This window comes from Lotus japonicus, chromosome 4 (assembly GCF_012489685.1).
Source record: "Lotus japonicus ecotype B-129 chromosome 4, LjGifu_v1.2".
NCBI classification, from domain to species: domain Eukaryota; kingdom Viridiplantae; phylum Streptophyta; class Magnoliopsida; order Fabales; family Fabaceae; genus Lotus; species Lotus japonicus.
In genome coordinates this window covers 73,022,824-73,154,234 of record NC_080044.1, presented here as the reverse complement: position 1 = coordinate 73,154,234, position 131,411 = coordinate 73,022,824, and the positions used below count along the sequence as shown (strand labels likewise).

At 34.8% G+C, this 131,411-nt stretch overlaps 22 protein-coding genes and 2 long non-coding RNA genes across 44 annotated transcripts; 6 read left to right on the top strand and 18 right to left on the bottom strand.

The window, feature by feature from the left end:
• Positions 1 to 799: 799 nt before the first annotated feature.
• LOC130716064 (uncharacterized) lies at positions 800 to 5,370 on the bottom strand. Its single transcript, XM_057566250.1, has 4 exons — positions 5,263 to 5,370; positions 4,977 to 5,142; positions 1,586 to 2,929; positions 800 to 1,269 (listed from the first exon to the last, which is right to left on the bottom strand). Exons 3-4 carry the CDS (start codon positions 1,703 to 1,705, stop codon positions 1,015 to 1,017), a joined length of 375 nt encoding a protein of 124 aa, XP_057422233.1. The 5' UTR covers positions 1,706 to 2,929; positions 4,977 to 5,142; positions 5,263 to 5,370; the 3' UTR covers positions 800 to 1,014.
• Positions 5,371 to 6,734: 1,364 nt separating this feature from the next.
• On the bottom strand, positions 6,735 to 10,771 carry LOC130716062 (NEDD8-activating enzyme E1 catalytic subunit). The gene is made up of 9 exons (XM_057566248.1): positions 10,424 to 10,771; positions 10,169 to 10,332; positions 9,850 to 10,052; positions 9,317 to 9,549; positions 8,963 to 9,025; positions 8,814 to 8,870; positions 8,520 to 8,641; positions 8,330 to 8,447; positions 6,735 to 7,267 (listed from the first exon to the last, which is right to left on the bottom strand). The coding sequence occupies exons 1-9, from the start codon at positions 10,523 to 10,525 to the stop codon at positions 6,980 to 6,982; spliced, it is 1,350 nt and encodes a 449-aa protein (XP_057422231.1). The 5' UTR covers positions 10,526 to 10,771; the 3' UTR covers positions 6,735 to 6,979.
• A 3,205-nt stretch (positions 10,772 to 13,976) lies between these two features.
• LOC130713485 (ATP phosphoribosyltransferase 2, chloroplastic-like) lies at positions 13,977 to 19,476 on the top strand. Its single transcript, XM_057563249.1, has 11 exons — positions 13,977 to 14,375; positions 14,462 to 14,521; positions 14,615 to 14,728; positions 15,104 to 15,169; positions 15,263 to 15,370; positions 15,467 to 15,550; positions 16,973 to 17,074; positions 17,217 to 17,330; positions 18,395 to 18,475; positions 18,631 to 18,750; positions 19,107 to 19,476. Exons 1-11 carry the CDS (start codon positions 14,190 to 14,192, stop codon positions 19,200 to 19,202), a joined length of 1,131 nt encoding a protein of 376 aa, XP_057419232.1. The 5' UTR covers positions 13,977 to 14,189; the 3' UTR covers positions 19,203 to 19,476.
• An 821-nt stretch (positions 19,477 to 20,297) lies between these two features.
• Positions 20,298 to 24,914, bottom strand: LOC130710438 (protein trichome birefringence-like 10). The gene is made up of 4 exons (XM_057559717.1): positions 23,360 to 24,914; positions 22,297 to 22,686; positions 21,419 to 21,577; positions 20,298 to 21,331 (listed from the first exon to the last, which is right to left on the bottom strand). Exons 1-4 carry the CDS (start codon positions 23,794 to 23,796, stop codon positions 20,968 to 20,970), a joined length of 1,350 nt encoding a protein of 449 aa, XP_057415700.1. The 5' UTR covers positions 23,797 to 24,914; the 3' UTR covers positions 20,298 to 20,967.
• Positions 24,915 to 25,068: 154 nt separating this feature from the next.
• On the bottom strand, positions 25,069 to 28,754 carry LOC130710440 (stem-specific protein TSJT1-like). 2 transcript variants are annotated; one of them, XM_057559719.1, is made up of 5 exons: positions 28,445 to 28,754; positions 26,160 to 26,400; positions 25,922 to 26,042; positions 25,433 to 25,580; positions 25,069 to 25,343 (listed from the first exon to the last, which is right to left on the bottom strand). In XM_057559719.1, exons 1-4 carry the CDS (start codon positions 28,645 to 28,647, stop codon positions 25,459 to 25,461), a joined length of 687 nt encoding a protein of 228 aa, XP_057415702.1. In that variant the 5' UTR covers positions 28,648 to 28,754; the 3' UTR covers positions 25,069 to 25,343; positions 25,433 to 25,458. The 2 variants fall into 2 exon arrangements, with proteins under 2 accessions (XP_057415702.1, XP_057415701.1); XM_057559718.1 differs by having other exon boundaries at positions 25,471 to 25,580.
• Positions 28,755 to 35,775: 7,021 nt separating this feature from the next.
• On the bottom strand, positions 35,776 to 37,234 carry LOC130714814 (probable aspartic proteinase GIP2). Its single transcript, XM_057564770.1, has one exon. The coding sequence runs from the start codon at positions 37,231 to 37,233 to the stop codon at positions 35,893 to 35,895; it is 1,341 nt and encodes a 446-aa protein (XP_057420753.1). The 5' UTR covers position 37,234; the 3' UTR covers positions 35,776 to 35,892.
• A 1,363-nt stretch (positions 37,235 to 38,597) lies between these two features.
• Positions 38,598 to 39,611, bottom strand: LOC130713327 (L-type lectin-domain containing receptor kinase S.4-like). Its single transcript, XM_057563101.1, has one exon. The coding sequence runs from the start codon at positions 39,609 to 39,611 to the stop codon at positions 38,598 to 38,600; it is 1,014 nt and encodes a 337-aa protein (XP_057419084.1).
• Positions 39,612 to 40,520: 909 nt separating this feature from the next.
• On the top strand, positions 40,521 to 41,628 carry LOC130715512 (uncharacterized). The gene is made up of 4 exons (XR_009011680.1): positions 40,521 to 40,646; positions 40,800 to 41,013; positions 41,197 to 41,256; positions 41,352 to 41,628. It is a non-coding gene; the product is annotated as an uncharacterized LOC130715512 (long non-coding RNA).
• A 5,639-nt stretch (positions 41,629 to 47,267) lies between these two features.
• On the bottom strand, positions 47,268 to 50,691 carry LOC130711855 (uncharacterized). 15 transcript variants are annotated; one of them, XM_057561622.1, is made up of 8 exons: positions 50,228 to 50,691; positions 49,986 to 50,128; positions 49,680 to 49,773; positions 48,725 to 48,791; positions 48,371 to 48,526; positions 48,225 to 48,288; positions 47,747 to 47,839; positions 47,268 to 47,653 (listed from the first exon to the last, which is right to left on the bottom strand). In XM_057561622.1, exons 2-7 carry the CDS (start codon positions 50,068 to 50,070, stop codon positions 47,748 to 47,750), a joined length of 558 nt encoding a protein of 185 aa, XP_057417605.1. In that variant the 5' UTR covers positions 50,071 to 50,128; positions 50,228 to 50,691; the 3' UTR covers positions 47,268 to 47,653; position 47,747. The 15 variants fall into 15 exon arrangements, 5 of the variants coding, with proteins under 5 accessions (XP_057417605.1, XP_057417606.1, XP_057417607.1 ...); XM_057561623.1 differs by having other exon boundaries at positions 47,268 to 47,631; XM_057561624.1 differs by having other exon boundaries at positions 48,386 to 48,526; positions 50,228 to 50,690.
• Positions 50,692 to 51,691: 1,000 nt separating this feature from the next.
• Positions 51,692 to 55,070, top strand: LOC130715780 (dual specificity protein phosphatase 1-like). Of its 2 annotated transcripts, none has more exons than XM_057565897.1 (5): positions 51,692 to 51,908; positions 51,983 to 52,118; positions 53,168 to 53,288; positions 54,148 to 54,325; positions 54,689 to 55,070. In XM_057565897.1, exons 1-5 carry the CDS (start codon positions 51,792 to 51,794, stop codon positions 54,734 to 54,736), a joined length of 600 nt encoding a protein of 199 aa, XP_057421880.1. In that variant the 5' UTR covers positions 51,692 to 51,791; the 3' UTR covers positions 54,737 to 55,070. The 2 variants fall into 2 exon arrangements, with proteins under 2 accessions (XP_057421880.1, XP_057421881.1); XM_057565898.1 differs by having other exon boundaries at positions 51,695 to 51,908; positions 54,148 to 54,293.
• A 12,527-nt stretch (positions 55,071 to 67,597) lies between these two features.
• On the bottom strand, positions 67,598 to 71,651 carry LOC130713326 (uncharacterized). Its single transcript, XM_057563100.1, has 3 exons — positions 70,953 to 71,651; positions 70,593 to 70,838; positions 67,598 to 70,411 (listed from the first exon to the last, which is right to left on the bottom strand). Exons 1-3 carry the CDS (start codon positions 71,649 to 71,651, stop codon positions 67,598 to 67,600), a joined length of 3,759 nt encoding a protein of 1,252 aa, XP_057419083.1.
• A 38-nt stretch (positions 71,652 to 71,689) lies between these two features.
• On the bottom strand, positions 71,690 to 73,309 carry LOC130713325 (uncharacterized). Its single transcript, XM_057563099.1, has one exon. The coding sequence runs from the start codon at positions 73,307 to 73,309 to the stop codon at positions 71,690 to 71,692; it is 1,620 nt and encodes a 539-aa protein (XP_057419082.1).
• Positions 73,310 to 77,584: 4,275 nt separating this feature from the next.
• Positions 77,585 to 80,348, bottom strand: LOC130710923 (heavy metal-associated isoprenylated plant protein 32-like). The gene is made up of 3 exons (XM_057560316.1): positions 79,934 to 80,348; positions 79,616 to 79,691; positions 77,585 to 79,458 (listed from the first exon to the last, which is right to left on the bottom strand). The coding sequence occupies exons 1-3, from the start codon at positions 79,961 to 79,963 to the stop codon at positions 77,957 to 77,959; spliced, it is 1,608 nt and encodes a 535-aa protein (XP_057416299.1). The 5' UTR covers positions 79,964 to 80,348; the 3' UTR covers positions 77,585 to 77,956.
• Positions 80,349 to 86,073: 5,725 nt separating this feature from the next.
• Positions 86,074 to 88,125, bottom strand: LOC130714472 (seed linoleate 9S-lipoxygenase-3-like). Of its 3 annotated transcripts, none has more exons than XR_009011292.1 (5): positions 87,601 to 88,118; positions 87,437 to 87,492; positions 87,204 to 87,311; positions 87,001 to 87,073; positions 86,074 to 86,344 (listed from the first exon to the last, which is right to left on the bottom strand). XR_009011292.1 is itself a non-coding variant. In XM_057564366.1 (5 exons), exons 1-5 carry the CDS (start codon positions 87,795 to 87,797, stop codon positions 86,325 to 86,327), a joined length of 414 nt encoding a protein of 137 aa, XP_057420349.1. In that variant the 5' UTR covers positions 87,798 to 88,125; the 3' UTR covers positions 86,074 to 86,324. The 3 variants fall into 3 exon arrangements, 1 of the variants encoding a protein (XP_057420349.1); XR_009011291.1 differs by having other exon boundaries at positions 87,437 to 87,510; positions 87,601 to 88,114; XM_057564366.1 differs by having other exon boundaries at positions 87,437 to 87,510; positions 87,659 to 88,125.
• Positions 88,126 to 89,251: 1,126 nt separating this feature from the next.
• Positions 89,252 to 91,165, bottom strand: LOC130715566 (uncharacterized). Its single transcript, XR_009011692.1, has 3 exons — positions 90,829 to 91,165; positions 90,345 to 90,411; positions 89,252 to 89,629 (listed from the first exon to the last, which is right to left on the bottom strand). It is a non-coding gene; the product is annotated as an uncharacterized LOC130715566 (long non-coding RNA).
• A 4,509-nt stretch (positions 91,166 to 95,674) lies between these two features.
• Positions 95,675 to 98,716, bottom strand: LOC130715605 (probable E3 ubiquitin-protein ligase LUL4). 2 transcript variants are annotated; one of them, XM_057565723.1, is made up of 4 exons: positions 98,075 to 98,716; positions 96,719 to 97,232; positions 95,977 to 96,124; positions 95,675 to 95,851 (listed from the first exon to the last, which is right to left on the bottom strand). In XM_057565723.1, exons 1-3 carry the CDS (start codon positions 98,524 to 98,526, stop codon positions 96,011 to 96,013), a joined length of 1,080 nt encoding a protein of 359 aa, XP_057421706.1. In that variant the 5' UTR covers positions 98,527 to 98,716; the 3' UTR covers positions 95,675 to 95,851; positions 95,977 to 96,010. The 2 variants fall into 2 exon arrangements, with proteins under 2 accessions (XP_057421706.1, XP_057421705.1); XM_057565722.1 differs by having other exon boundaries at positions 95,675 to 96,124.
• Positions 98,717 to 99,797: 1,081 nt separating this feature from the next.
• LOC130713323 (agamous-like MADS-box protein AGL80) lies at positions 99,798 to 100,487 on the top strand. The gene is made up of 2 exons (XM_057563098.1): positions 99,798 to 99,807; positions 100,015 to 100,487. Exons 1-2 carry the CDS (start codon positions 99,798 to 99,800, stop codon positions 100,485 to 100,487), a joined length of 483 nt encoding a protein of 160 aa, XP_057419081.1.
• A 1,328-nt stretch (positions 100,488 to 101,815) lies between these two features.
• LOC130713322 (agamous-like MADS-box protein AGL80) lies at positions 101,816 to 102,286 on the top strand. Its single transcript, XM_057563097.1, has one exon. The coding sequence runs from the start codon at positions 101,816 to 101,818 to the stop codon at positions 102,284 to 102,286; it is 471 nt and encodes a 156-aa protein (XP_057419080.1).
• A 399-nt stretch (positions 102,287 to 102,685) lies between these two features.
• On the top strand, positions 102,686 to 106,265 carry LOC130715604 (26S proteasome regulatory subunit 6B homolog). Its single transcript, XM_057565721.1, has 6 exons — positions 102,686 to 103,271; positions 104,214 to 104,444; positions 104,746 to 104,904; positions 105,094 to 105,246; positions 105,443 to 105,526; positions 105,905 to 106,265. Exons 1-6 carry the CDS (start codon positions 102,777 to 102,779, stop codon positions 106,037 to 106,039), a joined length of 1,257 nt encoding a protein of 418 aa, XP_057421704.1. The 5' UTR covers positions 102,686 to 102,776; the 3' UTR covers positions 106,040 to 106,265.
• A 2,510-nt stretch (positions 106,266 to 108,775) lies between these two features.
• Positions 108,776 to 109,844, bottom strand: LOC130715607 (uncharacterized). The gene has a single exon (XM_057565724.1). The coding sequence runs from the start codon at positions 109,504 to 109,506 to the stop codon at positions 109,006 to 109,008; it is 501 nt and encodes a 166-aa protein (XP_057421707.1). The 5' UTR covers positions 109,507 to 109,844; the 3' UTR covers positions 108,776 to 109,005.
• A 988-nt stretch (positions 109,845 to 110,832) lies between these two features.
• Positions 110,833 to 115,499, bottom strand: LOC130715630 (uncharacterized). 2 transcript variants are annotated; one of them, XM_057565746.1, is made up of 10 exons: positions 115,344 to 115,499; positions 115,128 to 115,259; positions 114,970 to 115,031; positions 114,554 to 114,608; positions 114,104 to 114,202; positions 113,787 to 113,873; positions 112,506 to 112,622; positions 112,074 to 112,166; positions 111,888 to 111,918; positions 110,833 to 111,341 (listed from the first exon to the last, which is right to left on the bottom strand). In XM_057565746.1, the coding sequence occupies exons 2-10, from the start codon at positions 115,221 to 115,223 to the stop codon at positions 111,157 to 111,159; spliced, it is 825 nt and encodes a 274-aa protein (XP_057421729.1). In that variant the 5' UTR covers positions 115,224 to 115,259; positions 115,344 to 115,499; the 3' UTR covers positions 110,833 to 111,156. The 2 variants fall into 2 exon arrangements, with proteins under 2 accessions (XP_057421729.1, XP_057421730.1); XM_057565747.1 differs by having other exon boundaries at positions 115,128 to 115,497.
• Positions 115,500 to 116,469: 970 nt separating this feature from the next.
• LOC130713491 (uncharacterized) lies at positions 116,470 to 119,184 on the bottom strand. Its single transcript, XM_057563254.1, has 2 exons — positions 118,880 to 119,184; positions 116,470 to 118,763 (listed from the first exon to the last, which is right to left on the bottom strand). The coding sequence occupies exon 2, from the start codon at positions 118,660 to 118,662 to the stop codon at positions 116,920 to 116,922; it is 1,743 nt and encodes a 580-aa protein (XP_057419237.1). The 5' UTR covers positions 118,663 to 118,763; positions 118,880 to 119,184; the 3' UTR covers positions 116,470 to 116,919.
• A 2,221-nt stretch (positions 119,185 to 121,405) lies between these two features.
• On the bottom strand, positions 121,406 to 124,125 carry LOC130711542 (protein DMR6-LIKE OXYGENASE 2-like). The gene is made up of 4 exons (XM_057561215.1): positions 123,748 to 124,125; positions 122,955 to 123,605; positions 122,307 to 122,631; positions 121,406 to 121,916 (listed from the first exon to the last, which is right to left on the bottom strand). Exons 2-4 carry the CDS (start codon positions 123,404 to 123,406, stop codon positions 121,656 to 121,658), a joined length of 1,038 nt encoding a protein of 345 aa, XP_057417198.1. The 5' UTR covers positions 123,407 to 123,605; positions 123,748 to 124,125; the 3' UTR covers positions 121,406 to 121,655.
• Positions 124,126 to 124,295: 170 nt separating this feature from the next.
• LOC130711543 (UPF0613 protein PB24D3.06c) lies at positions 124,296 to 128,944 on the bottom strand. Its single transcript, XM_057561216.1, has 9 exons — positions 128,600 to 128,944; positions 128,382 to 128,458; positions 128,196 to 128,301; positions 127,160 to 127,252; positions 126,978 to 127,043; positions 125,938 to 126,083; positions 125,647 to 125,755; positions 124,779 to 124,843; positions 124,296 to 124,667 (listed from the first exon to the last, which is right to left on the bottom strand). The coding sequence occupies exons 1-9, from the start codon at positions 128,819 to 128,821 to the stop codon at positions 124,520 to 124,522; spliced, it is 1,032 nt and encodes a 343-aa protein (XP_057417199.1). The 5' UTR covers positions 128,822 to 128,944; the 3' UTR covers positions 124,296 to 124,519.
• Between the last annotated feature and the right edge of the window lie 2,467 nt (positions 128,945 to 131,411).

Genomic DNA, 131,411 nt, shown 5'->3' with positions numbered 1-131,411 from the left:
AAGTCTATTTATTAAATGGGCCACCGTTGTGAAGGCTTCACCCCAAAATGTGAGGGGCATAGATGTGTTGGCTAGTAAAGCTAAGCCCATTTCAATGATGTGTCTATGTTTATTTAAAACAGTACCATTTTGCTCAGGGGTGTAGGGACAATGAAATCTATGGATGATCCATTGTGTTTGTGGGTACTTAGTGAAGGGAAGTTACTTTTTATCCTCACCAGATTGAAATACTTAGACTTTGGTCCCAAGTTAATGTTCAACTAGAGTTTTGAAGTGTAAAAAACTAGTGAAGGCTTGTGATTTGGTTTGGAGCAGGTAAATCCAAAGTAACATCAATGAAATGTACATAATTTCTATAGCAATTTTTTGGTGGTATTGGAGGTGGTCCCTATATGTCTGAGTATATCATTTCAACATGAGCTATTTTATACTACTACTACTAGTAGATTTGCTATTTTATACTACTACTACTAGTAGATTTACTATTTTCTTGGTTGATATATGCTCATTAATAGTACTTGTTTCCTTCACACTATTCAGCTGAATATTTAAGTTTCTTGATTAATATCATATACTCATGTATGGTTGATAAATTAAAGTGAAAGCAAAATTTATCTGGAATTGGGAAACGAGTGAAAAGTGCTAAATATCTATAGCGATTAGCATAATTAAGGAATTGAGTTGATGTTTCTTGGAGTTCCATCTGATCAAACACTTATTGGTTTTACAAATTAATTGGACATATCCAGGGAAAATAAAAGCAAAATTTGAAAGAAACAGAGTGTAGAACAAGCTAGGATAAACTTATCAAACCAAATAACCATAAATCACCCTGGTGAATAGTTACAAAGCCTTAGATTTTTATTGCTACAATAGACTAATATGTCGCATTCCTATGTACATAATGACCTATATATAAATGCTTGACACAAATCATGAAATTATTACCTAAAGACTAAAGAATAAGATCCACAATAATTAAACTTGGCAAAGTTATTAATCGGTATAACTTTGTCATGCAGAAGGATCTATATATGCTCTGTCATTTGTTTCTTTGAAAGGATTTTTTATAGGAACATGAGAAATCATTCTTGTATCTTGAGACTGCTTTTGATATTTTGCATATGAACTTGTTCTTCCTTTCCTTTGCTTCCTTCTTGGCTGTGTTGACTGAGGAATAAACACTCCTGTCCCTTTGCTTTGTCTTCTCAAAACCTGCTCATAGAGGATAGCAGACTGTGGGGGAGGATGAATTGCTCCAGAGAATGACTGAAAAAGTTTAACTATGTTGACATCATAAACAATTCAGGGAAAATTGCTCATAGAGGAAAACGACTGAAAAAGTTTAAGCACGAAAGGAAAACATTCCGTGCATGTTTAGATTCTACAATTGATTCTAAAGCCACAATCAATGTCGGCGAGAAGCTTTTGTAGGTAGTTTCTGGATGTCATAATTGATTTATGAAGAAATAGATGACGATCCAAACATGCTAACCGGTGTTCACAAATCTATATTTTGAAATTCTGAATAAAAATGTTAGTCAGGATGTGTGATGTGTCAGAGGAGATGTGAAAAATAAAAAACCTGAGGGTGGACAGCACAAGAAGCAAGGGGGTCATCATCTTCATCCATAATTAAGAGAGAAAGTTGCTTGCTCAGGTCTGCAAAAAACAGATCATCCTCAAGTTCCACAGCAACCTCCATGATTGTGTAATCTAAATTTGCACTTGAAAGTTTTTATGTTTTGGTATGAAACCAATTATTAGAGTTGCAAACAACTTTGATGTGTTCCTTTTCTTTTTCTTCTGCTGTCCCAAACGTATCAGATATGTTAATATAAGGAATAAAGATAACTACGGACTATCTAAGTGTGAGTTGAAATGCAAGAGATGTGGGCATGTGACTTGGTGGGGTCAAGGTCACAGTTGGCCAATCTGGCTAAGACCCACAAACTCTTCTTGCCACTAGAATCTTGGAAGTGTATTGAGAATTGGTATAATTATCTAGTTTGAGCAAAGAGATGAGGAACAGCAGGCAACAACCGTAGTCCCAATATCTAATCCTAGATAGATTCAATCCATCATTATCCTTGTGGTCCTCTCTCCTTTCATGTGTAAACTTCACATTACTGAGTCTATCTCTTTTTAATAACTATTTAACCCTCATTTAGAAGAGTTTATTTGAGCTTAACTTATAGTATGAACACGTATACAAGTGTTTGAATGCGCTAATGTAAAAATAGCTTATGATATACCTATGAGCTATTTTGAACTTATTTTCATAAGTTACTCAAATTAGCTTAAGAATAAGTGTCATGCCCCGTTTGGAAGAGAGCTTAGTTGACCTTATAGCAAAATCACTTCTGCAGCTGTTTGGAAGAGAGCTTAGTTGAACTTATAATTTTCAGCTTATTTCAATAAGTTTCTCAAATTAGCTAATGAATAACCACTTATGTGATAAACACTTAATTGAGTTGTTAACCCAAATACTTACCATACGTGTTTAATTAAGTAGTTTATCTAAATGCACTCTAAATAGGTAAGAACCTCTGAATATTCAGTATAGTATGAAATAGATAGACACTAGTTTCACACAATAATGTCATCTCACATGTACTAGAATTCATAGTTCACTGCTCTGGCCATTGTGACCATAAATTCTTGTCCAAAGGTTCTTATCTGTTTTGTATCTTGTAGCGGTTGCTCATGGTTAAGATTGAACCAGCGAGACGAATCATGTGTGTAACGGTCAGGGAATCTTCATGTTGAACAACTTGTCATGGGACTGGGACCCCAGTAGTATCACTAGTATTTGGAACCTTTCTGGAGTAATAGTCCAAATAGGACACCAACATGATGTAAAAGACACTCTCACAACTTTCTGTAGTAGCGGCGCTAATCCGTCATGATTGATGCTACAATAAATAACCTAAAAAATTGATGGATCAATTGGCTTAAAATTGAACAAAATTTGGTTTAGGGGCCCTACACATGCATCATCTTCAATTTTCCTACTTCATTGAGTTTAAAATTAAATTCTCATTTTTAAATTTCATGGTATCATCAAATTTTTTTTTTTCTTTTGACGTTCTTTTTTTAAGGTTTCTTTTGACGTTCTAAAATAGATCATTCATTAAATAAATAAATAAAAATATATCATACCGTAAAAGAAGCTAGCTCAATATCTGGTGGATATAAAGGTGTTTACGGGTTAAATTGATTCCAATTTGAGGTGAAATCAAAATCAAAATTGATTAAATTCATTTGGTGTGGTTCCGGTTTCTCCATTTTGTTACTATTGGTTTGTCTCCTTTGCGAATAACTCAGTTGATTATTTCGGTTTGTCCATTCGTCGTCGGCACTCTTTCTCTTAAAATTTTCGCCGTGGTTTATTGACCTTTTCTCAATTTCTCTTATTTGCTTCATCTCAATCCCACATCATCTACTATAATAGATATCGCCAATTAAAAGCGCAAATTAAAATGATGTAAGAAAAACTAAATGCCTACTTGAAGGAATGAGTTGCTTGGTGTTTTGATAAGAGGTATGTGCAACTGATTTCTAGTCAAGTGATCGTCGTACATTATTATTTGTTTTCCTATCAAAATCGCAACATGGAAGTAATACATATGTCAAAGAAAACATAGAGAAACTCAAGGGTACAAATGTAAGACTAATTATTTACAGTAGTCATATGTTTGATCATATGCAGGTGCCTAGTCCCTAGATCCTTGCATCGGAATATCTGATTAGAAGCACTCTACTGGAGCGTCTTCAATATGCCATTAAATGGCCAGCTAGTGTTCTGTTGTTGAATGTGGTTGTTGACTTGAAGGATCTGACAAGATTTGACAAGGATCTTTTAGGAGCTGCTAACCAAAACCTAGAAAAGATTATTACAGTATTCATTCAGGTTATTGACGAGGCTGACAAATTAGCTACACCAGAAACAATCAATCAGATGAACAATTGCTTACACAGCTTGCACGGCACATTCCTCACAGTGCCTTGGAATCAATTTTACTGTCTTTGAGTGGTCAGCAACTGAAATTATTATTGCCTTTGGTGTTACCCTAGTGCTTTCTTTTTTAGTTTTCAAAGAAGAAATTTGTATAAGAAAAAAACACTAGGGTAACACCAAAGCCAATAATAATCCCAGCCGCTGACCACTCAAAGACAGTAAAATTGATTCCAAGGCACTGTGAGGAATGTGCCGTGCAAGCTGTGTAAGCAATTGTTCATCTGATTGATTGTTTCTGGTGTAGCTAATTTGTCAGCCTCGTCAATAACCTGAATGAATACTGTAATAATCTTTTCTAGGTTTTGGTTAGCAACTCCTAAAAGATCCTTGTCAAATCTTGCAACCATGTGCACGGTGGTTTTAATAAGAACCTTCAACTCAACAACCAGATTCTGCGATAGAACACTGACTGACCATTTATTGGGATATTGAAAACGTTTCAGTGGAGCTCTTCTATTCAGCAACATTTTGATGCAGAGCTCTAGGGACCAGACACCTGCATTTGATCAAACATCTTGAAGTGAGTTATAATTCCACCATGTGGTAATACTAATAAAAAAAAAACATCCCCATAAAAAATGAAACAAATTGGAAAAAAAATAACATCCAATTAAGAAAATACTACACCATCATTTACTCTTAGAAAAATGCTACATCATCATTTTTTGTTAGGAGTTGGACGAAAAACTCATGAAAGGGTTTACATACATTAATAAATTGTGGGATCAAAATCGCCGTATTAAACATCAAGGACCAAAATCACACAATCATAACAGATAAGGGATAAAAATGCAATTAATATGAAACTAAATTATATATTCTTAGTGAATAAAAAAAATTAGATTCTATTCAATTCTATTGCAATTCATAAAACAACAATATCGACAAACACGGGAAACTTCACCAAAATGATATGTGGATATCTAAAGAAATTGAGGAGGAATGAACGACTCACCATGACTGATTGTGGATAAAAATAAATCACAGTCGTTGAGAGATTCCTTCTAAAAAAGAGCAAACTCCAACACATAGTTACAGAAGAAACATAAGTCATCATTCCATGACTTATTCATCTGAGGAAATGAGACGGTATAACAACTTTGAGCAAGAGATCTCAGAACCTAACCAAAGTATACAAAGTTAACAAATGATAAAACAATAAGTGGAATCAGAAATAGATACAATGAACAAGTAAAATTAGCTAATTAAGATGCAAGAGAAGATTTGTAATGGATCTCTACCTCCATGGTTGTGTGAGGGATTGGATGGAGAGTGAAATGGATCTCTTTGTTAGCGGCGCTGGAGAAGAACTCAATAGAAAACCCTAGTGCGGAGTACGAATAGGCATACGAGATATTTAAAGAGGCAGAGTGGGCTTTTTCATCATGATGTAGTGGGCTTTTAGTTGTGGGCCGTGACACAATGTTGAGATTATTATGTATTGTTTGTTGCTCCTAATACAAACAGCTCGATCTAAAGTTTGACTGTTTTCCGTGTCTGTTTTTTCTATTTGACTGCTTTTCTTTCAATGCCTTTGGTTTATTTCTAGGTGGGTCTTAACTCCCTAGATAGCTAAGCTAGCTCGTGTTTAATGTATATTTGTGGAGCTATGCGTTTTTAGCTGACCTTCAGGGACTAGTTCCCTTGTTTTATTTCTGGGCCTGGCCTGTTATGGAATGAAACCAGCTTTCTTTGACAAAAAACAAAGATTGATTTATATAATAATATATTAAATAACTTGGTAGAGCAAAATTAATTTTTTGAATAGGTTTGTTAAAATTTAAACAAAATCATCAACCTTCCACCGAAGGATTTAACGTAACCTGGCAATCAATATAACGAAGGATATGCAAGTTTTACCACAATGTCCTAACTATAATTTACGTGCTTATAAAAAAAATACTATAATCTTACATCATATAACTATCAAACATGCAAATCAACTGAAGTTATTTAGAATGAGTTCAATAATAAAAAATTACATAAAAAAGAATCAATAAGTGTTTAATAAGTAAAAATTAAATGTCAACAATTTTAGTTTATTGATTTAAATTTATATATATCCATAAAATAATAGATTTGAACAATTTTTTTAGAAGACAATTAATAAAAATAAAAAAATTTATTAAAAATATATCTTCTTAAACTATCAAGAGGTAAAATCTCTTTGTTATATGATGCCACATATTTTAAGTTTCAATTGTTTTCCCTGATTTCAAGTTCATCTGGGTTTCTTGTCTGTAAAATTTTTTTTTACTTTATCCATTTCCTTTTGTCTACCTTTATAGGCTGGCACAAGAATTACAAAAAAAAATTAGTTTATTAAAATTGTGATTAAATTCCAAGCATAACTTTTATTTCTTTTGAATTCACGTTAGACCTCAAAACCACGTTAATCCAAAAGCTGCAACATGGAGCTTCACCGCTAATGTTTTCTGCTAATGTACTTTTGAGCGTGTGCCCAACACACATCCAAATATGCCTGAAGAAAACTCATGTAAAAAAAGGATTATAGTTAAAGGAACCAAGTGAGTGATAAATTAATAGTAGCCTACTGCCATAATCTTAAGGCTCTAGATCATTCATAAATAGTAGCCAGATGATAGTCACAGGAGCACATCTCTGTATCACAAATTGAATTGACAAACTGATATCAAGATACTTTAAAGTGAACTTCAGAACTTTAGATATGAAACAAAGGTAGAGAGAAACATTTAAGCAACTCAATTTCATCACCTATTCATAATATATCATGTGTGTTCAATCAATGATAAAATAAAGTTGCAAGAAATGTTCACCCTGTGGGCAACAATTCGCAGCACCAAAAGCTATTCGCTAATCATCTATGAATAACTTTTACAGGGTAGAAAATGTTAACCTTACCTCACCAATATCTAACATATATTAACTATGCTTATAAAGCCAAAAAAAAATTCATGCATACTTGGATGTCCAAAGTTATGCTCCTCCGGCTGTATCCATGTCTGTAACCCCATCAACTCCTTTGAACACAACACGTAATTTTCTCAAACACGAGAATTTTTGGTCATTCTTGCTGCTTGTGCCATTCACATGCACAATGTCCTTGGGCTGTTTCCCCATGAGGTTAAAAAGACTTAGACTCAGGTTTGGTCGAGTCATTTCTTCCAATACAGGGGGAGCTTGCATGTACAGATTCTTTCCTTGATGTGTAACACTGGCTTTTGTCAATCTCAACTTAGGATGTTCTTCAAGAAGATCCATGAACTGTTGCCACAAATTGATTTAAAAAACACATTGGAAGGGAAGTGTTAAGAATGAATCAATGATATGATTTGCTTAAAAACGGAAAAACAGCTCACTTGTTGAAAAATATGCATATGTGATATGTGCATGTTTGGATACACAACGGAAAACCACGGTGAGGAAAAAATCATGGTGGCTTCACCGTGTATCCAAACATGTTGTATATCATAAGCATACTGGCACTGTGAGTTACTAATTTCACTCATTTGGAGTCAATTAACTTTCAAGCAGAAGCCATTTTCAAAGATTTATGTTTCCTACCTACCTACCTATTCGACATTCTAATTATTTCTTGTAGAGACATGAGAAAATGGGAAAAGGAAGGGGGGAGGTTGACAATAAACTCAATGAAACTTTCAAGATTTGAAACAGAAAATTTATATCTCCTCAAAATATTATAAATTCTATCCAATAGCATAAAGTTAACAAGTTTAAAATCATTTAAAAATGCAATATAACTGCTGAAGATGATAGTAGGAAATGAACACTAGCAAAAGGGGAAACGCTGTATGCAAATAGGCGTTTGTGGCCATTTTCAAGGTCAGTATGGCTTGTTAATAAATGCTATCAACTGCACAATGTTAAAATATGATGTCTATATTCTTTACTAATGAATGTTTGTACCCTCTAAGACTGGGGGAATGGACATTTGATGCATTACTAATTACTACTCCCTCCGTTCCTAATTATAAGACCTAATACAAAAAATTACGCTTATTAAGAAAACATTAAATGTGTCTAATTAGTGTGTTGGTTTTTTAAAAATGTATGCATTCTTTCATATTTACCCTTTGTTATTTTCTCTCACTAATAAATGGTAGGTGGTAATTAAAACTTTGGAATTGAAAACACACCATTAATGTAAGGGTTATATATGGAAGAGTAGAATACTTTTTGCTAGATTATTGTTAAAGGTCTTATATTAAGGAACTAGAAAATTTTAAAACTAGGTCTTATAATTAGGAACGGAGGGAGTAATTAATATGCACAAAGAACATGAGGAGTTAATGGATGAAATATAACCTTTTGCAATGTGATTGAAGGGTCCAGTTCAATACGTATACCAGGACCACACACAAGACAGTCTTTGTCCCTTTCAAATTCTGCCACTTTAGTATGAAGTCCTTCAGACCCATTATACCTACAATAGGTATGAACTAATTAATAATATTTATAGCACATTAGCAAATAATAAAGAAGTTAAAGAACACACGTTAAATAGTTTGACATAGTTTTGCTGCAGTCTGTGGCAATCTTCAATGTTTCCAACGCGCATGCCGCTGATATAATTGCATTTGTTGAAGCTATAGCTGGTATGATGTTCTTCACTACACCCTATTAAAACAATTAATTGATAAGCAAAAAGGAAAATACATTCAGCTATGACAAGGTAAAATACTACTAAATGATATAAACATCAAACAATTTATAGGAATTCATCATTATACATCAAACAAAAGTTCAGGATTTTGCTAAGGAGAACTAGCATCCTAAACCATCTACTTACCTGGGTAAGAGAATAAGTAACTCCAGGAATGCCAAAAAGCTCGGCCCTCTTGACAGCCTATAAAACATGAACAGTAAAACTTTTAACTGATTATTGTGCCAAAAATGTATATTAAACAGTCAAGAAACGATCCATGAAATATTGATTACCTCATCATAGACCCATTTCATATGCTCAGGGTTATCTGGGTCAAAAGCCTCTGCACCATGAACCTGTACACACAACTTTGTTTAAATTAATGTATGTTGCGAATTGATTTGGCTCCTCTAATGTAAAAAATAACTTTAGAAGGCGAAGTAAGCTAACACAACTGTTAATTGAGAAATTCAAGGGTGGGATTGCGATCATATACTATCAAAAGTATAACAAACTGTGGTGTTATTTAAATCTCAACCATTGAATTTTCAATCAATAGTTGCGATGGCTTATTTTACCCTTTAAAGTGAAGGATTTAGAGGAGCTAGATCCATTTATGAACTAATAGAAAAATGAAAATGGTTTACCTCATTCCATTTAATTAAGTGAGCATATTCAATACAGTGGGCAGCAGTTCTAGGGGTCTCGGCCAGTGTACACAAAGGAAACTTCACTTGAGGTGGAAAAAGCCAGATGGTACACTCAAAGCATGGTGTGATCCCTGGCATGATAACCCTAGCATGGCCCTTGAATCCTTCAGTCCCACCATCCACCATAGGTTTGATTGTATCTTCTCGTGGATTATCATCAGAATCATATTCTAGTTTTACCAGTATAAAGAAAAAAAGCTAAAATTAGCATAAGCAGTCTGCACCATCTACATACTTAATTCTTATAGCAGTACAACATCTACACAATGGACTTATACAGAATGAAAATCTTTACATCACATGACCAGCGCAGACATGAACTCCTTATATGTATTACTACTCATACAATGTAGAAACAACTAATGCACGCATGATAACAACTCTCAAGCATTGAAATACAACCATCTTTCATTTAACCAGACAACAAGCAAAGGAACATATAAAGGCAACTAAAGGGATACAACACACACCTAAAAAGCTACAAGCAACCGTATTGATATAGCTCCGCGCCTCAATGGAATCAAGACCAAGAGCAATAATGCTAAAATCATTATAAAAATCAATATCCTTTTCCTCTATCCTGCAAAAATGCGGCTTAATATCCACACCACTAATCCTCTCCATGACACGCTTGGCAGCTACCTCCGCTTTCGGTTTGCCAACATCTTCAAGTCTACAAACAAAAAAAGGGACACAGATCAAAATACCCATCAGCCCCAAACGACAAAATAACTAGTGGGGTTTACAGAACAAAATCACATTCTAGAAAAAGACATGAAGCTAGAGCACCTGAATAGGAATTGACGATTGAGATTAGTAACCTCTATGCGATCCATGTCAATGACCTCAAGGTTTCGAAAACCAGTCAAGGCTAAATCCTTCAACAATTCACAACCCAACCCACCTGCCCCAACCACCAAAACCTTGGCGAATTCCTGAAGATTATCTCTTAACTGCAACAACAGACCCAAAATTCAAAACCCAGAAAACCTAACAAGCAGGAAGAAACATAGGATTTCGGGAAGAATCGAGAGAGTACCGTACCTCAGTGCCAGGTTCAAACCTGGGACCTACAAGATTCCCAGGTCGGAGGAGGAGTTTGTCGAGGTCCCTCGATCGACTTGGTTGTACTGTGGTTTCTGCCATCGAAGTTGAGTTTTCTGTGCTCCTAAAACCCACACACAAAACACAAACACAGACACAATCGATTTCACTCTCACAACATGGATTTGGAGACAAGGTGCTTGGTTTTTACGCTCGGATTTTTTGAGTTTAGATTAGAGACAACCCAATCGTGTACCTGAGATTATCCTTCCACTGCAAAGAATTTTGTTTTTTATTTTTATCATGAACATAGATGTGTTTTATGATAGGATAAAATTTTGCAATCTAAGATTATTCTTGGATTTGATGATAATTGTGGTAATTATATAGAACATGTACTTTAAAATTGATTTATCATGTTTTAGAATATTTGGTATCGTGTTTTATTTATAGAGTATTGTTTTTTATAGGATGCAATCTTTTTTCCACTAGAATATTCAATTTTTAAATTCTAGTTTATTTGAAGTTTTTATAAATAACTTTTAGTTATATCATGTTATGTAATTGGATTTTTATGATCAGAAATGTTTTTAGTCTCGTAATTTTTTTTTTTGGTACATAGTCTCGTAATTTTTCTTGATAAACAAATAATGTTTTTTCTATTCATAAATTATGTTATTTGAGTTAGAGGGTTAGGTCGTGTGGGGCTGGACATGTGGTCTAGGATAGTTTTTTCTTTAGTGTTTGTTTATTAATTAAGTTTGATTATTGGGTCAATTTTTTGTACTTTAACAAAAAAACAAAAATTATAATTTGTTTAATTGAAAAAATAATCATTAATTATCTACTTGTCAGTCACGTCAATCTTATATACATGGATAAAGTCACATAAGTGTTCAACGGATATGTAAGCACTTCACCTGCAGATTCAGGGACAAAACACAATTGTCTAGTTGTATAGACTGAAATGTAACTTTATTCCGATGAAGGATTAAAATCAAGTGACTTTACATTTACAAGAATGACCAAACACATGTTTATCGTGGAAGTTGTCGGCTTTGAGGTGGGCTATGGTGCTGTCCAAGCCTCCAAGGAACTTGGCTTTCGGATGGTAGTTTTTGAAACAGGTTGCTCAAAGCTTTATCAGTGGTGGGATAAACCCTCAAATGGTGCCTACGTGTCTGTTGAGTGTCGTTCTTTAGGGTCTTGTTTTGAGTATGTTGATTTTTCTTTTGTTCGTCGTGAGGCACAAGGTAGTTGATTATTTGGCCATGAATGATTCTTCCTTTCCGAAGTCTGTCTGGATGGAAGAAGTGCCTTCGGAGGTTGAATCTTTAGTGAACGCTAATGTAGTGGCTTCTATGGTCATTCCATTTTAATGCATTTGCAGGCTTCTTAAAAAAAACAAGTAAAATGCAATATGAGATAAGTAATTTATGTTGACATTTGAATTTATGTTTATGTCCTAGATGAAATGCTCATCATAATTTCTGTCTTGCCTTGCTCTGAAAATGATGCTCGAACTTTTATAATTGATTGATACTTTAAATCTTGAAACTTGAATTGTTATGATTGAAATGTAATCATGTACTAACAGTTATGAATGGACATTTAAGACTAAATCAAAGATGTGTAATATAATTATGATTGTAAGCTTAATTGCCTTTTGAATTTTCTGTCTTGTTCTAGTTTATACACCCTTTTGTATTTCTTTTTTAAGTTTTTAAACGTCATAGAACGTTCTATGTTATACACCATTTCATAACCACACCAACTTTCTAAGACATCGATACGGGTTTATTAGGGGATATCAATTTTTTTAATCATCTCATTATGAAACCCCCTAAACTCCTTTTTTTCCAACCATTTCCAAGTTGTTCAAATTTCAGGCGATCTCGTTACCTCTGAAACCGCTATTTTAGGAGAATCATACAACTTTCTGGTAGTTCCATTACTCTCATAAGTAGTTGGCGATTCTCATCATAACTTTTAGATGCTTTTTACGAGCATTTGAAGAATTTCTTCTACCAACAACCTCTCTCTCCCAATTGAGTGGATGTGAACATGAGGAGCTCCTTCAACAAACTCTTCTTTGTCACTATCCGTTCAAAATTCATCTTTATTTTCTCAAGGAGGAGACATGTGCATCTCATATAGAATCCCTTAGGTAATGATTTCCATACTATTCTGACTAGTGACCATGGTCTAGGTCCCTCGAGCCCTAATTCCTAATTTTCTTAATGTTAAAGGAAAAATTATTCAAATTAGGGCATTCATGGCTTCAATGAAAGACATGAATGTGAATGTGATGAGGACATTTATATGCTCGGTTGGATCTGTCTCTCCCACGTATGACTCTATCTTTGTGGGTTTATTAAATCCTTTAGAAATGTATATAGAAATAATTTGTTCAATTTTATGCCAAAACTCCACATGTTTTGGCTTGAAACTCCTTCATGAAGAGTCATTATTTTGGCATGAATATGCTCAACCTCTTCTCACCTTTCATGGTTCTTTGTCCGTTCATGACGAATGGAGTGACTAAAAACTTAAGAATCTTTTTCTTAGTGTGTATGTGAAGCATGCACAAAAAAAATTCACCTCCCCGGTGTGACACCCTAATCAGTTAGCATCATTATCAAGAACTGAATGTGATTCCCAAATTTTTCTTAATGAGAAGGATCTTCACAATGTCCTCATTGAGGCATTATAAGATCTTCTCATTTTCTTGGAATTGAATTGAATCTCCACCATGATAATGAGAATTAATTTACAAACTTCCCACGAACCACCAATTGTTCTTATAGAATATGGGTAGAGAAAATCTTCAATCAAACATAGTGGTGCACAATGATGTGTATGGTCAAAAGAGCGGTTAAGCAATGAGAATCAGTAATAGATGACAGGTGCAAAAGATACTCTAACACTCAAGTCAGTAATGAATCAAAAAGAAAATTCTCTTAAATCTATAAGAGCAATAAGAGGAAGAAATGAGTAATGCCTTAACCAACAATGTGATCAACCTTAGAAGTCATGGTAAATAGTGTTAGAAGAGATTACCCTTTACCAGATTGTTGTCTAGTTAACATTTGATATATCAACTTAAGCATTTTTGAACAAACTTGACCATCAATTTTAAATTTTTTTTATAGCATACGTAAACAAACAAAAATATACATACAAAAAAAAACAAAAATATACATAAAATGATTCTTTTTAAATAAATGAATATTTTGTTTTGAATATTTAGATGCCCATCTAAGTTAAAAGTTAGGAGTCCATGGGTCAGACCCATTAGTATACTTAGGTCCCGTTTGGAAACACAGTTTAATTAAGCGCTTACGGTCATAAGCGCTTATGACATAAACGCTTATTTATAAGCTAGTTTAATTTTTGTATTGAAATAAATTGAAAATAAGTTATATATAAGCATAAACTTTTTTTTCATAAGCTATCATGAATAGCTTATGAAAATAAGAGATAAGCTCTCCCAAACATTAACATTACTATCAAATAAGCTCAAATAAGCTCTTCCAAACAGCGAAACAACGCGTTCTGCACCTACCAAAGTATTCCATAACCTGCAATAATCTTTGATGAGCTGAGCCCTTCCTGATAAGAAGAGCCACCGGTAGCACGCAATCTCTCTGTTCCAAAACCCCCATTGCCCACCGAACCGCCGTAGCTTCCGCCACCACCGCCGATCAACCTCCAACCAACACACCTTCTCCATCTCCAGAGTGACTGATTTACTGTGTGGGGGGCAATGTCGACGATGATGAGTTTTCAAACTTGCTTCAGAGTAAAAACCACGACCTGCTACGCTTCACAGAGAACTGCTGGTGAGGTCTTGACGGCAAACCCTAGCAGCAGACTCTCTGAAAGGCAAGAGGTTCGTCTTGGTTTGCCCAGCAAAGGTCGCATGGCAGCTGATACCCTCGAACTTCTCAAGGTTTCACTCTCATCATTTCTATCCAAATTTGAGTTTATTCACCCTTTTACTGACTCTAACTCCAATTTGCTTGTTGGTTTGTGAAGAATTGTCAATTGTCAGTGAAGCAGGTCAATCCTCGACAGTATGTTGCTCAAATTCCTCAGGTAATTGTGTTTTTGTGGTTGCTAGTTCCATTTTGATTTATGATTCCTCGCCGATTGATTGATTGATGTTGAATTAATCTTCTAATGTTGCAGATTTCCAGCTTAGAAGTTTGGTTTCAAAGGCCTAGTGACATTGTAAGAAAATTATCATCTGGAGATCTTGACCTTGGTATCGTCGGACTTGATACTCTCAGGGAACATGGCAAGGTGAGCATAGCGCTACTACGTGACACGGCCCAATCACACACGACTACCACCACATTTTAAATAAACCAATAGCATGAATGCAAATATTGGCTTAGGAGAGAAAAGATGGTTCTGTTACATATTAGACAGAGCATAACACTTGGTCCTGCGTTTTACACCACAATATAGTTGTGAATTTATGTTTTTTCATTGCACATTGCACAATATAAGCAACTATTTCTTGAGTTTGGTAGCCACTTTTATTACCTGTTTCCGGGATAAAACTTCTAAGCATAAAATGTTGATTCTTCCACTAAGCTTAACTGCAATTGCAGATTGATGCCTTAGGGTATACACAAGAACCAAAAAATTTATCTTATAATTTTCCTTTGTTAGGATGATCCAGATCTTATCGTTGTCCACGAGGCTCTGGAATACGGTGATTGCCGTTTGTCCCTTGCGGTGAGTTAAAAATTTATTTTTCTATAACCTCTTGATCCTGCTCTTGCCATTGTTTGCACAATCAATTGTCTAGTAAATCCCCTGTTTTTTCAGATTCCCAAATACGGAATATTTGAAAACATACATTCCCTGGAGGAGCTAGCTAAAATGTCTCAGTGGACAGAAGAAAGGCCTCTACGAGTTGCTACTGGATTCACCTATGTATGTGTTTCAAATTCAACTAATATTTGTAACATTCTTTCTTTTGTAAGCTTTTTAAAAGTGAAATTTTGATCTGATTTTTCTCTTACTGTTCAGCTGGGTCCTAAATTTGTGAAAGATAAGGGGCTTAAAAATGTCGCATTTTCAACTGGTGATGGAGCACTGGAGGCGGCTCCTGCGGTGAGAACCAGTTTTTGTTTTATTAGAAGTTATTTATTTAACTCCTCTAATTATCAAGCATATAATTGGCAATTCCATGTTACAACATTATTTTTGGTTATAACACAGAATAATTTTGTTGGGATTTGGGAGGAGGTTACTTTCTGTAGTTGTTACTAAATGTTATATCTTTTTTTGTGGCTTAATATACTTGTCATTGTTGAATGTTGATCCCAGACACTTGTAAACATCTTGTTAATGTGTAACAGCTGAAACAGATTATGTTGAAATTTCATCTATAGGACGAAAAACTGTCTAACGGATTATTCTTTTATATAAGTCTTGGTTTTATGAATGAAACTCTTGCTCTTTGTTATTGAGTTTTTCATAGATAATTCTTACCTGCATAATTTAGATTATTCAATGGGTTTAAGGTTGAGACTGTGAAGTTTGAGAAATATATTATATTTGTTATTTGTTATACAGTCCAATACGTAAGGAATGATTGCAAATCATGATAGCTGTCATAAACCAACTATCCCAACAGCTTAAACTATTGATGGAAACATATGAATAATTTGATATTGTATTTCTATCATGCACCCCTACACAAGAGCCCATTTGGCTTGAAGTGCAGACAATCCACAAGCCTACCTACCTAATGGTGAAATTCTACTTTTTTATTAAATTCACAAGGGCAACAAGGAACAAAGTCTAGATCACTTGGTCATAGAGGCTATGATACCGTTACCATGTCATGAACCAACTATTCCAAAAACCTAAGCTGTTGGGTGAAGACACATTAGTTGTTTTATATTGTATTTCTAATAAAATCCAAGCAGTTAGTTTTTAGTTTGTAGTGGCTTTAAATCTGAACAGTTTAATAATTTTTTCTGTTAGAAGAGCAATATTTCTCGAACTCCTTGAATTTTATATTTATCTCCAAATCCTTAGAAAATGAAGATATGGTGCTTCTGATGTATAATTTTAAGAGGGTGACACAACACAACTACAAAACTCAAGTTGTAACTTTTAGAAAGAGGTATCGTATATTACAAATAGTCTAATGAATGATCAGTTCTCTTTTACGATTTTCTTTAAAAATTGAAATAGTCTCCTATGAGAGTATATTGAGTAGTTAAACAAGGGTGTTTACACATTGCACTGTTATTTGTGAAATGACAACAAACTTCGGTGGTTTATCTGTGACAACATCCATAGCTTGATTTTAATCAATTCATGATGCTAATTATGATACTTTCTGTAGAAGTTATATCCTCTTTCCTCTAAAACCATTTTCTGTTTATTCTTTTGCTTTATGGTGTATGGATCTTTGTGCCTGAAATGAAGAGATCAGTTTCGGCCGTGAACTTTTTTATTGACACTGCTGCCATATGCTTGACATGATTATCAAGATAACTGTTTGTCTTTGGCCTTGTTTAGATGGGGACAGCTGATGCTATCTTGGACCTTGTGAGTAGTGGGATTACACTGAAAGAAAATAACCTGAAGGAAATTGAAGGAGGAGTTGTTTTGGAAAGCCAGGTAAGCAATTATTGACTATTCTGAGACTAGCATGATCTGTTGGTTTTAAAACTTAAAAAATAAGAAAGCAGACACCCGGTAGCTGCACTTGCATTGTGCCCTGTACGATTTTGTCTCATCCTGACAATCGAATGCTCTTCAGGCTGTTCTTGTTGCAAGCAGAAAATCCATGGTCCAACGGAAAGGAGTACTTGAAACAACTCATGAGATGCTTGAAAGATTGGAGGCACATCTGCGGGCTATTGGGCAGTTCACGGTGCGTATGTAGAATATAGAATTTATAATTTCCACTTTCCATCCTTTCAAAATGGAGGCCTGTTCATGGGTTTGAACAGAAAATCAAACTTAACCGGAAAGCAGTTATGCCAAACTGAACAAACCAAACTTGTTATAGTATAGAGGAAACCAAACCAGTTATTTGATTCAGTGAACCGGTTTTAGTATTGCGAACTGGTTTGGATTTATGAACCGTTTCAAGAGCAGGTTTTGTTTAAGAAACAATTCAAGTAACAGTTATGCTGATTTCAGAACCACTTTAAGAACTGCCACTTTAAGAACCAATTTAAAGAACTGGTTTTGAGAACCAACCAATTTGGGAACTGACATTACCACTTAAAGGTAGCAGCAAATCAGTTTGCTGCATGAAGAAATTAGTTTTAAGAATAAAAAAATAGGGTAAACGAATAACTACATGTTATTTTCCTGTTGAACAAGCACCTTGACCAAATGCAACTTGCGATTTGCTCACAGCTTGCTATATGTAAATGTAAAGATTTTGAGAACGGATCCAATAGGAATAACAATTTTATATATATGAAAACTGAAAACAGACTTCACAAGGAAAATGATTCTAGTATCACCTGGCTCATGACGATCAACGATTTAGGGTTCAGTAGTTGAGGGAAGGGGTTATAGTCCACAACTCACAAGCGAGAGAATCGGGACGCAGCCTTTAGCCATCAGAGAATCGCAAGAGGGTCATAGTTTGCATGAGAAATTTAGTGTCCAAGTTGTCTTTTAGAATTAGTTTGACTAACCCCTTTAGTGGTTTGGTGTGTTGAGAGAGAAGAGAAATGTGTGACATACGATGTAAATTCAGTTATTATAATACAAGAATTTACAATTAATGTAACCATAATAATATACAATACCTAATACTCACAATTATTCTATTTACATTATTTCTAACACAGCGATTTTTTGGAGTGAGGTTAGTGCAACTTACAATTAAAATCGATTCACAATGAATTATGCACATGCCTACCAAATTCCAGTGTCTGCTTTTCTTTTCATTCCATTTTATAATGCTTGACTTGGTAGGTTACTGCAAACATGAGAGGAAGCAGCGCAGAGGAAGTGGCTGAGAGGGTACTGAGTCAACCATCATTATCTGGGTTGCAGGTATGATATTGAATGAAATATTTACATTTTCGGGGAGGATCTTCCCTTATAAACATTTTCATTCTAAACTAGCAAAATCCGATATATACTGTGCATTGTAATTATGAGTAGTGTCATGTTTTTGAGAGGTATACCTGATTGTCTAATATCTGCAGGGACCCACTGTTAGTCCTGTTTTCTGCAAACGTGATGGGAAGGTGACCGCAGACTATTATGCCATTGTCATATGCGTGCCCAAGAAGGCACTATACAAGTCTGTGCAACAACTTAGAGCGGTGAGTTTTTGAACTGATAACAAATGCGTTGTTTTTTTCAAGTTTTTGTCAAACTAATGGGTATAGTCTTGAGCTCTTAGAATGAAGTGTTTGAATGAGCAGCATGTGGAGAAACTAGTTATATTGGTTCTGCATAAATTATTACTCTATATGATTCTGTTGCCATGCCAGCAGCAAACATGACTATTAAATTGGATTCATTTCAAAATTTCTGCTTTTATCATATGACATTATATTTTAGTTAGATACAACACCTGCTGAGTTGAACTGTATATCTAAATTCTAAACTATTATTTTTCTTATTCATCTATGATTCTCGTAGCATAATACCACTTCCTTGTTGACTACATATGCAGATTGGAGGAAGCGGTGTTCTTATATCACCCTTGACCTATATTTTTGATGAGGAAACTCCAAGATGGCGTCAGCTCCTCTCTGAACTTGGGTTATAGCCCTTCAAGATCAATTAATGTAGTTGTTTTTTCCCCAGATCAAAGCAAAAAGCTTCTGGCTCGTCCTTCATGGAGCAACTCCTACTTCTGCATTACTTTAAAGACTGAAAATTTTGTAGCAAGCCTGTATTATTTTTTCTTAGAGTAGTGACTCCACGCCACACCCCCCAAAGTTGTGGGATTTATGGTTAAGTATTGTAATGTTTTAGTGGATTTTATTTGTGACCTCAATGAAGTTGGCCATATTCCAAATGAAGTTTGATTCATTATGATATTGGAAGGTTGTGGCTATGATAGCCTAAAATATAAGGCGGATTCATTATGATATTGGAAGCTTGTGCAGTGTGCACCACTATGTTAATATAATTACACAATTACCCCTAAATTGATTCATAATGAAATTGGAAGCTTGTGGGAGCGCTTATCATAAATCAATATGGTAGCCTAAAATAGAGTTAAATATATTTTAGTCATTAACGTGTAAACTTGAGTCTAAAATGATTCTTGAATTTTTTATAGCTTTTACTCCCTGACAATTTTTTTAACTAAAGACCTATGATGCTATAATATTTGTGTAGCAAATATTTTACCAAGTTACGCGCTCACGTGGTAATCATAGCCAAATGTAAGCGATCTATATGGACTTTTCACATCATTTTTAGTCCCTCTAAAGTTTCTTGTATCAATTTTCATCCTTCGCTCTTTCCCATCTTCCTCTTCCTCCACCCACCCCCACCCCTTCTCCCCTCCCCTTCCTAGTGAGGTTAGGGTTTTGGGAGATGATTGGAGTAAAGGCTTGGTGCTGATCTGATTTTTCATTTTTTTTTGTGGTGGTTAAGATTATTTCTAGGTTAGATGATGGTGAAAGGTGTGGTGGGTTCTTGAGAGGTAGTGTTCTTGGTGATAATAGATTAATGGTTTGTGAGATTTTGGGGAACATGAGTGGCTATTTGATTTTGGTTGAAACACTTGTTCCTCAAAGTTTCAAATTTTAATTTAAATTTGGTTTTTTATATTTCAGTTTCTCGATTTCTATTTCTAGGTTAGATGAGTGTTTTTGGTGAAGAGTGAAGATGAAGATTGAGATTTTGGTCCATTAAAAATAGAAAAATTTGGTTAGTCTCTCAATTGACATGTCACTCATCGTGTGGGCATGCGACATGCCTCATCAGCTCAGGTCGAACACTTAAGCAAATCCCCCGAGCTCTGCCTTAGGCGAGAACTAATCCCATCATTACCCTAAACGCATAACCCTTTTTCGGCTAGGGACGAAATTTGAACCGCCTTACAAATACAGAGACTAAAATGACAATTAACCCTAAAACATACTCCCTCCCAAAGAGTAATAGCTAGCATAATGAGTTTGAAGAAGCATTTTTCCTTTACTATTATCTTTTCAATTGTAACCAAAACTGTGTCCTAATAGCATACAAAAAATTGATAAATTACAGTTTGTTCTTTCCCTCATCTAATCACAAGATAACCAAAAGTGAGAAACTATTGGTTTCTTGAAGCTACCAGCATTGTATTTCAAAACTGATGTCAATGGCTCCAAAATGTTGAGCTCCTTCTAAAGGCAAATAATTCTCATTGGTGTTTGCAGCAAAAAAATCTGATACCTCAGTCCTTCACTGCAGATCTCTGCTGTAAAATATCTCATCTTGTTCTCTGTAACACTTCTATTCTATGAAAGAATAGGTATATTCCTGCACAGAAAAGCTCCATGATTCTTCCGAGCAGCACAATTAACATAATTCTCAGTCTCTCATGACTGGAACAAGTTCCATCTCTGATCAACTTCATGTTTAAGAAGCATAGCATAAAGCAGCTCATTCCATGTATCAGGTACGCCGGGCAAACACCAATGACTGCAATCTTGGCGATGGAGAGGAGCAGGACCCGCAACACGACCGAGATAATAGATAGATGAATGTCCATCTTTTCTCTGAGCAGTCATGTGGGTTATGTTCAATACCTTGATTTTCATAATTTCAGAAGCATTTGTATGTGATGATAGCACCGCGTTGGCTGCTTTGAATCGCGACCAGTTGTCATTAGGAACCAATGAAGAACCGAGATCTGGTAGTGTTTCCGAGTGACAATTTCCACCATTTCTCCAATCCCCGCCTCTGCTAAATATCAGAGCAATTAGTTTCTAGATACTGAGAGAAATTAGTTAAAGAGCAGGGAATTCGTTATTGAATTGTGAAACAAACCTGAAGTGAACTGGTGCTAAAGTGCGAAAGAAAACCTGTGTCTTGCTAGGATTTACTGAACTTTGCATCCAGTTCAACACTGTCTCCATGGACCTCTTGTATGCATCTTCTACATGCAATTTCAACTTAACTTCCGTGCCTTCTTGGAAATAACAACCCCTGAACAAATATGGATAAATGTCACAGGTTCACAGTTCACAGTGATGCCGACCATTAATGTGGAATGATTAAAGCTCAAGGAATGAATTAAGAAGGCACACAATTAATCTTTCAAGGTCGTCCTAGTACCATGATTTCTCTTATTATATAATCCAATCAACAGAACTTTTAATTCAGCATAAAGGGTCAGGTAGCTCAAATCTTGAAAAACAAAAACAACAAAAGCTTTATCCCACTCAGTGAGGTCGGCTATATGGATCACACTACACCATGGTACTCGATCAAAAACCAGATTATGGAGAATTGAAAAACAATATCATCAACAAAAATAAATATTAATCTAGAATAAAGGAAGGACAAATAAAAAAGGAGACAAGAGGAAGAAAAACAATATAGAGATGATACTCTTATGACCATTCTCTCAACTACCATTTTCATGATCAAGTAATCATTATCATAATTATAATTCCATTGTCACCATCTGCAGCTGTCTAGCTAACAGCAAAAGATCATAGAATATAATAGAAAATCCATCAAGAGGTGAACAATAATGCATTTCATCTATAGTGAACAGTTGGGAAAGCTAACACCTGATGGAACTCAATTCTAAAATATCATCCTGTTTGAACATTATTCGCTATGAAAACGTTTTCTAATTTAAAACTAACATGGTGAAAGTAAATGCTTAAGCAATGAAAGTCTAGGGAAGATTGAAATACCCTCTTATGGTTTTCTCATAATTCCACCAGTGCCCTGTGTTAAGAATCAGGATATCTGCATTGCTCCACTTCAAAGAATTCCAATCCATTTTATCCACTTTTAGAGTTGTTCTAATCTTTCCAGAAACTCCTGTTGGAGGCCGACTCTGCAATACAAGAAATGGAGCTCTATAGTACTCCACTGTGCAGTTAAAGTCCCTGAATTTGAAAACCAAGAACCCCTTGTGCTTTGTGATTGGGTTTCCATTCACTTCATAGATTGATTCCTTGTTAGAAACTCCAGAAGAGAGCATGCATAAGAGCGATTCCCATTGGTTTCTCCCTATTGAGTCCCCAGCAAACACTACGCGCTTGTTTCTCAGTCTTTCCAACATCTTTGTTGCATTGAACCTGTTTTTATTAGTGATAAACCAAGGGTGTAAGCTTACTTCATTTACCTTTACATTCGATCAGAGACAACAATATTAAAAAATCGAATAGATGAAACAATTGAATACATAACCATTGATTTCATCCATACACAACTGGGACAAAATTAGTCTTTGATTTTAGCATTGAGTAACACTAGGCACTAGCAATGTTAGTTGCAAAGTAGCAATGTTTGTAAACCTACATAGCAATATTATAATGGGCCAACATCAGGCTTGTTAATAGCGCGCCATAGTGGCGCAATAGCGCTATAGCGTAGCACCCTGGGGGTTAACCGCTACTCCACTATTCACCCTATTTGCTGCTATTGTCCGCTATTTGCCACTATAGCGCCGCAATAGTGCTCGAAATAGTTTTTTGGGCTTGCCGCTACGCTACGCTATCCGCCATTAACAACCCTGGCCAACATGCCTGATAACATAGTTCAAGACATCCAAAATCACATTTTCCCAATATTCAAAATTAAGCACAAACACTTTTTGCAGGAAGCCATATAATTTGAATTGAACATCTCTATCCTTATTAATGCTGATAGCAATGAAAAACATAATCAACTTGATAGTCCTAAAATGAAATTGAAAGCAGTGGAGAACACAATCAAGTGATCAACAACTCAACAAGCATAAACACAAACCTGGGCATGTTGCAATCTTTAGGTTGCCATCTCCATTGGGTGTAAAACAAATCACGTCGTCCATTCTCAGAACACCGAAACCCTTCATCCAAAAACATGCAATCTTTTGACTGATACAAGGGGTAGCTCTCATCCCAAACCCATTCCCCATCAAACAAGTCACACCCACCACCACCAACAACACCATTTTCTCCAAGAAACTCAACTCTGCTTTGTTCCTTCAACCGCAACCAAGGAAAACTCTGAGGTTGGTCCAAGAACCCGAATCTAGCAGCAACGTCTCTGTTGCCCAAATAGAAGAAGCAGCAACCAACAATGGCGGTAACAACAACGAACCCAAGAACACCCAGAGACGGTTCGAACAACCGAAAGCGCTTAACTCTTCTGAAACCTTCAAAAACTGTCATGGGCATCATGGCTTCAACTTCTTCAGACATTTGAAAAAATTCAAGTGGGTATCGCTATAACGGTCACAGATAGTGACACACTGGGAAAATGACGGGAAGTTTTAAGGATTTAGAAGAGTGGCATGCAAGTAACATGACATTCATTCATGCCCCACAGAAATCATCAGAATTCAGAAACAATCAAATTGAAGCTTGTCTTTGCTTGGTAGGTGAGTTTAGTAAATACCATCATCAATCAATGGAGGAAAGAGGAAGCAAAGAGTACTCATTCATTCAACGATTTTCAATTGTTTTCTTGTTTGTGTAGAGTGAAGATTTGAAAGCAAGCAATGAAGATTTTGTTTGCTGCAGAAAACAAACCAATGAGTACACTATGGAAACTGGGGGAAAATGGGGTAACGGTTAGATGACACGTGGTCAACATTTGTATAGCAGGCCAAAAAACCAAGCCCAAAACAAATTTCAGTCACAAAAGCCCAACTAATTAAAGAGACAGGATTTGGATTGCATAAGCTACTCTAGATTTGTATTTTGTTGGCCCAATTAATATTGGACCGTTAGTGTGTTGGGCTGACCGAGTCACTACTGTTGTGTCGGAATCTTATTAGGTTGACCGAATACCCGAGGACATGAGTAAGCCGCCCATGGGAAAAAGCGCCAGGAGGCAGCCCCCTCGTCTCATTACCAGGTTGTGAACATCTTGTTGGTCCTAAGGTGGACGACCAAGTATGCATTGACTTGAGTCAATCACCCGTGGGTCGTAGGCAAGAAGCGTCTGAGTTCATTTCTAAGCACGTTGGTAAATATAATTTAACAGGGATTACCCAAATCCCTCCCTTCATTACCTCTAATTCTCTTATGTACTTCCCTAATTACCTTTACAATGTAATAATAATTGAATGTCTTTTCCTTATGTACATCCCTAATTATCTTTGTAATTGTAATGATGATATTTGAAGGAGACATTGACTATATAAGAGACTTCTTCATACTCAATAAAATCATGTTCATTTGTTGAAAAAACCTAAGACGTCACTTTACATTTGACCTGACTTTGTTCTTAGAGTTTTTTCATGAAAAAATATCTCAACGAATAAGATATCTTTCATCAATATCCCAATGACCTTTTATAGAGGTATGCTTTATTACTTTTTATTCTTGTCCTGTCCATGCAATAAAATTGCTCACCATTATTGCAAAGCGTTTTTGTTAAAAGCATTATTGTAAGCATGTAATGGAAATTTGCTCTCATTAAATTGAGTTGAACAGAACAAGCAACATGTAAGATTGAAGAAGATAGAGGATCCAAAACCAGACTTATTAAATTGAAAAACATCACTGTACATACATAGATAGAAACGGTAAATTCTCAAATCTATGTATCTAATGAACAAGGGTACACACACCACCTCTTCCACTTTGCTTCCCTCCCTCCAGTTATGACTGACACACAAAGCTATTTAATTACATTGCCCCTCATGCATCCCTCACCGGTTACAACCTCATAAACTCCAGTAACGCATCATAACTCATAAAAAGTTCTATTCTCTGGCTGCGAGAACTGCTTGCCCTTCAACCTGAAACAACCAATCACAATCAGTATAAAAAAATTGGATGTCATATTTTCAAAAATGGACAGCAAAAGACACTAGATCTAGCACTGTACCAGTTGCAATTGTGTTTATATTGATTTCATTTTGTTACCTTGAAGGTTGCACCCCAGATTTCCTCTTCATTACAAGGTACAGCAGTAATCTTACTTTTAGGATTCTCATAACACATCAAGCCTCCAACAGCTGTAGAGTAGAAACATCCTGTCCAATAAGAAAGAAAAAATGTCAACAATGAGAGGGAAACTCCTTTAACTTGAGGGAAAAGTACACATATCTGATATAGTCCATCAACACATTACACATGTTTGACAATGGAGTTAGAGAATTGATTTCAGTCCAAAAATAAATTTTGAGGAGAAGGTAGAGATAGTAGTTTTTGTGGTGGATATTTAATTCTAAGATTTCATAAATGGATTTTACAAAATTACCTATTAAAAACAATTTTATGATAAATGTATCCACAGACATAAATCGTTTCACTTTCAACTCAATTTTAGCATAATCAATCAATTATGACAAGTTGATCCAAACACTTGACCCACCTTGAGGGAAAGAAGCAAGTGACTTTCCACAAGCACTTTTAAGCAATTCTGCATCATCAGCAAATGCTACATAGCCATCAGCAGTTATTCCCCAATACAGAGGAACCTTACCAAATTGGTCCTGTCCAAAATAGTACAAGCAAAATAAGCACGAATGAAAGCTCATTGTGGTAGGTCATTCATTAGAGTTGGTAGTTAGGTAGGAAATTAGGATTAAGATTAGGATTAGGTGACTTACAGAGGCCACAAAGAGGGTTGAAGTGGATTTGTCAAAAACTATGAAAGCAAAACTCCCACTAAGATGACCAACAACATGATTAGCAGGGTAAGGTGCTCTGTCACGTAAAGCTTTGTAAGCTTCAATGACCAAAAGCACTTCATTGGCTGACTTGGCTAGTCCATACTGTTGTCTCAAGCTGCCCAAATTGTCAAGTGCTCCCTCAAAAATGCAGAATATCTCATCCTTAACAGCAAATGATCTGCCATTCACATTTTCCACTCAAAATTTAGATGGCAACATAGAAAGGAATGAAGTTAATAACATTGTACAACACATTCTAACTAGTAAGCACATCATAGATATTCCACTATCATAATAGCTTCAGATAAACTTTGCACCCATTTGAATGCAAACTAAAGAACACTTATTGAAGTTTATTAAGTATTTTTTTTTTCTAGTAGATAAGCTCTAATAAACTTTGAAAGCCCGTATCCAAATGAGCTCATTGTCACGTATTGATACCTGGTATGTGAAATCAGGTTTTTGCATTTGCACCGATGTCAAAACAAACCTATAATGTGCCTAAGTTGTGACAATGAAGTGGGGATGCTTTCAATGCCTTTATTACAATGTTTTACAAATTCTAAACCTGAATTTAAGTGGTGAGACTTCAATATCATAGTTTGTCTGGTTTGAGTTATTCAATTTGTCGATGAACTGGAAACTTCATACTCATAGTCCCCATTCCCCACCTATTCGTTCGACCAATCTAGTCTGGTTTCTGATAGTCATATGCTTAATGGGAACATTGCCTACCATTATGACGTGACATCTTCCCAACTCAAAAATAGGAGTACTCATCATAGGAACCTAATAAACCAACTCAGATTTATTTATGGTCCAAAAAATTTCCACTCTATTTTTACCTACCCTCTAACTTTCCTATCAACATATATCACATCTGAATTTTTTTTATGTCTCTACTCCCTCTACCTCTCCTCCACTCAAACGTAAAAGTGTGAACAGAGCATTATGCCTAAATAAACTAAGCAAATAATAGTGAATTAACTAGTGAAGGATGTGACATCCCACCTTACAAGGAAAAATAAAGATACCATCTTTCTAGTAAGCCAATATTGTAGTATCAAAAAAGTATAATCCAGAATTAAGCGAATTTCTTTTTCTTGGGGAGGTCTTCGAATGAAATATATTTCCTGTTCAAAGTAGTGTTTTTGGCCACCAATTTTGGTTTTAAAATTTAAATTGTGTAATTAAGTGGCTTATTGTATATCTTAGGAAAATAATTTATCGAAAAATGACAAAATATTAATGGAGTTATTGATATGTTACGAAACAAAGATATTTTCTGTAAAAAAATAGTTATTAATTCCATTTATATATGTGCAAAGTCTAATAATTCCACATTCCACTATTTACTTTAACATAATCAAGGCTCTAAAGAAACGCATCATCAACTGTCCTTTTTTTTTTTTGGTCAATATCAACTGTCCTTTGAGTTTGGCTGTAAACAACACATCATCTTTTTTTTTGTTAGGCGTCATGTGGCCTTCAAAACAAAAAATAAAATAAAAATAGGCGTCATGTGATGTGACACTAATTATGCGAATTATTGGTTTATTTTTATTTTCACCCTTAATTTATTTTTTAAAAAAATAAAAAATATCAGTTTCACTTTACAAAAATAAATATTTAATATTTTACAAATTAATAAAAATAAAATAAAGTAAAATATATTATATTATTATTTTATAATAAAATTAACAAAAAAAATATAAACTAAAAATGCAAAAACAAGGATACCACCCTTGATCTTTCATTTCAAACCAACTTAACCACTCACTTGAATTGTATACTTGTTAAAAATATTTTAATACAAATAAATATGTTTCAAATCTATTATTGTCCCGTTTTTATATTTTTTTATGGTTCGATCGGTGTGGTATATTGTGACCTACACTCACTCACTTAACTTATATATGGTAAAACACTAGTGTAGTAGTAGTAGTAGTAGTAGTAGGATATAATATATGCTTAAGGAATCAGGATCATCGATGGTGGGATCGAGAACAATCAACCGTCCGATTCACTAGGCTGGTTAACCATATTCTTTTGTGGTAGAAACTTTCTTAAGCAAGTTATCAATTAAACGATGATAAAAAAACACAGAACCAGAACAAAAAATTCACCTACTGAAGATGAAAACGATGTTATATCTATCTATCAGAATACATAACGACGTCGTTTAGGCTAGTGATGATGATCAGTCACGTTAATTAATTTACCTGGGTTGCCACGGTGACTCGTTGCGGTGGGAATATGCCAGCTGAACGTTCTCCCCGATCTCCACCGACACCGCCGACGCGTTGCTCTCTACAAACCGCTTCAGCAGCGCCCCTGCCGTCGTCTTCGGCGACGGTGTTCGGCTGCCGGCGGCGACTAGCTCGTCCGGCGGTGACACGATGGAGCTGCTAAACACACCCAACATAGCTAAATTCTAACTATATCTAATCGAACAAATCAACTCTTTCTATTTTTTCTCACTTTACAATTCACAAGAACAACGCACTCACGGAATGGTAAGAATTTGCAGTGTTTGGAATCGATTATATAGAGGTAGTGGAGGAGGACAAGATAGTCATTTCATAAATATAAATTCAATAATCACGGAGAAAATTCATTCATAAAATGAGGGACGTGTGATGATGATATTTTCAATTTTTGTCAGCGGAATCAGACAGTGATGGTGGACTGGGCCCCACTAGTTTTATTATTCACCTCAGATTCTGAGATAGAACGTGTGATTCCCTGTGGAAGGGTCCACAAGCTCTTGTGGTGGGAGTCTCCATTTGCTTGCCACGTCACCATTTCCATTATATTATTTTTGAATTTTACCTACCTACTCCTTTTCATTTTTGTGAAGCAAAGGAAAGTGGATAGAAACAAAAATCATAAGAAGGATCGCGACTTCCCTAGCACATTCCATAAGTGGCCACACAAGAAATTCATTCATTTATTACGGGCGGGGATAACCTTAATTACAATTCACATAAAAAAATTAGGTGGTTTTATTCACTCAAATTGTCCTCCCACTCTTATAGGTGAAGCTCAAAGATTAATCTTTTCAAGTATTAAAAATTAAAATCAAATCAATAATGATTGTTGAACCACATCATCTCATTTCATGATATTCAATCGACATATATATATGCATTAGTTGTGGTTAATTTCCCTTAAACTCAATGTGAATCCTCAACACAATAAAATTCTAGTTTCTTTGTTAGCACTTTTAAGATATGTGTTTGCATTTAGGGCAAACTTAGACCAAACATACAATATCAGAAAAGACTGCTCAAAGTAATCAGTCAAGTATCAACTATATATATATTCGAAAACCATGGATGGACTCTCGGGTTTCTATGGGTTATCGGCAACTTGAAACTAAATTAGGAATATTGTCTTAGGTATCCTGTCTGTTTTGGACAACAAAATTATTGGATGAACAACAATTGGATCCCAACACTAATAACACAATGATGAGACAGCAATATGAATATTTTTGTTTTTCCACACCTAGTGCTCTAATTCAATTCTTTGTTTAGTTTAGGAATTAGGAGAGAAATAGAAAAAAGAAAATGAGTAGTGAGAAAGAAATTAAATAAACTTAGGTAGTTGTTTAGTATGAAAGTAAAAGAAATAAAGAGAGAAGAAATATAATTATGTAAATATTGCTGTTTGGTTAAATAAAAACACTACAACAAAATTTGTCTTTAGTAGTAATTTTCTAGCACCAATAAGATTATTGCCTGCAATTTGTGACCATTAATATTTGATTAGTTTTACTTGTAGTTTGATTTTTTTTACTCAATTTTGCCTTATGTGTCTTTCTTCGTATATATGTAATGCAAACCATCTCAGTCAGTGCGTCGGAAGAGCTGCAAACCAATTTGAGGGAAGGTAATTAAAGGGTTTTATTGTAATTCAGGATTAAGCAACTACGAGGGCTGAGTTATAGAGGATTCCAAAGTTTGAGACTGGTTCTCCCTCATCCTCCAAAGTTAGAGGTAGAGATGAACTCTAAGGTTGCTCATGACCTCATCACTGTAAAGTGCCCTGCCAACCACCCAGTGCCGATTTGGTCAAAAATATTGTTGAGTTAGCTTGTTCAGTTAGAGAAATTTTCTTTCCTCACATCTAAAAAGAAGCTAATAGATATGCTGAGTTTTTTTAGCAAATATTGGACATGATATTCGGGGTCATCAAGTGTTTTTTAATTGTAATTTTGTCCCTCGTCCCTAGGTTCTCTACTTATAGAAGATGTTATAGGAGTTTTTCCCCCTAGAATGGTAATCTTTGTGTTTTCTAGGGATCAAAATAATAATATTAACAGATATAATAAAATCAAATAACATAAAAGATAAAAGATTTGATTATGCGCAAGTTTAATAAGATTAAGACATAAAGTCAAACAAAATGACTTGTAGATTAAGAGTGGTCAAACCCTAGTGAGGGCAATACAATAGAGCAACACAAGTCCATAATACAATCTTGCTTGCTCTAATCCACTTAAACAACTTAAAACTAAAAGGAAAATCAAAAGGGAAAAAAAAACATTCATCACAACCGGCAATAGAACACGAACAATGAAATTCAAATTATAAATGACATGAATCCTCCAAATCTCCCAAAGTATAGTAGATATTGTCTAGTGCTCAGATAACTATATTAATACGCTTCATGGTAGCTTTAAACCTGCCTATGTGCTATGAACTCCAATGGTGGATATGCAATTAACATATATAGTGATCACACATTATATCTCTTACTTCTTTCCTTCTTTTTCTTATCTTTCCCATTACATGCCGCCGGTATAAAAGTGTGTCCAAATCATTTTCCTTAAGTATTTCATTCTGTTCTTCGTATATTGGAAACTTAACATCTTTCAATTGATCTAAATAAATAACATTTTCTGATGCGAACTTATGGAGTTTACCAACTATTAGAACAATAACTTGATGATTGGAAACTTATTTGGTGCATGTATTGGTAAACAAATATGGAAACGTGTATGAAGAGTGTATTAGTATGATAATGGTAAAGTGTGGTTGATGCGGGGAGGACAATGAATTGATCTGACGGTGGATGATGAACGTGCATTGTCAATTACGTAGTTGAGTGAACCATGGAAAAAGAACGACTCCATAAGATAATAAAAAGTTAGAAAGTGACGTGGAAAATGAATGATTCTTTTTGGATAAACACGCTTTTATTTTTTAACTCGACGGTGACGCCCACAGTTTTCATTTAATCGCCCCCAGATTGAACCTTACGGAGTTGAATTATTGTCAGTTTTTGGTTTGTTGTCGCAACCTTGCATCATGCATCTGTTATGTGACTGTGTACCACGGAACCACCATAAAGAACCTCTATTTTCGCCAACATTTACTCTACGACAATATTATAATCCATCTTTGTTTATTGTGTAGTACGTCTCATTTAATTTCAAGGTTACATTCATTTAATATACCTGTACAATACAAGCGTTTTATAAAAGAAAATTCAGAAAAAATATAAGATCTAGAACAGTTGTAGAAGCTTAGGGCATCTAATTCACAATTCGACTATCATTTGTATGATGAAGAAAGATTTATTGAAAGATAACTACTCATTTAATGTCATTTCTGAGCTTTGAGATGATAGTTTCATGATTGACAGTTGTGAAATACTTAATTAGGAAAAAAAATACATATGAATAAAATTATATAATTATACATGAGAAATAAGGGAATGCTTAATCATAAATAATTATCATCTTGTGTTCCCTGTTTCTGTTTTGCTGTATTTTCTTTTCTTGTAATTGTGCTACTTGAGAGGGCAGGTCTCAAGCTCCTATTATCTTAATCTCATATTTGATCTTTTGAAAAAAAAAAAAAAAACATATAGGTTTTTGAAATAAAAAATATAAATGACCAATAATTAAGAAATTTGTTCAGAGCCACAGGGACGTGTATATAACTAGTATGGGTGGGGTTGAAAACGTTAATTAAATTATAAATGAAATAAATACACACCACATATTAAAATTAATTTAAATTTGAAATTAGAAAAATTATTTAATGAAATGTGGATTTAAAAAAATGAAGATACTCCTGATAAAAAATAGACACTTAGCAGAGCTGAACTCACACAAACTTTTCTTTTCCGAAAAATATTAACAAGAAAAAATTGCATCACTATGAAAGCCACAAGATTAGGTCAATGTTTGTTAATATGCAATTTTAATTAATTTATGGAGAGGAACTGAAAGTGAGATGCTGAAAATGCTTAATGGAGGGACCAAAATGGAATATATGTTGCCGTCCTTCCAGGGTGTATGGAAGAAAATCCTCAAGCTGTGGCTGTCATGGCCTCATCATGGGCTTCAGATACTTATGGTGTTCTCTTTTTTCCTTTGTGAGAAAGACCCGAGCCTTTTTCTCTACCAAAAAAATAAGATCAGAACCTTTCATCCAAAAAACAAAGACCAGAACTTTTTTATTTTCTTTTTATAATTTCTAATTTCTCTCATATATGGTAGTAAATTGAATTTGGACTGCCATCAAAGACACACAAAGTGATTGCTCTTTATAAAAATATCTTGAAGTCGTCTCCAAATAAAGTAAAATGAGTGCTTTCTTCAATTTCAATACACATTTTAAATTGTTAAATATCTATTTTATATCCGTCTTTTTGGGTTTATGTTGGGTTGGGATATGAAATACTTAAAAAAGTTTTAAGATTAGAAATTCTGGTGAAATTTGAAGAACTTTGTATAGCCTTATAAAATCAAGATCTAAAGAGGACAAAATTTGAGTTTATTAATTTATTCTGGTGAATTTAATATATGAGTAAGTGAGATTTGAGTAGAAAATAGATTAAAATGATTTGATTAATTTAATTTCTGAATTTTTAAAATGGATATGAGAATGTGAGAGTTTTAAATAAAAGAAAGTGATGAATAGGACTTAAAAATTAATGGATTAGAGTCTGTTTGTTTTTCAATCACGACACTCATTCTCCTCATTTTCACTTCTAATAATAGAAAATAGTAACTCAATTGTTTTTTCAAAGCAGAGAAAAAAAGTCTCATTGTCTGATTCGTTGATCGCAAAACAAATGGACCATAAAAGTGCATTAAATGAAGTTTTTATTTTATTTTAAGCTTGTGCTTAATTATCTCACAATTTTTACATTATGTTCTATTATATTTTAAACAATGTAACCGGTATATTACACTACAATAATTCGACTTGGTGTGATAAAAAAATGTTTATGTGACTCATCATTGAGGTGTCTTAACTGAAGTTTCCATAGAACATTAAGGAAATAACAAGGAGAAAGTATTATTTGGATAAAGTATACATTATGAAACTCGGATTTATACATTCCCATTACATGTCTTAGTCTATCAATTGTGTATATTATGATGATTAAGTAAGCTTGATTTTTGTTTTTGTCATGGTAGGTTTGTTTTGTACTCCCAAAGGAAGAGGCCTCTAATTTGCAACTTGGGGCTACAACTTCAATAATTAATATCATTCTTGACTCAGCATAGAAAGGGACTTTAACCCTTTCTTCTTATACTCTAATGAACCACAAATCTGCTCATTTATTGGATGCTTGGGATTGTAGAAAGGCAATGAAGCATATAAAAAATATAAAACACTTGTTGATTTCATCGGAAAATCAATAGATTAGTTAGATGTTGTCCGTTTACTTTATTAATAAATTTGAACAAATAATGAATCAATTGAAAACCAGATGAATCAGTTCGGAAATAGCAAAAGTCCATAAAAAATAAAAATTTGATCAAATTTATTTGAATTGATTTTTAAATAAGTAATCTAACGAAAGCATTGGCTTCTAGTTCATTTAATGAGCTCAATTCCCAGCCAGGAATGTTACATACACATTTTAGCTCAGAAGGGGTCAAAGCTTTACTAATTTAGCGAGGAATTTTGTTGCTAATGTTAATTAGATAGTTCACAATTTCAGCATAGTTTAGTCAAGTGTTACTTAGTTCACAATTATTGAATGAGTCTCAGTCGTAGTGGTTAAAAGTAATTGTTTTGACTCCTAATTTGAAAGCTCGACGATTAGGAAACACATCACAGTCGAAATTTTACAATTATAAAATTAGTAAAAAAAAAAAAACAAGTTCATAAATCATAGTAACTATCTATTTTTTGTGTGGATAGTTGTACTTAAACTCTTGCATTGATGAAGGCGAGCTTTGTGTTGGGATTGAAGGCCCATTAGGCCAGCTTTGTGTTAGTTTTTCTTCTTCTTTCATTTAGGACCAAAGAAAATTAATAAAGAAAAAGAAAAGAATACAATAGATAAAAGCTTTAAATTAAGTTTATCTTAAAAAAAAAACCACAATATTTTTTGTCACAATAATTTTAGGGTACGGTGAGGGATGGTGCACTAGTCAAAGACATTGAAAGCTACAAAAGAATACTTAGAAAAGACTTACATTTACCTCAACTCAATGAAACTAGTGGGCGGGGTTTGAACCTGCAGTCTATTAGGTATAAGACTCTATCATGATCTATTAGACCGACCCCTCGAGATTTCAGTCATAATATTGCTTGTTTAATTACTTATTTAAATTGGTAGATTGAATATTATTTATATGTGTTTATATTTTTGTTACAATTTTTTGCCTCCCTTTATATGATCTGAGAACCGTTTTTTGAGAATCTTCTTGTCCTAATTTATAAAGTGGTTCATCCATCCATTTTTTTTTACGAAATTAGGTCTATCAATCTCTCTATTGTGGTATACAAGCTCATTACAAAACTTATAGTAGAGAGACGTCATCCTTTACAAGAACAAATAAGCTTTCATCAAAGTAGTTTAGTTACATATAGGAGCGCTTTAGACAATGTTATAGTGTTGCAGGAGGTAATTCGTTATATGCAAAATCCCGCAAATGCCCTTGCATTTTTTATTTGTTTATTGCTAAACAAAACTCTTTTTGGGAAATATAAATTAAAAAATGTAAAAATATATATAGGAATTCTGTTTTTTTCTCCCGTTTTTGGCCAATATAGAAATTTCATATGGTGAGTAGAGTTTTTTTCTTGTCTAAGATTAGAGATTGAAAAAATAACAAAATAATCAGTATCTACTAAGGATTTAAGGCCCATATCAAGACCATGAAATTGGGTCCTTTCTCACTTAAAAAACAAAGTGATACAAAAACAAAATAGAAGAGTAGAAGCGACCGCAAAGTGGCAGCAGCCCTTTTGACCAGTTTTTTGAGTACGAGTTAAAATTCTTGCTTCCTTGAGAGAAAAAAAAAATATTCTTGCATTATTTTTCCTTTTTACCTTTTTTTTTTCCAATCTATCTCAACATGATAAATTTTAATTTTTCCGTTAATGGGTTGAGATGTGTGAAGTCATGTTTATATTTAGTTAACACCAAAACAAACATGCACTAAGTAGGTAGAACACTCTCAACAAATCATTCTTCACACGACGCACAAAGATATAAGAAATTAATTGGTAAGAAATACTAGAGTTTATAAATAGACAAATAAATTTAGTTGGGTTTACCACAATATATATAGTGAGACTCAAATGAGCACTTTTATTCCATGCAATTATAGTTGACATTGTAGCTAAGCTTTCAATTTTTATAAGTCATCACAAAGTCAAGCTTTTATGAATGAGTGAAGAGTGAAATCTTAAGGGAACCTGTTATGGGAACAGCTTACATTATGGACTAGAAGGGAGTTGCTAAAACCAAGCTTTGAATCCACCAAATCAAACTCCAAAAAATTATCCTCCAACTGATGCCCACCAAGAACAATTGAAGTTCTTATGTTTCCTCCATCCACAAATCCAAGACACAACTTATTTTTCCCAACCTTAACCATTGAATTTCCACCATAGATACTCCACTGAACTCCTCCATTCAGGTCCAGATCAATTTTAGGCACATCTGGTCCAGTGTTGGTGTTGCCAACGGTTTTCGAATCGAAGCACGCGCCAAATGGTTCCACTGCTGGCACACTCTTCATTTTTCTGCCCACAGCCTGTTTGACAAAATGCTCCACTAGTGGTTTGTATATCAAAGTGTGTAACTTGGTGTGAGGAATTACAGTGCTAAGCTTGGTGCCCCCATTTCCTTTGTTGTTGATAGAGAGCAGAGAGGTATCAAAGTTGACAACTTCACCATCAATTTGAATTGACTTCACATCAATGAAGTACTCGGTGGAAGCATCGCCATCAAAGATTGGCCCTGTGCTGTAGTTGTTGATAATGAGTGGGGTGTAGTCAAGGAATTTGGGAGGATCATCATCACCATCACGATGAGGAGGCATAGGACCCCCACCAACAAAAAGATCTCCATGTCCATTCTTTTGTGAAGGTAAACAAAGTGCAAACTTAAGGGGAAGATTATATTTACTTGCTAGTTGTTTTGGCAAGGAGATAGCAGTTCTTGCAAGGCCTAAAACCCCTTTCTTACCTTTGGCTAGGCCTTGGAGAAATCCCTGAACTCCAAACTTGTTCGGGTACACACATGAAGAAAGGAAGCTAGGCACCCTCGCCTTGGAAATGGAAATTTCACTTGCATTGTCTACTATTTTATACACAGATGACAAGAAATCCTCACCTATGTCTCCACTCACAAAGAACTTACTTATGGGGTTGAATACTTGAACACCACAAGTGTTGTTGGTGCATCCTGTTTTGAGAGGGTGGTTAGTGCAGGTGATGCAATCTTTACCTTTGGCTTGCTGGCATTTCGCTGTACCGCACTGCACAGGGCGGTAGGTTGATGAATTGTAGTGGTTGTCACACTCGAACCAGAGGAAACGTTCTCTGATGTCAATGACCAAATCTAAGGTCACTGGAGGGGTTCCCATGGTGATGGAAGCGGAGTACTGAAGAATTTTTTGGTCTTTCTTGATGGGAAGAATGAAGGCAAGGGGTTTAGGGGAATTCAATGCACTAACTGATAATGACAAGAGTGAAAGAAGAAGAAGAAGAAGAAGAGGAGGTATTAAGGAAGAAGTAGCCATTGTGAAGATATGTTAGCTATTGTTCTGTATCTGTCTCTTGTTATATAGAAGATATGGATGCTTGGGATGAGAAAGGTCTAATCTAAGTAATGTTATTAAACAATTTTCTCTACATGTGATCATAGGTTACATTGAATTCCTCAGAAGAAGATTATTCAAGCAATGTACACGTTCCATCCCCACAAGTTTCAAATGAGGCAGCATTTTATTATGGCCTAAAAACAAGTGGCAGCTACTTCAATTAGAATGTACTTGTGCGGGGGATGCGGCAACTTGAGCCCAGCCATACCACAGGAAAAAGGTAATATTTGAGTATACTTTAAAACTATATTATGTATTAGGTAATATTTGAGTATACTTTAAAACTAGATATTATGTATTGAGGAGAGGAAAATGATTGGTAGACATCCGCATAGTACATACATCTAATAGAGTACGAAAGGAAAAGAAGAGAGAAGTAATGAACATGATAGATGTGATAAGATGAGAGATATAGAGAAAAATAAGATATCTTCTACACTGTTGGTATGTGTTGAAGAGAAATTGGATGATGTCACGATGAAGTATTAAATGCTTTTTCCAATAATATTAAACTTTGAAACATTGAGTAAATCAAATTTAACCTTCATATTACATAAAAAAACTATCAAACAATACAAGTAATTGAATCCTTTGTATGCACAACACTGACTTGATAGGCTAGGCTTTGATAAAGTAATCTTCACACAAATTAAATTGGTCAAAGCTTTTCGGGTGATCTAAGGAGTTGACCTTGACTCAAGCAATTTATAAACGCTACTCAAGCAATTTAAAAAAAAAAAATCAGATTTTTGCACGTAAATCTCAATGGTGTGAGTTATGTAGTACAAAAAACGTTACTATGTATTAAAAAATATTAGAGTAAAATACACTCACTCCTTAAAGTTTGCAAGAATGACACTTCACACATTCTTATCTAAAATCTACACTTACACCCAATTTTATATAAAGGAGAAATTAAATGACGAAAAAAAATTCATCATCAATGATGAGTTATAATTTAAAATTGTTAATCAAGAAATAGAAAGAAAAAAAAAAAGGTCCAGTACAGTCCAGTCCACCCCATTATCAAGGCCTTGGAAGGAAGGAAATGTTTGAGCTATCAAAGAATGCTGTCGAGTTTATATTTGCAGATATTCTAGTAAAGGAGGATTTGAGAAGAAATTTTAATTTAGCAGCAAAGAATCTGGAACTGTAAGTACAATTTCATGTAGTGAAAAAAAATTGGTCATCAATAATGAGTTATAATTTAAAATTGTTGATCAAGAAACAGAAAAAAAAAAGTCCAGTACAGTCCAGTCCACCCCATGATCATGTGCAGCTAGCTACGGCTCGTTAAGCCTTTTCCACTTTAATCTACGATTGTTGATATTCGTGAATGCAAGCACAACTAGATATGCCAGTACGCTACAAATAGCAAAAGCAGCAGCAGCAGCAGCTAGGAACATTTTTAGCATAAAATATACTTGCCTATAAGAATCTGCATCCACCTGATTTAACACCGGAGAGAGTGATGGCAATGTTTCCAAATCCAGAGATATAGCTTCTCCATTGACTTTAAAGCTCCAACCTAAGATGTATTGACGGTTGGCGAGCACACTTGTTGAAGCAGAAAATCCCACATACATAGTATCGTTGAGAATTGGCGAGAAATCAACATTATTCCAAGACAAAATTGGTGAAGTGGGTTTTGACGAGTTTGGTGAAAGCCTTATCTCCAATTGGTTGTTGATGGAATCATAGTCCACCCATGCTTGAATCACCACTTCATCGGTAAATATACTACGGTGAACAACATGTGCATGTGCAGCGATGTTGAGGTTGTCGTTCAAGTCGATATAGTAGTGCTGACTGTTGAAGACAACGATGAAGAAACTCCCGTCGTTCTTTCGCCGATAGACTTCGTCCAGATCTTTCACTAATTCTTCTTGTCTATATCTGGGACTGATAAGGCTGATATACTGGCTCGGAAGTGCTTTTGTAGGGGAAACGGAGAACGCGAAGCAGTGGTAACTGGGTTTCCTATACCAATTGAATATTGCAAATGCGAAAGCTGTGGAAAAGGAGAAAGCTTTTCCTGTTGTGGAGTTCTTCAACTTGATCGGAGTTGAGTAAAACGCGTCCCCCATTACTTCTCGTGTGTCGTTTGTCTTTGTCAGCCGGAGAAGGCCATTCGGCTCAATTGATGCACAACCGTTTACGCTCATGTTGCTAGATGCTCCACTGAAACCATCAAAGAACAACTCTTCATCTTCATCATCATCATGCATCCTCGACTTTACACGAATTGAAAGCAAGAGAATGGCAAAACAGACAAGAACCAAAACTGTTTTCGCCATTACCGTACGTTCCTGTGCTTAGACTTGGGAACCAAACCCTAGTAATCCTATATAACCCCATTATTTTCTTTTTTTAGCAATATTCTATTTGATTTGATTTACTTCTAAAGTTACATGATATATAAGGTTTTGTTTTCCGTCAAAATAATAATCAAAGATTTTCTTCAAGTTTAATATGAATTAATTAGTACCACTTTCATATTTTTTTTTATAAGCATACCACTTTCACATCTATCTATATACTATAGAAAAGAAGAACTCTGTGAGACCCACTTAGATGAGTTGGCACTCCCAGGTTCACTCTTATCCACCCTCCCTCATTAGCTGACAAGTGTCAAGCTCTAAATCATTCTGACAAATTTATGGTGAGACAATTTCTCCTTAATTTTGGTTTTGTGGCCCATCATTGACAATCTATTGAATAATCATAAAAAATCTCATTAATTGTTGATTAATTTTTTTTAACTGTCCAATTATGCTGAATCAAAAGTCATCACCCATCATTAACTACTTATGGAATAGTCATTCAAAATATTATTAATTGTTGTTTAATTTTTTTTAAACTCTCCATTAATGCTGTAACAAAAGTCATCACCCATCATTGACTACCTATGGAATAATCATTCAAAATCACATTAATAGATGTTTAATATTCTTATTCATACATAAGGCTTAAAAACGAAAACTTTCTCACTTTTGTTATACGTATTTTGCTTTTTTTTATGTGATTAAAACTGATTTTGCTAACCTTTCAAAAAGTGCGTTTTTGAAATCAAGATTCAAATTTTAAAATTTTGACAACCTATAAATTCAAATTTTGAATATTCTTTTTGGAACAATATTCTCCTTCCTTTTTTCACATGCAAACAACATAAACCCTAATCCCTAATTGTTTTCATCTATATAAACTCTCTTATGTAATTCTTCTCCTCTATCATTCCATTATTTAACCATCATCTAAGAGCTTTGAAATAACTATTGTTGTGATGACTGGGAAATTGAGAAGCAAATGTTGAAAAAGCAAAAAAAGTTCAGGTATTGCTTCTGATTCAACCAGTTTCTTGCCATATCATAAGGGTATAGTTACATTTCTATGAACATTATGAAATGATCTGCAGCGTGTGTGATTTATTGAAATGATTTTGATTGGAGTGATGCTTTTTTACTTTTCCTTCTGTAATTTCATAGGCCTCATCACCGTGGGACTTTTATTGCGAATTGGAATTGGGGATGGTGAGCTTATATGGAAGATTCTTCAAGAGTGAATACAACATGTGAGGTTTTTGCCCTCTTCCTACTTTCTGTTAGATTTTGGTGAAATTTTTTGTTTGTTTTTCCAGAGTGGCTTGGTTGAGTTTTGTTCTACAATTAAAAACCAAAGAAGAGATACGAGGAAGGAGAGGTAAGCCTTATGAATTTTTTGATTCACATTTATTTTGAGCAAAGCATATTGAAACATATAACTCAGGAAAACATATACATCTTTATATTTTAGGCATGAATCTTCATCTACTGACCTTGCTGCTTGATTTAATGTTTAGCATGTTACAATTTGGTTATACTCTTTTTCTTTTGGTGTTCACAGATTTTGGTTGGTGATGACAGTGTTGAACAGTTGCGGCTTACATAATTAGTATTAAGTGATGTAAGTTAAAATAAAATTAAATACTATTATATATGCACATGCTATCACTATAGATAGTTATGTATTGTGAATTTCAATTTTTACTCTTATTTCAGGATAGTTCAGATCCGTTCATGACAACTACTTCTAGATTAAAGGCTGATGCGTCTTCTTCCAACTTAGCAAAGATTGTCGTTTTATGTTGTAATTTATTTATTTATTTGTGCACTTTGAGTTATTTACTGTTTTGCGTTTAGATTATGGTGTGAATATTATATTTTTTAGGTCATATAGAATTTTTTAGGTCATAATATTATATTTAAGTTAATGGAGTTCTTTTTTTATAAAATGTAAACAAAAATTGAGATTTGAGTTTGAAATTTTAATTGAGTACTAAATAATAGTAATTGGAGCCTAATTTTCAGTCAGATTTTAAAACACTTGATACTTTTTTTTAACAAAATAAGCAAATCAATAATAAATATAATGGATAGATATTAACTTTCTTATGCAAAATCAAATTTAGTTTGTGATCAATATAAATAAGAGAAATCCGTTTATTTAATGAAAAGGAAATGAATAATCAATTTAAAAAAAAAATCATTTTGATTGGGATACATTTAATTTCAAGGTAAAATAAATTAAAAAATGTCAATTCTGTTTTAGTGAATAAATTTGATTTCTCCTTTAATAATAATTAATGGAGTTACTTTAACTTTTTTATGTAATAAATACAAAATTTAGAATAATTCCATATATTATGGTGTGGATATTCAATTTAATATTGAAATTTGAGTTTGAAATTTGAAATTGAAAATTGGTTGTGAATAATAGTACTTGCGTCAAAATTTATGGTGTGATATTAAAAAAAATGTAAACGCTTAATCCTTTAGTTTTAATGAAAAAAGAAAATAAATATTGAATTTAATGAGTGCAGTACATATTCAACTTTCTTAAGCAAAATCAGATTTAGTTAGTTATGAGTATAAATAAGGCAAATCCGTTTTTTAAGTAAAAAGGAAATGAATAATCAATTTAGAAAAAAAAAATTCTAATTGGGCAACATGAAATTTCATAGTGGAATGATGAAAAAAAGAGTCAGTTCCGTTTTAATGAGTAGATTCTGATTTTTCCTTTCATAATAAAATCTATGGAATGATCTCATAGATTAAGGAGTGAATATTTAATTTTATTTAATTAATTTATTATTTTTAAAATTGTAAAAAATAATTTTGCGATTTGAGTTTGAAATTTAAAATGGGTACTAAATAAAAGTAATTTGATCCAATTTTTCACTTGGATTTTAAATTATTTTGCTCAGACACACATAATACGCTTTTCTTTCCACCCTAAATCATTTGTAAATTCATTCATAATAATTAATTAGGTTTCTTTTAATTTTTTAAGAAATAAATATAATTTATATAATGATCTCATTGATTAATGAGTTAATATTCAATTTAAGTTAATGAATTTCCTTTTTTAAAAATTGTAAAAAAAAATTGAGATTTGAGTTTGAAATTTAAAATGAGTACTAAATAATAGTAATTGAGGCCAAATTTTCAGTCAAATTTTAAAACATTTTTCTTAAATGAGTATTATATACTTATGATTAGATTACATGGTAAAAAAGTTCGACGGGGAAAAACATTCTACACAAGAAATAGTTCATGTTAAAACTAATAATTTTTGCTAACTCTTCATTCCCATCCTTCCCTTATGGCTCCTAGCTTTTACCACTATTGCTAACTCTTGGGAACAATTTTTAATCTAATTTAAGTATATTTTTTATAATTTTAAAAATATTTAGGGTTAAATGTATATAAAGTTTTTGTCAAATTTTGCAAGTTGTGTAATACTCATTGTGATTTTGTTTGGTTGAATGCTCATTTTTCAATTTTTCATATGTTAATTCAAGGCTTAATAGATTTTTTGGTCCCTCACTTATCACAGTTTTGCAGTTTTGGTTCCCAATAAAAAAATTAGCACTTTTGGTCCTCCACATTGCTTATTTGTTTGCAAAAATGATCCTTATTTAGACGAAAACTGCATAAGTGTGTAAATATGAGTGACTAATTTTGCTAATTTTTTCCTAAAGGGACCAAAAGTGAAAAATTGTGATAAGTGAGGGACCAAAAGAGCTATTAAGCCTAATTCATTAATCGTGCTTAAATAATGAGATCAATATTCGCCGTGCAACGCACGGGGTAAAAACGCTAGTATGTTTACAATTTGCGTCAATGTGACATTCTATCCTTCTATTTATTTATATTACTAGTACTTTTTACCCGTGTGATGCACGGGGATATTCTCTTCTTTTTTTGTGATTTGTTTAAATTATGTGTTATTTTCTTAAAGATATTTTACGGATTAAAAGAATAAAATTTATTTTAGATATAAGAAATTATAAATTTGTATGTTTTTTTTATTGAATAATTGTTTTTTTTAGTTATGATTTTTTTTTCTATCTTTTGTTGTTTTCCTATATGCTCGATTGATTGTAACATGAACATGCTAAAAATAGATACTGAAATATTTTTTTTCGATTGGAATAATCACATTGAGAATGTAGCGTTGCACATTTCTTGTAAAAGATCTTCTTCATAGGTCATATATTGAGAATCAAACTTGAAATTATGATTAACCCTTGTGATTTCTTGAAATATAAGATAAAAAATAGAAGACAATAATTAGTAGAATGGGATAAATTTATTTGGATTTGCTTAATTTTTATTAATTGATTTTTTTAATATAATAATTATATGGGAAAGTTACTACAATCTTTTTTGTCTAAAAACATGGTAGAATGGAAAGAAATCACCTTTAGACTATCGTGCATGCCGCTAGCGGCATGTTGGGAAGGCCAACCGAGGTTCACTCTAGGGTAGGGGCATTGGGAATCTCCCCGATGAGGGTTGCCCACAAATTGAGATTTTATTAGATGCATGGAGATTCAATCCCTCGATCTATGTGAAGATGAAAGTTAAACTCAAAACTTATGACCATTTGTGTCAACCCAAGTTCGCAGTGACAACTATTTTTTCTGTAACTAATTTTGTGAAAATAAAATCATAATAAAATTCTCATTATTATAATTTAATTAAATGACTTACTAAAATCATAATCACAATATGCATCTTATCCTTAATTTAATCTTTATATATTTTATAAATTCGAAATATTTTATCATGTCCTATGGCTATAAAAATTCATCAATGATATTAACTTTTTAAAGATTAATAAAAACATTAATTTTTTTAAACCACCAACTTTTAAATGAATTTTTTTTGTTACCGATAAAAAATTATTTTACATGTGGACATTATTTTTTTTAATAATTCAACCATTATTAGATACAGAAAAACAATAGATCAAAACCTATCTTTAGCATCAAGACAATAATTTCAAAAAAAAAATCAAGACAATAAATAAATAATAAAAACTAAGAAATAATGAAAGGCAACTCTTTATTGAAGAAGGAGGGATAGAAACATGCAAAATTGGCTAGAAGTAAATTATACAAATGATACACCCACTTATATGTGCCCGTAAAATGACTTAAAGTTTGAGTCTTTGTAAAATCAATGCAAATAACTCAGTTTATATATGAACGGGAAAGAGTTAGTGAAATGGTTATAACTAATTAATAATTTTAGAAATCAAAACTAATTACTTGTGTCATATGGGGTTCCTAACTCATATGAACTAAATATTAATAAGTCCATTTAATTTTTTTTTTTGAGGTAAATAATAAAAAAATTAATACAATTAAAAACCATTTAATTTAATGTTTATATAGTTGAAGGAAAAGGGACAGTGAGAATGTTTTCAATCTTTTCATTGATATCATGCGTAATAATAAAATCACTCTCTGAGAGATTGAACCATGTTTGCTTGTACCCCACTGTAGTTCTTGTTTTGTAGGTTTGTTCCTTGCTTTTATGTTTTGTAGTTACTTCTGTAAGTCATGCTACAATTGTAAACCTTCATACAATTGTATCCTGGGATTTCAATCCCCGTTCTCTCAATACATGATATATTTTCTCTTGAAAAAAAAATCACTCTCTTTAACATTTAAAGATTAATATTAATATTAAATTATTATTTAAACCCATTTAAAATAGAAGACGCATGTGTGGTAGGAGCTGGGGACATATGGTTGGGTAGGGGGAGATCCAGGTTCGATTTCTGGCAAGTGCAATTTATCTTTCCGATGTACCAAAAAAAATAGAAGACGCATGTAGCATGATATTGATGGAAAGTATTAAACTATCAAATAGAATTGATTAGCAAAAAAATATAAAACCAAAATAATTTATCACTTCTAATGTAATTTTGTAACTGATAGTAACCTCATTATCTGGTGTGTTTGTTTTCAATCTTTCTCTTTTAATCATGTAGGTTGGAGTGCAAACATGGTAGCTCATGATTTGTCTAGGTTCTCTTTGGTTCATGAAGATAGGATTTGGGTGGGTGTCACTCCATTTTGTATTCAGACTCAAAGATATTATGTCTCTTGTTAATGAAGGAATTGCTCTGTTTGCTGTCAAAAAAAATATTAATCATGATTTTAATTACTCCTAAGTAACTTATGAAGTCCTATGAAAAACTGATATTAACCTCATTATTGAGTGTGTAGCTAATATTAATAATGATCGTAAAAACAAAAATTGGTGAAGGTCAAAGGGTTAGTTCAATATATTTTTTGTACATCGGAAAGAAGTTCAATATTTATTTAAGCATTCATATCTCAAATGTAATGTTAATGATTAATATTAATATTAATATAAATCCAAAATAATTCACCATGACCTGTGGAGTTCTATAATTAATATTAAATTTCTAATTTAATGGGTAGTGAATTAAAAAATTTAGAGTAGGAGAAAGGGTTGCTAAAGACTAATATTATTATTAGTTATTATTCAATTAATAATTATGTAAATCCAAACTAATTTATATGTGTCATATTGAATTTCATAACTGATATGAACTAAATAATAATAACCTTGTTTAAAATAGAATAAGGATGTAGCAGCTGGACATTAATGGGAGGTCTTAAACTGTTAAATCAAAATGTAAGGTATTAAACTAAATAAATTGATAAAAATGTCTTTAAAAAGCATATTAGTTACATATTATTTGCTGTATAGTTTACCCATATGAAAGGGGGTCATAGTTACAGTTTTCGGAAAAAAAAAGTTATAACATTAAATATTACAAATAAAACCAACTTTGGAGTGCCTAATAATGACATAAAAACCTTTCACATATACTTTCTATTATTATATAGATTATAATTTATAAAATAAAAAATCTTAACATACTATTTCATTTTATTTGTGAATTGAAGAAAATAAAATACAACAAAAATTTAATTTAAAAAAAATGAACTATAAATATTTTAAAAAAATGCACTCGATATTTTCCAAGATTGAAATTTAGATTGGGATTTAGAGAGACTGATCCACTCAAAGTGCACCTGATATTTTCATTTTCTTGGATTGTGATCCGTTAATAATACACTGGGGTATATCAATCATATTAAGTTCATAAATATTATAATGATTGAACTTATGGGATTGTGTTCTAAATAATAAAATAGGAAAAAAAAAACTACTCATTGAGGAATTTGAATGTTAATGACATTCATATAAAATTTATTAGAATCTTAATTATTTTTTCACTTACTCAAAACAAAAGTTAAGTAGGCTAATTAACATTTGACTTTCAGTTACAATTTTATTTCAAATTTCAACCATTAGCCGTTTTTAATAGCAATTAATATAAGTTAAGGAATTGAAAAAGGTTCACCACTAACTTTTAAATGCATTATTTATGTTACCAATAAAAAATTAATTTACATGTGCACATAACTTTTAATTCAGCCATTATTTGATAAAGAAAAACAATGAATAAAAACTTATCTTTAGCATCAAGACAAATAAATAATAAAAACTAAGAAATAATGAAAGGCAACTTATATATTGAAGAAGGAGGGATAGAAATATGCAAAATTGGCTAGAAAATAAATATACAAATGACAAAGAATATTTCCTTCATAAGCTAACTAACAAATAGAAATCCAAACTGAAATCTGCATCAGGTGCAATTCATTTGCAATGAAAAAGGAATGTGATTTACATAGACCTAGCTCCCAACTTAAAAAGAAAAGAGGAACAGAAAAAAGCAAAGAAATGTTATCAAATTTAGAACCCTTTAGTATTTGCACCATCATGAGAAAGTGCTATTGGATTGCTGGTAGTTTTGAGCATAATAGTTCCACTTCCCTCGGTTCTGAGAGTAGTTGAAGGAAGCTATTCTTGGAATGAATTGCTAGCCAATGCAGAGGCGAAATTCACATGTTCTTCCCATTCTTGATTGAAAGTTTGAGTACCTCTATTTGATTGAATGTTTGAGTCTATTTAAATGGAGAACCAATAATAGCACATCCTAAGCCAATATGAAATACAATAAACAACTGTACTTGAATGAAGTGGCAAGTTCATGTTACCTTAGAAGCATCCCTTTTCTTTTCTTTCATGACAATGGCGACTGCTGGCTTTTCTCTGTAGCAGATTCAAAGTCACTTTCTCGAATGGGTTTCCTAGAATAAGATAAAAATGAAAATGATACTATCAAGTCTTTAAATATAGCTGAAAGGGAATATAATTAATAGAGAAAGATATTTAGAACTTCACAGCTTTGCCATTATAAAAAAATCTGAGACATATTTAGAACCACACTACAATGAGAATAGTTCAACACCAAATAAACCATAAGCCCAAATAGCCATGACTTGAACTTGGTCAACCCCGGACCAGCAAAAGTGATTCAATTGTAGTTAATCAAAATGCTACAGAGACATAGAAGATGACAGAACAGTGTTAGACAATTTCAACTTATACTTTTTCATACTTTCCAAAATTTGAAAATGGCAATTAGAAAACTGAAACTATAATAACAACAAATATGGGTAGAGCTATTAGTACCTTGCTTAAATAGTCCCGAAGCTAACATGGGTGGATAAATTGCCGGTGTTTGTTGAGTTTTCATCTGTGAAACTTTTGAAATGAGTGTGTTGCTTGCAGGAAAAAGTATTGAAGTGAAGATGAATTAATAATGCAGAAAACTATACCTCAGGTATTAGTACCTTTCTTTTTTCATAATGTAGCCTGACTCTTGGACTGAACTTGGAGATGTAGTGAAGAGAGCATATGTTGAAACTGAGCTCAAAACCACACTTGAGCCTAAAGAAACACTTGAGCTCAGAACCATATATATGGTAGTGGAGCTGATAGATGATGATGCAGAGTTTGTTATATTAGCCAGTGATGGGTTATGGAAGGTAAGATTTGACAAATAATGAACTATGCACACACCTTATGGACCATATTTTTGCACTTCTTACATCTGTATATTAAATTATTCAAGGTAATGGATGCCATCAGAAATGTAAATTGTAAAGGAAGCTTGGTCTGCAACAACAAACCTTACAGAAGAGGCGCTTAACAGGAAAAGCTGTGGTGATACCTCTTGTGTTGCTGTCACAGAACACACTACGAAAAGAAATAATCACTCGAATTAGTGTGAGGTTTTCTAACACATGAAATCCAATTTTAAAGGAGAAAGAAACAACAATCACAATTAAAAAAATTGAACTGAGAATATAAGAAGTTGTTTAACATATATGCCTTTTCCACACACATGATCAGATTTCAAATAAATTCAAGAATAAATAAGAAATTGAATTGGGAAGAAAGATAAAATTAAAAATGAAAAAACTTGAATTTAACCAATACAGGAAGAAGTGAACTTGACTGCTTCAGAAAATTTGAAGAAAATTTTCAATCATGCAACTACCTCCCATCATCGGGCAAAAACCCCTATACCTTACTCCTTCCACTTCCGGTCATTGTCAGACCTGGGAGAGCTTGGCTTTGCTATGAAGGAATCAAACCATATTTTCAGCCAACATAGCCACATAATTATAAATGAAAGAAATTAATAGATGCGAAGAGAAAAATCAAGGCAACAGTGTGAGTTTATCTATGCAGAAAAAATAAAATGTTTGGAGAAAAGGATGGTTAATTGAGGACATTAAGGGATTTGAATCGAAATTTTTGAAACAAAAGAATCCATCAAACATGCAGGTCATATTATTTCTTCCTTCAAACTTACGCATCAGCAAACGAATTGTGTTTATAGCTTGAGTAAACCCCAAAAATAGAAAAACACAAAAGCATAAAACATCCATTCAATTCAAACCCAAAATGCAAGCATGGGTGACAGTTCAGATGAATCAAATAAACAAATTTGAGATGAACAAATGAACCTTCACCGCGGAAATGAGAAGTCCACCTAACGCTCCTAAACTAAGGAAAATATGTATCAGGAGGAAGAAGATAATCACAGAAGAACAATCAAAAAGTTAAAGAGAAATAAACCTAACACACAGATGAGCCCAGCCAAGGCGCACAAAAGTGGAGGAGCAAAAAATCCAAGACGGAATCAGTGGTGCCCGTAACATAAGCGACAGAACTGAAATTGCACCAGAAAAGCAAAAAATTAGAGATTAGTCTGAAATCGAAGTTCTCGTGCTGGAAGAGACCTCTTCCTCTAATAATCACATAAATTCAAGTCAAAAGCATACTGATAAGAAAACCCAGGTAAGAAAATAAACTGAGGCAGAGAGAAAGATTGGATCCCTAAACATTCAATAAGAAAATGAGAGAAAGAGTCGGTTACCATACTGTGTTGGTTCTTAGAGTGATTCCCAATTGCAGCGGAATAACTGGCGAAATCGTTAACGGTATCCGGCGATGTTATAGGGGGCATTGGTTGAAATGACTTTGCAGCTTTCAGAAAAGAAGGAAATTGATCATACCCACCTCACCTGAGTTGAAATAGAGCGGAATCCAATTCAACAAAGTGAAATCAGTGAGAAAAAGGAAAATAAGGGACATTGCAGAGATTGGGGGAAAACAAAACGCACCGTCCGAAACAAAAAACCATAGGAACTCTCCAATTTCCAATTTGATTTATGTCTTTCACGTTTCTCACCCTCTCTGCACACTCATTCAATTTCGCACCCTCTCTGCAGACTTATCACAACAACGCCATCTTCATCGCAGGTGTGAGCATTCCTATCTTCCATTTCGTTCGTTCATTCCTTTTTCTACAGACCAAGCACACCAACTTTTGCCGTCGAAACAGCGGCGGGTCGCACCAGATCGGAGCTCCTCCGCTGTCTCACCCAGTGCCGCACGACCTCATCTCTTCGGCTGGACCCTCTCTCTCTCGCACGGCTCTGCTCTGGTGAATCTTAGTCGTATGTTTTTTTGTTATGGAGCTTCAGAGAAGGAGAAGGATCCGAATGATAAAGGGGTGAGAAAAGAAACGGAAGAATAACGTGAGAGAGGTGAAATGAAATGCGTTTCAGTTGGAATGGAAAAGTGAAACGGATGGAATTAAAAACCCAAATCTTTGTCAATCAAACGCCTGAGATTGAATCTAAGGGAAATAAAATGTTTTTTTACCAAAATATCCATGCCCAACTTTCATAGTTTTTGAAATAAATTGTTGAACGACTTTTTTGCCCTCAAGGCTGCAGAAACTCTGCTTTTATATAGATTATAGATTATAGATTATAGATAGATGTGATGAAATTTTGTCGCCTCTTATTAAAAAATATATATCAATTCGTCTTTTTTGATTGGTATTAAGATTGTTGGGGGGGGGGGCGTTATTTCACATTTATTGTTTGAAAATGTCAATAATATTCTATTTACCCTAGCCACGAATGAGGAGGCCTAGTGTGTGAAAATCATTCTAGCCACCTATAAGTATGCATCAAGGCAAGTTATTAAATTAACCTTAACAAGTTAGAACTTTTTGTTAGTTGTAACGTGCCACAAGTTTGTTTTTATGAGCTTAAACAACTTCCTTGCGATGGTTGACTTTTGATGGGCGTTGCTTCTCTTGCGTGGCCGCATTACAACGAGCAGAGTCCTTGCGATGGTTGCCTGCAGCTCCAATTCCCGTCCAGCATCCAACAATGGTGGAAGACTCAAAGCGGAAGAGACCAATTGTTGGGGTGATCAAAATTAACAATGACGCGTCGGTTAGTTCGCTTGGAGTAGCTGGTCTTTGTATGGTAGCACGGGACACTCACAAAGAGGTGTTCCTTATTCGCATTCTTTCTCTAGTGTTGGCTGAAGCTTAGAGCCTCCGTTGGGCAATGTCTTTGACGGTTGATCTAGAACTATGTTTTTCTTCTTTCCTCTCTTCTTTTCTTTTCGCATCACCCATCATATATCTCTTACTATTTCTTAGTCTTCTTTTCCTATATCGTAGATCCATGAAGTGTAAACACAACATTTTCCTTTATTTTTATTTGGCCCGTTCTAGCTGAGCCCAAAACAAAGTCACTTGTTTCACAACAACAACAACAACAAAAAAAAAAAAAAACAAACGAATGATGATTATCATTGCTGTCGCGAGTGTTGAATTAAATTCATTCATGGCAATTCGATTTCTTGTCTGAAGAATCAACAACAATGGCGACAACCTCAGAAACCCATGAATCAATAAAGGAAAAAGCGATTGCTCTTTTGCGTGCCATGAACGCTACCAGAATCCTCAAAGAGGACGATACTCCTTGCAAAATTCACGAGGTACCTTTCTACTTCGATTCACTGCATTCTCTGAGTTTTCTCCGCTGTTACTGTTACTGTTTTGCATTTCGCAGGGTCTCTTTTTGGGTTCGATTGGCACAGCTAACAACAAGGATGCTTTGAAAAAGGTCAATGTTACTCACGTTTTGACAGTGGCTGGTAAATTGGCACCTCCACATCCTGGGGATTTTGTCTACAAAACTATTGATGGTAATGTTGTTTTCCTTGAACCAAGTTTGCTTTGGATTTCTTGTTGGTTTTTGGTTTTCATCAGTTGTGATCATCTAGGAGCTGGTTTTGACATTGATGAGTGTCATGTTGTGTTGATTGGATTTTGGTGAGCTTTTGATTTTGTGGGGCTTCTTCATGACTAGTAATTGAATTCACCGTAAACGGGACTAAAATTGTGGCTGGAATTGAAGTATTTACTAAGATCAGGGCTGGTTTTCCCTGAATATAAATGTCGGAGGCGGGGTTTGGAAGTATTTATCTTCATGAAACCCAAACCCAACATCCTAATAGTTAAATTATAATATTAAATAAATCATTTAATTGATGTTATCAGTTATCTCCCTATTTTAGAAAGTATGATTTGGTTACCATTTTTTTTTACTATTTTAAGGTTCTCAATATCCATTCCTATGTGTTACTTGAGTTGGATTCTCATTGATATATAATGTATTTAAAGATTATATCAGTGATAATAAGCAAAAGAATAGGGAACAAGGCCGGGATTGGTATCCCTTACCTTAATGGCGGTCAGGATTGAGTACCTACTTTACATCGCCGCAAGGATAGGGATAGGTTTAGGTGTGGTTAGAAAAAGTGGGCTCAGGTTGAGAGCAAAACTGTCCCTTCGCCGCTCCGTTGCCATGAATATTTGTGTACTTTAGAAGTTAGAACAGCAGTTCTGTTTGCTAACCTAGAAGTGTATGCTTTGGATTTCAACAGTTTAACATGCAGTTGCCGTCAAAATTGTATCTCAGTTATTGTATTTTGTATAACCAGATAGCTCTATGATAGATGTTATCATCACAGTCACAGAATGTCAATTGCCTTCTGACTGATTCATAGTATGTGTTCTATTAAAGGAGACTGCACAGTTGTTGCTTGTAATAAAGGCTCTTTATCATTCTATTGATTGTAATCAAATTACTGAATAAACTTGAGTGCATGGTGCTTATTTTCCTCATAAGTTTGTTTAGCATCTAGTACTGCATGCATACTGAAGTTATGATGTTGCTGGAAAATTGGAGCAGTTGCTGACAGAGAAGATGTCAACTTAAAAAAATATTTCCACAAGTGTTTTGATTTCATTAATGAAGCCAAAAGTCAAGGTGGAGCTGTTCTGGTTCATTGTTATGCTGGAAGATCAAGGAGGTAAGTTTCTGTATTCCTATCTCTCTCCCTTTGCTTACATGGGGTCATGTCCTGTTCTTTGTGAAGAATTTTTTTCTGTAGACAAGTGTCTCAAAATAACTTTGAAGCCCGTCTCATGTCTTAATCATTTCATTCCTTTTTTGTTTGGTTTAAACTTCTGGCTTGTTGTTTCTCAAGCAGCCTGGAGCTGCATTTAGCTTATAGGAATATCAATTAGGTTTCTTGAAGTCCTACTTAACCAATGACTTCTGGATGCTGACTCCTAAACAGTAATGAAATAGAAAATGGCACATGTGAAAATAACATGTTTTAGCTGTACAGTTTGGAAATCTTAGATAATTTTATAACAGACTCTACCGGGCATGACATTAGTCTTTATTTTGCTTGTATTTATCTTTTCATGTATAGTTATATAATAATATTTCCTGTAACTTGTTGTAATGAAGTTTTTAACAAGAATTGCAATAATATAGGTGTGATGGTATGTAGAACTTTGGATATATTCGTTGAGCTAATGTCAAATTGTTTCATATGGAACTGACAAATCTCATTGTAGTCTTGAAAATTAGTGATATGATTTTGTTGAGTTCAATTTTTTTGTTTTAACTCTATCCAATTTTTGGTTTTTTACATTGTTAAGAATTGAGCTAGACCTGTAATTTCTTAACATCTGTATAATGGAGAGTTAGGGATGTAGCTTTAATTTTAAGAATGATAAACTATCTCATTGACCAGCATTTTACTAACTATGTTCATATCGGAACTTGAAAAAATATGTATGTTTTTTGTTCATTTGATTGATTCCCTTTTCATCAGATGAACTGGGAAAAATTGTTCCTAATTTGTTTCCATCTTCCAGTGTTACAATCATTGTGGCATATCTGATGAAGACTCTTGGAATGAGTTTATCTGAAGCTTTGAAACATGTAAAGAGTAAACGACCCCAAGCAGCGCCCAACTCTGGTTTCATGCGTCAGCTGGAGGACTTCGAAAAATCTCTTCAAGGTGCCTCTAAATTGCATTATTTTTGTTTCAAGGTACAACCTGACTTGGTGCATCATTCATAAATGCATATTATATCAGCCATCAAATAAAAGATGCATTTACACCTTAAATATATTTTCTATTGATGCACCTCGCACAAAGTAACCAACGAAAACTTATGCATTGCTATCTAAAATGAAGTCTCATGATTTTCAACTGATGAGCACGATGTTTGTATTTCATAGAATAATCTACTTCGGATTTCAATTATACTAGTGTTCTCCTTTACATGTTGTCTTTCTTTCATTTTGTTCACTAATGGACTCGGCATGTTTAATATACAGCTGCTAATTGGAGGTAAATTGTGTTTACATGCCCCTAATTGGACCTAATTTGTTTCTGGAAACTCATTGCAGTGTCTGAGTAGAGAACATGATGGTGATTCATTAGAAAAGGAAGTGTAGATAAGATTTATTGTAGCTAGGGCAATCACATGAAATGACAAGGAAGCTCGAGTTGGATGGTGGAACTGCAACTTCATCCGCAGGTGCGCAAATCCCATTTTGAAGAATAATGAATTGTAGCTGTGTTCATCAGTGATCAGCCTATGTCTATTCCATGAAATTTTTAATTCAAACTGCCTTCTCTCTTTCCATGTAGTTTCTCTGTGCTCAGAAGAGTGGGGGAAATTAGAGCCTCATTAGAGTATTTCAGTTTTATATTCAAACTTGATGCACCTGAAAATACTAATTGAGTTTTACAAGTGGATAATACATGATGGAAAATTGAAAATAAAAATGCAATATACGAAGTAATAGTCCTACTTCAAATCATGTTAACAAATTAAAATCTCATCTAGTTACCTCGGCTCCTTTTGTTCTTCAGTCATGTACCAAAAACCAAACTAGAAATGGAACAAAGCCTTTTCAGATACAGAGGTAACCAGGAGGGATAATGGGCTTAACTTCCATTCATTGTTGTTTCATTTTGCAAGTTCTAACATTTTTCTTTAAAATATAGTTCTTGGTATTACTAAACACAGAGAAATCTTGATATGTTTCTTGTTTAGTGTACAAATACACATATTATATTATAATTTTTTTATGAGGACGTAACTTCTTGTAATATACACCTTAAATTTGCTAATTAAATTTATGAATGAGTTTGTTTATGAATAGTATAAATAAAGGTGTATTTATTCTTAATTCATATGATTTTTTAAACTCTTAAGTTCTCAAATAAAAATGTATAAAAAATCATTTTTCGTTATGTATAAGCATAATAACACTACTTTGATTACATCATAACTATGTAATTGTGACATCGATTTTTATTATTGGAGCCTGTTGGGCCAACTTTGTCGTTTGCCTCTAAAATCACTCAGAATGGACATATATAAAAGAGAAGAGGAAAAGAAAGTGTCCATGTATTTTTTTTATTTTTTTGGTTAAATAGGAGCCCATGATTGAACCCGTTGCTTTCTTCTTTTATTTGTTTTATTATCATGAAATGAAATGTGTCCTTCCTCAATCAATCACGGGGATAATGGGTAAATAGCCAAGTTGGTCCTTGAATGTGTCAACCGCCTTCAAGTTGGTCCCTAAACTTCTAAAATGTCTCCCGCGGTCCTTGAATGTGCCAAAAGTCATTCACGTTAGTCCCTCCGTTAATTTTAGTCAACTAACGGAGATGATGCGGCTGTTAAATGCTGACATGGATGGTTAAATGTTGACGTGGATCACATTAGGCAATTTAGTCCCTGAATATGATAAATGTAGACAATTTAGTCCCCGTGTTAAATTCGTTAAATTCACCATTTTTCAAAAAAAAGGTATGGGTGGGATTCGAAACAGGGACATAAGAGTGGCAAAACATGTCCTTTACCAGCAGAGCTATACAATGTAATGCTTATAAGCTGCACTATATTTTATTTATTTAACTTCTAGTTTAGCTATTAAATTGAAACATTCAATTCACTCCTAATTTCCAAAACATAATCTTAAATTAAAATCTAAACCTCTCTCTCACCCTCCTAGTTATCCTAGAAATTTAACAACTAAACCTAGAAAATTAACCCAGAAACCTAGTTGGGAACTATTTTGCTATCCAAACTGGTTGCAATCACCATATTAGATGAAGAAAATACAAAGTCTTCTTTTCTTTGCTTTTAGTTCTGTGTAGTGAGGATCAATTCAACTCAGAAACCCCAAAAGATCAAAACAAGAAAACCAAATATGCTTGCTATTTTGGTTAATGACTTCAATAGAAGACTGAAAACATATTCACCATATCACAGATTAAATCCTATGGGTCCTCCTTCAAGGTTGTCAAGGTGGTGGATAAAAATCATGTCTCTCTTCTATCGCTTCTTGTACTGTAATTTAATCAGATTGAAACCATTATAAGAATCAAGAAGTTAAATAAATACAACAGAGTGCAGATTACTAACATTATGTTGTATAGGTCAGCTGGCAAAGGAGTTGTTTTGCCACTCCTAAGTCATAGTTTCGAATCCCACCTACACCTTTTTTGAAAAATTGTGAATTTAACCCGGGGACTAAATTGTCTATATTTGCCATATTCAGGGACTAAATTGCTTAACGTTATCCACGTCAACATTTAACCGTCCATGTCAGCATTTAACAGCCACATCATCTCCGTTAGTGGACCAAAATTGACGGAGGGACTAATGTGAATGGCTTTTGCCACATTCAGGGACCGCGGGAGGCATTTTAGAAGTTTAGGGACTAACTTGAAGGCGGTTGACATATTTAAGGACCAACTTGGCTATTTACCCCGGGGATAATAGTATAATGGATCTATTTTGTTCTTTTTTGAAAGGAAATAGTGGATCTAATTTTGAATGTTCGTAAGTGTTATATTTTATTTTTATGTCATTTGTTAACTATATATTTTCAAATCATAAAAGGTATTTTGACTATTCCAGTTATTATATTATATAAAAAGTAATAACTATTCAAGGATGTGTCAATATATTATTAATTTATGAAAAGTGATATAGTCAATATATCACAGTAGAAGATAGTGATTTTCACAAACAATTTCTTATACTTGTTTTTAATAGAAAGAAAATGTATCCGAAAGATTTTAAAAACATAAATTCTGTAAAAACAATGTAAAATAAGTGATGTTTGATTATTTTCACTCTAATGCAAGTTCAAATAACCCTATACTCTTCCCCTCCACTGTATTTAAAAAAAAAAAAAAAAATTGTAGCAGCTTATGTCTTGCTTTCAATTTTGTTTTCCCCTTCTCATATTTTGGTAGGAAAAAGGTGAAAAATAGGATCTGGCCATTCTTAATCTTTTTACCACTCTTGTATGAGAAAAGGTGAAAAACTGCAAAATGCAAATTATTTATATTCATATATGAATTTAATAAAAATTACATACTCGATAAAGAACAAAAAGTGGAGCGGAAAGTCAAAAGTATATCTCCTTCCTTAACTTTTACTGCACCGTAATATGAAAGAAACTGTTAGGCAGCACTCTCACATATCATTTTCTATCATCTGCTAGCCAAATTATTATTTGGCATGGACCCATCCCAATCCCAATCCCATGGTTGCACTGCACATTTCTTTCATGGATCCAGCCATATCCATCTTCTGACCCCAATTCAATCCCAGCCTGTGCTCTCTCCCTCTCTCCTTAGCTTTTCCATATGCTTACACGTGATTTGTAAATTATTAGACATAATCATTGAATTGGTTTGCTGAGGCATGGGTTCAGTTCATGTGCAACAACTTGATCTATTAAAGAAAGATTTTAATACATTATATTTTTCGTTTTTGTATCTTATATTCATATGTTTCTCTTGTATAACGTGGGTGAATTTGGGTTGTCAATGAATTTTTATCAGGTCAACAAAGAGCCAAAGAGATAAATATATGGTTAAAGTTGTTTTCCAACCCTTTTGCAAAAATTGTATTAAAATAGAACTGCATTATAAAGCCACAAGATCGCAGAAAAATTGAGTCATTAGCGAAAATTTGTTACATGAGTAAGGAAACAACAAAGTTTAACATATGTTCAATTTTCCATTAAACTTAATGCTAATTCAGGCACGTTAACAAAATATTATTTTTACATTTACACTTTAGGTTGTGTGTTTTCTGCCAAATATCAATCACACACTTAAAATTTCACCTGGTTGTGCTCTTGTTTCAAAGCAATTTTTTTGCATCCAAAATCTCAGCCACTTTTACATGGTTGAAGATTACTTTTCCTCCCTGTGGCTTCATGGGACCCGCAGATTGATTAATGTGGCTTGAGAAATCATTAATTATTATGTTGTTAGTTGAAGTTTCAGCATTTGAATTTCTATCTAATACGGTTCACGGTTCACGGTTCACCTGATACTCTGAGGTATCCATTGAACCTGCGAACCAGTGTCCCTTTCATAGCTATCATTAGTAGCATAGAATAGAACCATTAGCTGCGTGACTGTTTGTTCATTGATTACTTTTCCTTTCAAGTGTATTAATTAAGCACAAAGCCATGACTTCTGGGACCTGTCAATGACGGTTCTCTTCATTCTTAATTTTCTCTGTGCTGCTTTTAGCTTTCGATTTACTATGTTTGGTTATCATTGTCAATGTCATTGACACGAAAATGCGACAGCACTTAACTGGTCAGATATATTAATCACAAGATGAATAAGTGAGGGTTTGATTTATTCATTCACATTTCTACTTCATTTTCACTTCACTTTTTATTTATCTCTTCAGTTTTACTCATCACGCATCACACCTATTATGTTCTCCCATTTTTTTTCTTATTTCTCTTTTCTCTTCACCTCATTTCAACTTATACATAAATATGAATGAAACTTAATCACCTTTTGTCTTCACAAACCAACCTTTTAACACGAATCCCAACACTCTCCATATAACTTTACCATCACCAAAGGTAAAGGCCATGAATTAGTGAGTATAGTTCCGGTCATCTTCATGAATCAACCAGTAGTGAACATGTCGCCCAAACTTTCGATACACCCAAATTACTTGCCGACCTGTGAAGTTAAGTCATAACAGACTCACACTAGATGTGATTGAGTCACACCCTACATCCTACTTATGAAGCTATATAGGTCTATAATAGACCTATAGAGTTGTGAAGCACGCAACCCCAGCAGAGTTCCTAGCCTACTATACCCAACATGCGCTTCACAGAAGTCGAGTTAGGGATTCGACTAACTAAAAGGAGACAATTGCCACACACCCTTTCTAGGTGTCAAGCTTCACTATTCACTAAGTAAGAAAGCAGGAGGGCTATCCGAAAGACACATGAAATATTAAGAGGTACAACCACACAGTCGATCACTAGATAAGAACAAAATATTTCCCAATGTTTCTCTCACCTATGTAACACCCCACTTTTCGTTATTAGGTTATTTATTAATTTATCCTAATTATTATTATGCTATATGGTATTTTGATAATTTATGCGATTTAATTAGATGATTATGTGATTATGTGATTTAATTAGATGATAAGGTCATTAAGTGATTTTATTAGATAATTAAGTTATTATGTGATATAGATAAATAAGGGTTTTAGGTTTTAAGTGAGTAGTTGAGAGTGGGGCCCATTGTAAGATTATTTAAGGGTTATGAGAGAATTAAAAAGAGAGAAATCAGAAAATTAGGATTAGAGAAGCAGCAGAACAGAGAAACATGTGAAAGGTGAAGGAGAGGAGAAAAGGTGGAGAAAACCTAGAATTTGATCTTCAAGAAGAAAATGGTCAAGGAGGCTTTGTATCGGTGTCATAGAAGGTAAGGGTTTGAATTTACCTTGTATAATTGTAGAATAACAGAGGTTGAGTTTAACATGAAGGAACCCCCATCTTCTTTGAAAATTCAAAACTGAGAGACTGTGTTGAGTGTTAACATGTGGTGAGCAAAATTGATTTTGAGCGAAATTGAGGTTCCGGGGAAAATTAGGTTCTGTTCTGTTTTTCCCGCAGATACCCTAACAGTCTGTGTTGTAGAGAGCATAACTCTCTCTACAGAATTCCAAATTGAGTGAAACCAATTTTGTATGAAAGCTAACTCATAGGGCTATGTTGGGTAATATTTTCATAATTTTTCGATTTCTGGTTCAATACCAGAATCATTTGCAAGTTCATTCTGTTTCTGCCCGCAGACACCCTAGCAGCCTGTGTTGTAGAGAGCATAACTCTCTCTAAAGAATTCCAAATTGAGTGAAACTAATTTTTTATGAAAGCTAACTCATAGGGTTATATTGGGTAATATTTTCATAATTTTTGGATTGCTGATTCAATACCAGAATTATCTGCAAGTTCACTCTGTTTTGCTCGCAAACACCCTAACAGCCTGTGTTGTAGAGAGCATAACTCTCTCTACAGAATTTCAAATTGGGTGAAACCAATTTTACATGAAAGCTAACGTATAAGGCTATGTTTGGTAAAATTTTCATAATTTTTGGACTGCTCATTTAGTACCAGGATTATATGCAAGTTTGCTATGTTTCTGCTTATTTCTGGGATTGATTCTGAAACTGATTCTTGTAATTGATATGAGACATTTGATGATTTTGTGTTGCTATTTTGTCAGTGGAATAGTGAATGATTTGATAATTGTATTGAAGTTTTATTTTGTGCAATTTTGGTGTGATTTCCGTTATGGAATTTGGTGAGAAAATATGTTATATATTTGGGGCTGGAATGGTCTCAAATTGCATGTTTTAATTTATGGGTTTTTGCACGAAATACACTTCATTTAGTCAAGAGGCAACGTGTCGGTTTTCATCGGAAAACTGAGGTTTGTCCCAGAACTGGAGTGGTTCTGGAAGTCTGGCGTGGACTTCATTGGTGGTTAACTGTCTGGAGTGGACGCGGTGATACCGCTAAGGTTAACAATTGGTACCACATGCATACATTAGAGTCTCACACACTAAGTTTCACGTTTTCAGTGGTTTTATGTGTTTGGTGATTTGTTGGTGAATTGTTTTGCTGTCGTGGTAAAGTCGAATTATTATTCTTCTTTAAGCTTATAATTTTCCGAAACATTAATAAGAATTGTAAAACTGTCTTGAGAGAAAATATTATAATCACTCATATTTTAAAGACAATGTGAAGAGTTTATAAAGCAGGATCTGAATTGTTTACTTGCTCTTTGTTATGCTATATTTTATACAATGTAAGTTCTTACCCTTCTGTTGGAATGATGTTCTATGCGACATCGCTCAGGTACTTGAGATAGAGATGTGGCTTATGAGGAGTAGCTTCGGAGAGTCTTAGTTTATGTTATTATTATTATTATTATTATAATAAAATAAGTGTCTTGCTCTGTAATGTAACACTGAGTAGATATTTTACGTTACTTTTACATTTTTGTTGAGATGATTTTATAACCTCTCCTTATGGAAGTTTTTGAATGATTTTCTAAATTATGGCGATGTCGTACTGTTGATGGCCGAAGTGCTTATGAAATTCAGTTCTGAGTATGATGAATTTTATTGGAATATCATGGAAGATAAACCTATTTAAATAAGTGATCTTAAGCATCTTGGGATTATCTGGCTGGTTTAGAAATTTTATTGGCATAAATAATTCATTCTTTGGAAAGCATATGAACTTATAAATTTTCAAACACAATCAGTGTTAATTTTAATGAGTTTTCTTGAAGAAGTGCAATACTCCCTTGATATGTTTTTAAACTCTGATAAACGTTTTTAAATAAAACAATGGGAAAAGGGGGGTGTTACAACCTAGACCATGCCCCTCACTTGAGGGTAAGCATAGCAGCAGGCAGAGCAAGATCCAATGCTCGTTTCCCTGCCGCAAGGACAATCGACCCAAAGAATCTAAAGGAAGATCGTGAAGCATTTAGTATCTAGGAATGTGAGAGAGGAGACTGTGTTTGATTCAAATTAAAATTTATTTTTTATTTACATTTTTTTTAAAGATTTTTAAGAATATCATAAGTTGATTTTGTGTTGAGTTACATTAATTTTTTCCCCTTCATATATGAAAAATAATTTTTTGAATAACTTGATTTCAGTATTTTTTAATAGTGTTCTTTTAAAGCTTAAACAAACACCTAAAAAAACTAATTAAAAAATGTTGAAACATAGTAAAATTACCTTAAATTAGTTCATCCAAGTTGGACGCTCACTAACGGTCTGACACGCCTTAAAAAATAAAATAACTTCATAAATTGTTGAATGTGTAAACCATCGATCACATTTGTCCCGAAGCCAACTTTAATCAACTAAGGATCTGACATGACACATCAACTGGCTAGTCAACATCCTATGCGATGCAGACATAAGCATCAACATCCACATGGCACGCCACATAAGCTGCTTTGTAATGGGGGATTTGCACCCCAACTTGTGCAACTTAATCACCTTTTATTCTTTAAAGGTAATTAATTTTTACCATTCAAGTAAAAAAACAATTTTTAAGTTTATTTTACAATATAACTAGATATAACACCCGTGCGTTGCACGGGTTTATTCCTAATATTTTTTAGTATTATATCAAAATTATTATACTTTTAAATGAATATTAAAATAATTTTTAATTGAAAGGAGGATTGTTATTTTACACGACTAAACCACTGCACGATCTTCACGACAATCTATTTTAAAGACTAATAATAAATCAAGTTTTTTTTTGTTACAAATGGAAGATAATAATAAAATAAATTTGATAAAAATAACAATACATAGTTTTGAAAAATCATAATTACTAACCAATCATGTTTGGTCGTATTGGTCATGGATAAGATTTGTCGTGTTCATTAGCATTACCTAAGTATTATCAAATTAAAAATAATTATCTTGAGACAACTTAGAGTTTTCTTTGTGTGAAAAAATACATATTTAAATTTATTAATTTATTTTAACATTAGCATTAAATTAGTTTTAATAATTTAATAATTCATTTATTTATTTATATGAAAAAAATTATTCAAGTTTGAAGGATTTTATATTAAATAATAAATTTTTAATATCATCAAATAAGTTATAATAATAACATAATTTGTGTGTTTTTATCAATAAAAAAGTAATTTTAAATTTTAAAATTATAATAAATTATAAATTTAATAGCTCTTTCAAAAACAAAACTTAAATAGCGTATAACATTATTGACTAAATTTAAAATTATTTAGTTTTTTTAATTAGCTTCCTCTGTTATGTCATTTCAAGTCATTTTCACTAATATTTAATAGATACAAAATATATTTAATTTTTTTTACACAAATACCTTATTGCGAAAATTTAAATTTAAATCTATGTTGTCTAAATTATTTATTAATAATTGATATTTTATTATTATTTAATTTTGGTTCTTGATGTTAATTTATTTATGTAGGCAAATTTGGTGTTTTACCATGAAAGATAGTGAGTAAGTATTATGAAAAATGAAAAGTCATGAGTTTAAATTTTTTTTCAAGGAGGTGAGTCTTCATTTCTACTATTGTATTTAATGCTATGGTTCAAGTCTCATTTTCATATATGTACATGATTCGAACCCGAGACATTGATTAAGGGAAATAAAACATCCACAAATATATTTTGAATCTTTCTTTTATTAAGATATTTATTTACATAAATTATTTATAATATTTTTATTATTATATAATTAAAAAAATTCACATGTAAATTCTGTGTACTTTTATTAGTGTAACTTTTTGTTGATAAACATCAGTGTAGTTTTTTTTTATTAGAGTGTCTTGTTTCACTCTTTTTCAGAAAACTAAGTGTTATGTCCTGGAGCATATTGTCATATTTTGTTCTACCTTATACAACAAACATGAAAATTAGGTGGTAGTTGAATAAATATTGATTTGAAAATTTTATTGTTCAGTTTTTAGTTTAATGTATATAACATAAAGATTTTTTGTATGTCTTTATAACAAAATTTAAATCGTATTTTACATTTTAGTATGTAGTTGAATAGCTCATAACTTAGGCAATTTTATTTAATTTTAATTTTATGATTTAGGAAATTTTATTTAATTTTTAATTTTATTATTTAAGTTCATTTCACAAAAAAAATTATTATTTAAATTATTAATACAAATGAAATGTTTTATCATTTAATGTATTTAATGTAAAGGAGTGCAACCAAACTCAAGTCTCCTTTATATATATATATATATAAATAGATGTTTAGATATAACTTAATTTTACCATTCTTTATATTATTTTTTTAACCAAAGAATTGATTTTTTTCTAGATCAATTCTTTCTTTTATACTAAAATATTTTACTCAATTTTAAGACAAGCATATCCATATATAATTTATCTTTATGATATTATACAAGATAAGATTCTCTTCAAGCTTACAGGAGACAAGAAATCAGAACCACTATGGGGATGAATATCCCACCTAATTCAATAGAAAACATGTGAGTTTGACCTTATGGAGAGAGGAAGGAGTGTCAGATGAAAAGTTGTAAAATTGTTGAGTATTTGTCACCATTCTCTAAGAACTATCACTGATTCCTTTTTTTGGTACATTGAAGTTTGAGGAGAATGCCTACTGGAGTACTAAATAGGATAACTCTCTCTGCCATAACCAGATTATATTTTTAATCATATTTTTATTTTATTACAATTTAAGTGATTCATTAAATTATAGTTTGAATTTCAATCCTAAATCCTAATTTAGTGAAGCTCGATCATATTGAATTTTGACTATAGTAAAAAAATGTGTTAAAAATATTCAGTATCTTAAGGTCATATTTATTTGAAAGAGACACGACTCATTTGAACTATAACGATTTTGATTCATTTACGTTGTTTTTTTCTTTTATCTCATTTGAATCATTCTCTTGATTTCTTTCTTTTTTATCTACTTTTTCTTATTTTTCTATCACCTTACTTATATATCATACATCTTATTTCTTTTTTATTTATCTATTTCTCTTTTAAATGGAAGTGAAATTCTAATGTGATGCTATACTCCATGATAATAGTAGCACTAATTTACACTCGTAATTATCAAAATTATTCCTTCTTAGTATTCAGTGATAAAAAAATCTTGTCTGCTGTTTGAAAAATGAATTAAAGATCATGTTTAGCTAAGATGATTACATATTGTTCAACAGTTAACTGAGTAAATTTAGGGACACTACACTTATAAGATAATTATAGGATTGCTTAAGGGCAACCATAGGCAATCATCATCTTGAAAGTCATACATAAATTTTTTATCAAGGCTTAACGCTTGATTGTGACTATATCTATAAATACATGTTTGATCTTTCATTTATATAGATATTACTCATTAATTTTGCTAACTCATTGTTTTCCAATCACTATAAACTTTTTTTTATGCTCTCATATTGGAACATCAAAATACATTTGCGGGTACTACCCTACCATATTAACATCATACCACCTTGCTGAAAAATCATCCAAGGTGGACCACGGTTAAAGGCCAAAAGCATCCATGAGCTCAGATAGATTTTAGAAGAACAGTTTCAATTTTCACTTTCTTAACTATAGTATTCCATCCATCATGGGTTTAGTGACTAGGAATATATGGGAATCAGAGAGTCGGAATTTAGGGTCTATGTCGGCCTTCAACCTCTTCTTTATCAAATTAATCTCCCTGAGAATGTGCTCTTACCTGCAATTGTACTACTTCTAAATTCCCTTCAATTGTTCATAGTAAAAGAGTTCAAAGACACGGACAAACACAAGTTCCGGAATTTATTGCTATAGCACAAAGAGACAAAGACATGCAATAAATATAGCAACCAATAATTTTTTTTTTCTCCATTAAAGTAGCAATTCTTAATCTCCTACTCAATTCTTCTAATATTTAGACAACCCCTTTTCCTAACTACCAAATGAAGAGTATATATTAGAATTAGATACATTTTTTGTCCAATAAAAAATGGTGATAGTGTAATTATCATAATCGTTGGTAAAGTTTATGATTTTTAAATTGACAAGTTGAGATTAGTTTAGTGGTGATCAGCAAGTAACTAAAAAGAGTTCAATGGCAGCACGCAGCCTATGGAAGTGAAGATTCCCCTATCAACTTTCAAGTCTCAAGGCTCGTGAAATTGTACCCTAACCCCACAATATAATACTCCGTACTTACTCCTTAGTCCCCAACAGTTTCAATTTGACTCCATCATTGTATGCTCTACCTCTTTCACCGGCCGCGCATCACCAGTTCTCATAGAGATACATCCCTCTCATTTTATGGAAGATTATGTTATTGATGAAATAACATAATTTAACTACACGTCTACACTATTAACTTACACTTTTTAAAATTAAAGAAAATATTTTTTAAGGGAAACAAATATTGCTATTATTCAATCTAGTTGAGTAATAGTACTCTCTTGGACTCGGATAATTGTGCAAAGTCTACAAAAATAACATACCTTAATCCTACTACATAAGATTTGGAGCATCTTGTATAAATTATATAAAATACAGGACTATATGCTAATATTTTTAATCGAAACGAAACCCGATAGACCCAGTTCTCCGCGACCCAAATCAGCACGCCCATGTGGGTTACTCCTTAATCCTTATGCTCCACTCCTTGATTGTTGTGCTTTCAACTTTGAATTCCTAACTTTGACTTCTACAGTTTTTATTATTATTGTTTACACTAATCATTCCATTACTTATTTTATTTTGAATTGAGTCAAAATTTTATTTAAACCTCAATATGGTGTTAGTTTAGTTTAGTGCTAAACAATTTAGATTAAATTCTTGAATAAATGAGAGTACAACTTCAAATTTTGATAAAGATATTTATTAGGAGAAACATGTAACCGTTTTTAAAATGGATTATGATGCAGAAAAAAAAACTAAATAGGTTTTTACATTAGACGAAAAGTATGATCACATTAGAAATAATTTATTTGAGTTTATTGTATAACATAATTGCTTACACAAGTGTTTGAGAGAACATATTTTAATCATGACAATTAAACATACTCATTATACAAATTATGTGGCGAGTGAAGAGGGTCATTTTTTTTTTACTCTGTGAAGATAAAGCTAGGGAAAGGTGAAGAAATGTGAAAGTTTCGATGAATGAATGATGGTTGTGACAAAGTGAATATTAATTCGAGTCCGAAGAAGAAAATTCACAAAATCTAACCCAACCCAACCCAAGCATTATTTAATTGGTTCGGATCCTAATCAAGCTAAAATTCATCTAACTCAACCCGTGTGTAGCCCCGGTTGGCCTAATAGCATCTTCCTCCGAGCATGCATGATCACGTAGGGAGAAAACTAAGTTGTACGTCATGTGATTTTTTTTTTTTTTGGTTACATCAAGGAAAGAAAGAACAAACTAAGAAACTATATCATGGCAAAGTAAAGGCACCACCGATGTCGGGGGGAGGCTCCAAACTTTCCAATCCCAGCCTTCCTGAACCGCAAGCTTTGCCAGTGCATCCGCAACCACATTCCGATCCCGGGGCACATAACTAAGCGTGACATCCCAATCCCTAGCAAGCAAGGCTCTAACCATGCTGATTTCCTGGCCATGCCAGTGATCTTGCACATCACTATTGTTGAGTATCACTTGCTGTAATACCAAGCAATCCACATGGCAAATAATCGTCCGGTGTCCAAGTTCCCAGGTGTGAACTAGCCCTCGGTGGAGCGCTGCGAGTTCCGCCTGGAACGCGTTTCCAGTCCCCAAAGCCATGGAGAAACCCGAGAGCCATCGACCATGTCTGTCTCGGAGAACCCCGCCACCACCCATGTTGTCGATATCCCCCCGCCAGCTGCCATCAGTGTGGAGTAGCACACAATCACTCCCAAGGACAGCTGAGGCTGAAGCAGATGTTCTTGTCGTAGTCTTTCCCCATCGGTGAAACTCTTGCACATCACGTTGTATCCGTTGCAAAACCTCTCCATGCGTCCATGGTGCTTGATCAAAGACAAAACTATTCCTCCACTTCCAAAGGTTCCACACTATGGCACAAAACAAGGCATTCTGGTTCACTTGTAAGTGTGCAAAGAGCCACCCCCGAAAGTGCATGGCTGCTGGGACCCCCGTGATTGTTCCGGTAAACCTGCTCCAAACCCACGCCGCACCAGGACATCTGCGAAGGACATGCTCAACGTCTTCAGTGCTAGCTCCACATCTCATACACGTTGCCGAGGGCGCAAGGTGGCAGCGAAAGCGCTTACTGTTTGTAGGTAGAGCTTCTTTTCCTGCGAGCCATAGAAAGAACCGTACCCGCTCTGGGGCATGCGCCCGCCAAAGGATTTTCCAGAACCGAGAGTCATGACTATCATCATCAATTAACCAGTTATATGCTGAGCTAGTGGTGTAACGACCATCTGGTGCCTCGCGCCAAAGTATCTTTTCGTCTCCTGTTCTTGTGGTAGGTATAGGAATCCCATGAATTTCCTCCTTGATGGCATCAGGTATCATTGTGTAAAGAACATCAAGATTCCACTGTCCCTCACGCCACACATCTGCTACCGTAAGTGGTGTATCCGTAATGTGAACGAACGGTAACCTGCTTGCAAGTGTCCCTGTGCCCAGCCAGTTTGAGTACCACAAGGATGAAGTTCCAGCTCCCAATTTCACACCAAACCCTTGAGCTACTGCGTCTCGAGCCTTCAGGATGCCACGCCAGACATATGATGTGCCTAGTCTTTGCGGTTCTACTAGAATTGAGCCAGAGTGCAAGTATTTCGTGCTTAAACATTGTACCCAGAGTTTGTCACGCTCATTCAGCATGCTATGAACTAGCTTCCCCAATAAAGCCTCATTGTTCGCTCTCGCACCTCTGATTCCTAGCCCTCCTCTGCCCTTTGGCTTGGTTAATTCTGTCCAAGACACTAAATTCCAACTTCTAGCATTATCCCCTCTCCCCCACACACACTTGCGGACCAGTTTGTCCAAATGATCACAAACTGAATCAGGTAACCAAAGGGACTGCATAGCATGTACAGGTATAGAGGTGAGGACTGATTTTGCTAGACATACCCGTCCTGCTCGATTAAGAAGGTTATTCTTCCAAGATGTCAGTCTTGAACTCATCTTACCAATTAGAAAAGCAAAGTGCGCTTTTGTTACTCGACCCTTGAGTAGAGGGATTCCAAGATACTTCCCCAGATCACTAGCTCTAGAGATACCAGCAATATGAGAGAGATTTATTTGCCTCTGATGGTCCACAGCTTTCGAAAAAAGCATTCTTGACTTATCAAGATTTACCTTCATTCCTGATGCTTCACAAAACTCCTTCAAGGTGTTATTAACCAGTTGTAGTTGCTCCTTGGAGGCTTGGCAAAACAACAATACATCATCCGCAAAGAATAGGTGAGAGATGCCCACGCCATCCTTGGTTATCCGCACCGGTTTCCAAGTACCCTGTGTTACCAACTTCTGAATCTGAATCGCTAATCTCTCCATACAAAGGACAAACAAATATGGGGAAAGTGGGTCTCCTTGCCTAAGCCCTCTCTGAGGAGCGAAAGAGGGAAGCTTGGAGCCATTCCATAGGATAGATAGTTTAGGACATTTCACTCCCCACATGATTAGATCCACAAGTCGAGGTGGAAATCCAAAGTCATAGAGTGTGGCTCGTAGAAAGTCCCAACTGACTCTATCATAAGCTTTCTCCAAATCAATCTTTATGGCTACAAGACCACGTCCCTTCTTCTGAGTGTGGATGGTGTGCATCACCTCTTGAGCTAGAATAATATTATCTCTTGTACCTCGGCCAGGAATGAAGCTACCTTGCAGCGGGTGCACTAGATCATGAAGGAGAGGCCGAATTCTATTGACCAAGACCTTAGTAATTATCTTATAGGAGACATTACATAAGCTGATTGGTCTCATCTCCTTGAGGCGTACCGGGTTGTCAACCTTCGGGATAAGAACGAGGAGAGTTTCAAGTAACTCAGGATCAGCTCCGCCATTCTGAAACGCTGAGGCCACCATATAATGAATATCCTCTCCCAGGATGTGCCAATATTTTTTGTAGAAAAAAGCTTGGAAGCCATCCACTCCAGGCGCTTTAAAGGAATGCATGGACATAATAGCGCTCCGTACCTCCTCCAAGGAAACTGGTGCGTTTAGCAAGTCACGAGCCGCCAATGATATAGTAGGTGTTTGGTTCTCCATAATATGGTTTCTTCGTACCTGCACATCATTAGCAAACAAGTTAATAAAAAACCTGCGCGCCTCCTCTTGGAGCAAGGCTGGGTCCGTGCACCAACTTCCATCCTCCACAAAGAGCCCATGAATCTTATTCCTTTTGCGTCGCACTATTGTCTATTGTCTGAGCATGAAAGAATTTAGTGTTACGGTCCCCAAACCTGACCCAGTTCTCCCTGGATTTTTGGTACCACAACATCTCCTCCTGATACAAAATATCCCCATACTCTTTCTGAAGGTTCCTCTCCAATCTAACTAGAGCTTCTGAACCTCTCCAATCCATTTCTCGCTGGATTCCCAAAAGTCGCCTTTCTACCCTTCTTTTCCGCTTGTGAATATTACCAAACACCGTTCTGTTAAAGTCACTTGCCGCTTCTTGCACCTTACGAAGCCTCTCAGGCACGGTTTGCTGCTGATGTTGCCAAGAGTGCTCCACCAATGGTTCGAATGAGGGGTGTGTTGCCCAAGCCGCTTGGAACCGAAAGGGTCAAGTGGCCCGATCCCCGTTCGGTGTATGTAGCCTGACAATCAAGGGAGAGTGATCAGAATACACTCTAGCCAAGTGTTCAACGTATGCCTCAGAATACATCATTCGCCAAGCTACATCCCCGAGTGCCCTATCCAATCTTTTTGCAACTATCCGTCTCCCATTCACACGGCGTTCCCAGGTAAACTTTGGTCCCGTGAAGCCCAAGTCAATAAAGTTACATTCCTCCATCATATTCAACATATTTGTGGCTCGCGATGTGGAGAAATCACCACCGATCACCTCCGAAGGGGAACAGACCTCGTTCAAATCTCCCAGCGCCAACCAAGGGAGCGTGCAACGACCCCTCAAGCCCGACAGATAGTACCAGAGTTCAAGCCGCTTGATAGGGTTTGGGCTTGCGTACAGAGCTGACAACATCCATCTCTTTCCATTAATATTGACGTTAACAGATATAGCTTGGTCACACTCCTCCATGAAAACCACATCAAAGGCTCTGCTGAGTGGGGCAAGAATCCATATGCCGCCACTATGCCCTCGAGCCTCTACCTCGCGGATTAACTCATATCCTTGCTGTCTCCAGATACTAGCTACGCGTTCAAACTTGCAGTGTGTTTCGCATACAGTTACCAAAGAAGGGTGATAGCTTTGCAGTAAGTCATTCATCCTCCTGCGGCCACGGGCTCCAACGCCACCTCTAATGTTCCATGCGATTATGTTAAAGGTTGTACTGTCCATAAGATATGATCGCAAGGAGTTTCAGGCCATGATACACCTCATGGTCCATTGCGCACGCCTTTAACTTCCCCTGGGTCAAAAGGTGTAGGCCCTGTCATGGTATCCTTCCTGAGAGGTTGTTTCTCTTGTTGGTCCTCCTCTTGAGACAACATCTGGTATCTATTTCCGCCCTTCGCGACCAACGGTACGGTAGAGCGAGTTCCGTCCGCCGCCATGAAGATTGGTGTGCCTCCAGCGGACATGGTCAGTGTGGAATGAGACTCCACTGTTGGTGTAGCCACATAGTTTAGCGTTGACTCCTTCCTCATTCTCTTTTTACGCTGAACAATTGTTGCATGGCTATTATTTCCATCATGTACTGTTGAGCCCGTAGTAAATTGCAAAGGCACCAGTAAGGGAATTTTCTCTGTCCCGGATTTGTCTCCTGCCGTTTTGGATTTCATTCCCTTTTTGGTCCCCTTAATTGGCTCCCCTGTTGACTGCTTAATTCCCTTATTGGAAGCTGACATAAAGTTGCTCTTAATCTCTGCAGATTTCTTTTGATTGACATTCAAATTGCCATTCAATTTCTTCTTCCGCTTCTCAACCACCAGCCACTCACCATGCGCATGTTCAGGGCATTTGATTGCGGGTTTCGCGGGAATTGCGGCAGGAGTAACCGCTGGAGTTGCTGACGTATCCATAGCTGTTTGCCCTATTGCGTCTAGGGTTTCCTCCGCCGCCATCTGTGATTGCCCTACCGCTCCTAGGCCTTTATCCACCGCCACCCGCAGCGTCGAAGTGTCTGCGGCATCTCCTTGCAGGTGAGCAGCAGCGTTTGTTGCCTGGGCAGCCATCGGGCTCGTGTTCTCTTCCCTCTGTGGCGTGGTGCAATTGCGAGCAAGGTGTCCATAACACCCACACCTCCGGCACAACAAATGAAGGCCTTCATATTCGATGTTATACCACGTTCCTTCAAGGCCGACGACTCCTAGGACAGGTTTGGTGAGATCAATCTCCACACATATACGTGCATACTTGCCCCGCTGCATATCATGCGTATTCAAGTCCACCTTGATAGGAGTACCCACCGCTGAGGCTAGCGTGAGCAGGATGTTCTTGTTGTAGAATTGGAATCCTAGCCCTGGAATACGGATCCAAACCAGTGTTGTGCTAATCCTTGAATTTGCTGCGACAAAATCCGGCGTCCATGGCTTGACGGCAAGATAGTGATCATAGATTAGCCATGGAGCACCAGATATGGCTCTTCCCTTGTCTTCTGCATTGTCAAATTTCACTAGGAAGTACCCGTGGTGGACATCGCGTACCTCATAGCCCCCTGACAGCTTCCACATAGTCCTCAACTTGTCGCATAGTGCGCCATATCCAATACTCTTACCAAGCAGTTTAACCACTAAACAGTCTTCCCAGGGTTTGCATATCTCCCTGTACGTACTGGGCTCTATGGAAAACATGGGGAAGGATGTGTTATCTTCCACAAACTCCATTCTCATGATTCCTGTCTTCACAAGATTGACAAACTCCTCCGTCTCATGTATCTGTTTAGTCCCAAGTACCTTTTCCTTGAAAGTAGGTTTTCTCCCTAGGTGTTCTGGCGGCTTACCGGCGATAGGGGCACCAGTTTGTGGCTCACCAGAACCTTCGCTCTCTACCTCCATACCTCTCTTCAATATGTAAGCATGCTATTTATTCTAGCATGAGTGTCTAAAATAAAATGTTGATTCATGTGATTTGTTTGTTTAGATGGGGATCAAAGAATATTTAATCAATTTTACTTAACATTTTTATTAGTAAATAAACTTTAATAGGTGCTCTTTAATCTATATCTAAATAAGATATTTTTTCAAATGCACTCATAATTCATACTTATTTGACTCATCTAGATCCTCTTTGTTCACATGATCATTTCATTTGATTGTCTCTTACTTAGTAGTACGATCCTACCCACGCACTCATAATTACATTTGATGCTTTTGTATTGCACTTATAGCTCTTGTAATGCTTTTTCTATTTTTCACTCATCCTTTTCAATTCTTTGTCTGCCTTAGTCACACATTCGCACTTGCCGTTCCGTTTGTTTCGCCCCTTTCTACGCAACACTTTGATGCACTTAACTTAAGTAAATTCATGAAATAAAAACCATCACCCTAGGAAAAGAAAAAAATAATCTCAAATCTAATAACGTGTTTGGATTCTTTGATGATACATAGTCTAAATAATTGTGAAGTATTCCACCGTTAAACAATGTAATTGTTTTTTATTAAGACATATCCTCAATAGATATCACTTATATATTATGCTGACATGCAATATGCATTATACCTATATGCTACAAATAATTATTTATTGTTGATTTACCCGACTTAAACTTTTTAATAATTGGTTTAGAACACAAAATTAACATTTATAATTAAGTGGCTAAAATTTAAATTTTACCGTCTCTCATTCCTCCAGTGAAAAAATTGAATTTAATATATTGTATGTGAACTTATACTGTTATGCATAGTGCAAGCTTCAAGCTTAAATAAACTCATATTTAAAGAGATGTGTTAAATGTATATTGTTCACGGTTGAAACTAAGTGAGCTCTTAAAAAAAAGTTCAAATGTATTAGAAATATAATACACATTTTTTAAATTAGTAGCTCAAACTTTTGAGATAATTAATTGTTATGAAAATTGTTGTATATGATAAAAGGAATAATAGCTTAGGTAAACATGAGGAGGTGCCATGGAAAATAGATAAGTTTCCAAAGAGAAGGGCCTACGTGATGGGTAATTGGTTTCATTGTGTCAAAACTCAAAACAAAGAGGGGCCCAATAAAAGTGGGGAAAAGTGCTGCTAAACTGCACAATATCAACACCTGCATCTTCCATGATTAACTTCTTTGTCTCTCATTTCATCTAGATACGTCCATCATGTTTTTCCATATCGCATACAAAAGCCACCTATGATCCTCCGTCTACCTTTACATAAAATTTACAATTAGCATATATATATATATATATAAGCTAAAAAAAGAAATTCGTATAAATTGTGTGATTACATTAATGTGATTTATGTTGGAGGAGATCAGATGAGACTTATTAATGAGATTGAATGGAGATGAATCTCGACAATAATAGCAATATGTTTCTAAATAATAGCTCAAATGATAAAAATTGAAAAATATAAGATAATAAATGCATATTTCTAAAAATCAATCTCTAGAGATCAATCCCTTAAAAGAATGATATTGCCTCCCATAAAAAAATTAGCAGATAAAAAAACGATCTCAACGACTAACTGACAAGTTATCTCACTTAAGTTAAACCTAAGCTTATTAGGCTATGTCATAACATCTTGTCGGCCAAAACCCCATAGAAGTTGTCTACGATTAAAACTTGTCCACGATTAAAACTAATATAAAAAAATCTAAATTTAAATATAATTAAAAACTATTAGTTGAGAGTTTTAAACACATTAGAAGTGTTTTTTAACTTAAAAGTATAATTTTTATTAATTAAAACTCATAAGTATCATTAAAATTTAAATGACCAATAACATTAATTTTATTAAACTACTTTAGAACGAGAGTATTCAAATCTAAACTCAATTTTCCACACTTAAGTTGACTAAAGAGTTTAATCCAAACACACAATAAAACAAGTTGCATCACAACATGTCATGTTATTTGAAAACAAACAAAAATTTACTCAAAACACAGCCAAAAGGCTAAATGGAATCAGAAAATGCAGGTCTGAATTGTGAATGCAGTAGTAGTAAGTAACAAAAAATGGCACAGACACGCAATTTGTTGTTTAGGCCTATGTAACTGCGCCGCCGCATACTTCCAATCCAAACACCGCCTTGCTGTCCTCCTCCAATCCGCATTCATTTTCCATGTGACACCTCTCCTTGAAAATTCCAAACATAAATGAAGAACAAAGATCATAGGATTAACTCAACCAAACCTGAATCACCCTACCCTATTATGCAAATAAATGCACATTCACAAGTTAAAGCGTCTTAGTTGTTCATCTCATTTCAGGTTCAATTTTGGCACATAAAAACAAGCACATTACGTTCTATTCATAATTTAAGTGTAAATTGAAGTCACACCGTAATTGACAATGAGTGACCTTGCACTATGAACTCTCACTGTCTCCCTAATAAGCAAATAAATGCACATATTCACAAGTGAGCTCACAAGTGTGCCGCTTGCTCATCCCATATCGAGTTCAATATTCGCACTATCGAATTCAATATTCGCACATAAAAATAGATCTGCTATATTTTTGTTGATAATTTAATTGTGAATTGAAGTCACACGGTAATTAATTATGGGCGACCTTGCATTATGAACTCTCACTATCTCCTCAATAATATCTTGACTAGCGGCTATCACCGATTATCGACCATAATAGATTAGTTGCCGTGGTCGGAGGTAGAATATTAGAGTATAAACCAACAAAACAAACACACTGGATTGGATTCCCTTTAGCAGAGTCCCCCATTAATTGCTCTCTCTGCTCACACATCTGTACTGTAGCACAAGTTGGCGTAAGCACACCAAATAGTCCCATATCCTATTTTATCTAACCAAACACGGTATATGTAACCCTGAAACATAAGATGAAAACCCAGACACATAACCAACACAAGATAACTAACAAGCACAAGTGAGAGTGGTGGCGGTGGCTGGTGTATTTTTCACTCTACCACAACAAGCTGAGACATAGAGAGCCGTGAGGTAATTTTTTCACTCTTATTTTATGGGCAACTTTAACCTACACACCAGTGTGGGACCCTCCCTTTCTGATTAGATGGATGGATGAAATGACCCCATCATCATCCATCATCATAATAGCATGTCACCTATCCCATCATAATCCATCATCCAACCAAACCACATGAACATCGATTATTATTATCACCACCATCAACAGAGTGTGACTGGGTCCCACTCCTCTTAGTACTCTATACTCTATACACCACCTTTGAGTCCTTTCTCTTTCTTAAAATGCTAGTTTTATTTTTATTTAATAGAAAGAGAAGCTAGTTGATGCTCTCTCTCTTACTATCTCACTGTGCAGAAATGTTGAAAAGACTAGACACTTCATCACAAATTTAGTGGCAAAGAAGTGTCAACGCCGTTAGATTTTTCGTTGAAATGTTAAGTAGTTAGCTTGTCTACGTCAACATAAAACCCTCTCTACGCTTCCGGATAACATACACACAGAACTTCACCAATGCCTCTCTTTCACTTACCTTCTTCTTCTTTCTCTTCTGACACTCCCCCACTCTCACTTTTTTCAACTTCCAATTGCTAATCAGTTAGCTAGATTACACATTTTGTCACCTTTTTTACAAAATGTATTAAATATATATATACACACTAGCTATAGGCTTTAAGAACACAGGTGAATTTGGAGGAGAAGAATATTTTCAACTCTCTATAGGCTCCAACTCAACTCAATTCAATTCAACACTGAACAACAGTCAAAACCCCTATTGAGATATAGCATTCTCTGGGGCTAATATATATCCCACTAGCACAGTATCATGATCTAAAAGTCAAGAGATATTTGAGATTTAACATCAAATTATTGGGTTGTGACAAACTGTAACATGAACATTAGATGGACCTCACACTGTTGCACTACCAAATTCTTAAATTATTTTTATATAAATAATATAAACATTCATTCACGAGAAGAATTCGGTGTCTATCACCATTGTGCGATGGCGACGATTATGGTATGGCCCACCCGCTCCACTCATTAGTCGGAATAGACTAAATTGGTGGGGTCCATCACCGAATGGCTTGAACTGCTCACTGTGCGCACCGCACCCCCACATTGAAACAAAGGAAAAAATAAATAATGCTGGAGAGCAGAGCAATCTTCAATGGTCATGGTTGCTACCAACAAGATAAGACTATCATCACTATCATTGTGAGAAATGAGCAAGAGAAATGGGAATTTTGTTCTTCATCATCCCATTCTCTATTGTCTTTCCTTCATTTCAGAAAATTTTTATTGGTTTCTCCAACATATTGACAATATATAGACATTATCATAATACTACTATTACTACCTGAAAACATTGGTGATAGTAATAAGGTAAACATTATAAGAGATCTATAAACTACTCCCCCTCTCTATGGTAATGTAACTTAGGATGATTTAAAGGGTTCTTCAAAAGAGAAAAAAAAAATTAAAGCAAAATAAAATTAAAAACTCTCATTTTCACTGGTACAACATAGCATCATCAAATCAGAAGTACTGAAGGAGCTTCATCATCATCATTCATCAATATCTATCATCACATGACATTGCAGCTTGAAGTGTTCTCATCACTGAAAAAGTGGGTGTAGGGGTCTTGAGGAGGGTAAGTGTAAGGAGGAGGGTACATGTAATTGACGGCCGGAGGTGGCCGCGCGTACATCATCGGTTGTTGGATACCTCCTCCTCCTCCTCCTCCAGCTGCCATTGCTCTTTGCTGGTTCATCATGGCTGCCATGTACTGTTGCTGCTGCATCTGCTGTTGTTGTTGCTGTAGTTGTTGTTGGTAGGGATTTCCAGGCATCACATCGGGACCAGCACCACCTTGGAAGTATCCACCGCCGTTCACGGCAGCTGCCGGCAGACCTTGTACGGCTGGGATGTTACCCGTTTGTGGGTGGTTCATTGCCATGCTCATGGGCCCTACATTGCCTCCTGGCATGCCAGGCCGACCCCCACTTCCACCACCACCACCTCCTCCACCCATGCTTTGGTGGAATCCACTGTTTTTCATTGCTTGAACTGCTGCAGCAGCACCATCACCCATTTGCATTGGATTTCCCTTTTTACCCCCACCACCACCATTGTTATTGCTGTTCCCACCACCATTCTTGCCATTTTTACCCTCTGGCATACCACCATTTTTGCCACCACCATTATTCTTGTTACCTCCATTCGGATTCGGATTGTTACCTCCACCGCCGCCGCCGCCGCCGCCGCCACCACCTTTCTTCCCTCCATTCTTACCATCATTGCCTCCACCCATGCCATGTACTTGAACAGGGACCGGTCCACCACCACCACCTCCACCACCTTTCTTCCCATTTCCTCCACCGCCATTGTTCCCACCCATCTGAGGGTTCATGAACTGTGGGTGTTTACCATTCATCATAGCATTCAACATCGCTTGAGCGTTCCCTGGAGGTGGCTGCCCCTGTGGCTTCATCTTCATTGGAGGAAGATCATCCATTTCATCATCATCACACTCATCATCAAACTCATCGTCATCATCTTCATCATCAAATTCATCTAACTCGTCATCAGAGAAGTCATCATCATCTTCAAATTTGACTTGTTTAGTGATCATGTTGTGGGGATTCTGATTGGGATGCTGCTGTTGCTGGGGTTTCAATTGAGGCAGATTCAGATCTTGGAGCCTCTTCATCTGCTGAAGTTGCTGCAGGTGCTGCTGAATCTGCTGCTGAGTTGGCCCTTGCTGACCACCTCCTCCCTTAGGCAGCTGCTGTTGCTGGTTGTTACCACCACCACCACCACCCTTCTGATTCTGACCACCACCACCACCCTTAGGTTGGTTGTTACCACCACCTTTGCCATGGTCAATTTGCATGTTCTTCAACTGGTTAACCAGATTCTGGTTGTGATTATTTTGATTATTATTGTTGTTGTTGTTAGCTTTGGGAGGACCCCAAAGCTCTGCATGTTTCCCTGATTTTGCAAGCTTCTTGATGAGAACATTTGGGTCCACATTCCCTGAAACTGTGACCTTCCCCTGTTCTGCATCTATCTCAGTAGTAAACACCCCTGTAATTAATCAACAGATTTAAACTAACATCATGAGATTTTGTTTTCACCTCTTCACATAATAAATGAAAGCAAGCACAACTGTTTCTTTCTTTCTTTCATCTAATGTGAATCAGAAAAAAAGTGTAACCATGGTGTCATTTACAAGAGTACATACCATCAATTTTCTGCAGGATTTTCTTCACTTTCTGCTTACACCCATCACAGTGTATGTTCACTTTAAGAACACATTTCTGCATGCACAAGCAATCCCAAAAATCCAAAAAACAGAATAAGCACAAGTTTCAGTGTGAAGGTAAAAAAAAGTGAAAATCAAAAGAACTGAACAGGGACAAAACTTCTCCTTTATCAGAAAAAAAATGTAGCAAATCACAAAGACAAATAAATAAGCTACACCAATTAAGAAGTAGAACAACTATTCAACTAATAAAGTTAGAATGTAGTAGTAGTAGTAGTAGTAGTAGTAGTAGTGTACCTGTATCTTCAAAAATTCTTCTTTACTCATGTTTAGAACCACCAACAGAACAAACAAAGGTTGCTGTTGTTGTAAGTTGTAATAATGAAAGATCTAAGGAACAGAGGAAGGGAGGTGGTATAGTAATAGATCTGAGATAAGAGGAGGAATGAAATGACAGAAAGGAAATTAAAATAGGAAAATAGAGTGTGATTGTTTTGTTTCCTAGGTAGGCTTTACAGAGAGCAAATGAGAGAAAAGAAAAGGTTCAGAGTCTCTGAGCAGAGACAGGGAACCTAACCAGCAAGGCTCAGAGAGAGTAGTGATGAGTAGTCATTGGGAGAAGGAGGCATGAGAGAAAGAGAGAGCCAAAGTTGCAGAGAGAAACAAAGAAAGAAAGAGAAATATTGAAATGGTGTTCCAAGAGTTTCATCTTTGTTTGGTGCCTTTATTTATTGTGTAAGCTTAGCTAGGTGAGGTTATTTATTTCTTTTTAACCGTTGGATATATCATTATAATTTACACGGCTCTGATTACATCTGGGTATTATTCAATTACAAATATACCCTTCCAGATTTCAATTTTAAATATTAATTGATTGGATCAGCGGCTATCTTAACCCCTATTATCTGGTGTTTTGGCCTAGCTCCTCCAGTTGAGATCTTGGTGGTTCACGGTGGTTACATGGCTGAGGAAGTGGAGGTGCAAACCGGAGGTTGATGTGGTGGAGAATGGAGATGCCGGTGGCGGTGTACGGCGGGACAGAAGGGGTGATGAAACAAGAAGCGGATCCTCCGCCGGAAATGAGGAAAGAATGATGTTGCGAGTGATGAAACAAACAAGAAGTGTACTTTTGTAATTTGGATTTAAAACCTATTCAATCTAGACCGTTAAATTACTTTATGTTTCATCTAACGGTTCAACAAGAGTTTCTCAAGTGTACTTTTGCTACTTATGTTTGGATTAACAACTAGTTCTAAGACCTCATTTGGAAACACAGCTTAATTAAATGTTTATGGTCATAAGCGCTTATATCATAAGTTATTTTAAGTGCTTATGCATAAGCTGCTATTTTAAATTTTTTATTGAAATAAATTGAAAATAAGTTATATATAAGCATAAGTTCTTTTTCATAAGCTATGCTGAATAGCTTATGAAAATAAGCTCAAAACAGCTTATGGCAGACCATAAGCCTGCTATAAGTTGTTTGCATAAGCTCTCCCAAACACTGACATAAGAGTTTATGCTATCAGATAAGATCAAAGAAGTTCTTTCAAACGGGGCCTAAGTGCGGTTAGCATTCACTTCAAGTTATAAAATAAACGTGATTTTCATTTGAATTGAGATGAATTTGCTTTTACGTTAACTCAATTATAATTCAAAATCACACTAAGTGCATGTTTGTTTAGACGTGAGAGTTAACTCAAATGTGATTTCACATATCACAAGTACAACGAAACTAAATTTTTGTTACATTAATTTTAAGTGGATATGAGATCATAATTTTAACATGTTATAGCTTTAACATGGATTTGTGTTGAACTTAATGAAAATTCAAACATGTTCTAATCAACATATTGAAATATTATTTTTCTAATCTATATTAAATTTAATGTGACAAATTTTAATTGTTTCATTAATGACTTAAAATACGTGAGATCGCGTTTGTACTCAGCCAAACAAAACATGCACCAAAAATCATAAATGGGAAGTTTGGCTTGGCCAAAATCGACTACTCCTTAAACACGCTTTTGGGTCTCTCTTGTGTTGTGTTGGCTTGGCTTGAAGACTGTGTGAGTGAGGTGGGGATGCTCAAAAATCATAAATGGCAGTGACGAGAGAGGTGAGAGAATCTGTTGTGAGATTTGTTTTGTTTTATAAAATCTCTTTGTAATTATTATCACCAAATATGAATGTACTAACTCTGTCAAATTTTTCTTTAAGCTCAAATTGGGGTGATATAAGTACTTTAAGAGAAAAGGATGATACACTCACGGTGTAAAGTTTTTTTACACTGTCATTCAATCATATTTTAAGGATGTGTCATGTCAATTAATGAAAGTAAATAAAAAGATAAATTTTCTCACATCCTTGAAATCTGATTGGTTGACGGTGTGCATAGAAATTAAACTCGTAATTTAATGTCATTTATATTTTAGTGGCTGCATTGTAAATTTCGTGATCTAGAACTCATTTTTCGTACATTTCACACTTGTGAATTTACTTCTTTACTCTCACAATGCGAGGGAAGAGCAATCTACCCACAAAGTTTCTCATTTCATTTCTGTGCTCCTCTTCTTCTGGCATTTTTTACCTTCTATTCAATGAGATATGCATATGGTCCCCATTGGATCTCTTAAATCAAATTTATCTTGTCCAATTCAATAAGAAAAAAAAATATTTGGATCATAGGAAGACATCTATTTGTTGATTTAATTAAATAGAATACCTATTTATTGTTTGCTGCATTCCATTATTCAATTCATTCACCTAACAATAGCTTTTCTATTTTTGGCTAACAGAAATGCATTACAGCGAATGCGAGGGAAGAGCTGCCTCGTCTTATCTGAAACAATATGAGCATATCACACTCATTTAATAAAAGTTTTGTATTTTTCTTTATTTTGTGGATAAGCTAAATACATATAAATAATCGATTCAACACTTCAACTTACACAGGAATTACCTTTAATCTATGTCTGTATTTGAATTTTGTAATTTATAATTATTTTTGTAAATGAGTAAAACGCTCTATACTACATTTGCATCGTCTAATCTAATACATCATAGGAGGTCTAAAATTAGGATCATTTAAAGTTGACACTTAACAATGCACAACCCTGTTCATGTGGGTTCTCTTCCAATTTAAATTTAGATCTTGATATCTAACCTAAATCTCTTTTGAAAATTTGGTATGTGAAATGTGAGTTTAGGATTAGGCTCACTGAAATAATGTTGGCATTTATAGTAGTATCACAATTTGTTCACCTAGTGAATATTAGGAGGTAAAAATAGAATCAGAGTGATTCACACTTAACCATAAAATCTATAAAAAAAAAAAAGTGTGAGCATACCTTGACCTACTTGCTCATTCTATATTATTCACCGAAAATCTATATTTTTTTTTTTCGATAAGCAATGTTGTATTAAAGGGGTACAAGGGGTACCACAAACCCATAACCGATACAAAGTTTGAAAACTAAAAGATAGTACAACCAGATAACAAACTCAGGTTGTTACTTACAAAAAATACATTTGGATATAAAACAGAATTCCTCAGAAAGAGCTAAGGCAAGATACAGGCTCGTTAAACCATTCATAAATAGAATAGGAGAACGTTTTACACTTCGCCCTCAGCCATTCCCACGACCTCATTCTGCAGTTGTCAAATATTTCTTCTGGAGTGAGCGACCCCCCTCGGAAGACTGCTTCATTCCTACTCTGCCAAATATGCCAAATCACGGATACCCAAATAGACATAAATCCCACCTTCTTGATACCTACAAGCATGCCACCAAATTGTACAAAATGCTCCTTGCAAGAGCTGGGTTGAACAAAATTGATTCCCAGCCACTTAAACACATGGGACCAAACCAGCCAAGCATGCTGACAAAAGAAAAGTAGATGCATCACCGTTTCTTCGTGTGAACTGCAAAGGGGGCATAAACAGTCACTAAGTTGAACAAGTCTGCGAATTAAGTTGTCTTTCGTCTGTACTCTGTTCAAAAGAACCCTCCAGCCAAAGGCTAAACAATTAGACGGAGCCAACAGTTTCCAAAGAAGAGAAAAACACTCTTCTGTGTCTCCAATTTCTTTAAAGAAAATCGCTTCATAGGCAGATTTTACTGTGAATACACCTTCTCTTTCCCGAGTCCAGAACCAGCAATCTTTCTTACCTTGGATTAGAGAGAATGAAGAAACAATTCTCATAACTTCATTCAGTTGTACCTGCAGTTCCCCATCCACAGATCCATTCCATTGAAGAGACCAGGTCCAGCTTCCATTAATCCATTGCCCCATCTCAGCTATTTTCTTGTTCTGTTGACATGACACTCCGTACAGATCCACAAATTGTTCCTGAAATTTTCCAGTTCCATGCCAATTATCTTCCCAGAAGGAAGTGTCATCCCCTTCCCCTATTCTCCTGCAGATGCCATTATCAAACCTATATGATCCTATTAATGGTCCTATTAATGGTATAACCAAAATCATTTCCCCAAAAACCGCTCCAATCTTGTTATTATTGACCTATTCAAATTCATTATATCATTTCAGATATCACATCCGAATATCTTTTTAATTAAGTAACCGGCTTCCATAGACATTGGATGTTGGGCTTGGACGTCTAATATAGTCCTCACATGTTCGTCAGTGTGAGTCCATCCAGTCTTCATATAATTCTCGTCCTCACATGTCGGTAGTAGTGGGTGAACTCCACCTCTATTGCGTTTTTAATGTCAAGGTTGAATATGCCATCAATTTTATTAGATCACTAGGTTAAAAGCAAACACAACAATTTACTTTACCACTAACCCCTCGTGACCCAAGCTCCATGTCTTTGACCTAACTTAGTCCTTCCGGTTCACAATTTCCACCTAAGATTAATTAGATAGTCAGGAACAAAACACTTGGTTCCAAAATGGAGCAGTCGCCAACCTTAAGAGAAATTTTCTCTTGATAAAACAGTTTATGAATGTTTTATTTTCCCTCCGTTAAAATTTTAATATTTCATATTCTCTAATTAGTCAATGTTAATTTTATTTATCATGTTAAACAAATTCACCCTTCCTATATTTTCTTATTTTATCTTTATGAGTAATATAATAGAACCTTGATTTTGGTTCATATCCCCTTTGACTCTTTGATGTATACTGAAATGAGAGTTTTGTAAGATCGCCTCATTCTCGTGGAACGAACTAACAAAACTTAAGTCAACCAACAAATTGAGTGTCCCTTTTATTTTAGCTTGGCGAGTGTTGAACTATATATACTAGTATTATCCCCGTTTGTCCGTGCGATGCACGGATAATTTTTTATGAACTCCACTGTTAGTCACAATTATTGAGTATTTGAATTAGAATTCCACCGTTAATCACTTATAAGTTGTTATTATCTTTTTTTTTTTGAACAGTATGTTTTATCTTTCTTATATATATAAATTAGATGAGTTTCGAATGTTAATTGTATTTGACCCCTGTCGACTTGCACTTTGGCACAATCTTTATTGTAAAAGATGAAAAGTTGGCTGAAATGTAATAACATATTAGACTGTGAGAGATATTTGAAACTAAAAGAAAATATTTTTACACAAATTGATTAACCAACGCTTCGCAGTTTGGCCACATGGTCTTTGTCTTCAAGGAACTTGTTCACAATTTTGAACCATAAATTTAGGGAACAATTTATTATCCACGTATTTGAGATTTTTCTAAATTCACTAAACAAATAGGAATATCTCTTATTATTTTTCTAAAATATTATATATATATATATATATTTATTTATATACATAGTGTTGACAATCAACCTCTCTCAACATGTACAGAAATATCTCTTATATAACATATTTTCTCATCTTTAGCTCTAATAAAATAAACAGATAAAAAAATTATTTTGCAGATGCATTTGAACGAACTATAAATATATTATAGCTTAAATTAAAAAAAAAAAAATTTCTTTTCTATTGCAAATACATTTACCATTTTTTATACTTTTTTATGGGATTATGAAAAAAATACAGTTAAGGTAAAATGTTTGATTTTAATAACACATTTTCAATACACAATTAGAAATTAAATTGATTATCCAGCTAGAAAAAACCAAAACACAATTTGGTATATTAAGCAAACCCACAGCTCAATAATCAGACCAACTGTTTCCAATATCCTGCCAAAACTAATACAACACTAACAATACGGACTGAAACGTGTGTAAACCATTTAAGTGAATGGAATAACCAAATGAACACCACATGGTAAAAATTTAAATGAACACAAGGTAGCAGATGACAAATAAATTAGATTACACTACTCTAAAATCAAATTGTATTATCAATAGTTCTTGAGAATAAAGAGACCAACTTTAAAAGTACTTGCGCCTGAATACTTATAAAATAAGCAAAGTGGATTACTAAAGCAATCAACTTCAGGAGACACAGTAAAGCAATCAAAAATCGCCTTATATTTCATTTTAAAACTGTACCACAATATGTTAAACATGAAATTTAGCAATTAGGAAATGACTAAATAGTTAAAGAATGAATGAATACACCAATATGTTAGCTGGATCAATAGATCTTCAAGACTCACTTCAATAGAAAGGTTCCAAAGTCCATAGCAAACCAACTTTAGGAGAGAACCACCACTTTATAAGCTACTTCTATAGTTCTTCAAGACTGACTCAATACAAAGGTTCAAGATTCTAAGAGAGGACCTGCAGTAAAGCAAAGTAAAGATAAAAGACTAACTTGTATTGAGGTAAATGTGCACAAAGGCAAATATGTGCAGCTTTGCCCACATTCTCACTTTTTTTTTTAATTTTGTAGCAAGTACTGCACTTGTCATTCTTAACTCCAAACCTACATTCATCTCACTATGGTAGCTAAACCAAACTGTGAAAAAACTCAATTGAACATGCTAACCAACAAAAAATGTTTTCATATATTGCTTTAAAATATCTCACATACAAAGTGGATCATCATTACCCGATCAAAGTACCATAATTTCACTATATAAATGTGGGTTCCGTCCCAAGCATAAGTGATAAAAAAATGTATATTTCTGCATATATCGTATATAGAGCACTAATATCTATCACACAAAAGCCAAAGGACTATTCTATGGTCCAAAGTTCAATCCAAACACAAAACAATAATAATATAAAAGAGACAAAAAGGAATGAATTAGCAGCTTTCTTGGTTTGTGTCATGAAAAGAATAAGCATTTTGCGGGGGAGGGGGAGGGGGGGGGGAGAATGAGCATTTTGCAGGGGAAAAATTCACTTCAAATGTATTTCCTTTCTTTGATTTAAAGTGAAACCAGTCACATGAAAAACATCCTAGAACAAATGAAGCAGCAGAACCACCTCACCTTTAGTAAAGGTCCTATCTTCCGAACAGCTGAAATGGTGATCTAGCAGGAACAATTTCTTGTTCTGGATAGTCTGTCCAACAAAATTTAACTTGGTTAGAATAATATCGACATTACTTGAGCGACTATGGCAACAAAACAATAACATAGTTTACCATAAAAAACGTAATTTTTTATCATGGGAAACAAAAATTTATCTTTACCTGATCTGCAGTGAGCCCATCTAAGTTAAGCTCTATTTGTTCTTTGGTTATTGTTCTTGTACGATCCCCATAGACTTCACTGTCTAGCTTACTTTTTGGAGGAAACTCCTGGAATTAATTTTAAAAAATTATGAGGAATTTAACCAATTGTTCACCATTAGGACATTAAGTGGATCAATGTTGCTGATACCAAATTGAAACTAATGTAGTATACAATGAAATGTTGAGCTTACTTGAAGGATGTGATCTAAACCAGGATTTACACCAGCAATGATCTCTCTTGCAAATTCTTCATCAGTATTCCAATCTGACTTAGTCAGTGTTCAACATATAAAAAGAAATAACCATTGTCAAAATATCCATTCTTTCAAGCTGCTAAATGTAAAACAGTTATTACATTTTTGCTTGCAAGTGTCAGTTTTGAGGAAGTGGCTGTTTTGACAAAGGTAGAGAACCTTGAATCACTTTAGCAGGTGGAAACTTGAGGAATTGTTCACCATCAGTTCTGAAGACTTCCTTTAACACTGGTAAAGGATTAATTTTATTCAGTATATATGTAGGCAGCTTAATTCCCCCTTCATATAAGTCATACATGTCACCAAAGCTATCAAATAACTGATTTCATAGCCTCAATGAATTTGAAATGAAAACAAATAAAAAAATCCAGCCAATGGAAAGAAAAAAGAAGTGTTAGTGGTTGAGGGTGTTTATCAAAATTAGACTTTGACCCATGTGTCCCCTTCTCATAATTTTCATTCTTTCATTAAGATTAAAAAAAAGACTTCATCATAATTTTCACAACATGTAATCAAGTCTAGACAATCCTTTATATCATAAAAATAACAAAAGTAACATTTTAGAATAGATGGAGAAAGGGAGAAATGCACAAAAAGATGGAGAAGGGGAGAAACAAATATAGAAAGGGAAAACGCACCTCAATGACCTTCAACTGGGAATATGAGAGAAGCAAAAATCATTGAAGAAGAAAGAAAGAAAAATAGTTAGAAATTCATGAATGGATAAAGAAAGGAAAAATGCAGAATCAAATGAAGGAAGCTAAAATGAAGGGAGAAACACACCTGAAGAAGATTTTTGGAACTGCATCTCGTAGCACAGCCAAGCTTGTGGGACAAACCCCTTTAGCTTTGCAGACATAAGAAAACAAATATCAGTGAAGTACAATTATGTAGACACTGAAAAATATATAAGATCTAAAGCTCTCATAATGACTTACCACTCCTCACATAGAAAGCTCAATCCTATTCCACAAGTTTCACCTGACATGCACATTCCCTCATAACCTAGTCAGGCAAGCCACACGCGACTTGGTTATAGACACTGACTATGCCTCAACCGCCATTAAAACATAAAAAAAGATCTCCCCACCTGTGAAGGGCCAGAAAACTTGTTAGATTAGAAATCAAAGTTTTCAGGAGCCTAATTGAAAATATAACTTCATGTCGTAAGGCTTCAATCCCTTAACAACCACCAAATATCTTGTACTCTGTAATCAATCCAATAATATCTACCAAAAATCATAATCCATAATACCCAATACTTAAGTTAATAACATAGAGCTATTGTTCTTGCATATTTGGATGGAAACCAAACTTTGAACATCATAATCCATAATACCCAATACTTATGCTTCTCTTCCAAATGCTTATGCTTCTATAAGCTAAGCCAATACACAATCTAAATAGAAACATAAAATGAAGAAATTGTAAAACCCATGACAGTAGAAGCAGATTGAGTATAGCAAAGACGTTATCTAACAATATAGTACTTAAAAATAGTTGAACCAATGCACTAATTTTTTTTTTTAAAAAAAGCTTCCATTATTGAGATAGTAAAGCAAGAAAGAGAGATTATAGCAGTGTCTAAATGTGATTTAAAACTTTCCAGCATGGATGATCTTCTAAGAATCATTCCCACTGATTATGCATTTATAATAAAAGTAACAAAACAACCATCTTTTTTTTTTCTCAGAAGAACTATGGGCAAGCTCCATTCAAAGTATTAAGTTAATAATATAATAGACAGCCTTTCTAATTTCAGATGCATTTAAAGTATATTCTTCCTTGCTCATTTTTCTGATAATTCCAAAGTAGGTTATGGCAGTTCCATAAAATAAAACTATTACCAACAACAATGAACAAAATACAGTGGGAAGCAAAAAAAAAAACCTAGAATGTACTATTACTGAAGAGAGAGTAACAATGGTTAGATGAGCTTACAGCCCAATAATGGTGGTCATTGATATTCCATCCACTTAACTACTTATTGAAGCTGTTTAGAGGGTCTTTCCTTCTTGTTCTCTCTGCAGCAACCTAGAAAAGCTCAAAGCTTTTCCCTCTTTTCCAGCAGCAGCAGCAGGTTTGCTGTGTTAGCAACCTTGGCATCTTCAGTTCTTGTTTCAGGTTTGCCTATATGAAGATAATTATTAGCTTCATGTGTGCAGATACTTGAGAAATAAGAGAATAGGAGAAATCAAACATATCAGTGAAATCAGATGAAATGTTATTAGATAAGAACAATTCATCAAGTCTAAAGATTTGGAACACCACACATAATTATAAGATAATTCTTTAGGAAACAAAACCAAAGCAACATATGTATTTAATTATTTCATTAGATTCTGTCCAGATCAAAGGGACACAGATAAAGATGAATAAAAAGTAAAAGAAATCAAAGAAAATCAGTAACAATAATGGCGTTGGTGACTGAGCTGGGGAAAATCAGTAAGAAAATCAGTAACAACCTGGGGAAAGGAAGGAAGGAGAATCAGAAAGCAAAGCAGTTAATTAGAAGAAAGGAAGGAAGGGAAAAAAAGCTAACCACCAAGAGGAAGAGAGTTGGTGACTGAGCTTGAAAAGGGATAAAATTTAAACCTCACCAGTCAAAAATGTCAATACCTCAGATTAACAACACACCAAGATTACAAAAAACAACAGAGAAACTAAGAAAGAAAAAATAGTCAACAAATTAACAATACTTAATGAAAGTAATCAACCAATGCACATAGATACACCATATTTTGAAGGAGTTACATAATACATATCTGGAAAAAGCTAAAGAATGAATGAATATACCAAAGGCATTAAAAGAAGTTTTTAAATAAGAAATGAAGTATGCACTAACCACACACATGACCAGACGTTTCTGCAAGCCTTTCAAAACCAATTTCTGCCTCATATGCAAGAGTACCCTACAAAAAAATGGAAAAGGCAGAAAATATTATAAGTTAATTAAAGATCACAATATCACATGACTCTAACTTGTAATCTTGACCATAAATGAAATTTGCAGTTGAAGCATTAAAGAAAATGCAAAACAGAACTCAATGAAGACACTATAGAAGAGATAAATAAAATAGCTAGACATCCATTTTTCCAGTTGTTTCAATCAGTAAATTTTAGAGGGGATTCACAGGACATCATAAACTGCGGAGATAAAGGGGTAAACGATGCCAGTATTTATAGAGGACCTTGAGTACAAAAAGGAGAAACCCATTACCCTATTACCAGTAGCACATCATTTGCATATGGTTTAGGTAACTATTCGTACGATCAATTAACTATGGTATTTTAATCCATATGTGAGGAAATGAATAGAGGAGACGAACCTGTTGTTCCACGATCTTCGCTTCTCCTTCTCATACTCAACCGCACAGAGCACGCTTCCTCCTTCTCCTTCCACGATTTCCGCTTATCCTTCTGCATCCTTACCTAATAACCCTTTCTTGATTGAAAGTTGTACAACGCCGTTTGTGAGAAGAAAACCACGGGAAAGAGGAAACCTAGCATATCAGTGAACAGTTTCTCGTACGCGGATGAACTGTATCTAGCGAAGAGTCTGGCGGGATGTGATGGGTACCGTCGAAAACTCGAAATCAGTAGGTAGAGAGGGAGAGAACACGCGATTAGAGACCTAGGGTTGATGAGAGACTCAGAGACGGTGATGAACAGCGTGAAAGGAAACGGCGTCGTTTTTGCTTGTGCGAGTTGGAAAAAAAAAATATAAAACAGAGTTAAGTCAAAGAAGGACACGTGTTGAAGTGTAATTGGAGGTCTTCTAGCTACAGTAGTGGAAGAATAAGAAGTAGTAGATAAGTGACTTTGTATGGATTCTAAATTCTAATACAAAGATGCTTGAGTACTTGAAACTCGGTCGACTAACCGAAAGGTACTAGTCTCAACCATTAATATAATATAAACTTTTATAAAACTAAAATTAATTGCAGACATCAATACAAAATTTAGTTTAAGTATAAGAATGTGTTTGTTTTAATGTTAAATCCAGATGAATGTCAGTTCACTCTTGGAGTTCCTTTCACAAATGCACAAAAATTGGCGCTATTACAACAGTAACGACAACGTTTCCTAAACCATTGGAAGTAAACTGCGACGCTAAAATTGCCGCAAAAAGCCTTAATAAACATCGCAAAATACCTATTTTCCCCTAAACCATTGGAAGTAAACTGCGACGCTAAAATTGCCGCAAAAAGCCTTAATAAACATCGCAAAATACCTATTTTCCCCTAAACCATTGGAAGTAAACTGCGACGCTAAAATTGCCGCAAAAAGCCTTAATAAACATCGCAAAATACCTATTTTCCTGTAATATCTAACAGTTAACAAATGTAACTTCCGTTAGAATCAACTTACATCGGAGGTACTAGGTACCCACATTGCCTTTTTCTTTTGCCTTCTCATTCAATTTAATTTTTCTAATCATCTTTCAATTAAATTGATGTAGCTGGGCTATAGAGAATGTAAATTCATTGCGTTGCTTGTAGGATTTGACACTTCTGAAATACATCATACATAATCTTTTGTAGTACTGATTAACATCGATCATTATCAAACACTAGTTGACACTAGTACTCAATTCCCTTTAAAAAAAAACATTGAATACTAAGGTCATATGGTAGCTCGACATTTATTAACATCATTATCAAACAGTAGACACATTTTTCTACCATCCATTAATTGCGTTTTTATCTATACTTTAACCTCTAACTTGTCCTTCCATCCTTATTCCCTAATCTAGGTTTTCAATTAGTTCATCTATTTTATATTCTACTCATAATATCTCTTGATTGAAATGAAAAAAATGAGACATCATATTATCAACATTAAATATGTTTAAACACATGACATGTTCCCTCGTTGTTGATACTTAGTTGTCAACAAAAGAAGGTAATTAATATTCCGTGTAAAATGATATCTTGCCATGTTTATTGAAGGGTAGCTTCATCCTAATGGAAGACAGTTATGTATGTTATTCCAGAAGGGGGAAAATTGAATGAAATACACATTGTTGTTATTATTATTTTTTGCAAAAAGTAAAAACCGCCGCATATGGAATAGTGTGGAAGTGCCAGAAATCATGGATATCTTTTTCCTTTGTGCCAAACTTGTGTGAAATGAGAACGAGAATTGCAGCTGATCACGTTTTTTGGGCTTTCAAAAAGCAAGTAGACACATAGCTAATGTTTGAAACTAATAATAAAAGCTTTACTCATTGTATGTTCGGTTTAGCATTTTCATAAACATAACGAAAAAACTAAAATTTGTTACATTGAATCCGATATGAATCAGCAAAACATGATTTTATCACCTCAAGTTTAATGTGAAACTATATTAAATTTAATGAAAATTCAAACACGCAATCATGCATGTCCTACTAACTTTAACGGCAATTTTAGGTGAAAAGAAGCAACCAAAAACTAGCTTGCCCTTTAAATCACGTTCAGGGCTTCTTGTTTTTTTCTTCATTTTTGTTTTTTCCTAAGCAAATTATTGTTATCATTCTTAAAAGCCTAAACGTGATCAAACCCTTGTAGCTTTGTCCCTTTTAATTTTTTTCTTCTCCTACCTTTATCTCTTTGAACATGTCACTTTACCCTTCAAAGGATATTTGAACGGTGGTGACAATTGACAAAGGAACCATAGTGAGTTAGTTTCCCTTGCCCTTGATCTAAAGAAAGAGACGTCACTACCATGTAGCAAATTGGTTTCCCAAAAGAGACATTAGAATCAATTTTATAACATGGCATGGACCTTTTCATTAGAGCAAGTTGTGCATAGTTTATTCAATCAGTACATTTTGACACTAATCAGAAGAGCTTAATTTGAACATAAAATGTAATTGGTTTCTCTTTGGTGGTTATGGTGGATAATTGGATCGAGTGTGGACTTTTTCTGACCTCAAACACCACCAAATTCAACCCAACCCAAAAAAATAATGAACTTTAGTATATATGATTGTGACTTGCACAGCTATGATGTCATAAATTTTATATAAGTGAAGAAATGAAGGGTAATTTTCTTTTTTGACTCTAATAGGGGTGTCTATATTTGGGATGTGATTTTTACGGATTCTGTCACAAAGGTTCCATTGAGGAATTACTTGGGCAACCATGCAAAGTTACTGCTATTTATGTCCAAGGCTTCACATGATGAACCACATGGTGTTTGGACAGTGATTGATAAGAGAGAATACAAGAGGAAGTGGGGGTAGAGAGAGGGAGTATTTATTTTTGCTGTGACCATTGTTACACTACCGAAGACAATGATCAATCATTTTTGTCGCGAGTGCCCGCATTAAACGGTAAATAACTGACCATAAAATGTGTTTTATTCTTATGAGCGATGATTGAACATCTAACATCATAGTAAAGAGACAACGTGAGCAATCACCACACAAAATACTATGGTTGGGAGGGAGTATTTATTGAGGCTCACCTAGAAGAGTACAGTTTAAGTTGCAGTTGCATTATCTCTCACACATGGCCTCTTTTTCTATAGCTTTTGATTTTAGTGTGGTATGGAAAATTAATAATGGAGTGTAGCTGCTGAGAAGTTTTGACCACAAGGGAAAGTTTTGATTCTTGTACTGTTCAACCCTTTGTTCTACTTACTTGGAAGTTGGACAAGATCATCATCATGCAAACACTTTAATTATTACCATTGTTCCAAACAGTTAGACATTACAGGAAACAAAAGTGCTAAAGGGTACCCTGCAATTGAAGGACAGATGAATATCTAGATGCCTGCAATTGAAGGACAGATGAATATCTAGATGCCTTTGTTTTCCTTTGTATATTCAGGCATTTTGTGAGGTCTTGGACCAGGTTAACTTTCTGATTCTTTTGTAGTAAAAGATGCCAAAATATATTTGAGTCGGTGATGTTGAAATTGTGGGAAGTTTTGATTTAACTTTAGATGGTGTGGTACCTTACTCTGTTTCTTGGTTTTTCAAGTTCTATCTTTTGCTAGACCAAAAAAAAAAAAAAACCAAAGGTAAAAGTCAAGGGAAACTAATAGCTTGGGTTTTAAAATTCAATTTTCACCATGATTAATCTTTATATAGTTTGGTGTTGATTAGTCAATTGATGATTAGAGACATAGTTATTATAAACCACCTTTTAACATGCTTGAGAAGTGAATTGCAAGAGAGGCCATATGGGCATGGAATATAATAATACTCACAACCTTAAGTTTCTTCAAAAGCTCAAATCTAAACTTGTTAATTGTTATCATTCTAAGCTGAATCTTAATGTCATGCGTAAGAATTATAAAATCCAAAGGTATTATTGTTTAAAATCTTCCTTCTAACTTATTCCCTTGTTTGCTGGTTTAGCAGGTAAATGAATTTGTTGACCCAAAACAAAAGCACTTAAAATAAATGAATTATAATAACCTAAAAGATATCTAGGTACATGTGATGCAATTTTTAACTATTAAGAGTCCAGTTTCATTCTGGAAAAAGAAAAACTCTAGATTTGACTCCAATGTTGTCAGTTTTTGGCATAACTGTGAAATATAAGCATGTGCAACTTGAATATAAAACAATGTAATACTACAGGAACAGAATTCCAAATACAGCAGGGAATGTTTGAATACTCAGATGCAGGTGAAACTGTGCAAGTTGGAACAATTTTGAGGAATAGATATTTGCTACACCTTAAGAGTGTGTTCGGTTATCCATCGAATTGGACGTGAATGTGTTTTTTCTCAATCCAAGAAAGCCAATATGTCATTTGAATGTGCTTTACACTAGAAACCAAACACACTCTAAGCAGTTGCAAACCACAGATTTGTGAAAGCCAATATAGAAAACCCAGTACAAATAAAATACAGAAAAACAAGACTTGATACATTGGTATTGCTTTAACATATTCATTGGTTCAAGAGTTATAGTCTTATAATCTATCCAAACCTCCAAGATTCTGATTTTCTACCTACATACATAAATGCTACCTTGTATGGTAATATTAGTTTTACCCTCTTTCTTCTTCTTGGTGAAGAAGAAAAAATTGTCCAACACCTAAAATCTATTTATTTTCTTCATACAACCTATGTCACACTCATTGATAAACCAACTTCTTTAGCAAAGGCATGAGACAAACAAGTTTTAAATTAATAACCCTGCGATATATGAAGAACATAAAAGAAGAGCAAGAATATTGAACACTAGCTTTATATATAATTGAATTAAACCTTATAAAATTTTCAAACATAATTCATCAGAGGAACCTTCAACCTCAAAATATGCAATGGAGGTTTTCCTGCAACCAAACCATGTCTACAAAGGATCCCCTTAAACATTACTCGCAGACAAACACAAAGGAAGATAATCACCTGTACAATATAGATGACGTGAGAGTAAAGGAGGACATCATATTATCTAATTTTCTTTCAATCACATTACATGTGAACTATAAACAGGTTATTGACTGCAATTTACAAAATGGGGGGCAAAATACCATGCACTTCAGCTTCGCATCACGTGAAAAGATGTCATTGGTCGCCATTGTTTATCTTGATCTCTATAAGTTCTTCAATAGGCTGACGGCATATAGGGCATTTATTTGATTGTAACCGTAATTCTTTCGCACAGTCACTGCACATACACTGGAAAATAGAAACAACAAATGTAATCTGATAATAAACATAGTACTGATCCATGCATTGTGTTTAAGACTTCTCCAGAGAGACAGCAAACAATACATGAATGATCAGGTAATAATTTGCAACAATTTATTTTATGTATGAGTACCATATCACAATATAAAGAAATTTTTTTGTAAATAAAAGTTTGTGTGGGTTCATCACCACCACAGGCTAGGGCATGCCTCCAGAACCATAGGTTGCTTACAGATCGCCAACCAATACGGCCCTCACATTGGCAATGATATCAAACAGACAAACTTCTAAGGAGAAGTGACTTGTCCTTACTTACCAATTATGTTGGCATAAACATTTAATGTTAGGAGAAAAAAGGAAAAATTGGGCAATATAAGGATCACCAAGCAAAACATTTTAGTCTTTTAGAAGTATTAAAACCAACCTTGATTTTCTATAAGCAAACCCTTACAGATACCGAATGATGGCAAGTTTGTGTGCATGGACCATCATCAATGCATTATAATAAGACCATAAGAAATACTTTTTCCTTGAAAAACAGCATCAGCTCCTAAAATAAGTACGTTTGGAAGGAAATCATACCATGTGTCGGCAAGGTAAGACAGCAGTGTCCTTGGGTTCAGTCATGCATATTACACATTCCTTCTGAGGATCATTATCATCAAAATCCGCTGCTGTTGAGCTTCCTATTCCGTATAACTCTCTCAGCTCATAACGAACATCATCAATCCACAGAATCTGCCTAACTACTTTTACCTGGAATGGACCACTACCACTGCTTTTCTCTAAGACAGCTTGAGTTATTTGCATGTGAGGAGATGCATTTAGAATGGGAATACCAGGAGTTTCATCTTCCAAGGGAGTTGTTGAAGTTGTTTCAGCACATATCACGAGGGGAAATACATCTTCTCCTGGTGAGGGCTTTGAGAGATCATCCAACTCAAAGAAACCTAGGTCAATGCCTGTTCCTGAAGGCTGACAAAACTTCAGGCCAGCTCCTTTCTGAAATGGGAAAGTGATTGGCTCAAATGCTTCAGGAAATAGTGGAGTAAACCTGCATTTTTCTTCTTCTTTGGCAAAGTAGTAGATTGTGATGCTGCCCATTACAAAAGAAAGGAGAATAATATTAAGAGCAAAAAATACTGAATTATATACATTCAATATTCGTTAGATAAGCAGAAGAGCCTGCAAGCTTATCTAAGACAATCAACCAAAAAAATAAAATATTCGTTAGATAAGACAATCAACCAAAAAAAGTTATTGCAAATAGATTTTCGTTTCAAATGGCCCTTCCATTGGCACGCGAACTTGTTAGATTGGTTTCAATACTTAAAAAAAAACAGCTCATAATCAGAGCATACAGAAAAATTAAATTCAAGAGCATAAACCATTACAATAGGAAGCATTGCAGATTTGGCTTCTTCCAACACATGAAGGTGCAAACGCAAGTTAAAAACTTTAGACACCAGCAATGAAAAATATGATGGTTTATTGATTAATGTGTCCCCAAAAATTGCATTTTACATGTTTATAGTTTAATCAAACAATAATAATCACCACAGAGGGTCATATCATATCCTGAGGCAACTCTACTACTACAGCATGCAGAAAATTTCTACTCAATTCACATTAGCAGCTTCATCAAGATAAAACACCAACCAAATCAGCATGCTCAATTAATAGCACTGTAAGAGTCTAAGGTGAGAAATTCTATAATGACTTCTGAGAAGCTACAGCCTACAGGGTCAATGTGCTTAGGAATGTGTGACACCACCAATTGAAACAAGCTACAAGGCTACAAGCTAGTGCAGTAAGTGCATATTATTCTGAGTGCAAAAGACTAGACTCTTACAACAATCACAGTTAGAATCAATTAATGCTTAACAGATCTAACAAAAAATAAATTGAACACAAGAATTGAGGTTAGCATTGACCAACCTGCCATCATAAAGAGCATCAAAAACGAAGGAAATCAAGTGGTGATCAGGGTTGTTAGGATCAAAATCAAGGCGCAGAGTGTGTTTATGCAAGTTCACATCATTCCTGATCTTCTTAGCAGTTTGATGGTCAACATAGGGAGGAGGAACAGCACCGGGTTGACCCTGACCCTGACCCGGATTCACGAAAAACGGAGTCTGCTGGTTGTGGAACCGCGCCGGCATGGAATTGGCAGCATACCCATTTGAGTAAAACTGCGGAGGAGCCACGTAGTTAGCGGCGGAAGGGTTAGTTGAGGTGTAGTAGTAGCCTTGCGGCGGTGGTGGCGGCAGTGCCGGTTGTGGATGGTGGGGGTGGTGAGAGTAGTAGTAAGGAGGTGGGAGATGTGGTGGTGCGTGAGGGTAGTTGTTCCTTCTTCTGTTGCTGTTGTTGTTGCTCCATGAAACACCCATCTTCTTCGTCTTCTGGTTCAATCTCAGTTGCCAAATTGAGAAGAAGAAGAAGAAGAAACTTCAAGTCAGGTTCTAGATCCGTTGATTCTTAGAAAATGCGAATGGAAGACATTGACTTGTTCCTTTTTCTGAACAAATTGGCAAATTTTTAATACTTACTTTTCCCTTTCTTCTTCTTTTCTTGTCTAGGAGACTAGGACAATTCCACCGCGTACAAGATGGTTTTATTACATAAACGCATGCCTGATTTTAATAAAATTGTCTTATTTTGTTACATTTATAAAATCAAAGTTTTATTTTAAGACATTTGTTCTCTTTTGGAGGATAATTCAAACTCATGGTGGGGCTAACTCTTATGGTCGATAAAGTTTTTTTTCATTCATAAGACTTAAGTACGAGACATTACTTAAGGGGAATTAAGCGTCCGTAAAACTTGAATCAACCACCTGAATAATAGCTCAAGTGATAAGAGTTAGAGATGTATGAGTTAGGTGAGGAGGTTCATGAATCAATCCCTAGAGGGAGTAATTTATCTATGTACCAGAAAAAAAATAAAAATTTAAACGTCAAATGAGTGTAAGTTGCCATGGTAAAAAGTAATTGTTTGAACTCACGAGTCGAGTGTTCAATTCTTAGGAGTCACACTTTATGTGAGAATTTTAAATTTTATCACACACAAATCAATATTACGAGAGCAATTTCAAACATAAAATGTATTTAAATAAGAAAATTCATTTTAGGAATGAGAAATTGTTTTTTGTTTCTATCCATGTGTCATATTGAATTTGTTAGTAGTATAATAAGTGCGTCATAACCTCATCTCTTGGTTTAGTGATATAAGGTTGTCACTAGGACAACTAAGGTCGAACTAGAGCTATCAGGATGGATTGCCAACGTTGTCAAAATAATGATTGGCTAGTGACAACCACAAATCGCTAGCGGAATTAGCCAAGGTGTGCGAAAGTTTCCCAGATACTCGTGGCGATGAGAAAAAATAATATATATTGATTTATCGTAAGTTATTAAATAAAAATTATGCACTAATATTATTACATATATAAAAATAAAATAAAATTTAATGTACATATGATTTATCGTAAGCAATAATGTTATCAGTATATCGGGAAAACGCTAAGAATGATATATATATATATATATATATATATTAAAATAAGAAAAAAAGATAATACCTTGCAATGTACAACTATTTCTCAATGATTATATGCAACAACTTTTCTCTGGATAGGTGATTTGCAAATATATTGATACGCATGACATCCAGTAAGTGTGTGTCTATTTGTAAAACATAAAAATATTTATTCCTAAATATGTTAATATTTGGGATCCATCCAGGACAATATACAATTACCAAATGACTTGATGTAGTTACAACTGCGTAGGCAAGATATCTCTCTATAAAACCCATATGCTACAAACAAATATTGCATCAAAGTTCTAAAATCCTTATAATTTTCTTTGTGATTGCAGGCATGGCTAGGAAGAAGGTGAACCTCGCCTATATCACTGATGATAAGGCAAGAAAGATTTCATACAACAATAGGAAGAAGAATATCATCAAGAAGGTGAGTGAACTCACCACTCTCTGTGGAATAGAAGCATGTGCTATAATTTCCAACCCATTTGATTCCGAACCAGAGATTTGGCCAAATTTGGAGGGAGCCAATAAGGTGGTTGAGAGGTACCATAATACACCTGTGAAAAATCAAAACATGACTTTGAACCAGGAGAGCTTCATGACACAAACGACTTCCAAAGCACAGGACAAGCTAAGCAAGGTGAGTCGACAGAATCGTGAGAAGGAGCTGAGCATGTCTGTCTTCAACTGTGTGAAAGATGGAGCCCTTCCAGAAGGCCTGACAGTGACAGATATTAATGATATCGGCATGCATATTGATAAGATGTTGAAGGAGGTCAATGATGAGATTGCTAAACGCAATTGATCAAATGTTATTTCAATTGTTTCTTGTTATTTTCGTACTGTCAACAAAATAATTATGTTATATCCGGCCTTTAGAGCCCGATCATTTTGCTTTACATTATGTTCTATCCGGCCTTAGAGCCCGATCATTTTGCTTTTGATTATGTCCTTCTTCAATAAAAAGAGGCATGACCTCTATTCAATAGTAAGAGGCAAGACCTCTATCTTTGTTTCAAAAAAGAGTCCTCTTTCTTGGATTTTAGTTTCATTTATCCGAAAAAAGGGTTAATAATTATGAAAATTTATTTATTGAAAAAGGCATATAAAAAAAAAAAAAAACTTAAACAAAGGGGCCCAAATCCACCAAAAATAAAATTCTACATGTCTTATCACCATGGATCCCACCAAACAAGAATGAAATTCTAATTTACTTTTATCTTGTGCAATACGACGTCGTTTACGGTTTTATAGAGCATTGAATCGATTATAATCCCACTCGAAGAACCAAACCTTTTTTCCCACCGATTTTCACTCTTCATCAACGAACATGGGATCTTCAGCGACGGCTTTCGACCCAAAACCCTTGTCGGAACCGCCACCGTCGCTTCTGTCGACGAAATTCGATTACCTTTACGACGACGATATTGTCAAAATCCATGTGTCATTTTAATTTGTTAGTAGTATAATAAGTACGTCATAACCACATCTCTTAGTTTAGTGGTATAAGGCTGTCACTAGGACAACTAAGGTCGAACTGGAGCTATCACGATTGATTCCCAATGTTGTCAAAATAATGGTTGGCTAGCGATGGCCACGCATCGCTAGCAAAATTAGCCAAGGTGTGCGAAAGTTGGCCGGATACTCATGGTGAAGGGAAAAAATAATATATATTGATTTATCGTAAGTTATTAAATAAAAATTATGCATTAAAATGATTACATAAATAAAAATAAAATAAAATTTAATGTACATGTGTTTTATAGTAATGTTATCAGTGTATCGGGAAAATTCTGAAAATAAAATATATATTAAAATAAGAAAAAAAAATACCTTGCAATGCACAATAATTTCTCAATAATTATATGCAACAACTTGATTTTCTCTAGACAGGTGATTCGTAAATACATTGATATGCATGACATCCGGTAAGTATTTATTCATTTGTAAAACATAAAAATAATTTATTCCTAAATATGTTAATATTTGGGATTTGGACAGTATACAATGTCCAAATGACTTGATGTAATTACAATTGTGTAGATAAGATAACTCTCTATAAAACCCAGATGCTACAGACAAGTATTGCATCAAAGTTCCAAAATCCTTATAATTTTCTTTGTGATCACAGGCATGGCTAGGAAGAAGATGAAGCTCGCCTATATCACTGATGATAAGGCAAGAAAGATTTCATACAACAAAAGGAAGAAGAATATCATCAAGAAGGTGAGTGAACTCACCACTCTCTATGGAATAGAAGCATGTGCTATAATTTCCAGCCCATTTGATTCCAAACCAGAGATTTGGCCTGATGTGGAGGGAGCCAAGAAGGTGGTTGAGAGGTACCAGAATACACCCGTGAAAAAGCAAAACATGACTTTGAACCAGGAGAGCTTCATGACGCAAACGACTTCCAAAGCACAAGACAAGCTAAGCAAGGCGCGTCGACAGATTCAGGAGAAGGAGCTGACCATGTCTGTCTTCAATTGCATGAAAGATGGAGCCCTCCCAGCTGGCTTGACCATGACAGATATTAATGATATCAGCATGCATATTGATAAGATGATGAAGGAGGTCAATGATGAGATTACTCAACGCAATTGATCAAATGTTATTTCAATTGTTTCTTGTTATTTTCGTACTGTCAACAAAATAATTATGTTATATCCGGCCTTTAGAGCCCGATCAGTAAAAGAGGCATGACCTCTATTCGAGGCAAGACCTCTATCTTTGTTTCAAAAAATGATCTCTATCTTGTTTTTTCTTTTGGTACAATCTCTATCTTGTTCTTTAGTTTCATTTATCTAAAAAAAAGTGAATAAATCTGAAAAATTATTTATTGCAAACAATGCATATCCAAATAAAAATAACTTAAAAGTTAAAAGTTAAAACAAAGAGGCCCAAATCCACAAAAAATAAAAATCAACATGTGCTATCACCATGGATCCTACCAAACAAGATTGAAATTCTTTAATTTGCTTTATCTCATGCAATACGGCGTCGTTTTCGGTATTATAGAGCCTAGAATCGATTCTAATCCCACACGAAGAACCAAACCCTTTTCCCCATCGATTTTCACTCTTCATCGACGAAAATGGGATCTTCAGCGATGGTTTTGGACCCAAAACCCGTATCGGAACCGCCACCGTCGTTTCCATCGACGAAATCCGGCTACCTCTACGGCGGCGATATTGCCTCCGACGAAGACGACCTCTACAGCCGCCTGAAATCGCTGCAGCGGCAGCTGGAGTTCATCGATATCCAGGAGGAGTACGTTAAGGATGAACAGAAGAATCTGAAGCGGGAGCTTCTTCGTGCTCAGGAGGAGGTTAAAAGGATCCAGTCGGTTCCTCTGGTTATTGGCCAGTTCATGGAGATGGTGGATCAGAACAATGGTATCGTTGGATCCACTACTGGATCCAACTACTATGTTCGGATTCTTAGTACTATCAATCGCGAGCTTCTCAAGCCTTCCGCCTCCGTCGCCCTCCACCGCCATTCCAATGCTCTCGTCGATGTTCTTCCACCGGAGGCAGATTCCAGCATCTCTCTTCTCAGCCAGTCTGAGAAGCCAGATGTTACTTACAATGTTAGTTAGGGTTTTGCTTTCAATTTTCCCTAATTTCGGCTTAATTTTTTAATTGGAGATTGCTTGATTGATTATTAGGCTTAGTTGTTGTGGAAATTAAAATTTAGGTCTTGTGTTTGTTGTTTGAACTATTTGGGTATAATCAGAATCATGATAGGAAGAGGGCATTTTGCTTTGAGGGAAAGGGTAATGGTTAGTTTGCTGAGGAGGGTCATGACTGAATTTGTGTTTGTGTTACTTAGGGAGTGTGTTTTTGTTTTTCATTGGTGCAATTTTGGATTGATAGTTAGCCTCTCCCTCAGCAGCATGTGACCGTGGAAAATGTCTACTTTGTTCAGTAGAATTCAAGTGTCATGGGTTAATAATTGCAATATTGCAATACAAGCAAGAGAAGACTATTCCTGTTTCAAAAGTGAGAGTGAGAGCCATAGATAGATAGGGGGCGGGGGTTCCTGAGTTTTCCTGCTTCAGAAGTTATAGTGAGACACTGAGACCCATAGATGAGCTTGATTGGGGGAGGGGGTTCATTTGGTTCTTTATTGTAGCTTGGAATCCTGAATGCCAGAGGTTACAACTTACAATTCATTTAGTTACATGTTAAGTGCTGTTGGGTCTACCAGGTTGTAGAGCAGTAAAATAGGAACTTAAATACTAGGTCCATCATTCTGTATGGGCATGAATTTGGCCTTCCAAGAAATGAGATGGAGTGTAACAAGGAAAATGAAACCGATGGTGAAGTGTATATGATACGGGCAGTCAGGCACATTATTTCTGGAGCATAATTGGTTTTGGTCTAGCCAATGATACTGATACTAACAAGTATAAACATTTGATTTTTGTGGCATACTCCTATATTTGTTAGACCTCCTGTGTTGTGTGAATTCTCTTTCAATTTAAACTATTTTTTGTATGGCCTGTTGATATGGTTTTGATTTGTTTTAGGACATTGGAGGGTGTGATATCCAAAAGCAGGAAATTCGTGAGGCTGTGGAGCTACCCCTTACACATCATGAGCTATACAAACAAATTGGTATTGATCCTCCTCGTGGTGTACTACTATATGGTCCCCCTGGCACTGGTAAAACCATGCTGGCTAAGGCTGTTGCTAATCATACCACTGCTGCCTTCATCAGGGTTGTGGGATCTGAGTTTGTGCAGAAGTATCTTGGCGAGGTATCGATTTCATGTCATTTGAATTTGAAGTGATGTTATTAATGTTGTAACTTTCTCTGTTTTATTAGTTTGCTTTTGTAGATTATGCATTTCAGGTTCACAATTATTGATGTTATTGTGCTCTTCATGTTTTGTACTTGTGTTTAAAGATTGTGGATCATCTGTCCACGATCATAACTACGTAGTTCCTGAAATTTGTTGGGAGTTTCAAAAATTTTATTCTCTTCCTAAAAGATGAATTAATTGTTTACTAGTGGTTTGTTGCAACATCTTCTAATATTATCTACTATCTACGTTTCAGGGTCCAAGGATGGTTCGTGATGTATTTCGGCTTGCGAAAGAGAATGCCCCTGCAATTATATTCATTGATGAGGTTGATGCAATAGCTACTGCTAGATTTGATGCACAAACTGGAGCTGACAGAGAAGTACAACGTATCCTCATGGAACTTTTGAATCAGGTATCTTCAAAAAGTTATTTCTATCAGGTTCTTTGAATGTGTTTAACAATGCATTAATATGTGCTAAGCTATACTGAGTAACATTGATTTAGTCTTCCCTTATATTCTTTGATTTGACTACTCAGCACTTCCTCTTTGGTTTTAGATATTCTCTGAAGTGCTGGTTTAACAGACTTTTCTTTGCTTCAGATGGATGGTTTTGACCAAACAGTGAATGTTAAAGTGATTATGGCAACTAATCGGGCAGACACTTTGGATCCTGCTCTTTTGCGTCCTGGAAGGCTTGATCGCAAAATCGAGTTCCCTTTGCCTGATAGACGCCAAAAGAGGCTTGTGTTTCAGGCAAGTCTTTCACATTTCTTTCTGTTATAATTTCTTACTGAGTCAGTATTCCATGTTTATGCTCAACTATCATATTTTGAGAAGTTCCAGTTTGATTTGCAAACTTTCATTTGTTTTTATATTGAATATCGAATTATCTAATATTTTATTTTCAGCTGCTTTTCAATCTATTATTTAATGGTTTATTTTTTAACAGGTTTGCACAGCCAAGATGAACTTAGGTGATGAGGTGGACCTGGAAGATTATGTTTCTCGACCTGACAAAATTAGTGCTGCGGAGGTTTGTTCATATCTTATCTGATAATTTTCACGATGCTAATCATTTTTTGTACAAAGACTTTGTTACTAATTGCATGATCAGAAATGGTTGATTAATCTGTCGAATTTGTTTGAACTATTTTTGTTCTTCTCCTCCATCATCTTGCAAGAAGGCTTAAAGCAATTATGAAAGTGTTTTTCTTTAGGAGTTTTTGGCAGATTCATTCAGAATCTCTTTGTTCAACAATTTTCTGATACATAGTTGAAGACTTGCGTACAAAATATGCTTTGCTTCTTTTGATAGTTTCATTTTGAATTGTTAACTGCTACCTGAAAGACTTGAGCTATTGTTTGTATTATATAAATGACATCAATTATTTCATGATTTTGGTTCCTGCAGATATCTGCCATTTGTCAAGAAGCAGGAATGCATGCTGTTCGTAAAAATAGATATGTCATACTTCCAAAGGACTTTGAGAAGGGTTATAGGACGAACGTGAAGAAACCTGATACTGACTTTGAATTTTACAAGTAATGATGAGGGTTTTCTGAAAGTTTTTTATTTGTGGTAGTTTTTTTAGTTGCAGAACTTATGTAGTTAAAGGGTACATTTCTAGAGTAGTCTGGGTTATGTAATATTCACGAGAAATTATACTATATGTTTTGTTTTTTTATTTCTCTTCAATTCTGTGTGTTTCATTTTCATATTCCAAAATTGTTATCTGAAATGAATGAATAAATATCTATCATTTTCATTCTAAGGTCAATGAAACCATGTTAATGAAACCATGAGAGTATTTTGCTGTTTAATATCTAATAATATGTCTATGTATAATAACGTGCAGAGAAATTGAAATGCACTTTTGAGTCGATACACTTTTCTTTTTGTGATTTTTTCCATCTATTTCATTGTAGTTTTTTCAACTTAAAGAACATTGGTTAGGGCTTACATTTGAAACATCCTTAGTATAGGATTATAAAGTCTAGACAAACTAGTTACTATTTTAATTAATTTGTTATGCTTTACTAATGTGATTTAAGTCAGGGTAAAAGAAATGTAATTTAAGTCCAAAAGTGGTGTGTTTGCAAATGTTTCCAAATTAAAATCAGAGCCCAATGAAGAAAACAAGGTGAAGCAGCTATTTTGATGCTTCTATAAAAGTGGGAATTGCAACTGATCTCTACGACTTTGAGATCATCTTTTAGACCCAATTTCTTATTTCTATAATCAATACAATGACATTGACAATGTTAGACTCGTTTTGGTGGTTAGAATACGAGAATAGCAAGATATGATAGAGAATTGAAAAAATACAAGAAATGATGAAGGTAGGATAGACTCATATCATATCATGTGTTTGAGTTGAATAGTATAACGATAACATATGATATAAACATTAAAAAATGTATTGAATAAAAAGTAAATAATATTTTTTAAAACTTAGTTTTCTAAATTCATATTTTAAAAAGTAAGTATTCTATGAATTTTTTTTATATTTTTACAAAGGAGCTATATTTTAAAATTTACTAAAGTAAATTCAATTTTTATTAATTAGCTTATTTTAATTTTTTTGAAGGTTGCCTATTTTAATTAAAATTATATAGGTAATCAAATGGTCTGAATTTTGTAGTGGCAAGTGATAAATAATTTAAAATTTAAAATATTATTAAGAGTATTATTTTTTCAAAGATACTTTATATTTACATTATAAATTATTATATAAGTATATGAATAATTTTAAATAATATAAAATTATCCTATGTTTACTATTAATAAATAAATATTTATACTGTCAATTTGTTTTTATAAGTGAGTAGTTTATTTTACTACTAGTGAATAATTATTTTATTGTTATTATAATAGAAATAACGAAAATAAAGTTAACTAACTAGTAGCAAGTGATAATGATTTTTCAATGATTAAATTCAACATTTTCACCGTTTATAAATTATTATTTTTAATTAAATTTATGAGTAACTAATTAAATAGCAATCACAACTAAATTATATTATTAACATTATTATATTTATTACTAAATTATTATTATTTATTTACTATTACTAAGATAATAGTTTTTAACATTATTATATTACTAAATTATTATTTTTATAATTATTAATTACTATTACTATAAATTATATAAAATATAAATATTAAAATAAATAATTTGGGGTTAGTATACTAGAAAGGAATAAAAAACTATTATCTTATTCTATCATTCTAATCCACCTCCTGTCATAAGATAACTTTTAGTCTTTTACAATTGATAAGATAAGATAAGAGATATGATTGTGTTATTCTATTTAATGACGTAATAAATAGAGAATTATAGCAGAATAAGATAAGATAAAATAAGATAAGAGACATGATTGTGTTATCCTATTTTGTTGACGTAACAAATAGGAAATTATAGTAGGATAAGATATGATAAGATAAGATAAAAGACATAATTGTGTAGGTAGATGATGTCATATTTATATTTTTAGATATTTTTAGTAATTTAAATATTAAATAATTCTCTATTTCAAAAAATAATTAATGTATTAATAATGCATTTAATAGTTATTAATGACATTAAAATAAATTTTTTTGACAACGACATTAAAATAATTAACAAAAGTCAATTGTGACATTTTCAAAAATAACTACTATATTAATTTGACATTTAATAATTTTTAATAATATTAGAATAATTAATAAAAGTCAATTGTGAAACCATTAACATGAATGCAGACAATTTTTTTTAATGATTATGGACTTATGGTTACTTATTTTTTACATGATAAAAATAAATGAATGTAATATTTTACGTCCAAATTATATCAAATATGCATAAAAAATATTGATATCAGATAGTTTTAAATAATTGATTTGGAAATTAACTCAAAAAATTTGTATTTTATGTTTTCGTATATACATTTGAAAGATTAAAATGGTTTTTGTATATTGATTCAAAGCATAATAAATTAAAAAAAATAAGTGAATTAGAATGTAATTAGGATTAGAAAAAGACTTAAATATTTGATATACTCATATACATATTTAAAAAATTAAAAAGAGAGAGGAAATATGAAAATGTTTGAGGTATACCGACAAGTTGCTCTTATTCCTTCCGTGCATGGCGCGAGATTAATACTAGTAAAAAATTATAAGAGGATATACACTATCATATTTTATCACCTTATTTAGCTTGAGTTAGAGTGAATGCATTACTCGAGCTATTATTCATCGTTCCTACTTCTTGTCTATCAATCTATCATATTGGTTCCCTTTATCTGCAACATTCCCCAATTCACTAACAGTAACAGTATCAAACAGAAAAAAGAACCATGCTGAGTACATCAATTAAACACATGATCATTTGCAGTATGGCACACAACATAGCAAAAGGAAAATAAAAATAACTAAACACAATGAAATCAAAAACCAAGGAACAAGAATGCCATTTCAGCTAATGACAAACAAACTTCAGAAACAAGATAGAAAGTCACAATCAAAATTCAGCACAAATCTGGCCTTGTTCTCTTTCGAACTGATATAGAACCTCTCTGATGATCCCTGAAGATTCTGATCTCAGAAGAATCCCTGAGATCCTCAAGGCTTATGTACTGCTGCTTAACCATCCTTAAGGAATGACACCCTGTGTCATGAATCCAAATATAAGGGTGGCAAGTTTCATCATAGTAGTACAACAAGTTCTTCAAGCTCCTGCCACCACCGCCGCCGCCACTACCTGCAGCTACAGGCATATATGCCTTGTATATGCTTTTACATTTCACTCTCTTTGAAGAACCTGGCTTCAATGTGTGGATCTTCTTCAGTATTGATCCTACCCTTATTTGCAGCTCCACTGGCCTATCACTGAGGTTCCATATCCTTGTCCCATTTCCAGAGCCTTGAGTGTGGTCACGGCAGCTATCAAAGCAGCCACCAAAAGGCACAAGGCTAAAACCTTGCACTTTTCCCATTAGTGACTTGAACTGTTTCTTTTTCTCTGCCATTATCTTTCTAGCAATTTATGATTTTTGGTTCTATATAACCAAACCTCCCCCACAAAAGTGTAGTTCTTTAGCTAATCAAGCTCTCTTAGAAGCCTATGATCATAGGGTTAACATTAAACAGAATATGCAGAGTAGCACTTTAGAAGCCTCACAAGAACAGAATATTGTTTAGCCCTTCCATCAAGGAATTGGTAGGGTCCTCTATTTTGGTGTAAGAAAAGTATTCTTCACGGAAGACAATCATGTTCGAACCGGGAGCATTTACATTATGGTGGACTAGCTCTTGCAACAGAGATATTTTTCTATACACAAGACTCGAACCCAAGACTTTACTTAAGAAGAATCAAGTATGTACCATTTATAACAAGCACCTTCGTAATTGGAAGGGTCCCTTATACCCCAAGTTAAGTTCAGCAAACAAGAAAGTAGAAAAGTTAGTTGTGGCTGGAATTTATAAAATTGCTAAGACATAGCTTTTCCTTTATTTCTTTGGGAACCAAAAAAAGGCAATTTGGCACCAATAGTAGGCGTTCAAAGATTCATGATGAGGTCTCATGATGTTGCCCTCACCTTTATCACAAGGGGGTGAAGGGGTTGCTTTTGATTTAATCCAAGTTGATTAAATAAGATTCCACTCTCTTTGGTGTGCATTGTGCTCTTAACTTTTTTGTCCCCTATTCTTGGATGTTCCCCTTAACTGTTTTTTATTGCATTTCATATTGTGACATTAAACCTGGTAACGAGTATGACCAACCATCTGAGGCTGTTGTTGGTTGGAAAAGAACATAGATATGGTTGTTACTGTTGGTTGCTACCAGTCAAATTCTGTCATTTTCTCTAAAACAAGTTATTAAAATTGCAAATGTAATAATTGTATATCCGTTCAAATTACACTCCCCCCCTTCACTTTATTTCATAAATATGCAAATAACAGTGGAGATTGAATGTGCAAAAATAGTATAAGCAATTTTCATTTTTCTTTGCTTTATGAGAGACAATCATGAGAACACTAGTCACTATATATTAGTTAACAAGTTGTTATATAAAATGTTAGGCATAAAATGAAGAAATTAAGAAAAAAAACTTGATTAGTTGTAATAAGCAAATATGAATGCTGCATCACAATACTCTAGGATAGAGTAGTCAATGATTTTTCAATGAAAAAAAATAACATGCCTTGTCTAGTAAAAATTTGCACTATTATAATCAATGCAATTTTAGTTGTCAAGGATTCCAATGGATTAGAATGAATCAGGATTGTTTGAAAGTGAATAAAAATTAAGAGAATGAACATCACTCACCATACAGAGTAATAAACGAACAGAATGAATCAAGAACAGTTCATATTATGAACTTCTCTGCTGTTAGACATAGCCTCATCTTGATTGTATCATCAACCATTTTGTCACAAACTACATTTCTAATGTTGGAACTGTACAAATCATGTAGCGGCTAGCAGCTACTGCCTAAAAAGGCCTTTTGAAGGTGGGATGTGGGAAACAATTTAATACATGTTTGGAGATCATGCTACAATTGATTCTGAAGTCAAAATCAATTATCGGGAGAAGCTAATGTGAGTTAGCTTCTGAGTGCTAGAATTGATTTTGAGGAAAAATAAACTGATCCAAACACACTCTTACACTCTGGGTTTTACTTTTCATTTTGCTCTTGTCCCCGATCTATCTTACTCATGAGAGGCTGATTCAGATCTATTGAAGGTTCTGTGACGATTGGTGGCGCTGGCGAAGATGATGTACCATCCATATCTTCACATTCAGCCAAGGCCTTATCTAAAGCAGACTTGGCAACTTTAGTAACACATATCATCAGAACCACTGCAAGTAACAGAAAATCACACTTCAGCATGGTTAATCAAATAAAAATATAAAATAATGGATTCTTGGTTTCTAAAACTACTTTTCCAAGCTCAAGAACTTTTACCTTAACCATGTGAAACACATTACATCAAAGATGTTAATTGTAAAATAACAATAATGCAGGTAATAAGTTAAAAAGTTGATTGATTCTTGATACAGTTCATCACAGTCCAGAATATTGTTGAAAATCCAAAACAATGCAAGCAGAAACCAAGTGAATGACAAGTTGACTACACAACATGTAATATGTTGCCCGCCAAGCAACATTATAAAAAATGGGGAGCTTTCCCATGCCCTTTTTAATTTAGAGGGTTGTATTGTCCTCTCCTTGTTAATCACTAAATTGCAAATTTGAAAACTCGTTATTATCTGTCATCACATGACATTTATTACACTAAACAACCACTTATTGGTCAATTATGGGAAGACAATGCTTAAGAGGGGCGGGGGAGGGGGGGGGGGGGGCATGGAAAAAGAGCAACTTCTGGATAGAGCGCAACTTACCAGACATTAGTAGACTGAATATTATCAGAGCCTGCATCCAAAAGCGAGAAAGAAATCTATGTTATATCTATTGAAGCTAATACTAGATAAAACTTACAATTTGATCCAATCAACAAATGGAAAGATTGCACCCATCATCTGAAAAAATAATTCATTAATACAAGGAAAAAATGATGGATCTCTTACCCAACGCGTCTTTGAGAACTCTCCCCAACCATGTGTCACATCAGATAAATCTTTGAGTGTAGTTCCAACATATACAAGTGCCACTGTTATCGGCTGCAACAGCAACAACGTTTTGGAGGCATTAAGATATTGCAGTAACTGGAACGCCATCTAGTGAGCTAGAATAACACATGGACCTTAGTTTACATCACAAACTACCAGAAATCCAAAAGGGAAACCAATGTATTAGTTATTACGAAAATAATGTAACACCAATGATGAGTTGATGACAACATCAAGAGAAGTTGATTAAACTAAATAGCATGCAAGATGTGACCACCTAGGAGATATCCAACTAGTGCTAAACAATTTGGATATTTTAAACCATGGTAAATAAACTTATTGTTAAGAGTAAGTCCCAAATATATAACTGACCAGGGGTGAAGACTATACCATCATTCCTAGCCAGGAAGCCAATGTGTATTCCCCCAGAGGAACAGGAGTCACAGAGAGGAGGTAGTTTAAGACGTTAAAGGGAAGTAATGGAACAAGCCGAAGCAGGAACACAATCTGTAAAGGCAAATCGAGTCAGGTATTCAGTTCAGAAAAAATTGAAAAAGGAACACAGTACAATATCATAAATCATAAATGACTATAGCACTAAGAAAAGATCTATTAGAATAAGCCTTCTTAAGCTATTTTTGTTAATTATAAAGAAATCAGCAGTTGACTGAGGGACTGATATATATTTTTAACCACTAGAGAGTAGACAGGAAGTCTTAGTGTGCGTTTGAATACAAATTAAACATGAAGTGAATGTTTTTTTTTTCTCAATCTCTAGAGACAGGTCTGTTCACTTTGTATCTTGAAGTGAGTGCTAATGTAAGTCTGCACTGGTGCCAACAGGTATCCAAACATAGGCTAAAGTCTTACTAATTTTTTTTTTTTTACTTAAAGAAGTATGTAACAGACAAGTCTTAATCAGGTCTAGTCTTATCCCCAAACCAAATAAATGGATATGGCTTTATTTTTGGTGCTTCAAATGGATGTTCCATGAAATATTATTCATAACAGTTCAAGGAGTATTTTCTATGCATTGGCCCCACAGGAAGCTGGAAGTTGGGCCGGCCTAAGCAAAGTATTCATCGTATGTTAGTGGCAGCTACAGCTGCTATAGAACACACATCCACACGACCAATGATATCTGGTTTATTGTAACACAGTTAACATTTATCAGCATACTTACATGGATTTTAACCAGAAAGTATGATTCTTGCTTGTTTTAACTGGAAATTAAACTCAATACATCACAATTATAGTCGCGTTTAGGTACACAGAATTTCAAAAAAAAGTATACGTAATTTCAAGATCTACTTGCTTTAGCTTTGAGTTGGAAATGAGAAGTCCAAAAGGACAAATAACATGAAAACAGTTGAAACCTTAGAAAAACTGTAATCAAACAGACCCTAAGAAACTCAAGTTAAAATCATTCTAAACTAGTTCTAGAGATGTCATAAAAATATTATTTTACTTCACAGCTTGACCTAACAGCTTTAAATTTCGAGGAAGCTGGTCTATGACTTCTTATATTAGTAGCATGTTGGGATTGACTTATTTTTTCTCAAAATCAATTGTAGCACTCAGAAGCTACTTACAGCAGCTTGTCATCAGAACTGATTTTGGCTTTAGAATCAATGGTAGAAGAAATTTCAAAGATGCACCAAGTCTACAAACCTTAAAGCCAGATTTCTGAATTGCAATTGCTACTGATCTAAACTGTGGATAATCCTTCAACCTTGAAACAACAAAGGATTTCCCAATCTGAACAAATAGACAAATATATGAATAAATAACATCAGAGGAAACAAATGACTATACATAAACAAGCCGCTCCCAACTAGCTGACAAATCTTCAAGAATAATAATGTACATGAAGAAAGAGCAAAACTGAAAGAGCATCTTATATTTTATAAAGTAAAACCTAATTGAACTATTAATCAAGCAACCAGTGCACTAACTTTAGACTTTTAAAATTTGACAACTACACTTACAGTTCTACCAAGAAGAAATGCAGCTACAGCACCAAAGGTTGAACCAACAGAGTCAGCGGCAAAGCCAATTGGAAGGCCAAATAGATAACCACCACCAAGCTGAAAAATTAGTATCAAGTAAGGTGACATAAATTCATTACCAACCTTGCTTTTTCTATGTTACTTTTCCATCCAGTATATTGAAAGGAGATGTAAAGTAATGATGCATATACTTTATTATAGACTAGAATTACAAATGAATCATTTAAACAGGTAAAACGATGACACAACGCGGCAAATTCAATTTACAAAACTGTAAATGCCTAAAGGTGATAATCACTAATAGCAAAGTTCTTTTAAAAGGATCTAAGAAACAATGCAGAAAGATCACAACTCAGGCTTATACAGGTACTTTAAGAATTCAAATTTACTCAAGTATAAAGGAAATGCCAAGACATCGAAGATTCTTACAGTAAGTACAGAGGCTGGAACTGCCAAGATAGTCAAAGGAATGTATGCAACTGCCCTGAAAATCACCAAAATACACATGACTTCACAACTTGATGCATTCAAGTCAATCAGTATGCATATTAGTCATGTGATAGATAATTAATGTGCCCACTTGTATAAACATGTTTGAATTAGTTTCTCTTTCTCAAGAATCAATTATGAAACCCAGAAGCTGCCCACAGAAGCTTCTCCCCATAACCAATTCTGGCTTCAGAATTAATTGTAGAAAAGTTTCCAAACATGCATCAAGTACAATTAGTCTAAACTAAAGCAGTTACATGAATAAAAACAAATATAACGATTATGAGAGTGTAAAAAAAAAAAGGTGATAGCAAATTTAAAGTTCTGAGATGCCTAAAAAATTGAAATTGACTTACAGAGCAAGTGGACCCCATGGCCCAAGATCACGATCAACCCATGTCAAGAAATCCTTCAGAATCTGTAGAGCAAAAACAGCTATTCTAAGTAACAAAAAATATTTTTTTTTCCAGAGAAAAAAAGGAAAATGAGAAGGACCCTGAATTGAAAAATGAACCTTTTCAATGGGGAGAGTGAAGCAAGCAGCAACAATAGCTGCAACTAAGAAAAGAGGAAGAGTGATTCTGATACCAGAGGTCCATGTGAGAAACATTGTCAAGTTGAAATCAGAGGTAGCTTGCTTCAGCCTCTTCAATGAACAAGGATAAGATAAGCCACCCCTTTAAATCAATCTCTCACTTTTTTTGCATGCAAATCCAATGCCAATACTTACCTTGTACTTACTGCACTTCAAACATCACCTACTTTCCGAAGTTTGTCATGTTTCAGATCTTTCCCCACTAAGATCCATGTTTTACTTACTTGTCACCATTTAAATGTCTCAATAAATTAATCATAAATTTATGACATGTAACTTAAAATATAGGTAGAGTAAAAAACATTAAATAATTCATATATCAGAAATTTAGAATACATCGATGTCATCTCAAATTCACTGGTATCTCTTAAAATTAATAGTAACACGTTAATTGGATAAATATAAGATAAAGTAATAATAGAGATATTTTTGAAACTGAAAAAAAGTGGTAATAAAAAATGAAAAAGAGAAGCAAACAATTATGCTGCATACATGATGGATAATGTTGCAAGTTTCATACAATTATGCATTTATGCTCCATGTGAAAATAAATCGCAATATGTCTATGGTCATGTTGCATTCCATAGATATGTGGCACAATTGTATGAAACTTAACCTGTAGCTTGACACATGGCATAAAAGATATGATGCCACATAAACTTAATTTTTTCTTTTTAAGATATGATATTTTTTAATGCTTAATTAGTTTCTAATAAATAATTCCGATATCCCTTTCCAAGATAATATAAAAAATACTTGTTTTTTTTTTCAGTTTGCACAAACTTCAATTGTGAATCTTTGTCGTAAAGTGTAAATATCATGTGAACAAATTAAAAATGTACAGATTATTGAGATTGGGGAGGAAGAAACTCAGAAGGAAACTACTAAGAAGGGTAAATATATAAATACTTGTTACTTGGAATCTTTGCCTGTTAAGCAAACCATAACAACAACAAAAATTGGATAAGTTATTGCAGCAAAACCATCACTGGTATGGTGGATGAAAACTGGGCAATCCATAGCATACTTGCCACAGAAAAGGCCAAAAAGGAAATGGTGGTGCATTTCTCAGTTTAGAATTTAGATATGTTAACTCAATATTAAGAACTTAGGTAGTTGTTCAGTGCCATCATTGATTACAGTTCCATTTGCCAACAAAAAAGGTACAGAACCAATTCATTCAATGCAAGTAACCAAAACACAACTTCATGAGTGTACGTCAATAGGTCATAGAAGTAATACTTAGAACCAAGAACTGATATGCAAACAAAAGAACCTCTTAACTATGATATTAATTATCAACAGTACAATATGTTTAGAGGAGTTAAAACCCTCTGCTAATCTACAAGTGGAACAATCTCATACTATATACATAACTCACGCTAACAAGAATACATGACCAAGAAATAATGCTAACAAGGTGCCTTGTAGGTTAAGTTCAAATAATCTCTTCTAACTGAAGCTGGGATTTGGATTTCCTGCAGTATGAGGAATTACGCATTCACACACTCTTCTTGAGCCGTCTGATCTTAACCGTATGATATATAGTTACTCGGAATATGAGCATTCGATCTTGATCGGACGGCTCAAAATGCTTGAAATGCGTGGATGCGGGATTCCCTTGACTGCAATGAATCCAAATCAGTGAGGCTGCATAACTATTTGGTGGAGGGAACACGAGGGAATTTTCACATGAGAGGATCGTGATCCACTATCTGGCACAAAGTGCATTAAGAAGAACATGAGCTAACATGAGATCCACAAAATACTGATGCCCAATTTGACCATCTCGCCACTTCATCTTTAATGGAGCTCTTCCATAATGAACTCCATCATTGCATCTATTATCAAAATGCCATGGAAAAGTCATGTCAAAATTATCAATCACCCCAGATACAACTCCTGCTTGCTTCAGTTTCTCTAAGAACACACCATTGAAAACCTCCATCTTGTTAGGATTAAATGCTAAGGATCTAGCATATCCACCAGTTGCAACAGTAGTCCTGTAAAACACTCTTGGCCATGCCAACCCTCTCTGCTTCACTGTCTTCATAACATCACCCCAAAAGGATGCTGCATAGTCTGCTCCAACAGAGAATGCTCTAATGTTACGCCAGTGGACACCGTCATGCAAGCCAGAGTTCATGATCATAGTGTCTGGGATTGTTTCCCCAGAGAAGTATTTCTTCAACAAAGTTTGAAACCCCTCATCTCTCAAAGAATCCAACCCCAGATAGTTTTGCGTTTCATTCCAATGACCATTGAAGATGCTAGTGATCCTAACACTTTGAGATGAGTCTCTTGGGTTTGAAAAGTTCATGTCAAATCTTCTGGGGACAGAATGTACTTCAGGCAAATCTAACACAAAATTGAGCAAGTTACGGATTGTGTCAACATGATTTGAATCACCCCAGAAGAAAATCCATCGATTCTTCAAGCAATTCCAAGCAGAATCAGCTGAATACATCTTGAAAGAGCAGTGACTTGAGTACACCCAACCATTACTCTCCAAAATTCCTAAGGAACCATCACACCAAGGAGCTGTGCAAGGAAAATCCGGCGCGAGGCACCGGTATCTACCATCATTACCAATGTTGCAGTCATCATTCTTGCCATGTCTTGTCCACCTTCCACACCAAACATCCCTGGCAAAATCAGAAGCTTTGCAAGTCTGCAATCCTGGCATCATCTGAACACTGCTTTTGTAGAATCTGATTGTAACATTACGGAGAACTCGGTCATAGGCAAATCTCCATGGTGTGAATTTTAGGCCTTCAAAGTGTCTATAAAGCAGGATTATGGTGAGATTGTAAACCCCATCAAAATCAGGATGAACTTGCAGCGAGATTGAGTAAGAACCGTTGCTGAAATCCTTCACCAGAGGCCTAGATTTCCATGATTCCCCTGAAAGATCAGTCTCAAAGTAATCTCCACCTGAACAATGAACCTTCCCTGACTCATCCAATGCTTGAAAACCAAACTCATGAACATCTCCAGCTGATAACTCCATCAATTTCCCACCACCATCCAACCCAGGAATTGCAATCTCCACCGTCTTGGAATCTTTACAAGGCTCGCCTCCACGAGCCGACCATCGAGCTAGAAGATTTGAAGTCAAATTAGGCTCTAATTCACTTGAAACCCAACTTGAAGAATGCCCCTTAACTAGAAGAGATTTTATGGAGCTTTTGCCAAGTTTTTCAGTGTTGGATTGGCTTTGATCTGAACTAACAGGATCATATGGAGAGACAAAAGGTGAATTTTGATAATCTTGACGATACCTCCAAAGTTGAATGAAGGTCTTAACAGTGCAGCCATCAATGCTCCAAACCAGGACCATTCCAACCAAAACCAAAGCAGTGAGCAACCCAACACGCCAATGAAGTACTGGAATGGACCATAGAGGCCATTGATTTGGTGGTGGCGAAATCACTACCTTTACCTTCAATGCCATCACTCAAACACACAAACTAGCTTCCAAAACAAGAACAGCAACCAACAAACAAACCCTCCACCCAAAACCGCAACAGTTGCTATCTTTTAACGACAAAAACACTACATTCAAAGTCCAAAGTCACTTTAAAGGCACAACAATTGTCAATTTTCTCGAGAAAACAGGAAAAGTAGTAAGAAAAAATAAAACACTAGTTCTAGTTGAATGGAATACTCACATGTGGCTTTCAGATTTTCAATGTAATGTGAGTGACTGATAGTTCTTCAAAGATGAAGATGAAAGAAGAAGAAGGATGGTAAAGTTGCAAGGACAGCAAGTTGTGTAGATTTGAGAAGTTGAAGTCCAAAAAGAAGTTGTGAAGGTTGTTCTTTTTCACTGTTTCTAGTCTAGATTGGAAACAAGGTTGTGTTATGCATATGCTTTTCTTACTCACAGCATTCCATTGTTATTACCGTTGAAAAGTTAAAAACTCCAACCCCAGTAGAGTGTGTGGATGTGGTTTCAGTAAAGTCTTCTGGAATGGAAGCTCTTTTTAGCATGAAAATATATGAAGAAAAATATAGTTTCTTTATTTCATAATTATAATAAGAACAATAAAAGAAAATTTTTAAGCAACACATTTTGGCACGTAAGACATATATCTTCCCATCGTAAAGTTGTGTGTTTAATTCCTAACCGATGTGAAAGTTGTGGACTTGTGGTGATGGGTGATCTGAAAGCGTCCTGTAATCCCGAAGACATCTTTGGGCTATAATAGACCGGTAGTGACCAACATGGTAGTCAGTATCGTGCGTATCGCACGATACGTATCCCGATACGATACGAAAATCAACCAAACGATACGTATCCCATGTACGTATCTTTTTGTGTTCGTATCGTGACCTGTATCGCACATATCGCATGAGTATCGCACGATACGTATCCCGATACGATACAAAAACAGTTTTTCAAATGCTGTTTCATCTGACTCTCCTAGAAATTAGGGAGTGGAAATTTAATTTCGTTAAAAATTAGTAAATTTCCCTAAAAAGTGATGTTTTCTTTGATTCTTTCACCCTTTCACGTTCAACTTCAGCAGCACTTTCATGTTTCACGTTCAACTTCAGCATCCCTTTAATGGCTTGGAATTAGGGAGTGGGCATTTAATTTCATCTCTTTGATGTTTAGTACTTTAGTTTGGCTTATGGCTTGGAATTAGGTTGAACTTGAACTTTGTGAGACTATTTTTCTACTTATGACTTGGATCTTTGATTATTTTGAACTATATTTAGATGATATATTAGTATATTATTTAATTTATGACTTAATTTTTTTTGTGTCCGTATCTTACGATACACGTTACGATACGATACGCGACACGAAATTAGGGTCTAGCGATACACGATACGTATCTCGATTTGACTACCTTGGTGACCAAAGTTGAACATACCAAGTTTTTTTTTATAAAAGAAGGAAATTTTAGGATTATTTTTTGTTAAACCGAAAAGCATTTTACAAAAACATGTGTGATGCTACATACTTAAAAGGTTAGACAGTCTTTATATTAATTTAATTAGGTCATACAAAATTTTATGATAAAGGAATTTATTCCCGAATTATAAATAAAAATGGATTTAAATAATGCAGCTACCGCATTAATGGAAGCAGACAGGTGGACCAGTATGGTAACCATCAATTCAATCTACTGAATCTAGTGAGCCATGGGTTGGCGGTGCTCAATTATTGCTGCAAGCCTGAAACTGATAGAAAACAATAAATATGGACAAGGAAAATGAAAATGCTTAAGGTCTTTTTTTTCTTTGTCAGAAATCTGTGATTGTCCATCCCAATTTTTTTTGAGTTTGGTATTATTGTCACCTCACCCTTATTGAGATTAAATTTGTCTACCACTACATAAACATATTAGATTATTAGTCATCATTATCAATACGACAATACTCAAAGGTCTCAAACGAAAGTTCTATTAATTGTAATATTATTAATTAAATTTAAATACAACCCGAAGGATTGAGTGTTTTTCTTTTGGAGTCAAGTTTGAGAGTCTTATGTAAAAAATTGTTTTCCTTCTAAATATATAAAGCCTAAAGCAACCTTTGTGTAATTGGGTTTTTGTTTGGAAAGCCTCAAATGTGATTTGAGTACAAAAATGTTTTATATATTTTAAGCCAACAAATCATAGATTTTTTTGTTCATAAACAATTATCAGTTTTCTATTTTGTGGTCAAAGGAAACAGATAATAGTTTTTTTTTTGGTCAAAAAACAGATAATAGTTTTTTTTTTGGACAAAAAACAGATAATAGTTTAAAGATCATAAACAAAGCTCTGGTCGTGGGCTGTTAAATTCCATTCCATACATGGCAGGAACCAAGTGGTGATGGGCCTAACATATGCATTGTTTGGTACATGTTTTTTTATAGTGTTTCTGGGAAGTTCGTTTCCTAAGTAAAATTTGACTGCAACCCTACTCCATAAACTTTTATTCATCTAAAAAAATTTAAATACTTGAATCTTTTAATATATGTCATTTATAGTAATTTCATAAAATTTTCCGATGAAGCAAAAAAAAAATAGTAATTTCATAAAGTAAGTGTTCATCCAAACACGACTTTCTATTTGAACAAGCATTTATTTATATGTACATCCAAACACAAATAGCTTATGTTTTTCATTTAGTGCTTCTAGAAGAAGCTCTTTTTCTAGAAGAGCTTATAAAACAGCTATTCCAAATAGGAACTCAGTATATGAAGGAAAATTTGCACAAGAATATATATATGCTAATTAACAGGGCAACCATGGCTCAACGTTTCAGAAATTAAAAGACGTGCCTTAATCAGTATTCTGTTTACGATTCTATTCTGCTTTTGGAGAGTAACAGTGTGCAAAGAGACCAGGACTAGAGTTCAATATTTTATTAACAGAAACAAACGATAACCATTTTATTGGTTTCCAACAGCAGAACAGAACTTGACATGCATGAAACTGAGAACGCCAATTAATCCAAGATCCTGAAGTGATGAACTTGGATATTGTCCACATCACGCTTCTTGAAATCACTACGATTTCTGTTAGCATAGAACTTACCATAGTTGTATTCTCTATATCTTGCAGGGTTGTGCTCATTCACCAGCTCCTCCGCCGGCTTCACCATAACGTGGTGAGCTGGGAGAAAGAAGAATGGATAGGACAACCTTTCCTTCTCTGCATTCACCACCACCCTGTGCTCCACACTCTCATACTTGCCATTGCTCCAAACCTGCACCGGTGCACCCAACAATGAATGGCCAAACCAATTACATTGTAACAATTGAAATAGATCCTTGTATTAGTTGTTAGTGAGAGTTTGAGGATCAATAACAATTCAGTGTAATAGTTCAAAATATCTATCTTCAAAGAATACAAAGTTTAATTAAGGTGATTCATGATTGTATGATCTTTTTCTTAAAAAAAATTAAAATAAAAGATCTATCTTTAAAAAGGGTTTGGCTCGAGGGCCAGCACAGCTCAACTCTTTACGAACACACACTTTGATCTTCAGGCTGCATGAGCCGGGTCAGTCTAACTAGGGGTCTGCACGAGCTGTATTTTGACCAACTCAACCCACCGACGAGCCAACAACTATATTTTATAACAGCAACATATGTACCTCAGTTATATCTCCCACATTGATGATAAATGCATGAAGGGTGGGTTTAACTGGAATCCAGTGACCAGACTTTGCTTTAACTTGTAAGCCTCCAATATGATCTTGGGCAAGCACAGTTAAGGCACTTGCATCCTTGTGGCGACCAACACCAAGTGCCAGGTCAGGGAAAGGGCAAGGGGGGTAGTGATTGAGCCGCACAAAGCTGATTTGGTTCTTGAAGCTGCCATGGAATTTGTCACCAGCTAGACCCAAACTCAACGAAATAAGCTCCAACAAATTGTAGGCTAGCTTTTCCACCTCTTCACCATACCCCTGCATTGTTTTCCTACCAAAACATAATCCTCAATCAAGTCAAATGTAATTTGAGTATTTGTCCTGGAGGTAAGTATAATTTATCCTACATTATATATCTTTATACGAAGAGTGCGAGGCTTGACGCAACTATAAAGTTTCTACCATGTGACTTTGCGGTCACAAGATCGAGTCGTGGAATCAGCCTCTTGTAAAAATGCAAGGTAAGACTGCCTACATTAGATCCACAAAACACTTTGTGGGTCTGACCCCTCCCTTGATATCGTGCATAGCGGGAGCTTTACAACACAAAGTTTGCCATTTATATATCTTTCGATGATTGGAAGTTAATTTTACCTGAAATGAGGAGGGTATTGGGGCCATTGGTTGGTGAGAGTGGTGAGTTCCATGTCATGGGGCTCAGGTGAAGCTGGGACCTGTGTTGTGTTCTCAACATAATAGTCAAACACCTCTTTCCAATCCCTTACGTTTTTGGTGTGTTCCCCATCATAGTATCCTATTGCATTAACTTCATCTCGCTTCACCTTCTTCTTTTCCTCAATGCTTTGCTCGAAAAACTTTCTAGCTTCCAACTCAACCTTTGTGCTAGCTTCAGAAGGTACCCCGTGATTGATTACTTGGAAAAATCCCCACTCCTCACATGCCTTGCCAATCTTTGAGATGAGTTCTTCTCTACTTTCTGAGAGGTCAATGATTGGAATCTCACCAACTTCCGCAAAGGTAGCTCTGGGACGGTGTTCTGTGGATTGTATGAAAGCTGGATCGATGTCTCCCATGTCTGAATTCATGCTCCTCCTTTTTCAGATGCAGACACCTTTAAAGTCAACTCAGTTCAGTTTTTTCCTTCTTATGAACTCAAAATTTCACTATGTTTCTTGTTTCTCATCACGTGGGATTATGGTCTTAAATATATATAGAACATGGACGTGTTTGTAGTTGAAGGTTGACATGCTGAATGTGGACAAAATATGGTGGGCCCAACACCATCTGCATGAACCACAAAAGACAAATCAGTTGTGCATAGTTTTAAGTGGACTAACCAGATCAACCTCGAAATTTCTCATGACAATCCAAATCTAAGAAACCCAGTTACTATCATGATGATCAGTTTCTATGTTAATACACACACCTTGTAAGATATTTTGCCCGCTGTACAATGGCTACCAAATTCATCAAACAACCACCAACCACCGCAAATCACTTTGGGTCCTCATAGTAAGTACCCTAGAGCTCTCAACTTCACATCTCAGTAACCCATAAGCAAGACAGAATATAGAGAGTGAAGCAAGGTTCAACGTGCATGATAAGAAATATGAGAAACTACTTATAATGTTTAAGACATTGGGCTCATCTTTGGTTGCCTACCCTACCATGCTCACAACTCACAAGAAGCAATTAGTTAGTGTTTTAGTAATTTGTACAACGTAATTGGACTTACATCCAAATTTATAAGAAAGATTCCATTTACTTTTTATCATGAAGTGTGTAACATCAGCGGATATCCAAACACATAATTTAGGGGAACAAGCAACTAATACAGGTCTTAAGTTACACCTGATGTTTATACCACACAACCTGGCAAATATTGGCAGCCCCTCAAGCGGGGTAGGAATCAAGCCACAAGGCAAAAGAGCATCCGAATTGGCTAAAATGTACCAAAATTTCCAAGGGCTATAATTGATGTAAAACCCAATGCACTATTTTTCTGAAGTCATTATATATTAACATCTATTATATCAACAAAAAATTAGGCTGCAAATAACAACCCCAGCAGATTTAAATAACCCCCACCAAAAAAAAAGAAAAAATATGGGAGAAAAATGAAAGATTAACAATAACAAAATGAATCAAAACTACAGTAACAAACAAGAAGGCGGCAAAGATTAATTAAGACACCCATATTAATTCCATGGATCGTCCCAGCCTTTGGGTCCCTCTCTTTTTAAGAAGTCAATAATAGCTTGGACAGCTTCTTCAACTCTGTTAGAAAGGGAGTGGTTTCCATATTCGATCTCTACTTTCTCTGCACCTCCCATTGCTCTGCATAATCTGCATGTATTCAAAATGTACCCGTGAGTCCAGAGCACCAGTAATTATACTCCTCTTATTGTGGCTATTGCAAAACAAAAAATTGGAACGAGATAGGAGTAGTGATTTTACCGCTCAACCAGTGCTTTCTTATCAACGTATTCTGGCACATATTCATCAGCCATCGAAAATATAACCTGTCAAAAACCAAGGCATACCAAGATGACAAATTCCCCGCTAGCCATTTTCTTCTTATAAAAAATAATGAGGTGGTTCTCGCCTCTCCTGTCTGTCTCTAATTAGAATATGATTTACTTGTATTTTAGTAGCAGTTACATTTCACAAAAGGTAGCATCATTTACCCTATGAACGAGCACATAAGGTGGCATCATTCAGGCACCCAATTGGACCTACTCTTGATGATTTGATGGTGAAAAACATTAAGCCTTGATTTCTTTTGTACATTGGGAATCACCAGCATGATCTAAAGCTTCAAGTCTATAACCTCTACCCAGCTTCCCAACCACCTGAGTCAACCCTCGGTGGCCTTTTAACCATTAATTTATACCTAGGGACTGTTTGGGTTGAGAAAACATTTCCTATTATTGCTACTAACTACAAAGATATCATCTTATTTTCACTTTTTTCAAGTTTTTAAGAATTTGTATTTTGCACACGAAATAGTGAAACCAATAGAAGTCATTTTCACTGTTTATGGTACACATTTAAAAAAAGAAAAAGAAAAAGAAAAAGATATATATGTCACTTTTATAATAATTAGTGAAAATATAAAATATTTTCTAATGTCAAAGAGGCCCTTATTTTTCAAAAGAAAATTGTCGTACTCGTAGTCCTTCTACATAGAGAAAAAGAGAAGAAAGGAAACTTATGCCCCTAAGACGCTTGGATATTGTAGCAAAATAACAGGCCAAGGTTTTTCTCAGTACAAAGGATGAATAAAAATCGAAAACAAAGAGTTGTGTCAGAGACATATCCAAACCTGGCAATGTGTGCTAGACATGTGTCCAAGTCTCATCCTCAATTGATCATCACTGAGATCAGAACTGAACAAGTCATCATCGCCATTATATGAACAGAGGGAGTGATACCTGCAAAAGTAACTGCTCGTTGAGAAGAGAACAATAGCATGAAACAACAATAACTCCTGCGGTATATAATCAATGTCTATTTGAGCAATCAGTCAACATGTCATGCATATGGTATTACTCCATAAGGAGAGAAGGATAAAGGAGAAAAGAGGAAAAGGGGGCATATAATGCATTAAAATTACCTATAGGCAGTTATAGGGGCACTAGGATCTGCTTCCCTTGGCATTAACTCAGAACCTCGGCCTTCACTTATCAACTTAGCAGCCAAGTCAATCATAGAAGCAGTATGCGGAAGTGTAGCTTGATATTCCCTATCACTCACTGGAGCCTGAAAAATTAAATAAACATCAATACTAAATTTTCAGTGAGGGAACAGATGCTATAGCAAGACATTATATAATGACATTGGGGAGACAAAACATCTACTTTATTATTTTGGTAGATATTAAGACCAGCTGAACTATGACGACACGCAAGGTTTTGATTTCTGAAATCCAGGCAGGTCGGTCATTAAATTTGTTGACAGACATTCACGGTCTAATGGTATGACTGTGGTCAAAGTAATACATACAATTGTTTTATATCAATAATGATGTTTCCTATTTTGCATTTGAAATTGCCTTGTTGGAATGTTCTCAAAAGCATGTAGGAGGTAAAATAAGTGAAGAAATCAACACAATACATGATGTCTGGCACACCATGTTAAAAAATGTGTATGTTTCACAATAATCCAAATATCTGATTGCAATTGTTCCCTTAAGCAAACAGGATTTCAGGAGGAAGAATTATGTTAGCATACAAACTGACATGCATTAATATCATGTATAAAAAACAAGTGATCCATCTGATGTAAATATTCTACAGTTTTATGAACAAAGTGGAAACTTGCTTCAAAGGACCACTCTGCTATTCAGCCTGAATGTAAGCTCAAAATTCTATCACACAATTCAAAATATCATTTCCATATAGAACATGAAACTCAAGGGACCACTATGCTATTTGAAAGATTGCAACTCAAATAAGTTGAAATTGGGCCTGAGTCATGCAAAGACAGGACTGTATTAGAAAATTAAGATCCCAATTCTAAAAGGCTGTACATTTAAGTGACAATAAAAATGAATTTTATGGGATACCATTTCATATAGGACATGCAATTGAAAAAAAAAAAGAAATTGAAAGAAAGAAGTACACATTTCATAAACTAATTACTATCAACCTGTACCTGTAAAATGGCAGCACGAACAGCTCGGGAGCATGCAAAATTGGTGCGCATGTAATGTACAATATCCTAGATATAATGTTCCAAAGAAGAAAGGTTTACTTAAGGTTCTTAAGAAATGCCAGCAGCAAGAATAGTAGTAGGAGTAAAGTATGGTTAAGGATTTAAATGAAACAACATAAAACCTGACAGCCAGTACTATGCCCAAGTAATGCCACACCTTCAGAATCTTCTTTGTTAATTAAATAATTAATCAGCTGATCCAGCTCCTTAGCATCCTTCAATATGAATTCAACAAGCAATCATAAAGTTAAGCATCGAGATGATTATTCTCATCAATCAGATGGAAATACTAACATTGAACCTTTCAGTTAAAACTGAGAATGAAAATAGAATACTGTTTTAACAAAATCAAATTTGAGAGTAGAGATCTCAAATGGCCACAATATTACATATTCCAAAATATGTTGCTTGAGGACATGACCACTAATTCAATGGTTCCAGGCTCTCCTGACACTTAGTTACCATATTTAAGTATTTATCAAAAGTCAAAACAACTGTATTCTGAATACATTGTTGGATGACGTAATGTTGAAGGTCACTAATTTAACATTAGAATACTTATTTATATAAGTTTGATGAAAAGCCATAGATGTTGTCTTCCATTGTAGTTGAGATTTTCTTCTTTTCCCGTATTGAAGTTCTCTAGTTACTAATTACCTAATTTCCTTGTATATCCTGATCTGGTTGCTTGTATATATAGTATATGTATATCAGTATATATACATGTATTTACGATTGAGATATAGATAAGGAAGTTCTGGATACTTGCAGTAAGCAATTCATTCAATCCCAGAAATATAATTTCAAGCAATTCTCAAATTAATTCCCAAGCATAGTTTTGGTCTACTAAAAGTCTATAACAACAGAGTTCTCTACCACAAGAAACCTGAGGTAATCTCTAAGACCAACATTTGCTCTATATTACTACTCTCTGTAAGGTCATGCTTGTGGAAACACTTGGTGCACACTATATCAAAGTAAAATGCATATTATTAAACACTGAAATTGAAATAACTTCTTCACATGAATTTACTGGCATTATGTGTTGGCTCACTAAATAATTTCCATATAAGCTATGTAAACTAAAACCAGAATTTTAAGCTTATAATATGTCAAATTAATGAGCATAAATCAGCTAATTGAAACTTAATTGTTTACTTGTTGCAAGCTGGAGGTGCCATATCCAGTATAAGAAGATGACATAAGAAATTGAACTAACGACCAATTCTCGCGGTCCAAAGCAATTGCCAGTGGTTCTAAGTATCTGCATTCATGGAGATGAAGAAAACCATCAGTCAACACAAAATTGAACTGTGAAAGGCATCAATGGAACTATAAACTTACGCAGTAGCAAGAAAACCATCAGTCAATCCACCAATGAAAATGAGTTGCCGTTTGAAATCACCAGTTTTGAATGCAACCTACAAAGCAAGATTAGAATTCACAAATCAAATCGTTTGAGATTGGAATGCAACTTGATCAAATACGAGTTGGTTCGAAATTGGAATCATCGACAGATCAGAAGCGGAAATTGAAGAAAACAGAGTGATAATGTAGCGGACCTGAATAGGATTGGGACCGTACTTGAAGAGAACCCCTCGGAAGTGATTTTTGCGGAGGACGGGGCCGGCGGAGTCAGGGGCGGCGGCGGAGGAGTTAGCGGACATTTTCAAGGTGTCGGAGGAAGTGGAGCGACGGATTCGAACGATTCCGGAGAACCAGGAGGCGGTGGTGGTGGTGGTGGTGGAGGAGGACGGTGAAGAAGAAGCTAGAGAAGGATTCATCGCCTTATCGGCGGGTGAGTCTAGATCACAGTCATGGCATGGTGATGGTGCAGAGTCAGAGTGTAGGGCTCGGGATTTGAGATTTCTGGATGGAAGGTTACCGGCTACCGGCTAGCACCGTGGAGGGTGGGTAGTGTTACTGTTAGCAACCCTGGCAGATGCATCATGCATGTACAATTTGGTGCATTCACCGCGTGGTTCTCACGCGCGGGGAACCAAATTTCGCGGCGGGTGAACTATGTCCGATTTTTTTTATGAAGTAATTATATCCAGGCTTTTTTATCCAAAATCAAATTAACATGGGCTTTGAAGCCCATGGGCTCTGTATATGGGCTTTTTTTTAGCTCCATTTTGTAGGCACTTCTTTTTGTCTTGTCATTTTAAGTCCTGATCCGGGAAGGATATTTTTGCATTCTCTCTTATAAAAGAGACTTGTGACTTGGGCTGTTGGGCATAAAATAATATCACTATTATGGCCGGTTCAAATATTCATTTTTCACAACTTCTTGTTTGGACGTAATTTTTGACTTCTCAACACACCCTTTACGCTTTCACGCTTGGGATTGAAAATCTAGAGCGTCAAGTTGGATCTAAGATAAACTCATCTATTACCTTTGGTTCTATTTATAAGAACTTGTAACATTTCTTGATCTGACAACTAGTCTCACAATAACAACACAAGTCTTTTCAGCATGTTTTGTCCTCATCACTCATGTGTTTTTCGAGAAAACTTCACACTCATCTCAGTATTGCTCCTAGGCAGTCTCACACTTAACCTTAGAGTTTTTATGAGTTGGACTCCCGAAAAGAAGATGCATGTTGTTGCCATGAGTAGTATCAAGCAATTTTTTTATGTCTTCCTCAACTGCACAGTCTCATACCTAAACATCCTTAGAATAGTTCTCATTCGGGTGTGAGATTGGTTCATTCACGTGTCCCTTAATCTTGAAGTTTGCCAGAAGTCACTCATTGTCTGTGCCTTCTCATTTCACCAGCAATCACTCTCCACCCTCGTTGGCCCCTGGTGTCACAAAACCAAATGAAATGTTTACCTTGATTTTTTTAATAAAAACTAACTTGGAGTTTATGGTGCATTAATTATTTTTTGACAAGAATACCCTTATTTAATTGAATCTTCTCCCTCATTTTACTCTCCTAAACATTAATGATACATACAAATCAAGAAAAGTGAGTTGAGGATAACTTTGGATGTTAAATATTAATTGAGAACAAATTTAATGTACTTAACCACTTTAACTATATTTCTTAACTGTGTGAATTAGTTTTTTTATTTTATAAATAGAACCAGATGTTGTATATCGTATTAAAGTTTAGGTTTGACCTAACTCTACATCCAAAGTTAATTTATGAGTGAGAATTGCTCTACCATTTATAGGACTTATTTGGTTATATCTCTATCGTACTACTTCTGTATACAACCAAAATAAATTAATAAATAAAAAACCAATCAATTTTACACCAAAGAGACTTCAAAAGGCTGTTTCTCACTATTTTTTATGTCACGTTATTTTTTATGTCACATGAGAGATTGAAGTAGTAAATAAGATAAGATTTCCTTCTTAATGAAAGTTAGAGACGCTACTCAAATTAGAGTAGTAAATGATGTACCCCTTTCTTCCAACATATATATACTAATGGTTGTTGAATTATCCAAAGACAATCTGTAACTTAGGAAGCTATAGAAGCACATTTCATTCTAATTTAATGATTAAAGAGTAGAAATGTCTTAATCAATAGTTAGCATTAATTTGTAATAGACTAGTAAGGCCGGCTTTGGGTTGAAAATGGTAATTAAAGGGATCAGAAACTGCATCCTGCAGAGACCTAAACAAGCAACAAGTCCCCTCAGAACCAGGAAGAACTTTTGTTGATGACTTAATGCCATGCTTACTACTACTACTATACTAGTAGACTAGTAATGATTAAGGAGGGAATGTGGGAAACAATCCAGCATGTCTCAAACTCAAAGGCACGCATGCGTGCAGGCCAAGACTATTACAAGTAATTTTTTGATGTCTGATTATGTCAATGAGTGACCAAATAAGCAAATTAAATGTAGTTCTAGCTAGTTCACGCCTTTAATTTCAACTAAAAGATTAAGACCTGCTGCTAGCTAGCTGCAGTTTAGTATCTACTAATTTATGTATCTCAAGATTATGAAAACAACGCCCAAACTTAGTGTTATACTTATACCCATCCATCCCACTTGATGACTAATGAGTAGAAGCCGCCTAACGTGCCAAACTATAATGTAATGAATCATATGCAGCACGATATGAGAGGAGGGTTAAGCATTCTCACCACAAATTAGAGTTAAATAATAACCCATTCGGATGCGGAAAAAAAAAAGCAATATCAAAGTTTATTTAGTTTTTTTTTGAAAGGCAAAGTTTATTTAGTGTAATTTTAAGTAAAGAACAATGTGCTACTTTAGTGGTAGATAAGTTAAGCCTTTATAAGAGTGAGAACTGAGAACACAACTTCAAGTTATTAGCTAGTGGGACTAATTGCCACAATTTCTTGAACAAGTTTATTAGGACATCTCTGATCGGCAAAACTCTTAGAACAA

Excerpts from the sequence above, each read along its gene's own strand:
- LOC130716064 (XM_057566250.1), bottom strand. The coding sequence starts at position 1,705 with ATGGAGGTTGCTGTGGAACTTGAGGATGATCTGTTTTTTGCAGACCTG. Across the intron at positions 1,270-1,585 it reads CTTGTGCTGTCCACCCTCAG|TCATTCTCTGGAGCAATTCA; the intron begins GTTTTTTATTTT and ends AAACTTTTTCAG.
- LOC130716062 (XM_057566248.1), bottom strand. The coding sequence starts at position 10,525 with ATGGCAGAAACCACAGTACAACCAAGTCGATCGAGGGACCTCGACAAA. Across the intron at positions 9,026-9,316 it reads ACTTAATTAAATGGAATGAG|GTTCATGGTGCAGAGGCTTT; the intron begins GTAAACCATTTT and ends TTGTGTGTACAG. Across the intron at positions 8,448-8,519 it reads ACTATGTCAAACTATTTAAC|GTATAATGGGTCTGAAGGAC; the intron begins GTGTGTTCTTTA and ends TACCTATTGTAG.
- LOC130713485 (XM_057563249.1), top strand. The coding sequence starts at position 14,190 with ATGTCGACGATGATGAGTTTTCAAACTTGCTTCAGAGTAAAAACCACG. Across the intron at positions 17,331-18,394 it reads GGGCTATTGGGCAGTTCACG|GTTACTGCAAACATGAGAGG; the intron begins GTGCGTATGTAG and ends TTGACTTGGTAG. Across the intron at positions 18,476-18,630 it reads CATCATTATCTGGGTTGCAG|GGACCCACTGTTAGTCCTGT; the intron begins GTATGATATTGA and ends TAATATCTGCAG.
- LOC130710438 (XM_057559717.1), bottom strand. The coding sequence starts at position 23,796 with ATGTCTGAAGAAGTTGAAGCCATGATGCCCATGACAGTTTTTGAAGGT. Across the intron at positions 21,578-22,296 it reads TATGAGAAAACCATAAGAGG|GGGTTGTTATTTCCAAGAAG; the intron begins GTATTTCAATCT and ends ATATTTGTTCAG. Across the intron at positions 21,332-21,418 it reads TTAGCACCAGTTCACTTCAG|AGGCGGGGATTGGAGAAATG; the intron begins GTTTGTTTCACA and ends GATATTTAGCAG.
- LOC130710440 (XM_057559718.1), bottom strand. The coding sequence starts at position 28,647 with ATGTTGGGTGTGTTTAGCAGCTCCATCGTGTCACCGCCGGACGAGCTA. Across the intron at positions 26,401-28,444 it reads GAGTCACCGTGGCAACCCAG|ATCATTTGCTGTTAAGGATG; the intron begins GTAAATTAATTA and ends TGTGAATGGCAG. Across the intron at positions 26,043-26,159 it reads CAACCCTCTTTGTGGCCTCT|GACCAATTTGGTAAGGTTCC; the intron begins GTAAGTCACCTA and ends TATTTTGGACAG.
- LOC130714814 (XM_057564770.1), bottom strand. The coding sequence starts at position 37,233 with ATGGCTACTTCTTCCTTAATACCTCCTCTTCTTCTTCTTCTTCTTCTT.
- LOC130713327 (XM_057563101.1), bottom strand. The coding sequence starts at position 39,611 with ATGGCGAAAACAGTTTTGGTTCTTGTCTGTTTTGCCATTCTCTTGCTT.
- LOC130711855 (XM_057561622.1), bottom strand. The coding sequence starts at position 50,070 with ATGCCCCCTATAACATCGCCGGATACCGTTAACGATTTCGCCAGTTAT. Across the intron at positions 49,774-49,985 it reads TCACTCTAAGAACCAACACA|TTCTGTCGCTTATGTTACGG; the intron begins GTATGGTAACCG and ends GTGCAATTTCAG. Across the intron at positions 47,840-48,224 it reads TTCGGGACTATTTAAGCAAG|GAAACCCATTCGAGAAAGTG; the intron begins GTACTAATAGCT and ends ATCTTATTCTAG.
- LOC130715780 (XM_057565897.1), top strand. The coding sequence starts at position 51,792 with ATGGCGACAACCTCAGAAACCCATGAATCAATAAAGGAAAAAGCGATT. Across the intron at positions 52,119-53,167 it reads TGTCTACAAAACTATTGATG|TTGCTGACAGAGAAGATGTC; the intron begins GTAATGTTGTTT and ends AAATTGGAGCAG. Across the intron at positions 53,289-54,147 it reads TATGCTGGAAGATCAAGGAG|TGTTACAATCATTGTGGCAT; the intron begins GTAAGTTTCTGT and ends TCCATCTTCCAG.
- LOC130713326 (XM_057563100.1), bottom strand. The coding sequence starts at position 71,651 with ATGGACAGTACAACCTTTAACATAATCGCATGGAACATTAGAGGTGGC. Across the intron at positions 70,839-70,952 it reads CTGATCACTCTCCCTTGATT|CAGCAAACCGTGCCTGAGAG; the intron begins GTCAGGCTACAT and ends TGGCAACATCAG. Across the intron at positions 70,412-70,592 it reads AAAAATCCAGGGAGAACTGG|GTACGAAGAAACCATATTAT; the intron begins GTCAGGTTTGGG and ends AATGATGTGCAG.
- LOC130713325 (XM_057563099.1), bottom strand. The coding sequence starts at position 73,309 with ATGGAGGTAGAGAGCGAAGGTTCTGGTGAGCCACAAACTGGTGCCCCT.
- LOC130710923 (XM_057560316.1), bottom strand. The coding sequence starts at position 79,963 with ATGAGTAAAGAAGAATTTTTGAAGATACAG. Across the intron at positions 79,692-79,933 it reads AAGAATTTTTGAAGATACAG|AAATGTGTTCTTAAAGTGAA; the intron begins GTACACTACTAC and ends TTGTGCATGCAG. Across the intron at positions 79,459-79,615 it reads AATCCTGCAGAAAATTGATG|GGGTGTTTACTACTGAGATA; the intron begins GTATGTACTCTT and ends GATTAATTACAG.
- LOC130714472 (XM_057564366.1), bottom strand. The coding sequence starts at position 87,797 with ATGTATGACTTATATGAAGGGGGAATTAAGCTGCCTACATATATACTG. Across the intron at positions 87,312-87,436 it reads GTTTAGATCACATCCTTCAA|GAGTTTCCTCCAAAAAGTAA; the intron begins GTAAGCTCAACA and ends AATTAATTCCAG. Across the intron at positions 87,074-87,203 it reads ATGGGCTCACTGCAGATCAG|ACTATCCAGAACAAGAAATT; the intron begins GTAAAGATAAAT and ends TTTGTTGGACAG.
- LOC130715605 (XM_057565722.1), bottom strand. The coding sequence starts at position 98,526 with ATGGGTGTTTCATGGAGCAACAACAACAGCAACAGAAGAAGGAACAAC. Across the intron at positions 97,233-98,074 it reads GATGCTCTTTATGATGGCAG|CATCACAATCTACTACTTTG; the intron begins GTTGGTCAATGC and ends TGTAATGGGCAG. Across the intron at positions 96,125-96,718 it reads TCTTACCTTGCCGACACATG|TGTATGTGCAGTGACTGTGC; the intron begins GTATGATTTCCT and ends TCTATTTTCCAG.
- LOC130713322 (XM_057563097.1), top strand. The coding sequence starts at position 101,816 with ATGGCTAGGAAGAAGATGAAGCTCGCCTATATCACTGATGATAAGGCA.
- LOC130715604 (XM_057565721.1), top strand. The coding sequence starts at position 102,777 with ATGGGATCTTCAGCGATGGTTTTGGACCCAAAACCCGTATCGGAACCG. Across the intron at positions 103,272-104,213 it reads AGCCAGATGTTACTTACAAT|GACATTGGAGGGTGTGATAT; the intron begins GTTAGTTAGGGT and ends GATTTGTTTTAG. Across the intron at positions 104,445-104,745 it reads TGCAGAAGTATCTTGGCGAG|GGTCCAAGGATGGTTCGTGA; the intron begins GTATCGATTTCA and ends TCTACGTTTCAG.
- LOC130715607 (XM_057565724.1), bottom strand. The coding sequence starts at position 109,506 with ATGGCAGAGAAAAAGAAACAGTTCAAGTCACTAATGGGAAAAGTGCAA.
- LOC130715630 (XM_057565746.1), bottom strand. The coding sequence starts at position 115,223 with ATGTTTCTCACATGGACCTCTGGTATCAGAATCACTCTTCCTCTTTTC. Across the intron at positions 112,623-113,786 it reads TTCAGAAATCTGGCTTTAAG|ATTGTGTTCCTGCTTCGGCT; the intron begins GTTTGTAGACTT and ends TTGCCTTTACAG. Across the intron at positions 112,167-112,505 it reads CTTCCTGGCTAGGAATGATG|CCGATAACAGTGGCACTTGT; the intron begins GTATAGTCTTCA and ends TTGCTGTTGCAG.
- LOC130713491 (XM_057563254.1), bottom strand. The coding sequence starts at position 118,662 with ATGGCATTGAAGGTAAAGGTAGTGATTTCGCCACCACCAAATCAATGG.
- LOC130711542 (XM_057561215.1), bottom strand. The coding sequence starts at position 123,406 with ATGAATTCAGACATGGGAGACATCGATCCAGCTTTCATACAATCCACA. Across the intron at positions 122,632-122,954 it reads CAATACCCTCCTCATTTCAG|GAAAACAATGCAGGGGTATG; the intron begins GTAAAATTAACT and ends ATGTTTTGGTAG. Across the intron at positions 121,917-122,306 it reads ATGTGGGAGATATAACTGAG|GTTTGGAGCAATGGCAAGTA; the intron begins GTACATATGTTG and ends GCACCGGTGCAG.
- LOC130711543 (XM_057561216.1), bottom strand. The coding sequence starts at position 128,821 with ATGAATCCTTCTCTAGCTTCTTCTTCACCGTCCTCCTCCACCACCACC. Across the intron at positions 127,044-127,159 it reads GGCATAGTACTGGCTGTCAG|GATATTGTACATTACATGCG; the intron begins GTTTTATGTTGT and ends CATTATATCTAG. Across the intron at positions 126,084-126,977 it reads TTCGTGCTGCCATTTTACAG|GCTCCAGTGAGTGATAGGGA; the intron begins GTACAGGTTGAT and ends TTAATTTTTCAG.